The sequence below is a fragment of the Eleutherodactylus coqui genome, chromosome 4 (genome assembly GCF_035609145.1).
Source record: "Eleutherodactylus coqui strain aEleCoq1 chromosome 4, aEleCoq1.hap1, whole genome shotgun sequence".
In the NCBI taxonomy this organism is placed as follows: Eukaryota; Metazoa; Chordata; class Amphibia; order Anura; family Eleutherodactylidae; genus Eleutherodactylus; species Eleutherodactylus coqui.
Window position 1 is genome coordinate 51,188,186 of NC_089840.1, and position 121,896 is coordinate 51,310,081.

At 47.8% G+C, this 121,896-nt stretch overlaps 1 protein-coding gene across 3 annotated transcripts; it reads left to right on the top strand.

Moving 5' to 3' along the window:
• The first annotated feature begins 64,097 nt into the window (after positions 1 to 64,097).
• On the top strand, positions 64,098 to 121,514 carry BCL9 (BCL9 transcription coactivator). Of its 3 annotated transcripts, XM_066599402.1 has the most exons (10): positions 64,099 to 64,369; positions 90,529 to 90,605; positions 91,027 to 91,156; positions 94,120 to 94,413; positions 95,863 to 96,179; positions 99,546 to 99,729; positions 100,382 to 100,481; positions 101,703 to 103,941; positions 115,847 to 116,104; positions 119,111 to 121,513. In XM_066599402.1, exons 4-10 carry the CDS (start codon positions 94,175 to 94,177, stop codon positions 120,175 to 120,177), a joined length of 4,404 nt encoding a protein of 1,467 aa, XP_066455499.1. In that variant the 5' UTR covers positions 64,099 to 64,369; positions 90,529 to 90,605; positions 91,027 to 91,156; positions 94,120 to 94,174; the 3' UTR covers positions 120,178 to 121,513. The 3 variants fall into 3 exon arrangements, with proteins under 3 accessions (XP_066455500.1, XP_066455499.1, XP_066455498.1); XM_066599401.1 differs by lacking the exon at positions 91,027 to 91,156; XM_066599403.1 differs by lacking the exons at positions 91,027 to 91,156; positions 115,847 to 116,104 and having other exon boundaries at positions 64,098 to 64,369; positions 119,111 to 121,514.
• The last annotated feature ends 382 nt before the right edge of the window (positions 121,515 to 121,896 follow it).

Below are 121,896 nucleotides of genomic sequence, written 5' to 3' on the forward strand. Positions count from 1 at the left end.
ATATAACTACTATAATACTGCCCCTATGTACAACAATCTAACTACTATGATACTGCCCCTATGTACAAGAATATAACTACTTTAATACTGCTCTATGTACAAGAATTTAACTACTATAATACTGCCCCCTATGTACAAGAATGTAAGTACTGTAATATAATAAAGCGTTTTATGTACAAGAACATAACTACTATAATATTGTCCCCTATGTACAAGCATATAATTACTATAATACTGCCCTGTGTACAAGAATATAACTACTATAATAGTGACCCCTATTTACAAGTATATAACTACTATAATACTGCTGCCCTATGTACAAGTATATAACTACTATAATACTGCCCCCTATGTACAAGAATATAACTACTATAATACTGCCTCCTATGTAGAAGAAAATAACTACTATAATACTGCCCCTATGTACAAGTATACAACTACAATAATACTGCCCCCTATGTACAAGAATATAACTACTATAATACTGCCCCCTATGTACAAGAATATAAGTACTATAATACTGACCCCTATGTACAAGTATACAAATACTATAATACTGCCTCCTATGTACAAGAATTTAACTACTATAATACTGCCCCCTATGTACAAGACTATAACTACTATAATACTGCCCCTATGTACAACAATCTAACTACTATGATACTGCCCCTATGTACAAGAATATAACTACTTTAATACTGCTCCTATGTACAAGAATTTAACTACTATAATACTGCCCCCTATGTACAAGAATATAAGTACTGTAATATAATAAAGCGTTTTATGTACAAGAACATAACTACTATAATATTGTCCCCTATGTACAAGAATATAACTACTATAATACTGCCCTGTGTACAATCATATAACTACTATAATACTGACCACTATTTACAAGTATATAATTACTATAATACTGCTGCCCTATGTACAAGTATATAACTACTGTAATACTGCCTCCTATGTAGAAGAAAATAACTACTATAATACTGTCCCCTAAGTACAAAAATATAACTACTATAATACTGCCCCCTATGTACAAGAATATAACTACTATAATACTGCCCCCTATGTACAAGAATTTATCTACTATAATACTGCCCCCTATGTACAAGAATATAACTACTATGATACTGCCTCTATGTTCAAGAATATATACCTACCATAATTCTGCCTCCCATGTACAAGACTATAAATACTATCATACTGCCCGCTATGTACCAGTATATAATTGTTACAAACACTGGCAGACATGGACATAGACAAGGGGCAAGCAAGGATATGAAAAAGGGGGAAACATGGACATAAACAAATAGCTCCTTATTAGTGTACATGTATATTCTGTTACGTTAAACTAGGACAGGACAGTCAGCATAGTCTTACCGGTACGTTGACTCTGGAACTGCAAACTGCACCCAGAGACAGTGGATATAATGGAGCAGCAGACATTAAATACTGATTGACAAACGCTCAAACACTCACCCAGCATACCCGCACACACAGCCAGATGGTATTGCTGTAATAAGTATGAGGAATTAGTTTGTGGGTAGGCCAAGTCACTTAAGCCGCAAGCCCAACTTCAAGGGTCCTCGATGTCTCGCGGTTCCTACTCTAACGAGACAACTAACCCCAGGATACCTGCCTGAAAGCAGGGCGATTGCCCCAATAAGGACAGCTCTGCACTGGACCCCCGGGACCTAACTAGCCCTAGATGGAAAATGATCCAGAGCAAGACAGTACACACCAAAAGCACTAAGAGCCACACAAACACGCAGAAGCATGACACCGTTTACACTGAAGATAGTCAGCACTGCACAGACACCTCATGTCCAGTCACATGCAGAGAACATATAGAAGACTGCTTACACTGCAGGAGGGAAACCAGCAGACCTTTAAAGAGGGCCTCTGGGGATACCAGTGCATAACAATAATACTGCTCACTCTGTACAAGAAAATAACTACTATAATACTGCCCGCTATGTCCAAGAATATAATTTCTATATTGCGGCTTCCTATGTACAAGAATAAAACCACTATAATACTGCCCTCTATGTACAAGAATATAACTACTATAATACTGCATCCTATGTACAAGACTATAACTACTAAAATACTGCCTCCTATGTACAAGTATATAACTACTGTAATACTGCCCCCTATGTACAAGAATATAACTACTATAATACTGCATCCTATGTACAAGAATATAACTGCTATAATACTGCCCCTATGTACGTAATATTTTCTACTATTGTTCTGCCCGCTATGTACAAGGATATAACTACTATAATACTGTCTCTATGTATAAGAATATAATTATTATAATACTGCCTCTATGTACACAATATAACTACTATAATTCTGCCCGCTATGAACAAGAATATAGCTACTATAATACTGCCTCTATGTAAAAGAATATAACTACTATAATACTGCTCCTTGTGTACAAGAATATAACTTCTTTAATACTATCCCCTATGTACAAGAATATAACTAACATAATACTGCTCATATGTACAAGAATATAACTACTATAATACTGCATCCTATGTACAAAAATATAACTACTATACTACTGCCCCTATGTACAGAATATAACTACTATAATACTGCTCCCTATGTACAAGAATATAACTACTATAATTCTGCCCTCTATGTTCAAGAATATAACTACTATAATACTGCCACCTATGTACAAGAATATAACTACTATAATACTACCACCTATGTACAAGAATATAACTACTATAATACTGTTCCCTATGTTCAAGTATACAACTACTATAATGCTGCCCCCTATGTACAAGAATATAACTATTATAATGCTGCTGCCCATGTACAAGAATATACCTATTATAATACTGCCCCCTATGTACAAGAATATAACTACTGTAATACTGCTCTCTATGTACAAGAATATAGCTACTTTAATACTGCCTCATATGTACAAGAATATAACTACTATAATACTGCCATGCATGTCCAAGAATATAGCTACTATAATACTGCCCCACATCTATAAGAATATAACTACTATAATACTGTTCCTTATGTACAAGTATAAAACTACTATAATACTGCCCCCTATGTAGACGAATATAACTACTATAATACTGCCCCCTATGTATTAGGATATAACTACCATAATACTGCCTATGTACAAGAATATAACTACTATAATACTGCCTCCTATGTACAAGTATACAACCACTATAATACTGCCCCCTATGTACAAGAATATATCCACTATAATCCTGCCCCCTATATAAGAATATAACTACTATAATACTGCCTCCTATGTACAAGAATATAACTACTCTAATAGTGCCTCCTATGTACAAGAATATAACTACTATAATACTGCCTCCTATGAACAAGAATATAACTACTATAATACTGCGCCCTATGTACAATAATATAATAACTATAATATTGCCCCCTATGTACAAGAATATAACTACTATAATACTGCCCCACTATTTACGAGAATATAACTACTATAATACTGCCCCCTATGTACAAGAATATAACTACTATAATACTGTTCCTATGTACAAGAATATAACTACTATAATACTGCCCCCTATGTACAAGAATATAACTACTATAATCGTGTTCCTATGTATAAGAATATAACTACTATAATACTACCCCCTATGTACAAGAATCTAACTACTATAATACTGCCCCCTATGTACAAGACTATAACTACTATAATAGTGCCCCAAGTACGGAATATAACTACTATAATACTGCCCCCTATGTACAAGAATATAACTACTATAATACTGCCCCCTATGTACAAGAATATAACTACTATAATACTGCCCCTATTCACAAGAATATAACTACTATAATACTGCCCCCTATGTACAAGAATATAACTACTATAATACTGTCCCCTATGTACAAGAATATAACTACTTTAATACTTCCTCCTATGTACAAGAATATAACTACTATAATACTGCCCCCTATGTACAAGAATACAACTACTATAATACTGCCCTTATGTACAAGAATATAACTACTATAATACTGCCCCCTATGTACAGAATATAACTACTATAATACTGGCCCTATGTACAAGAATATAACTACTATAATACTGCTCATATGTACAAGAATATAACTACTATAATACTGCCTCCCTATGTACAAGAATATAACTACTATCATACTGCCCGCTATATACAAGAATATAACTACTATAATACTGCCTCCTATGTACAAGAATATAACTACTATAATACTGCCCCCTATGTACAAGAACATAACTACTATAATACTGCCTCCTATGTACAAGAATATAACTACTATAATACTGCCCCCTATATACAAGAATATAACTACCACAATACTGCCCCTATGTACAAGAATATAACTACTATAATACTGCCCTATGTGCAAGAATATAACTACTATAATACTGCCCCCTATGTACAAGAATATAACTACTATAATACTGCTCACTATGTTCAAGAATGTAACTACTATAATACTGCCCCCTATGTACAATAATATAACTACTATAATACTGCCCCCTATGTACAACAATATAACTACTATAATACTGCCTCCTATGTACAAGAATATAACTACTATAATACTACCACCTATGTACAAGAACATAACTACTATAATACTGCCTCCTATGTACAAGAATATAACTACTATAATACTGCCCCCTATATACAAGAATATAACTACCACAATACTGCCCCTATGTACAAGAATATAACTACTATAATACTGCCCTATGTGCAAGAATATAACTACTATAATACTGCCCCCTATGTACAAGAATATAACTACTATAATACTGCTCACTATGTTCAAGAATGTAACTATAATACTGCCCCCTATGTACAATAATATAACTACTATAATACTGCCCCCTATGTACAACAATATAACTACTATAATACTGCCTCCTATGTACAAGAATATAACTACTATAATACTACCACCTATGTACAAGAATATAACTACTATAATACTGCCCCCTATGTACAAGAATATAACTACTATAATACTGCCCCCTATGTACAAGAATATAACTACTATAATACTGCCTCCTATGTACAAGAATATAACTACTATAATACTGCCAACCTATGTACAAGAATATAACTATTATAATACTGCCCCCTATGTACAAGAATATAACTACTATAATACTGCCCCCTATGTACAAGAATATACCTACTATAATACTGCCCCCTATGTACAAGAATATAACTACTATAATACTACCTCTTATGTACAAGAATATATGAATTATTTTACTGCTCCTACGGTAAAATATCACTGTCCTTTTATATGTCATACAGAGGTGACTTATCAGGTTCTCACAGCTGCTGTTATTGGTTCTTTGTGTTTCTTCCTTATTTCTCACTTTGTTTGTTGTTCTGTCTTATAGTCCGTTTTTCCTTTTCCTTTTTTTTATAAGAGTTTGATCTTATTTTCTTAGCTGCACGCTGGAGACCGATTTACAACGTGCTCACAATGTGCTTCTTCTGGTGGCACAAAATAATTGGCTGACCCCTGACAGGTGACATTTGCTGTAGAAAGAGAGCATCGTGTGCCGCGTGTTCCATTAGAACGCTGACATTTCTCTTTTTATCTAAGAATTAAAAAAGAAACAAAACATCCCCAGCAATCCAAGATGTTAACACAGGCTGTGAAACGGACGCACACAAAGCTTCCTAAACCAAGGAGGCCCCAGGGACATTCTATATCTCTTCCCTATTGTTTTCCTATATTCTAACTAACGGAAAAATAGGCCTTAAAGGGATTGTCCATTTTAGCATAGCCATTACAGTTACTTACAGTCATTTTTAGGTTGGCTCTTGGCTTTCGAGGATTGTCGACATCTTCACGAATTGAGTAACAGCTATTGATTTCACTGACTTTCCTGCAATGCTCTGTTTGGCCTGTAGAGGCACTGCAGGAAGAACAAGTATTCTGTCGCTTATGGCAGCAGGAGCTTCTGCAAACAACTGCTAAGTTTACTAACTGGACAATCTCTTTAATATATTTTTCCTTAGGGTTACTCACCTCTACACTCCCCTGTAAGCATACCCGAATGTTCATGGATTTGGGGGTATTGGGGATACCTGGTGCCAAGCCACCGAAGCTAAACAGCATTGTTATGGGGATTTGCGTAGGAAGAGTATATGACATTAGTAACCATATGCAGCTATTACAGTTCCATAGGAAAATAATCAACATGAGATTCCTCCTTGCTGCTGATTCTTAATCCTAGACCTGGTTCCATTTACCCCATCTCTCCAGCCCATCTTAATGTTCTGGTTCACACCCCCATATTGAAGGGGTATAGAACCAACCTGAGCTGAGCCATCCGTTCTGCTTGAACCTATAACAGGTGTAATTTCTCTATGGTGCATGTGCTCATGTAAGTGTTTCCCAGTCGCCAACTTTACCAATTTGAAATTTTGATTGGTTTGCAGGTCATAGGGGTATTGTTGCTGACACTTATGGGGGCACTGCGCCTCACTTTTTTAACGAAACTGGAGAATATTTAAAGGAGTCTTATCCTCAGGATAGGTCATCAATAGAGATGAGCGAGCGTACTCGGCCACGCCCCTTTTTCGCCCGAGTACCGCGATTTTCGAGTACTTCAGATTCGGGGGGCGCCGTGGGTGAGTTGGGGGTTGCAGCGGGGAGTGGGGGGGAGAGGGAGAGAGAGAGGGCTCCCCCCTGTTCCCCGCTGCTACCCCCCGCTCCGCCACGCCTCCGCCCGCCCCCCGGCGCCCCCCGAATCTTTCCACCCGAGTACTGAAGTACTCGAAAATCGCGGTGCTCGATCGAGTAATTACTCGAAACGAGTAGGTTCGCTCATCTCTAGTCATCAATAGTTGGTCACCGGGAATGCGCCGCTAGGTATCCCTGGCGTCCAGCTGATAGTCTTGCCCACTGTCAGTGCAGCAGGGCCAGACATCATCATTCGGATCGGAGCAAGAAGTCTCAGAGGTGGCTTCACTCCCCTTGAAATCAAAGTGAACAAAGCCGCCTTTGATACTTCCTGCTCCGATCCCGATGACAACGTCTGGCCTCTGCACTGATAGCAGGCTGGACGATCAGCCAATCACTAGGGATTCCAAGCCCTGAAAGCCTATTTAATAAGTTCTATGCACCATATTTCTAGTGTACAAAAGTCGCAATTTGGGCAAAACTGCCAAAATTGTGACTTTTTTTGAAATTTTATGCTGAAATTTAAAAACAAGATGGCTGGTCCTTAGAGCTAGGGGGTGTGCCCACCCACCCACAGCCCATCACATTGACTATAGCGTACGCTATAAACTGGCATGAAGTATTCCTGAGACCTCCACCAGTTGGTAGCTGTCTTCAGTATTGACGCATGGAGATGCCGCCAGATGTGACAAATCTATTAGGAGTCTTGTGCCTCTTAATACATTTGTCACACTTTTGAGTGCAAAGTTCACTTAAACTGGAGTATGAATCACCAGTCTAAGTAAATATGCCCCGCTGTGTCTTGAAGTTATGGGATCATAGTGACTGGCATTTGTAAAGGCATTTTGAGAGTATTCTGGCTGGTATTTATAGGGGCTCACTCTTGACCTGAAGGTTGCAGGTTCAATCCCCGCTTGGTTCAGGTAGCCGACTCAGTAAAATTAGTACCCAGCTTGCTGGGGGGAAAAAGATGACTGGGGAAGGCAATGACAAACCACCCTGCAAAAGTAAAGAAAATGTCACGATGTGACGTCACCGTAGGAGTCAGTCATGACTTGGTGCTTGCACCAGGGGACTTTACCTTTACCTATCTTACTTATTGGGCTACCACACTTGGCAAGGCTCTGTTGCTGACATTTATGAGGAATCTATAGCTGGCATTTCTTATAGTGCACCATGAAGATATTATAAGCAATAACAGCACTGTTCTTGTGACATCATGTGACCACATTGTCTCTGACTCGGCTCATCTCCCCCCCCCCCCCCCAACAAAAATTAAGGGAAATGTAAAAAATAAAAACATTTCTTTTTTTCCACCTCTAAAAATCTTAATGATCAGAGTAGTGAGTCAATCACACATTTTATGTCTTTGATCCCGCATCGTAATGCTGTATAACTGTGTGCGTATGAAATCTTACATTTCCATGTTGTGCTGAACGCCGGATCTGCATGAATTTACTATTAAACCGGTTATCTGTTTCTATGGCAACCACCGGCCCCGAAGATTTATTAACAAATTACAGCAAGAAATCCTTCCTATCTCCAAAGAAATGACATCACGGTAGTCAACCCAAAACCAGAAGAAGCCACAAGGTGGACTCTGTGGAGATCACAGCAGCTCAGTGTAGCGGCTCTACAGAAAGGCAAATAACAATCATAAAAACACTACTAGAATAATAAATAGCAGCATCAGAGGACGAGCTACAGCCAAGGCTGGAGGGCAGCGCACTTTGTATTGTACATCCACCTTATCAATCTATCATGCTGAATCCAAACAAATTAACAGATGTCTTCTTAAGCCTTCGACGACTGGAGGTTTTTCGTTTTTTTTTTTTTCATTTTTCCCTCACCACTTTAAAAAAAAAACAAGAAACAAATATATATATATATATATTTTATTGTTTTTAAATATATTGCATGCTAAATTAAATGGTACCATTAAAAAATACAATTTGTTCCACAAAAAAACCATATAGTTAAATTAAATATAGTTTAAAAAAAAAATAAATAAATATATATATATATATATATATATATATATATGGTGTATATATATATTATTTTTTATTTTTTTTTTAAACTATATTTAATTTAACTATATGTTTTTTCGTGGAACAGATTGTATTTTTTAATGGTACCATTTAATTTAGCATGCCATATATTTAAAAACTTAATAAAAATTCTAAGTGGGGTAAAATGGAAAAAAATGCAATTGTGCTATTTCTGGGATAGTTTTGCTTTTACGGCATATATTATGCAGCAAAAATAACAGCTTAACTTTATTCTGTGGGTCAGTTTACGATTATGGCGATACCAAATTTATATCGTTTGTATGTTGTTCTTCTAAAAAATTATGTACTTCTAAAAATGTGCGTTTTGTGCATTGCGAGACGCAAAAGTCGCACAAATAGGAACTCCATTCTTTTGAACGGACTTATTCACATGAGCGATTCTATTCCCCTCACAGCGATGCTGCAAGGATAAAAGTCGCAGCATGTTCTATCCTTTGGCGTTCCCTCAGATCATCTCGCCCATTATTTCCAATGGGACCTTTAAAGACATCACATGACGTGCGACGTGATGTTTCCCATTGAAAGCAATGGGAAACAGTTGTGATCCTCTGACGTGCATAAAGCACACGTCTGATGATCACAATTTCACAGAAGCGATGCAGGACGTTTTTGAATAAAAAGCACCTCACATTGGCATGCAAAACGCACGTTGGCAAGTGCGACATCAGGCCAGGTTTCTTGGCGCTCGCCCGTTTGAATGTAGCCTTATAGAAAGAAATTGCTTTTTGTCACCATCTTTTGACCCACATACGTTTTTTCTATTTTTCTGGCCGCCTGAAGACGGGCGGAAATTCCGCGGCGGGATTTCCCGTGGAATTTCCGCCCTTGGAAGCTGCCATAGGATTGCATTAACAGACGCAATCCCAGGCAGACGGCCGCGATTTGACCGCATAAAATATCACGCAGCAAACAAACAGCGGCATGCTCTATTTCTGTGCGGGCTCGAAAGAGTCCCACACAGAAACGTCACTCACCGGCCGCCGGCTCCACTCTGCGTATGCGCCGGCAGCCGGCACATGAAAGGGCCGCGGGAGCAGGTGAGTGACACGCTGCTCTCTGCAGACGCTCTGGTCGGGTCCCGCTGCAAGAATTCTCGCAGCCGGATCCGACCCGGCCGTCTGCAGGCGGCCTAAATTGATTGGGGCTAGGTGAGGACTTGTTTTTGTTGGATGAGCTGTAGTTTCACTTAGTACCTATGACGTTTTGTTTACCATTCATTACATTTTTTCTTGGAGATGGGGGTGACCAAAAAAAAGCGCAATTTTAGCATTCTGTGTTTTCCTACTGATGGCGCTCACTGTGTAGAATAAATAATGTGTTATTTTTGTGTGATTCGCATGTATTAACTTAGATTACTTATGTTTTTCTTTATTGAAAATGAGAAAAGGTTTTTTTTGAACTTCTAATATTTTTTATTTTTTGTAATAGTTAAAAAAAACTTTATTCAACTTATCTTTACTTTTTTCTTAGTCCCTTTAGAGACTTGAATTAAGAATCATTTTATCGCTTATACAATGTTCTGAAAGACTTCAGCAATGCAGCACATTGTATTTCTGCAGGTATTTTTATTAAGCCCTGCCACAGGCAATAAGCAATAATCTATTAAAGGGGTTGTCTCGCGAAAGCAAGTGGGGTTAAGCACTTCTGTATGGCCATATTAATGCACTTTGTAATATACATCGTGCATTAAATATGAGCCATACAGAAGTTATTCACTTACCTGCTCCGTTGCTAGCGTCCTCGTCGCCATGGTTCCGTCTAATTTCGGGGTCTTCTTGCTTCTTTAGACGCGCTTGCGCAGATCCGTCTTCTCCCTTCGGCTCCGCTCGGCAGCATCGGCGATTTGGCTCCGCCCCATTGTACGCGTCATCGCGTAGCTCCGCCCCCATCACGTGCCGATTCCAGCCAATCAGGAGGCTGGAACCGGCACACATCATGGGGCGGAGCTACGCGATGATGCGTACAAGGGGGCGGAGCCAAATCGCCGATGCTGCCGAGCGGAGCCGAAGGGAGAAGACGGATCTGCGCAAGCGCGTCTAAAGAAGCAAGAAGACCCCGAAATTAGACGGAACCATGGCGACGAGGACGCTAGCAACGGAGCAGGTAAGTGAATAACTTCTGTATGGCTCATATTTAATGCACGATGTATATTACAAAGTGCATTAATATGGCCATACAGAAGTGCTTAACCCCACTTGCTTTCGCGAGACAACCCCTTTAAGCCTGCCTTTTAAGCCTGCCACAGTCATGGCTTAATAGGCAGAAATACATGTCAGCCCTGAGGGCCTTCATAAGTCCTGAAGCTGCCATGACACCTGAACAGCACCATGTGATGTCAATGCAGAGAGTCACTCAGGAGACAGAGGGAGTTCCCTCCCTTTGTTGGGCCATTTAAATGCCACTGTCAAAATTGACATCTGCATCAAAATAGTTATTAACTGCAATCAGAGTTATCTCTGATTATGACCGCTGCAGCTAAGTGTCAGCAGGCAAAGACTGCCAACACGTGCCGCACATGGAGTGGGCTTTGCTCCAGAACTCGCTCTATACTAACCTCACACACATCCAGCATTTATTTACGTCATATTGTGTGGAAGAGTTAAAGGGATTCTATCACCGGGTTCATGCTGCCTAAACCACGGGCAACACGAAACCAAGACAGGGATGCCTATTACCCATGTGTATGTGTCATCAGAATAAATGCACTTTGAAGTTTCACTTACAGCTGAGCTCCAAGTCATGACTGTGGTCCGAACTAGCTTGTCTCCATCCACAACATGAAGATTGACAGCTCTTTCCCCTTTTGTGTATAGGGAAAGAGCTGTCGCTGTACATGATGCAGGAAGGGAGAGGCCGGTGTGGCCCGTCCTCGTGACTCGGAGCTCAGCTAAAAACCAAAATTCAAAGTGTATCCTTAAACATTGCAGAGTTTCAAATAACACATACACAGGGGTAATAGGCATCCCTGTCCCAGGTTCATGCTGCCCCTGGTTCAGGCCGCATGAACATGGTGACAGAATCAATTTAAAGGATTTCTTCGCTTTATATAATTTCTATTTATTAGAAGGGTTAACTGATTGGAAAGTGTCCTCCTGCTGGGACCCCCCTGGATTAACTGTAACCTGTGAGGAAACCTGCCAGTAAGGGTAATGTTTTCCTGCAACATCCCTTCTGGAAAAAATAAGTATTACCCAGCACTCATCCACATCAAGGGGTCATCTATGTAATAAAAGACAGGACAAGTCCTCCAGAGAGCAGTGATCTATCTATGTTACTACTCTTTGGTCAAGAGATTAGGATCCTGAATGTATACCCTTTCTCTATTTATGAGGTTTGTAAAATAGACATCCACTTAATAATAGGTGGAATAATGGCATATAATAATTAGTATACCATGCCTTTACATTCTTAAAAAAAAAATCTTGTTATTTGTATAGCGCCAACTTATTCCGCAGCGCTTTCAAGTAATTTATTTATTACCCCCCAGCAAGCTGGGTACTCATTTTACCGACCTGGGAAGGATGGAAGGCTGAGTCAACCTTGAGCGGCCTACCTGAACCAAGCGTGGATTGAACTCGCAACCTTCAGGTCGTGAGCAAAAGTTTAGGACTGCATTCCTGGTGCCTTAGCACATTATGTATTATCCTGTACACACCTCCAAAACCAAAAATGATCATAACATTTAAGGGGTCAATTTACTCCAATCCAGTCCTGGTCCAGCTGTGCTGGAACCTGCACTTGTGGCGCTCTTCTGACAACAGGTCACATGGTATGGATCTCGGGCTTTTGGTGACACCATTGCTGGGGAGCTAACAGACTGGCTCATTTCAGCTGCCTTCAGATGCAACAGTTTGCGATTGTAATAGTTTGTTATAAATGTATCCAGTTTAGACAATTCTCCATTAGCTAAACAGCTTGGACTCCAGACTAATACATTGTATCAAACTAGTAAGCGAGTTTGGTGCAGCTGCTACTGATGAGTTTAGCTCACAGAGCATTGTCTAGACTGATACAATTGTATCCACTGCTCAGCTGAGGGCAGAACTAGTTATGCACAAAATACTGGAAATAGCATTGCATGTGAGGCAGCTGAGCAAAAACCGAACAGTCCCCATGATAGTCAACGGAATCTGCTCAGCGCTGATCGATTCCATCATAAAACTGACCAGTTTGGCCAGGGGATTCCCCTTTCTTGCTCCCCAAACGGAGCAGGGAAGGGGAAAAATTGTAGAGCATTTCATTTATGCACTGAAAACCCCCTTTAGAAGAATATAGCTATGACTGACCCTCATCCAAAACAGAACGATGCTACTGCAGTGTGTAGTCTTTGACTTGGACATTAGTTTCCCACCTGTGCCAAGCGACGTAGAGAAGGTTGTGCTGCACTGTGGAGCTGAAGACCAGATCTGGGAATTGCACTGATTACACACTTGCTTCGGCTTCTGCTGCCCATGTCTGGAGTTTAGGTCAGGTTGGTTGTTTTAGGATTAGGTTACCAGCTGAGACAAGCCGGCTGCTGAAGGAATGTAGGGAGTTCATTGAAAGAATGTCTCAGGAGACAACAGAAGTAAGCACATGCTTGTTTTGGGCACTGGATTGCAGTGTAAGGCCTGCAACATCACAACTTTTTGGGTCAAAGCCGGACAGTCATCCCATGTTTGGATGCATTGAGACATGCTAGATCTAGGTCCTTATGAATAGGCTCCCAGTGATGGCAATTTTTTGGAAGTTTGGCCATGTGCAGCCCTACCCAATCTGCCCGCTCCAAATTAGGCAATAGGAGGATGATTTGGGTTCCTCAGAGAGTTAATGTAGCATTGTTCCCAAAAGTGAAAATTCCGAATGTGTTTTCTTAAAAAGATTTGCAAAAGGTTTCTGAAAATATCAATCCTTGACTCTGTTTAAAGTCTCTTGACCCCAAGATGCAGGATTCCCAAAGGTGACAGATGTGACTTCAACCATTGACCATTAGGAACACTACCCAGCGTCCCACACACCCTGAGTGCCATACCTACTCATCTTGTTCTCTCAGAGGCGTAACTTGAATCTCCTAGCCTCTTAGATAAGGCTGCATGTAAATGGGCGATCATCTGGCGCGATTTCTGTGTGCTGCGAGATGCACTGAAGTTGCATGCAAAAAGCACTCATTGTTTTAATGGAGGCATTGATATGTGTAGTTTTCTCTTACAACACTGCAAGAAGAAGCGGTGCAAAAGAGAAAATCGCAGCATGTCCTATTTTTGGGCAATAAATTGCATAGTGCTTGCATGTACATGCGAGTGTGATGTGGTTCTTTTTTGCTCCCATAGGGTATAATGAGCGATTTTCACACGTGTTTTTCCTCCATGAGAAAATCACAAGTGTTGCGATGTGTTTTTTTTTCATATGGCAGAAGATCCCCCCAAGGAATAGAGCTACTACTGCCTAGGCACTATTAATTCTGCATCTGTAACTCTAATTATCGGGGCCTCTTGGAATAACTTTTTCAAATATAGTAAAGCTGTTCTAGTCAGCCATTTTTTACTAGGAAAAGTTGAGTGACCCATATGGCTGTCACCACTGGCGTAACTATAGGGGATGCAGGGGATGCAGTTGCCCCCGGGCCCACAAGCCTTAGGGGCCCATAAGGCTTCTCCTCTCCATATAGGAAACCCTGTACTATGAATAAAGCATTATAGTTGGGGGCCCTGTTGCAGGTTTTGCATTGGGGCCTAGGAGCTTCAAGTTACGCCTCTGGCTGTCACTACACTACCCAGCTTTTCCAGCACATAGTTAGAAAGTGATATTGGAGCTGAGGATGATCTGGGAAAGCTGGATGATGACTACTCCTGCAGCCATGATCCTTATCATCTGTGACACACAGGGGCTAGTGTCTAGTATAAGCTGCGACATTTCTGTTTACCGCCTTCTGTTCTAGTGAGACGTGTAGTGCTTCCAGCTGTACTGTTGCCGGCTATGATGCTGTGTGTAGTGCACCCCAATAAAGACCACAATTAACTTACTTGTTTCGAAGCTTGTTGGCGTCTCAATTGCATCACAGAGGCAACACAATTGAACAGTTACTCCAGGGGTGGCTGTAACACTCTCTCCGCCTCTCAGTCAATGTTAGGCACTGTTCCCACAGCACTTTTTCACTACAATGTGGGATTTCGTCTGGGGGTTTCATCACAGGTGCTGAAAACAGCATTACGATGGAACCCTGGAGGGAAACAAATGGAACCATTCACGGTCATTAGAGAAGTAGATATCACTTTGGTCTCAATGTGATAAAGTTTCAGTTCGTTTTATTTGGAATATATAATAATTAGAGATGAGCGAACGTACTCGGATAAGCACTACTCGTCCGAGTAATGTGCCTTATCCGAGTACCTCCCCGCTCGTCCTGAAAGATTCGGGACGCGCTGCGGAGCGGGGAGCTGCAGGGGAGAGCGGGGAGGAACGGAGGGGAGATCTTTCTCTCCCTCTCTCCCGCCCGCTCTGCCCCGCTCCCCGCTGCGACTCACCTGTCAGCAGCGGAGCGCCCCGAATCTTTCAGCACGAGTACAGCGGTACTCGGATAAAGCACATTACTCGGACGAGTAGTGCTTATCCGAGTACGTTCGCTCATCTCTAATAATAATGTAGTCGACTATTATACTCTAAACTACAAATATAACAGAAACGAATGGAACACTTATTAAAAGGATGACGGTGAATGGTTCAGTTTGGGGATTCCGTCACAATGCTGTTTTTGGCAACTGTGATGTAACCTACAGAGTAGTGAAAAACACCATAGGAACGCCACTTTACTGGACCTTGGTTACTTGTGGTTATGGCAGTTACTCTGACACCACCCGCAGTCAGACAACCCAATCCTTACTTGCTTTCTGCACTTCACTGAAAGGGTAACTAAAGGCCCTTTTACATGGGCAGATAAATTGTTCAGATTTCCACAATCCAGCAAGAATTTGATTGACTGTCATTCAGGATAAATGCATGTCCAGACTGAAGAACGAACGAGAATGTGTTCGCTTACCGTTCGTTGTTCAGTTTATGCAGGCAAAAATACTGAATGACGATTGGCCCATGTAAACAAGCAGTCATCATCTATGAGCAACTGTCTGCTTATTGTGAATGGAGGCGCCTGGGCCGGAACAATCCCTGGCCCGCTCCATTCACCGAGTGATAATCGTTACTGCGCAAAAGCACAGGATCGATCACCACTGGGACAACCTGATGGCTCTTACTTTTCAAACAACTTGTGCTTATATGATAGCCAGTGTGATAATAATTAACTATACTGCTATGTACTTTGTTTACCTAAAATGAGGAGCTTGTGCTGTCTCCTTTCCTCCTTCTTTGCTGTCCAATCTCTACTAGATTTTGATTGACAAGGAGATGCTAGAACAGCAGAGCAGGTGATGAGTGATCAAGCTTATTGTATTGTATGCAGAGAGCAGAGAGGAAGGGGGTGGGGAAGACACTGAAATAGAGAGCTGCAAGTAGAGGTAATGGTGAGATCTTCTGATGTTAATACACATGTACATTGCTAAATCTTTCTGTACACTCCTACATGATGAGATTATGTGTGTGTAAGAGACAGATAGAAAGCTTGATTTTTGTAGCCCCCTGAAAACAGTCTGAGGAACACAGCACATCAGAGGCTCCTGCCACAAGTCCTGAGAGGATGGAGAATAACATATACAGCCTACACGGCAAAAATAGAAAAAAATGTAGACTACAAGTCATATTGTGAAAAAATAAAAATAACAAAACTAAAATAATATGGTTGCATAAGTGTGAACACCCTTTTATATTTGGGGATGAGGTTGTGTTCCGAGTTAGCCAATCACATTTAAACTCATGTTAAATAGTAGTCAGTACACAGCTGCCATTATTTACAGCGATTCTGATTTATCCCATATAAAGTTCAGCTGTTCTAGTAGGATTTTCCTGACATTTTCTTAGTTGGTCCCTACAGAGCCTACCGCACATTAAAGAGCTCTGATTGTTTAAAGGTATCATTCAGGAGAAGGGGGGCTAAATGATTTCCAAGGCATACATGGAACACAGTGAAGACGGTCATCGACAAGTGGATTAAATTTGGCACGGCAGTGACATTACCAAGAACTGAACTTCCTTCAAAAACTGATGAAAAGACCAGAACAAAATTGGTCCAGTAGGTTCCCAAGAGGCCTACAGTAACATTAAAGGAGCTACAGGAATTCCTGCCAAGTACTGGTTGTGTAGTGCATGTGACAACCATCTCCTGTATTCTTCATATGTCTGGGTTGCAGGGTAGGGGGGCAAGACGGAAGCCTTTTCTAACATCGAAGACAAACCTATATCAGTTCTGCCAAAGGGATTTTGGAGAACTTGTTATGGTCTGATGTGACCAAGGTGGACCTTTTTGGCTATAATTCCAAAAGGAGAGCCAACGCTGCACATCACCAAAAGAACATCATACCCGCATGAAGATGGTGTCACAAAAGGGGGATCTGAATGTCATTTGCCTCCTAAGCTAAGCAGATAGCTATATAGCCTTTACTATACTTTGCATAGATGATGGGCATTTCCCTAACACTTGTTTACCAGCTCAAGAATGAATCAGTCATAAAACCGTGCTCCAACGATACACAACATTAACCCTTTTGTACCCCATGTCACTCCTAATACACTCACGTTTCCGAGAAATTGGGATAGAATTTGGAACTGTCTTAAGGGAATTTGAATTTTTACGAGGAGACTCAAGGACTTGTATTTACACTACAGATTTTTTTTTTATTTGCCTTCTATTTCATCTTGTGTTTAGTGTTAACGCTTGTAGTAACACATGTAGCTATTCTGGGCTCCACTTGAGACTGTGGGAATTGTCATTTATAGGTCCATCTGTAGTCCGCTTTCTAGGGCACCAATATAGCCTGTGAGACCATGGTAGGTAGGTAGGTAGGTAGATAGATAGATAGATAGATAGATAGATAGATAGATAGATAATCCTGCCATAAGCCTTTTGACAAGGAAAACATGGGGCCCATCTAGTCTCCTAATGGTCTAACCCCCACACCTCCAAAATAAATAAGTAGCCCTCAGATGCAGAGAACAGGCAATTAACATGACGTACACTAAGTGTTCCAGTATGCTTCACCCTAGATTAACCTGGCGTTCCGCTGCCCCTGGGGTATAGGAGTTCTGCAAACCTGATTTACAATCTCTACAACTAATTGCCATTCACTGTCTATCAGCGCAGTCTGTTGCTACAGCAACCTATCACCCCGCTCCACCACTTATATAATTGTTATGATTTTATTCTCATATGAAATGGAATATTGACTGAAAATATTGAGGGAAACGAAAAATTTAGCACAAATCCTTCACTGCATAATATATGTGATACATAAATCTCAGAATATACAGTATTAAAAATACATATTATCTATCTATCTCATATCTATCTATCTCATATCTATTTATCTATCTATCTCATATCTATCTATCCAGCTCACATCCATCTATCTATCTATCTCACATCTTTCTTATCTATCTCATATCCATTATCTCATATCCATCTATCTATCTCATATCTATCTTATCTACCTATCTATCTCATATCTATTTATCTATCTATGTCATATCTATCTATCTATCTCACATCTTTCTTATCTATCTCATATCCATTATCTCATATCCATCTATCTATCTCATATCTATCTTATCTACCTATCTATCTCATATCTATTTATCTATCTATGTCATATCTATCTATCTATCTCACATCTTTCTTATCTATCTATCTCATATCCATCTATCTATCTCATATCCATCTTATCTACCTATCTCATATCAATCTTATCTATCTATCTATCTATCTATCTCATATCCATCTATCTATCTCATATCCATCTTATCTACCTATCTCATATCAATCTTATCTATCTATCTATCTATCTATCTATCTGTGTATGTATCTATCATCTATCTATCTATCTTATATCTATCTAAATTCAAAAAAAGCTTCATTAGCAGGATGGAATAGACATTGTGGTAATTTTTATTTACACCTGCATTTTAGACCCTATTGTAAGTAAAAGTAGCGCTGCCTTGAAGTATTTCAAATGTAACATAGTATGTTAGGCTGAAAAAAGACATATGTCCATCTGGTTCAGCCTACTACCTCCACAATGTTGACGAAAAAAAACAATTAGATAGAAGCCAATTTCCTTATTTAAAAAATTTTTTGGAGTCCTTCCTGACTCCAGTATGGCAATCAGAATGATTCCTGGACCACTGACTGTCCTGATATAACATGTAAGATTGTAACGGTCAAGAAAGGCGTCCAGGCCCCTCTTAAACTCTCAGGCAGAGAGTTCCATAGTCTCACTGCTCTTACAGTAAAGAACCCCTTCTATATTGGTGTAGAAACCTTCTTTACCCTAGAGTAGAGGGTGCCCCCTTGTTACAGTCACAGTCCTGGGTATAAACAGATGATGAGGGAGATCTCTGTATTGTCCCATGATATATTTATACATAATTGTTAGGTTGCTCCTCAGACGTGTTTTTCCTAAATTAAATAACCCAATTTTGATAACCTCTCTGGGTGTTGTAGTCCGCCCTTTCCATTTATTACTTTTAGTTGCCACCTTTGTACTCACTCAAGCTCTGATATGTCCTTTCTGAGTACCAGTGCCCAAAACTGTAGGCAATATTCCATGTGTGGTCTGACCAGTGACTTGTAAAGAGGAAGAACAATGTTCTAGTCATGTGCCCCTAGACCTCTTTTGATGCACCTCATGATCCTATTTGCCTTGGCAGCAGCTGCCTGACACTGGTTGCTCCAGTTAAACTTACAGTTAACCAAATCGCAAAGTCCTTTTCTATGTCAGTGTTTCCAATTTAGTGTGTAATGGTGACATATGTTTCCTTTGCCTATGTGTATAACACTACTTCTATCAGTATTACACCTCATTTGCCAGTTTTCTGCCCAAGCCCCTAACTTATCCAGATCCTCTTGCAACCACATTCTATCCTCTCTTGTGTTAATCACTTTACATAGTTTTGTATCATCTGCAAATATTGATATTTTACTGCACAATCCTTCTACCAGGTCATTATTAAATATATTGAAAAGAAGTGGGCCCACTATTGACCCATGTGGTACCCTACTAGTAATGGTGACCCAATCAGAGTATGTACCATTTATAACCCCCCTCTGCTGTCTATCACTGACCAGTTACTTACCAACTTACACATATTCTCTCCCAGACAGAGCATTCTTATTTTATATACCAACCTTTTATGCAGCACAGTATCAAATGCTTTGAAAAAGTCCAGATACACAGGATCCAGTGACTCTCCCCGGTCCAGTCTAGAACTTGCCTCCTCGTAGAAGCTGATCAGATTGGTTTGACAGGAGCGATCTCTTATAAACCCATGCTGATATGGAGTTATGCAGCTTTTTTCATTGCAGTACTCCAGGATAGCATCTTTTAGAAACCCTTCAAACATTTTACCCACATCAGAAGTAAGACTTACCGGCCTGTAGTTTCCAGGTTCATTTTTTGACTCCTTTTTGAATAACGGCACCACATTGGTGATGAGCCAATCCAGTGGAACAGACCCCACCACTATTGACTCTTTAAATATATGAAACATTGGTCTGTCTATCACATTGCTTAATTCCCTTAGTACCCATCAGGACCTGGCGATTTGTCTATTTTAATTGTTTTCAGACGGCTCTGCACTTCTTCGTGGGTTAACCTGGTGAGATTTAGTGGAGAGTTTACCTTGTCACTCTGCATCTCATCTGACATTTCATTTTCCTCTGTGAATACACTGGAGAAAAAAAACTATTCAATGGATTTGTTTTCTCCTCATCACCCTCTACAATTTTTCCTACATTATTTATTAAAGGGCAAACATTTTCAGTCTTAATCTTTTTACTATTTATATAATTGAAGAACAGTTTAGGGTTAGTTTTAGTCTCCTTAGCAATAAGTCTCCCTGTCTCCATCTTTGCTGCTCTTATCTGCTTTTTACATAATTTATTCTTTTTCTTATAGGTTTTTAGGTCTTGATGTAGTCGATGAAGCACATGTAGATATTCTTTGCTGCCTTCTTGTTTTAGTGGTTTAAATGCTTTCGTTTTACTGTTTATTGCCCCGTTTACATCTTTATTGAGCCACATTGGTTTTCTCCTATTCCTAGCCCTTTTATTCCTTTCTCACTATGCCCTCACAAACATAACACAGTATATTGAAACAATAACTCATGGTTTCCGGCTCACAGTAAGCACAGAACACAGGCCTACTAGTCCCCAAAAAGTCGTAATGTGCACACTGTTATTGAAACCGAGTCTCACATATGTGTCCATGCGGCAAGTGGAGCGTCCCCCACTGGCCCATGCTATAATGATCCATCCACTCCTCATAGTGGGGCTGTAATGTAGCTGCTCTGACCCTCAGACCGCAACCAATCTGAAACCTTCAGCTCTCTGGTATTCAGGGCTCTTTCAATCTGCCATCTTCGTCCCTGGTCTTCAGGGCCTCTTGTTCCTCTAACTTTGCACCAGTTATAAGGGCCTTTCTGCTGAAACCTGCACCAGCTACCGTGCAGTGCTGCACTGGTCGTACGCAAAATGCAATGGCCTTCACACTGGGCTTCTCAAAGTGCCTCTGTTAACCCCTTCCCTGGGCCTTGTAGCTGGCACTCTAGATACCTCTTGCCACAGATTCTGGGCCGCTGCTGAGCCACTGTATACTGTGAGGAGAAGCGGGCACCACTTACCCCCCTTACAGGACTGCAGCTCAGCCTGCTAAAACCTGGTTTACGTGAGTAGGCTGAGCTGCAGTACCAGGAGCGTCCACATTAATATGGATGTGTTGAACCTGGATAAACAATGATCAGTTTCTCTTATGGGTAGGGGTCAGATCAAACCAAACCGATCATACATCGTAAGGGCAGAGCATTAGAAACTCCTGGAAAGACTCTTAAAACAAAGCTCATTTGTAAACTGACTTCAACTATAATATGCGAATTGGGAGCGGGGGTCATATCCCCTTTAAATCTCCATTTGAAGGATACAGAGATGTTATAAAAACTCTGCACCTTGTAATTTCTTATTATTCATCATTGATATTGGCTGTGATATATATCAGCGGGATTCTGAAGTGATAATAGAATTGTCTCCGCTCATCCAAATCCTTGAAAAACTTTTATTTTTATCTTACGTTCCTCCACAGACGTTTAAAAAATTCACATTTTCTGTAAGAACTGCTGACAAATTAATTACCTTACTACTAGTCCCGGGGGAAGAGAAGCCGGGGGCGGATGTATATTGTACTTTATGTGCCGCTGATATGCCTACCGTACTACATAACAGTAAATGGATCATCTCAGGAGAACTTCCTTGATTTCTTAAGCATCAAACAATTTCCTTTTCGAAAAAAATGTGTCTTCCTTTTTATAGCTTTCTAGATTTTTATCTTCCCCTGGGTCCTAGTTAAAGCAGGTGTCCACTGTAGACAATCAACTTTTTTTAAATAGTTCCCAAAAAATTATTTAATGACAGGTCATCCTGCCGTTGGGACCTTCAGTGAATAGCAGTAAACAGTGGTGGTACTCTTCAGCAGGTTTTCAATTTTTCTACAGCGCCATCACAGGGGAAACAAAGTGTTACACCATTACTCTTGAAATCAATGGATGGTTCATGTAAAGCATGGATGTGTCGGGTCTTCCATACTCACAGGCCGCTCCATTCCTGCGCTATGTCCCCTTAAAATTGGCAATCTCCCAATGGCACACACCAGAGGCGTAACTTGAAGCTCCTGGGCCCCAATGCAAAACCTGTAATGGGGCCCCCAACTATAACACTTTATTCATAGTACTGGGCTCCCTATATGGAGAAGAGGGGCCTTATGGGCCCCCTAAGGCTCTTGGGCCTGGGTGCAACCGCATCCCTTGCATCCTCTATAGTTACGCCCCTGGGGCACACAGTTGGCTGGACGGAGATCACGCTATGTATGCTCGCCAACTTTAAAGGGCCACGGCTCAGGAATAGCGTGTCAAATGAGTATTAAACACAGCTCTCCAGGCTCCCCATTTCCTCACCCTTGAGCCCCATAACGCGGCATTTGAGAATAAACATACTTTTAACATTAGGGTGGACTAAGAAGGGTGCTAGAATGGAGGTCGAAGGTACAGACCGTGGCAGCCTTTCCCCACTCACATCTTGCAGACTGGCAGCCTTCTCCGTATACACAAAATGGGAGAGAGTTGTCAGTCTGTGTGATGCAGGTAGCGAGAGGCTGGTGTAGCCCATCCCTTCGACTTGAAGTTCTAGTTCAGATTCCTTCTGAGTTATACTTCCAAGTATGTTTATTCTGAAATGCTGCAGTATTTCAGAATAAAGCATACACTGATGTGCATTACATACCTGTCCCGGGTTCATGTTGCTTGTGGTTCAGGCAGCATTAACCTGGTGACAGGTTCCTTTTAATGTTGGGTTTCCTCAAGGGGTTCTGCCAAGGTACTGAAGTGGAGAGGAAGCGTTGTAGCCCCTTCAGTGTGCTGATCAGCAAGGGTTCCAGAAGTCAGACCCCAACCTATCAAACACTCATGACTTATCTTAAGGCTATACCATCAACATTAGAGTCAATAAGGACCCCTTTAACTGTCACCAGGTATTTCCAGAAAGTGATATTACCTAGAGAAAGCAAAGTAAAATGCACAAGGTCTCATATTTTTAAAGAATTTAGTCTAGGACTATAAAAAAAATGACTATTATATTTGCATAAACAGTGCCAAGTCAGTCCATGGGCTGTGTTTGATCTTGCATTTCATCCTGATTCAAGTGAATGGAGCTGAACTGCAATACCAGACACGGTCCATGGATGGGCGTGCCACTGTTCCTGTAAACACAGCAAACTATTTTTCATACACCTGTATAAACCCTTTTAAGGTCAATGTTTCATGTTTCAATGTTCATTGTAAATGGGAATGTTTTATAAAGCTATTGTAGAAAAATTGCTGAATTCTCTCTTTTTAATGAATAAGGATAATTAGTATTGCTAAAGATAGTAGGTACCGTATAGGAGCCATCTGAAACCCTTCTTATATGCTATATTATTACATGATCTGCTAATAGAGAGGCTCTCAGTCGTACATTTAATGCCCTTTCAATAGCTGAAGCAAACACTCACTAGCTCCAATTGAAACCTTCTTCAGTCTTGCTTTCCCTGAGGATAATGGTTGACCCCATTGCGGTTCCTTAACAGCAAAAAAAAGATTATCATTGGAACCCTTAGTAGTGAGATGACCCCAACAGTGAATTTCTCTGCAGAAGTCTCACAAGAGTAAGAGGACAGGGCTGTACATGGAGGTAAAGGGCTACTTTTGAAAATATTAAAATGGGACTATCTTGTGGTACTGGCTAACCCTACCACACCTCTAACTCTCTGGTACAAGAGAACTTGGTGCTTCATCTCTTTTCCATGATTTTTAGCTTTGTTTCCCAATCTCATATTTGCTAACATAATAGTGCCTGGGGGCAGAAGATTTCTGCATAAGTTTGAAACTATGAAACTAAAAGATCTCATAAACATTAGATGAATGTTGGCCAAATACGCTAATTTTATTGGGACCATCCAACCATCTAATGTATGTCAGGGTGTCCTAAATTTCAACATTCTCCATTATTTTGTCCTCACAAGAGATGAACAACCTTCAGAGGTGTTTGGAATTGGCTAACTCCCCTCTCTCCATTGAGAACTGAAGCACACAAGGCCAAGCCTACCATGGGACATTTTGGCACGAAGATGTGCGAAAACTATTTGAAGTGTATGGCCACTTTTAGGGATGAAGCCAACCTGGGCTAGGCCCACTGTCTGCATTAGGTTGCCTGTGTAAAAGGTTTTCTCTAATTTGCAAACCCAATCACGCAAGTTATGTTAACCTCAGATTTCTACTCGTAAATACTGTAGTGTAGGCGCTTATATTTTAAGGGATTGCATTATCTCTGGTTCCATAATGTAGTTCTACTAGCCCTATTCTCATTTGCACAAGGAAATACTAGTAGAAGTGGTATGAAACTGAAAGGGAGGAGTCACATTTACAGTCAAGGTGATCAATGAGTGGAACAGGTTGCCACGGGAGGTGGTGAGTTCTTCTTCAACTGAAGTCTTCAAATAGTGGCTGGACAGACAGTTGTCTGGGATGATTTAGTGAATCCTGCATTGAGCAGGAGGGTGAACTCGAAGACCTTGGAAGTCCCTTCCAACTCTATCAATCTATGATTCTATTTGAACCTTGAGGCGAGGATGGCCCTTGTGCCTATATCATGTTTTTATCGTGTTTTAATTCTTGGCATGAGCCTGGTGGTACATCCACTGGATTGTTATTGGATTCAGGCAAGTGTAGGGTCTAACAAATTATCCCCTTCTTCACCCTGAATCACCATATGGATTTTCCTGGAAGGAATCCTCATGTTATAATTACTAGAATTGCCTCTAAAAACAATGGATGACCAGGGGACATGATGCGAAATCAGTGACAACGTATATAGGTGGGACTATGACAATCTTTGATTTTTATGATGGCTGTCACACAACCCAACTATATTATTATAAAGTTGATTGAGAGCTTTTAATGTTGTGAACACTTGTATAAGGTATAAAACTTTTGCACTGGTCAACTATGGAGAAACGAACAGGCCTGTAGATGAATGTTGTATTTTTGGTAGACTTACCCATTAAATCATTGGTTTCTATAGTCTTGGTTAAAGATATTCTGTAATTTTACATTCAGTGACTCCACACTGAGAATATATGGAGTCATGGAGCTGTACATGGATTGGACTGCAGCTCCCACAGAGTCACACGGATGTAGAGAGCACTTATCACGTTAGAACAGATACAGGACGGTGATAGAGAAAACATTGCGTCCGCTACAAAAACAGATTTCACAGGATGGAAACGGATTCTTCTACTCCAGTAATTTGTATCTTCTTTACACTAGAACCATTGTCTGCTCTTCTCTTGGGATCATGTTTATTTCCAGACTCCTGCTGCCCTACAGTCATTAGTCAAGGCTAAGCAGACACCAGTGATACAGGGGGGCAACATCACTACACCACGCGACAAAGATATCATCAGCCGGAAAATTAAAGGCATTCTCCATCTAATAGAGTTGCATAGTATGTAAGGCTGAAAAAGGACATAAATCAGTTCATTTCAGCCTTATATCCTGCAATGTTGATCCAGAGGAAATAAATAAAAACCCAATTTTCCATATCTTAGGGGGAAAAAATTCCTTCTCGACTCCAAATTTGAAATCACAATAACTCCCTGAATCAGCGACCCTTCTGAAGTAATCAGTGGCTATAACATGTAACATTTTTACACTCAGGAAAGGCGTCCAGGCCCCTCTTAAATTCTTTTATCGAGTTTGCCATCACCACATCCTCAGATAGAGAGTCCCATGGTCTCACTCCTCTTACAGTAAAGAACCCCCTTCTATGTTGGTGTAGAAACCTTTTTTCCTCTAGATGTGGAGGGCGCCCCCTTGTCACAGTCATGGGCATATATAGATGATGGGAGAGATCTCTGTATTGTCCCCTGATGTATTTATACATAGTTATTAGGTCGCCCCTCAGCCGTCTTTTTTCTAAACTAAATAACCCCAATTTTGATTACCTCTCTGGGTATTGTCGTCCGCCCATTCTATTTATTGCTTTAGCTTTTGTACTCGCGCAAGCTCTGATATGTCCTTCTTGAGTACCGGTGCCCCAAACTGTCCACAATATTCCATGTGTGGTCTGACCAGTGACTTGTAAAGGGGAAGAACAATGTTATCGTCATGTGCCGCTAAACCACTTTTCATGCACACCATGATCCTATTAGCCTTGGCAGCAGCTGCCTGACACTGGTTGCTCCAGTTAAACTTACAGTTAACTAAAATGCCCAAGAACTTTTCCATGTCAGTGTTTCCCAGTGGTTTCCCATTTAGTGTGTAATGGTGACACGTATTACCTCTGCCTATATACAGAACCTTACATCTATCTGTGTTAAACCTCATTTGCCACTTTTGTACCCAAGTGCCCAATTTATCGAGATCCTTTTGCGACTGTATACTGTATTTTATTATGTTAATTACATAGTTTTGTATCATCTGCAAATATTGATATTTTACTGTATAATCCTTCTACCAAGTCATTAATAAATATTTTAAAAGAATAGGGGCCCAACACTGCCCCCTGTGGTACCCTATTAGTAATGGTGACCCAATCAAAGTAGGTAATATGATGTTGCAAAATACCGATTTACAATATTGTCAGTGTTTTGAACAGAAGCAATATTTTTGGAATTTAGCATTGATATCTGTCTTATCTATCTAGCTAGCTGTCTTATAATTGGTTTTATCTATCATCTATGGCCACCCTATTGTTAATACAAGGAAATAATTAAGAAAATCTTTGAGCATTTCTGTTAAACATATATTTTTTAATCATTTTATATGTCATTATGTACATTACATTTTTTAGCCCATGTTTTACACTGACTTCTAGGCCTAATGATTATTATAATCTGACACTTCCTCTTCCAGAGAAAACTGCTCAGCAGTCATCTCATTATCATCACAGACATGAATTGCAATGAAAGATGACACCTTTATGTAGATAATAGAGGATCCACCATTCACAGTAGGTCATGGTCACAGCTCACCTATTCCCCCCTCCTAGTATGGATCACAGAGCATGTCCACAACACCCTGCCATAGAAAGCAATGAGTTCCTTCCAGTCTATTGTTTCTATTGCTCATATGTAGCGGCTTGTCGGTCGCGACCGCGTCGTGGCATGGTGGCCTCAACGCAGGCCAAGACCTGTCGCCTTGTTATGAAGGACAAGGGTTAATGCACTGCTGGTGCTGTCTCTCTTTGCTGCATGGATGCATGCTGGATTAGTCATGCCTGGGAGAAGGTTGGAGGTGTGTTCTCTAATTGCTCTGCCAGTCCTTAGGTGTGGAGTAGCTTTGTATTCCCGCCCCTCCCTTTGCTCAGTGCTGCTTATTCAGCTCCATAGAGGAGTAATGGAGATTTGAAGCTCCTCTGTGCTGGGTGTATGCTACTTTCAGTTAAGTTGCTGCAGTTTACTTTTTCAGTCATATTTCTGTTTTCTTTTCTCTTTTGCTTTGCTGTTCAGTTCATCTCTCCAGGGGCCTCTATAGGGACAATCAGGGCCCAGGAAGAAGAATGTGGGAACGCTTCTATCAAGGCGATTACTCCGCTTCTTGGCAGAGACCCTTCACCCCCCTGCTAGGTTAGGGTCAGGCTTCCTTCTCCCTGGAGTGTTGCTACTGTTCAGCATAGCGTTGTGCGCACTGTTCTACAGTGCATGGTATTGTCAACTGCAGGGGTTGTGAACGTCACCCTGCATCCGTGCTGAGCGTGTGCTTGTGTGCCGCACGGATGTGACATCGTGAGGTTGCTGTATAGAACAAGAACTATTAGACTATTTTTAAGATTGTAGGATTTTTTAAAATGTACAAAGTGGCATGGATTTTTTTTATTATCAAAAATATATGTTAACAGAAAAATGTAAACAATTGAATTATTTTCCGATGACAAATGCCCTTTAACGTTTAGCTTAGGCCAGACTATCTTAATAAATATTCACATTTAAGTACCATTATATAACATGTATATAGATTTAATCTATATAAGAAGTTGAGTTACTTTATGAATACAGTACATCACTTATCTTGCATTGATCCCGAGTTATGGCTTGTGATCTAATCCACAGTTGTATTCACGATTCTGCAGGCTTCAGAGCTGAAATGAACCACAGTTCCCTGCAGTGTTTGTTTTGGTCATTTGCTTTCTGTGGAGTATAGTCTTTATATCAGGGAATGTAAAGTAATTTGATGTAAGGGAAAATAAATGCACCCTGCATTATACATGCTCAGTTAAGGTCTTATGGGAATATGTCTGACAATGAACTTTTTTCTAATAACAGCCAGCAGAATAGTGAGTGCAGCTCTGCAGTATAATACAGGATGTAACTCAGGATCAGTACAGGATAGGTAATGTATGTACACAGTGACTCCACCAGCAGAATAGGGAGTGCAGCTCTGGAGTATAATACAGGATGTAACTCAGGATCAGTACAGGATAAGTAATGTAATGTATGTACACAGTGACTCCTCTAGCACAATAGTGAGTGCAGCTCTGCAGTATGATACAGGATGTAACTCAGGATCAGTACAGGATAAGTAATGTAATGTATGTACACAGTTACTCCACCAGCAGAATAGTGAGTGCAGCTCTGCAGTATAATACAGGATGTAACTCAGGATCTGTACAGGATAGGTAATGTAATGCATGTAGACAGTGACTCCACCAGCAGAATAGTGAGTGCAGCTCTAGAGTATAATTAAGGATGTAACTCAGGATCAGTACAGGATAGGTAATTTAATGCAGGTACACAGTGACTCCTCTAGCAGAATAGTGAGTGCAGCTCTGCAGTATGATACAGGATGTAACTCAGGATCAGTACAGAATAAGCAATGTAATGTACGTACACAGTGACTCCATCAGCATAAGGCCTCATGCACACAGCCGGGTCAGATTCCGACTGTGAGATTCTCACAGCGGAATGTGACCCGTGCCCCTGGAGTTACCCTGAACATGCACAGAGCAGAGCCAGCGCAACAGCAGTGACGTTTTTTGTGCAAGCCGAAATAGAACATACCGCGATTTTGTTAGCGCGTGGATTTTCCGCCATCAAAATCGCGGCTGTCTGCAGAGGATTGCGTGCATGCAAGCAATCCTGTGGCAGCGTGCAACAGTGAAAATTCTGTGCGGAATCTCACTGCAGAATTTCCATTCATGGGCATCGGGCCTAATAGTAAGTGCAGCTATGGAGTATCATATAGGCTGTAACTCAGGATCAGTACAAATTAAAGGGCCACCCTGGCAAAAAAACACTTTTTTCCATGCCTTCCTCCCTCAGCTGATTGCCTGTCACACTCTGGAGGCCTCCTCTGTGTATTGCAGCCAATTACCCTCTATAGTCACCTAAATAAGCTATGGACCATAAGTATACCATCAGGGGGATGAACTATGACCTCCTCTATAATGACTGTGTGACAGGAGCTGTGCGATCACCATGAGTAACCGTGATAGGAGAGCCTGATTCCCCTTTCTAGGAAGATTCGGTGGTAGGGTACATGCAACAGCACCACTTAGGCCTCCTGCCCACGGGTGGGGCGGGATACGCCCACAGTTTTACAAGGCGTGAATCCCGTGGGGATACACAAAAATGCCCCCACTGGCATTTTTATGCGGTATCCAATAATACTATATTAATGGAGACCTCACAACGTGGAAAAACGTGGTAAAATAGAACATGCCGCGATTTTTTTTCCACTACGTAAATCCGTGGCAGAATCCCACATGTGAGGACTAAGCCATTAGGTTCAATAGAACCTAATAGCTGCATTATTCCGCCACGAGGAACGTGGCATAAATCCAGCCATGGGCATTAGCCTTAAGATTGTGAAATCGACGCGGGGAACGTGGCATAAATCCAGCCATGGGCATTAGCCTTTAGATTGTGAAATCGACGCGGGGAACGTGGCATAAATCCAGCCGTGGACATTAGCCTTTAGATTGTGAAATTGACTAGTCTCACACAGCATAACCTCAAGTAAATTTGAGCCTAATAGAATTCAGATCACATGACCATCTGAGGAGAAAAAGGCTGGAAGATTCAGACAGAAAGAAATAACTAACAGAAGTAATACTAGCTTAAAGGGGTTTTGTCATTACAACAAAAGAATATCCATCTGCTCGGCCCAGCCTAAAATAAAAAAAGAGGGCATACTCGCCTGTCCTGGAGCCCAGGAAGCAGCTGAGAGCTGCCGACGGTATTGGTGGTGACTTCCAGCTTCACGGCCCGGTTGAAGTCAGGTGTCGTCTGCTGCCAATCAGAGACCGCAGCCTCACTGTACATGGTCACCAGGAGCATGTACGGTGACGTATGTACAGTTACGCTGTGGCCTCTGATTGGCAGCAGACGACACCTGACTTCCGCCGGGCTGTCAACCCCGAAAGTCGCCGCCGACACTGGCGGTGGCTCTCAGCTTCTTCCCAGGCCGAGCAGGTTGATGGGGTTTTGTTGTAATGACAAAACCCCTTTAAGGGTACATTCACACGAACATGTGTGTACATAGGTTGTTCACAAAACCGTGCACCCACGTACATGCACAAACACGCGTAAATGCAGGTCTAGACCCGTCTTCTCCATGCACTGCTCTAAATCTCTTTCACAGGTGGGGATTTTAAATGGTCACAGTGCTCAGCCAATCACAGGCAGTGCTTGGCCATTCATTGAATTCAATGAAAAGACAGGTGCTTCCTGTGATTGGCTGGGCGCTCAGCCATTCATTGAATGACAGCTGAGCGCTGCCTGTGATTGGTCACAGTGCTCAGCCATTCACAGGCAGCGCCTGTCTTCTCATTGAATTCAGCTGTGGAGAGGTGGGTATATATTTTTTTTTATTTTTAACACATTCTAGGGATGATTTTCAGGAAAGGGCTTATATCTTAAGCCCTTTCCTGAAAATCCCTGCAGGGCTTGCCGGCAGCCCATTGCTTTCAACGGGGCTACAGAAGCGCAGTTCCCATTGAAAGCAATGGGAGAACATCCCGATCCTCTGCCACAGCTGTGACAGCTGTGGCAGAGGTGTTCTTCAGCCCCGGGGGAAGTCCCCTTGTCACTGAACACTGTGACAGTGCTGTCACAGTATTCAGTGACAGAGGGACTCCCTGTGGGGAATATTTACACGCACCACGGACCTATGGTGCACGCATGTACTATGTTTTGCAGGTATGTGCGTTTGCACGCCTGTAAAACATGGACATGTGAACACACCATAGAGAACCTATGGTTCTAATAGACACATGGTTTTGTGCGGATGTACGTACGCACACACTCACCTGAAAGCACCCTAATGAATGGGGGAAAAAAATCACCAGAGTGGCCCATTAAGTTGCTTAACTTTTTTTACAGGACACTTAGAACTTTCCTGCTTCTTACATAAAACATGGTTCTGATTTTTATCCAGAAATAGCATCCCTGTGCATGGCCTATGTCTGCTACTACGAATAGTAAATACGATTAGTATAATTAATCTTTCATGATCTGCTAACATGATCACATTCACTTGTGTATTTTAGGAACCATAGAAAACTATTGGAGTATCGATGCCTGGATTTAATTGAAGATGACGCTGGTTTGGGATTGTTAGTAGTTTTGCGGAGCTGTAAGTGGTGAGTCCAAGCTGATATATATACATCCGAAACCTGCTACACTGTCTGATGACTGATTTGGGAAATATTGTGCATATTTCTTACTGTTTTAGTTTGAAACTTTTGTACGCTCCCTTTTTGTCAGAGGAGTCCTCCGGTGATAAGGACATCACACAATGTCCTGAAATCCCCAGCGATCAGCTGTGTAACTGTAAGGAAACTCAGCAACAAGCAATTTATTTCCCTGTGGTGCCACCACAGGTGAAATTAAGTATTACACATTTTTCATTGAACTCAATGAGCTGTCCATGTAATGCATGGACATACTGGGTCCTCCAGAGCTCTCTGTAGTTGCTGTCTTGCATGACTGGCACATAAAGATCCTGAATGGTGGATACCCCCTCAAGGTATTAGTGTATCTTGACACCGCGGAAAGTAGTGGTGGAGTCAAGATACAGTGTGTTTGACAGGTGCTTGATGCCCCCTGTTCCTGATTGGCTGGCTACCTGTCTCCCTGTGTAGATCCTCACAGGTCATGTTGGACATCGGCGGCCTCCCTGCAGCATTGGAACTGATGGTCTGCACTCCCTCCAATGACTCTGCCTGGTGGTTGCATCATGGCCCCTTACAGCCACCAGTCGGCATTTATCTGCGCTTGTAGCGCTGCCTCCGTTGAGTGTGGCTGCCGGGTGTGTCAAGGCCCCTGACATCCGCCGATCACCATGTATCTGTGCTGCCTGTGCAGGAAGGGCAGAGCAGCCTTTCGCCAGTGGTCAGCGCTGCTGTGCGACAGCTCAGCACTGGCCGTTCACGAAGGTGACAGCCGCAGGACTTCAGTGGGGACCCGTGTTCAGCGGGGTCTGGAGCGCAGTGTCAGCAGTGGAGCTGGTTGGCCGCAGCGGCACGGGGGAAAAGGGCAACACAGGGCACAGCTGGTGAGCGGTGCTGGGAGCGCAGTGTCAGGAGCGGAGCTTCTTTTCCGCAGCGGCGCGGGGAAAAGGGTAAGACTGGGGAGCGGTGGTGAGCGGGGCCGGGAGCCATGTTTCAGCAGCGGAGCTTGTTGGACGCTGCTGTAAGGACCTTCATGACTTTACCCAATAGGAAGCTAGGGTTGTGACAGGGGCGTTCCCCTGTCAAAACCCTAGCTGGTGGTGGCATCAAGATACACTAATACCACCCCTCAATTGTCTTCCCGAGTAGCGATGTACAAATACGACACAAGTTGGGTGTCACTGCATGGAGCGGGCTCTGGAGCCAAGTCCACTCCATACGCAGCTGGTGTTGAGATAACTGCAATCAGGCTGGTAATCCTTTAGATGCTGCTGTCGGTATTCACAGTGGCATTTAAACTGTTCCCTTTGTCACTCAAATGGGCCGCCCGTGAGGACATCGCAGGGAGCTGTTCATTTACCATGGTAGCCTGGAGCCTTGTGAAGATCCTCCAGACCTGTCATAGATGTCTTCCCATTAAGCTTTGCCCATGCCTGTAAAAAGTACATGTGATCAGTGATCACCAGTTTAAGTTCCCTAAGGCCTTCATGGAGAATCCGTAGCGGGTCCCTCCTGCCCCGCGGACATGAGTGCTTAAAATAAGAATTAACTTACCTCTTGCACACTCCGGATCTTCCCTTCGTCGCGGCTTCATCTTCTCTCCGTCGCAGTCGGATGCGCCGGCCCGAAGAAAAAAGATACGGCCGCGACGGAGAGAAGATGAAGCCGCGAAGAAGGGAAGATCTGGAGCAGGTGAGTATATTCCGATTTTGGTCTCCCGCAGATCCGGACGGCTTCCATAGGCTTCAATAGAAGCCTGCGGGAGCCGTCCCCGCAGGAGACCCGCAAGAAAATGGAGCATGGTCCATTTTTTTTCATGCTCCATTTAAAAAAAAAATCACTTTTATTGACCATTCGCGGGTATTTATCTACCCGCGGGTGGTCAATGCATCCCTATGGGATGCGGATCCGCATGCGGGTCATCCACTGCGGATCCTAATTCATAATTTGCCCATGGACATGAGGCCTAAGGAGTCTTAAAAAAGTAATAATGAAGTTACAGGTTTTTTTTAATTATTAGTAAAAAAATATTAAAAGTTTTTTTTAAAAAGAAAACTTTTTCCAAGTTGTTGCATCAAAAAAAAAATAGAATTGTCACATCCGTCCAAAAAGTCCAATTTATTAAAATATCACTTTATTTATCTTGCACGATGAATGCCGTCAGAAAAAAAAGGAAGGCTTGAATTGTGTTTTTTTTAGTCACCCCATCTTAAAAAATAAATTGAATTAAAAAGTGATCAAAAAGCTGTTTGTTCCCCCAAAAATCCTCACATCGGCTCATGAACACAAATAAGAAATTAATGGAGGCCAAAAGATGACGACGGAAAGCAATTTTATTTATTTTTTTAAATAGTACAACTTTAAAAAAGCTATCCATTTGTGGATACAGGATAACGTGCTGTGATGGCAGCCCCCTTTTCAAGTCGTTTTCTGATGACTTGTTCCATTTAGCAAGGTCTGGAGCTAAGGAAATCTTTCTACTATGAACCGTGAAGTGTGGAGGTTGTGCTTGAGGTGGTTTCTAGAGATTGATGAAGAAGTTTATCGAGGAGTTCGGCTTATAATTGGCCCTTATTAAGATTTTAAACCGTATTTGCTTGGCTAATTGTCAGCCGCTGTAGGGACACACTTGAGAGGGGCTGGATGAGTTTAGCATTGACTGATGGTGAAAGCTTGTTTGATGGCGAATAGCTGATAAGAAAATGTAATTTCTCCAATTTGGATATCTTGAGAACATGCACCCGTCTATCAGTAATGTCAGGGGGTGAGAATGGCATACATTTTTAAAGAATTTTTGATTAGAAGAACAGCGCAGAACAGTCTACCCCAATGGGCCAACCCATTGTAAGTCATTGGGCTCATCAAGTTTCATCTATACCCTTTTGTGAATAGATCAGATAGCTCTCATGACTCCAGAAACCTAAATGGGGGTTTCTGGGCAATTCCTACTGATGACCTGTGCTCAGGATTGGTCATCAATAGTTAATTGATTGGGGAGCCCAACCAATCAGCTGTTGAGGCGTCCACTGTCAGCACCAGGGTATGGAGTGGATCAGATCTCTCCTACCCCTGTGTAGTGGTCAGTGCTGGTATCTGCAGGCGCCTTCCAGAAATGTTCCAGTTTTAGCAAAACTTTTATTCTTTGTGTAGTAAAAGTTTTACAGAATTTTCTAGTATACTTTGTGTCAATTCCTTAAGTTTTCAAGATCTCTGCTTGCCGTTATTTATTAGGAACCTTAATTGTAATTACAATTACAGTATGTCTACAGCCCCTCACCCGGGGTGGCCATATGCTAATAGATCTTGCCTATAAGTGGGCCGTATTAGGCCGGATTCCAGCCCCTCACCGAGGCACATGGAGCTGTTTTTGATGGGGAAATGCTGCAGATTTTGTAGCGGAATGTGGAAAATACGCATTTCCGCTATATGTGAACATAGCTATATTTTTAGGGCTTCTTCACAGAGGCAATCGCGATATCGCCACGAGAAAATCTCTGCAAAATCGTGACTTTTTCACAGATTTTTTGAGCATCAGCGCTGCTTTTTCTTGCAAAAACATCACTACCACGCGCGTTCTTTCCATGCAATTTTGCTGCAATTTCTAAACGCAAAAGTCGATGGGACTTTCTAATGTTAAAATCACATCACACAAAAATCACAAGTTTGTGCTTTGCGATCCTATAAACAGGAGGCTTCATAGGGAAACATGGGAGACAAAAAAAAAACACAAAACGCAGAAAGAAAGAAAAAGTTGCGATTTTTTTACTCTCGCAACATTGCATGAGTGAAAACACTGCAAATGTGAAGGAAACTATTAAAAACCATTGCTCTCATAATTCTGCGTTTTCACTCACTCTTGCAAGTGTGAAGGCACCCTTAGGATTAATTCCATTTTTCATGGAGATGGTACCAATCAAGGTCACCATTTGCGATGAGCGAGCATCCTCGCTATGGGCAATTACTCGAGCGAGTATTGTCCTTAGCGAGTACCTGCCCGCTCGGAAGAAAAGATTCGGGTGCAAGCACTGGTGAGCGGTGAGTTGCGGGAGTGAGCAGGAGAGAGTGGGGGGAGAGAGGGAGAGAGAGATCTCCCCTCCGTCCCCGTCCCCCCCCCCCCCGCTCTCCCCCGCCGCTCCCCGCCGGCACCCAAATGTTTTCTTCCGAGCGGGCAGGTACTCGCTAAGGACAATGCTCGCTCAAGTAATTGCCCTTAGCGAGTATGCTTGCTCATCTCTAGTCACCATCTTGATTTTTACTATGTAAGCTGTTGCTGATCAGCAAACTCCCCTACAGCTACCTTAGGCGCTTTCACACGGTCGAGAAAATCGCACGAATATGAACCCCGTTTTTCTTGAATGGGTCATACACATGACCCATGACACATCGCTTGTAGAGATGAGCGAACGTACTCGTTACGAGTACTTACGCACCCGAGTACCGCCATTTTCGAGTACTTCAGTACTCGGGCGTAAAGATTCGGGGGGCGTCGGGGGGCGGGGAGAGGCGCGGCGGTGCGGGGGGTAGCAGCGGGGAACAGGGGGGAGCCCTCTCTCTCTCCCTCTCCCCCCCACTCCCCACTGCTACCCCCCGTGCCGCCACGGCGCCACCCGAATCTTTGCGCGCGAGTACTGAAGTACTCGAAAATGGCGGTACTCGGGTGCGTAAGTACTCATTACGAGTACGTTCGCTCATCTCTAATCGCTTGGTGTGTGCAAGTGTGATGCCATGGTCTCCCTATTGAAAACAATGGGAGACACTCCGTGATCCTCCTATATTTCTAATACTGCTTAGTTAAAATGAAAGCTGCTCAGTGATGGGTTGCTAGGGGCAACCAGAACAGATTTTCTTTTAGACAGCCTTCATAAGAGTGAAGTGCCGGCCTACTTTTCCGTAGCAACCCTGAAAAAATGTGTTCCTGTCCCTTTAAATAACAATAAGACGTTCCAAGGTACGTACCGACCGACAAACAAGATAATAATATTATTAGCAAGAATAAAAAAAAAATCGGAGCCTGGAAATGTGGCTGAAATTTAATCCATCTGTGCAAAACAGCAAATTTCCAGCTCACCTCAGCCGACCCCGCTGTACAATCTACATGGAATTAGCCGTTGTTTCACACAAAATTAAAAATGACGAGAGAAGCGGCGCCTATTCTCTCGCGCTGACCGGCCTGGAGTACTACGCTCCTCTCGCCTTCAGAATAATGGTAATTAATGTCATGACATAAAATGAATGTATTCTCAGAGATGTGTAGGTGGAAGGAAGGATTCGGTGAAGAAAGCCCTCGGGTTCACAAAGAAGACAAAAAAATATTATAAAAGACGTTTTCTTTCAGAATTTTTTTCTCATTTGTCACCATTTTCTGAAGAGAACAGACAGGAACAATCGAGGGAGGGGAAGGCTTAGAGGAAAGCTGTTGTCTGGTGATATACTGGGGGTCTCATATATTAAGTGGGCCCCCCCCAACTACAGAAAATTATCCCAGCACCACATTTATATGAAAGCTGTCTGTTGCCCATAGCAACCAATCACAGCACAGCTTTTATTTCATATACTGCTGAGGTAAAATGAAAGCTGCGCTGTGATTGGTTGCTAGGGGCAACAAAGATTTTCTTTTAGGCAGCCTTCATGAGGCTAAGTTCCCACGAGATGTATTCCCGGTGGAAATCTCGCGGCAGTGAAAAAACGCGAGATTTCCGCCGGGAAAGTGCAGCTTCGAAACCCGTGGCACTTAGCCGTGGGTTTTGGAGCGGCTTAGCCGGGTGCTTTTCCGTTGTGGCCAGCTCCTCCGTAATGCTGGCTTTGTCGCGACGGATTGGCCGTCCCGTGTGTACAAGATTTTTGACAAATCTCATCCCAGGATTAGCGGCCACAGGCGGATTTGCTGCAGCGAAATTCCGCAGAGAATTTCCGCGGCAAATCTTCCCCGTGTGAGCCCAGCCTAAGAGTTCGGCGCTGGCCTACTTTTATATGGCCAATCCACTGTTCTTTTAGGCCACTCTGGCGCATGCATTACCGCAGCAGCGCTAACTGGTCTATTTTGCTGCGTTTTTTCTCTTTTTAACGCACCTCATCACAGTAATGGGGGGCGTTACAAACCGCCGTCGGACACAGGCGTTTTGCCGACGCAATGTGTGAGCGTGGCCTTAGGCTGTGTTCACATCAGCGTTGCGGTTCCCAGTTTGGTGCTCCGACTGAACGGATCCGTTTTTATAATGAAAATGAAGTACGCTGAACGATTATAATGGGGTTTGTTCTGTTTAGCCGTGTGCATGAGGCCTAAAACGAGATGTGAACAGAACTTCATACACACTCCAGCTTCTAGTCAGCCTCTTCTTAACCCCTTAAGGACCAGGCTGTTTTGTACCATAAGGACCAGACACTTTTTAGGGATTTTACCCATGTGGTGATTTAACTGCCCTATTTTTTTTTTCCTTTAGCCATCAAAATTATTTTTGCTGCATTTTTTTTCTGTGACATATGGGGCGATTTTTCATTTTTCTTTTCTTTTTCACTTACTTTTTTTTCTGTTTTTTAGTTTTATTGGGGGTAAAAAGCTAAAAAAATTATTTTTTTTAACATTTATAGTTTTCTTTTTACATTTGTATATTTACACTAAAATAAAGTATGGGAATGGGTTCCTCTATTTGTTTCAGACGTTTTGATATATAGTATGTATGGTTTTGGATTACAGGGCGCTTATAGCGGCGTTTTAGGTTGGAGTCGGTTTTGGGTTATTTTCTTTCTTATGGATGTATTGTTGTTTTATTCTGTAATTTATATTTACTTATGTATGTAATTGTGTTTTTTTACTGTCTAAGTCCCCCATGGCATCATATAAGACCTCCTGGGGGACAATCACATTTTAAAAAATTTTTTATTTGACACTTTCCCACTGTAGCTGGGGCATCCATAGGAGCCCCAGTTACAGGGGAAAGCAACCCCTGTAGTGACATTAGTCACTGGCAGAGCTGGCCAGGGTCTAGTATGACCCTGCAGCTCTACTGTAGCAGGGAACCCCAGCGGTCACTTGACCCCCTGACTCGCGTAGTGAAAGTTACACTTCCATTTTCACTTTCTAGTACACAGCGCTCATTGAGCACTGTGTGCTCAGAGAAGGAAAAGACAGAAAGGCTTAAAAACCCTCCTGCCTTCTCCTCCAGGTTATCAGCTGTCACTAACGGCTGAGAACCCGTCCTGCTCTGATTGATTGCAGAGCAAGAGGCTTAAAGTGCCGCCATAATTTTACTATGGGCGGTCCTTTAAGCCCAGGACCAAGCGCCGTATATTTATTATGCGTGGTCCTTACTGGGTTAAAGAAAGACAGAGCTCCACCTGTCAGTCGGAGTAGGAACTTCTTCAGGAAGAGATATGCAGCTCCTACGTAGCGCCGCTTGTCTCCATATTATCATCTAGTTATATTTGTGACTGTGGAAAATTCCCATTGATATATATTATGTGACAGATCCGCGCCATATCTCTGTTCAGCACCTATAATTTCGTGATGTGGCCATAAGGCCTTGTGAGTCTCCTCACTCACCATCTAGGTGCTCTCCCTAAGGAGAAAAGATAGCGTTTCTGACCACCGTCCCAGGCCTCTCACTAGCAAAGCCAGACTACTACACACTGATGAAGGGCAAACACCCTAAAACAGCTGTCTGCACATGGAGTCTGCCTGTGCTTTTAATTCCCAGTCATTGTTACAAGGCTTGTATAAAGTGTCTAACTTTGGCTTGAAGGAATGCTGCCTTCCAATAGATGGCACTGTGGAGGTATTATTCCATCTCCCTTATTAGCACCTTTGCTGTAATGAAGCAACATCTGTATGTAAGGCTCCGTTCACACATCTCGTTGCATCCCAAGGAATACCTCCTCTGGAAGACTCAAACCTGATGCAAACACAAGTAAGAAGAAACGGGGTGTGGAAGAAGTAAGAAGCGTTGATCGGAGGTTGTTGAGGAAAAAGTGGCTTTGCTGGATGCCAGACATTCCTGCTCCGCTGATGTCAGACGGCACATATTTCCCAGGCTGTGGTCAGACCAGGGTGTTGCAAGCACTTCTGCTGCTCACTTACTGGCATTGAGGACATACCTCTGTAGTGTCCCCATTTTTGTGTCTCAGTAGATATGCAGTAGTAAAGTGATGGTCCTGCTCCAGAAAGCGCCTATCAGTTGCACATTAGTTCACGCCCTGTAGCTTCTGCTATATACTTATTTCTATACGTTTGTATATTACAAACACAGAAGCAGATCGCGCAGCTCCTTCCTTACATTTGGCTTGGCCTGTGAGCAGCAATGACAGATAATCTTTTCTCAATGGTATTTTATTTCTGGTTTGAAGATCATCCCAACATGCTCTGAGTTTCCGCTCAGCTTGGGGAGGGTTTGTGTTTCTAAACAGCAAGTAGAGTAGCAGTGTAAGCCCTCATGTCCACGGGCGGATCGGATTCCGCATGCGGATTTCCACAGCGGTAGACCAGCGAAAACCATTTACGGGAGATCGTGAATGTAATGGTTTTTCTGTGCGGATGCACTGCGGATGATCCGCGTGGAAAAAATACGCAACCCCACCTCCCTAATTGATTTTAACCTTCAAATCCGCAGTGCATTCGCAATTGTATTTGCGGATGCACTGCGGATCGTCCGCACCCATTGACTTCTACTGAGCCCGTCCGCATGCAATCCGCACTGAAATGGAACATGCTGCGATTTGTTTTCCACACCAAACGGTCCGCAAATCAAATCCGCATGCTTAAATTTAGTTGTGGATGCCAATGCTTCCCTTTGGGCACTTTGAATTGCGGATCTTCCGCGCGGGTGACTGGTGCGGATTCCGCAAATCAAATCCGCCCATGGACATGGGGCCTTAGGCTGCTTTCACTCGGTCGAGAAAATCGTGCGAGATTTGTGCGTTGCAAAAAAATCCTTTTGGATGGTGTCACACCAATCAGCGATTTTTTTTCAAGCATTGCGACACTGAAAAGAATTATGGCATGTCTTTTCTTTGGGCGAACACGTCGCCCATTGTTTTCCATGGGGCTGGCAAAGCATTGCATGGCATTGTCAGGTTCGATATTAAGACTAATTTTAGGCCGGACATCGCACTCGTCTGTCTGAAATTAGCCTAAGGCCGGCGGCACACGAACGGGTTTGGATTCTGCGTGTGGAAGCCCGCAGCGGAATCCAGGCTCCAACCATGGCCGGCGACCCTGTGTACCTGTTGCATTCTGTATTGCAGATGACTGTGGTGGCTCGCCGTCGGTCAGGTGCAATACAGATTTTTTTTCTTAAATCTTTGTTTTTCCCGCGCCTTCACTGGGCTGTTACGCAGGTACCCCAGGCCTATACGCAATGTCAATTGCGGATGGGCTGCAGGTTGGACAGCCTCCATTGACTTCAATGGAAGTCGTCCTTGCGGAGCCCGCACGAAAATAGAACATGCAGCGATTTTTCCCTTGCTCGCGGAAATTGCAATTTGTTTCCGCGAGTGTGTAGGAAAAAAGTGATTTTGCATAGCATGTTCTGAACTGTGTTTGCTGCGAATCCTTGGTGCGGACGCCGACCGCAGATTCCGCAATAAAAACCCATTTGTGTGCCACCGGGCCTACCGGTAAAAACACACAGGTATATGCGCAACTGAGCGTAGTTGCGCATGATCTGGGTTTTATTATTCTTATTTTTTTCGGGTCATAACAGGACTAAAACACGCCCATCTGAAGAAGCGCTAAGGGCAAAAACACACTGCCATATGTGCAACTACGCTCGCTGCTATGGAGCATAGTTGCGCTTGAAGGTTTTTTTTCTTCTTCTCGGGCTGTTCAAACCTCGCATTTCTGCCATAGTAAATGTGATAGTCTGCATGTGGCCACACCCTCTAACACTAGGCCCCACCCACTTTAAAAAAAACACCTGAACAGTCGCAAGTGCCGAAATTGCAAGTTTTATACTCCAGAAAACTGATGTACAAGGCATAATAGACATGTCTCAATGAGAATAAGCTGGAGTTACTGGCACACATTTATTATGCAGTTTATGCCAGGTTTTGGCAGAAACTGAGCTGCTGAAATGTTGAAAGTGATGACCTATGACATTTTCAGCTCTACAGTTTTGTGACTCACCCACCACGCGCCAAATCTTGCACGTGTCAAGGAAAGTGGGCATAGTCTCCTAGATAGATGGATGGATGGATAGATAGATAGATAGATAAGATATAGATAGATAAGATAGATAAGATAGATAGATAGATAGATAGATAGATAGATAGATAGATAGATAGATAGATAGATAGATAGATAGATAGACAGATAGATGTGAGGTAGATAGATAGATAGATAGATAGATAGATAGATAGATAGATAGATAAGATATATATGAGATAGATAGATAGATAGATAGATATGAGATAGATATATAGATAGATAGGCGATAGATAGACAGACAGATAGATGTGAGATAGATAGATAGATAGATAGATAGATAGATAGATAGATAGATAGATAGACAGGCAATAGATAGATGGATAGACAGATAGATAGATAGATAGATAGATAGATACCGTAGATAGATAGATAGGCAATAGATAGACAGACAGACAGATAGATGTGAGGTAGATAGATAGATAGATAGATAGATAGATAGATAGATAGATAGATAGATAGATAGATGAGATAGATAGGTATAAGATAGATAGATAGGTATGAGATAGATAGATAGATATGGGATAGATAGATAGATAGATAGATAGATAGATAGATAGATAGATAGATAGGCAATAGATAGACAGATAGATGTGAGGTAGATAGATAGATAGATAGATAGATAGATAGATAGATAGATAGATAGATAGATAGATAGATAGATGGGATAGATGGATAGATGAGATAGATAGGTATGAGATAGATAGATATGGGATAGATAGATATGAGATAGATAGATAGGCGATAGATAGACAGACAGATAGATGTGAGGTAGATAGATAGATAGATAGATGAGATAGATAGGTATGGGATAGATAGATAGATAGATAGATAGATAGATAGATAGATAGATAGATAGATAGGCGATAGACAGACAGACAGATAGATGTGAGGTACATAGATAGATAGATAGATAAAAACTTTTTGAACTTACGCCACTTTAAAAAACAAAACAGTTTGTCCGGAGGGGGCATAGCCTGGCCTGAGAGATTTACATATAATTTATGCCAAAAAGGAAACTATGTGCTGGGCTAATTGTGACAACTGTATTAACAGACTTGTGCCTCTTAATACATTCATCGCATCTGGTGGCACTTCCGTGCACCAGATTGGAACCAGCTCCGAGCTGGTGTAGGCTACCTCTATAATTTACACCCGCCCCTGGCATAAATTAAAGTAAATGTAATGGGCTGCACGCAGCCCCACCCCTTTGCGCTAGGCTCCACCCACTTACAAAAAAATAAAACATATGCCGCATTATATTTCTGTCTACCAAGGCTTCTTTCACCCGTTATTTGGGTGTGCCATAGGAGCCAAACAATGCAAAAAATTGGAAGTGCACACAACGGGCAAAAATGGCACCTGATGCCCCCCATTAATTAAAATGGGGTATATTGGGTTTCTGTCAATCTCCTTAGCATTTCCCAGGCATGCTAGCATTGTGTGCCAGATCTCTGAACTGAGCCTCAAACACAGATGTGACGTACACTGTCACATTTTATTTTCTTTTTTAGCGATTTTTTTTTAAATATTGCGCTTCTGTTTCAGAAAATATAAGGAATTTCTAGGAAAATCCCGGGGAGTACAGGAAATCGCTTGTCTCAACTGGAGAACACAGAGGTTAACAGTGCCTGGTGCTCACATGGCGTGTGACTACCCCGACAGAGAGGACTTTTTCACACCAGGAAAAAGGGCACCGCACACTGTTCCCCTGGGCTAAAAGACTGAGCGCACTCTGTGTGTAATGAGCCACAGCTGGGGAAAGGCTGTGTTATCCGAGACGGAGACCAGCTTTTTTTTTTCTTGTGTGTAAATCAGCAGATGTAAATATTGTCAGAGGAAAACACACAACCGAATGGAATATTAACATCCTTTATTGTTTTTTTAAGAAATGATTTACATAATTTTACATTATTTTTTTTCATTATTTTTGGGTTAGTTAAGTTTACATTCAATTTTTTCATGTTTTTGTTCAAGTGTATTATTTATTCATTTTCAAACCGTTAAATATAATAATTATCTAAAATAAGACAATATATATATATTTTTATATTCCGTTATCCTCATCTGTGAAGTTCTTAAAGGGGAACCTGTCACAGAGTTCATACTACTCAAACCATAGGCAGCATGAACTCGAGACCGATCCACACATTGCCCAGAGGTAAGTCTTATTCTGAACCGCTGTGGCATTTCAGAAAGCACACTTTTTTTGAAGTTTGCTCGGGAACGGACCTCCCGAGTCAAAGATGTGGGCCACACCGAGCTGCCCACAGCATGCTGTCTGACAACTCCTCTCCCTGCTTTTGTATAGAGAGAGAGACCTTTCAGTCTGCATGTTGTAGGCCGGGACAGCCCAGCCTGGCCCACTTTGTTGACTCCCTAGTCAAGGAGGCAAACTTCAGTTTTTCCATTCTGAAACACTTACATATCGGCAATGTGCGTACCTGTCCCAGGTTCATGCTGCCTATGGATCAGCTTGCATGAACCCAATGGCAGCTTCCCTTTAAGGTCTTCATACACATTAGACTTTAGTTGCCTGAACCCGTTGATAAACTGGAGAGCTCTCCACTGTGCATGGGGAGATTCAACTGTCCTCTGACAGATCACAGGTTTGGAGATATTGCACTTCAAGGCCCGTTCATACTATTTCCCAGGAGATAAGCCACCAGATCTATTTGGCTGCGGCTAACCACACCAAACAGATGAACACTTGGTCAAGCCGAACAGTCAAGTGTATGGAGAAGTTGGGGGAAACTAGCATTAAGTTAATGATGGTACATCCAACAGTGGCTGAATGTGCATGGACAATATTAGACTGGTTTCTCACTACATTTTGTGAAACCAGCATTGGTTCCATTCTGGGTTCCACCTTCCAAGCAGCAAACTGCATGTGGACAGAAAACGAGACAGCACTATAAGAGAGAATATGTGAGACAGGGACTTCTTTGGTCTCCGTCTCACATAGTTTCCGTCCTTGTCAATCTTTTACACCAGATAGAAAAGCCTCGAGGACAGCGCTTTTCTATCTAATGTAAAAGACAGGGAGGGACACTATGTGAGACGGAGACCAAAAAGGTCTCCCCTGTGGTGCCGTCTAGGTTCCGTCCTGGTTTCTGCGTGGAGGCCAAAATATAAAGTCAACCAGCCATAGACATTCTATTTAGCCATTTCATGGCTTGTCACCCAACGTACTCGAATTGCTGATTAGCAAGTCTATTTAGTCAAGTAGTGATCTAGGGGGAGAGCATTACTGGTTGATTTGTTATTCAGAATACTGGATGACAAGCTTTATAGCAAATGCTATTGTAGACAAATTGGTTGTTCACCCAGTTTAACCAGAAACAAGTATAAATAAGACAAGGCTGAATAGTATTTTCAACAAACTAATAGAAGAAAATTACTTAACCCTTTCCAGTCCAATTGTATCCTGATTTTCCTAGGGAGCTTACTCTTTTTCTGACGATATACAATGGCGCTATATGTTGGCTAAAGCCAGTACTGCATGAGGTGACACGTTGGATAGGCTCCGACAGCAGAGAGGCTGGCAATATACATTAAGAGAACCCCGACAGATGTCTACCAATATCAGAGCTGTACAGCCTTAAATCATAATGTCTTCAGAGGTCAGACAGTGGATTGGAAAGGGGTAAACTTTTCAAAAAACTTTTCAGAATTAGCTGGCATGTGCATACGTGAGGAATAGCACTTTATCTGGTCATTACATTACATATATTGCATTAATCACCAGTGTTCCCCTCTGCAGACTGTATGTCTGATTCTCAGTACTCTCGGAACTGGTGGGAGGAGCCTTTAGTCATACTGTTTTCTATATTCTGCACACAGGAAAATCCAGATTCTACTCCCTGTCTGTAACACAAACAACGACAAAATATCATTATTGAGGACACTACAGCAGTACTGAACAGTGGAGATGTGATTCCAGTAGTTGTAAGATAGTAAACAACTACTTACTATTAGTTGCAGGCGGGTCTGTGTCAGTCTCTGCCCCCCCCCCCCCCCCCAACCTCCTCTCTCTATGGACTTCAATGAGTAGGTTAAATTTTCACCTTCCCTCACTTCTTGTTTTCCCTGGTGCTATCACAGTAAGGGCTTCTTCACATGGGGCATATGCACAACTACGGTTACATAGTATTAACCACATGGGAGAAAGATAGGGCAAGTCCTATCTTTTCTCAGGCGTAGTATTAATTGGCGAGTATCCCGCTAGTGGAAATGAAGCCATTGAAATCAATGGTTTTGTAACGTTATGCGGCCGTGATTTTCATCGCCTCATAACGGAACTAAAACTCGCCCTTCTGAAGAAACCCTTACAGAGATGGCATCACTTGACAGTAGTCAGCAAATTAGGAGGAAAGGAGACCCCTAGTGGCAAGTATTTTAGGGTTATTTTTCAACACAAAAACGTCATTATAGGTAAATAAAGTAAAGAAAACATTCCTATATTACGAATATATTGCAGATAGGTGGTGTTGCAAAGCAAGTTCAGGATACGATAAAGATGACGGGGTTACAAAAATATGCAATGTTTATTTTAACCCCTTAGTGACCAAGCCTGTTTGCACCTTAATGACCAAAACAAATTTTGGAAATCTGACATGTGTCACTTTAACACAGAATAACTCTGTAAAGGTTTTGCATATGCAAGTAATTCTGAGATTGTTTTTGCGCCACATGCTGTACTTCATTTAGGCGGTAAAAATAGACCAAAAGAATTGGTGTATATTTATTAAAAGTGCCAAATTTTTTATTTTTTCACATTTTGAACTGCAATATCTCAAGTGTGTGCAAACATACTGTACAAATTTTTGATAAGATATATATTTCCATCTATTGACTTTATTCTGGAAGCACATTTGAAAAACTTTAGTTTTTTTTTAACCATTTAGGAGACGTACAAAGTAAACATTAATTATTAACATTTTGAGGAACATTTTGTTTTCCTACACCAAGCCAAGCTTGTAAAGGCTCATAGGTGTCAGAATGATAGGTACCCCCACAAATGACCACATTTTAAAAACTACACTCCTTAATGTATTCACCGAGGAGGGTCAGGAGTATTTTGACCCCTCAGTTTCTTTTTTTTAGGAGTTAATGCAATTTAGCGGAGAAAAAATAAAATTTCATATTTTTGAAAATAGGTCATTTTTTTTCTATAGTGCACAAGAAAATGAGGATTTGCACCCCAAAATGGATTCCCCCTGTTTGTGGCCCTAATCTTATGTCTGTATGCGCAACAGGGCCCAAACGGAAAGGAGCAGCCGGTGGTTTTTAAAACAGACATTTTGCTTGAAGGAATTTTAGGCCCCATTGCACACTTGTAGAGTCCTTAAGCGGCCAAAACGATGGAGAACCCCCACAAATGACCCCATTTTGAAAACTAGACCCCTTAATGAATTTATTTAGGGGTGTACTGCGTATTTTGACCACTCAGTTTCTGAATAAATCTAAGCAAAACAGAAGGATAAAATTAAGATTTTTGTTTTTTTGGCAATTGTGTCATTTTAAAAAACTTTTTTTTGTACAGCACACCTCTAAATGAAGACTTTCACCCTAAAATGGATACCCCTGTTTACCCCGTGTTTATGAACATACCCATTACGGCCCTAATCTTATGTCTGGCTGCACAACGGGGCCCAAACCGAACGTAGCATCAAACTTCAACTGTCTTTTAGATTTTACATGATTGCCATTATCCATTGGATAACGGTGATCACGTAACTGGGGACCGCTCATTGCTGCCGTTGGTCACTGCTCCAGGCTCTTGGCTACCATAGCCGAGAGATTTTTAATTTCCTGGGCCCTCCCCAGCTTCTGCGCTTGTGCTCCGCCATTCTGGCGATTGGCGCATGCGCCAAAGCTGTGGTAAGGTCCGCAGATAAGGATCCCGTCAGGGGACATCACCGGAGGCCTTAGGTAAGTAATTTCACCTCCCCTCATGGATCGGATCCGTGCTGGGGGGGAAAACTTTAACTTCTTTTAACTTTTACATGATCTAATGGATAACGGTGATCACATGACAAGAACCGTGTACCGCGGCCCCCCGTGAAATCTCCAGGCTCTGGGCTACGTTTCGTAGCCAGGAGCAGGGAGATCTTAAATTACCCTGGCAATCTGCGGCTGTTGCGCATGCGTCTGCCATTTTGGTAATTGGCGCATGTGCAGAAACCGGAGTAAGGTCCGCGGATAAATCTGGGAGCCTTAGGTACGTAATTTCATCTCCCCCTCACGGCCCTCTGCGCGTGCACGTGATGTAATGACGTCTGGCGCGCATGTACAGATGCTAGGGTCAGGTCCTGGAGGACCAGAATGCCACGGTACATCGCGGAGGATGATCTGATCCATGAGGGGGGTTGAAGGTTTAACTTATTTTTACTTTTCATTGACTTTACTGCTTTCGCCGGTAACCAATGGATACCGGGGGGAAGGGGTGGGGGTGTCTTCCTGTGGCTCCCTATGACAGCTCCAGGTTGTCAGCTGTCAGCTGTAACCAGCAGCATGGAGCTGTCACATCTAGAGCTAGCAGGGTTTTACTCCCCAGAGGAAGCATGTTTTTACGTCCTTGGGGATTAAAGCCCAGCCAGCCAGGACGTAAAAAGTCTATGGGGTGGTCACTAAGGGGTTAAAATAGCATAATGCAAATGAGTGATATGTAGATAAGGCTGCTTTCACAGCTGCGGTAGGGATTCCGTTTTCCTGCTCCATTTGCGGATCAAGAAAGGGAAATCCCTGTGGCTGAACGGCTCCGTCTTATGACAGAACCGAACAGCGCAGAATGGACTCCATTGACTATATCAGTGTCCGTTTGGTTTCCGCTTGGCTGCCCAGCATTTTATCGAATGAAAAAGCGATGCATGCCGCGCTATTTCTTCCAATATTTTGTGTCAGATCTGTGACGGAGGCTCCAACACTGATGTGAAGGCAGCTTAACAAATAGGCAGGTTGACTTTGACTGTAATCTCACCTACTGCTAGCTAAGTGCTATCAATGATATCAACTGGTGTATAACTTCTAATGATCGTAATACTTTTTAAGACCGATAACAGAAATGTTTTACAATGGTCAATTCTGTTACATGTGGATCACTCAAGGGTTAAAACTTCACTATAATTACTAAAGTCTCTTGATAGTTCAATATACGAATCTCACTCAAAATGTCCCTCCCACAAAGCGCGTGTCTCTATAATATTCACTCTGATTGTTTGCGCGATCGACAATAATTGGCTGTCGGTCCTATTTTAGCTAGAATACTTAACTAGACAACAGGCCTATTACTAACTAGTACAGTCTTCAATGGTGTGCACACCTACTGCAGATTGAGGTCTACCTCACTTACGGTGTGTTGTGTGGAAGTACACACTTCGTCCGACTCAAGCTAATCTGGGGCCAGGGGCATCCCTCGACCACGATTCCAGCAATCCTTTTCACTGTCTTGGTGTCCTGTTGGGTAGGAAATACAACATTGCCTAGCTTCCTCATGGCTCCAGGTAAAGCGCAGTCTCCATGTCTCTATCCAACATCCGCTGTACTCTCCATGACGTCCTGCTGTCACAGACTCTCTCTGAAGAATTCTTATGTCGGCATCAGCCAGTATTCTTCTCGGTATTCAAATTGTCACACATTTTGGCACACTTCCACTGATTTTGGAATACAAATTGTCGCATCTCACCGTCCATTATCGTGGCAACCAGTTAACCCTTTAGGGCAGTCCCTTACAAATACATGACTTATTGAGTATGTTCACAACAGTCTCATATGAGAACGTGTCATATGCATACTCTGTGTCACTATGTGGGAGAGATGGAGGAGGAGCTGAGCTGTCACTAATTCCTATCGTCCGTAGTAGGCCATGTTTTATCTGCCGCCAGATTAATAAGGTACAAAGTAGGACTTTGGATTATTAGCATTTAGAGATACACAAGATCTTGAACATGGTGAACAATTGAAAAAAGTAGCTGGTGTGTCATACAATGGTCTAAGTAAGCCATGGAACGGTGTCAGCGTGACAAATACATGCAGAGGCGCATGGTTTCAGCTACAATTTAAATTAAGGTTTTTATGCACATTTTTGTAAATCTGATGGCCCACATTTGGCTGTGTCTCCTATTGCATAGCCCTGCTCAATTTTACAAGAATGGCAGAAGTTGGCATAAAAAGGTTGCATGTGCCATAATTTGCCGTTTTTACGTGCCAGAAATCATATATGTAAGGAGAGATACCTCTGCCTTGTGTTTTGAGCATGCAGTGCCACTGTTCTATAGTTTTTGTACTGGTAATATGCCTTATATTATATGTATGCACTGTAGCTTAAAGGGAGTATTGCGTCTCCTTCATAGTGAACTAGTGAGCAAGGACACGACTCGCGAGTACCAAAACACTCACCTAGCATACCTGCACGTATAAACAGATGAAGTTGCTACATTACACATGGGGTATTGGTTCGTATTTTGGCCAATGTACTTAAGCCCACGAGCCTGTGACAAGGGTCCTTGATTTATCCATCTATTATCTATAGGAGACTATTCTGCCTCACACCTAATGCGCCGTTACCTCCTGAAGAAATTCAATACATACACTTACTTTTTTTGCTTGTAGATGTTTTCTAGTGATTTCTGCAGAAAGCAAAGAACTCTGTTCCCACAACAGTGGCCACACTTGGTATTACAGACTAAGTTCCCATTTACTTCAACGGGAACTTTGCCTGTAATACCAAATCTGGCCATTGCTGTGGAAATGGAGCTTTCTGCTTCCTGCAGAAATCGGCACAGTGTATAAGCACACTGGCCTGACAAACAGGTTAATTTAACCCCAATTGCACCTCATGTCTAGTTTTTTCACTATTGAGCAATGGAATAATGGAATAATATATATTTTGCATAACATTGCATCTGCATCCTGGAGTAGATGGCGCTATACATTAGTAAATATGGCACATATTTTGATCATTGCATGTTTCTATATTTTTCCACCATTTAAAATGATCACGTAAATCACATAAATCTGGTAAATTACAATCACACATCAGTATTTTGTAGCCGTGAAGTATCTCTGCCGATATACATATCTGAACACATTGCCTCTCTGGAGGTGGACAGGCAGGGGTTAATCAGGCTGGAGACATGCATGGCCTTTGGCTACATATTCCACTATCAAGCAGTAAAACATGCAGTTAGTAATTAATGAGCTCAATGTGTCGACGTGATTGACGGTAAAACTGTTGCGAGTTAAGAATCGGCCACTGGTTGCTATGGTAATAATTGGAGTTGACGTTCAGGCCTTTAATTTTTTTTCTCCTCTCTCTTTATAAATGCTTTAGGCTGCAATCCCCTTGAAAATTGTCATATAACGCAGCCTCCTTATCCCAGCATAATCCTGGTCTAATCAGTCGGGGGAGATGCCATTACACTCAGCGGCCATTTTGTCTGTGTTACCGTTTTTATTTCTATTATGGCTTATTATTATGCCATAGACATCGAAGACTGATACAGAATATGTAATGGGTGTCACGGAAAAAATTAGCCTGATGCCTCCCTGTTTTGAAAGCTCCCTAAAAGAAAATCTGTCCTTGTTGTCCATAGCAACCAATCACAGCGCAGCTTTCATTTTACCTAAGGAATTATAGTTGCGCTGTGATTGGTTGCTATGGGTATGAAAGACAGATTGTCTTTCAGACAGCTTTTATAAGAGTGTGGTGCCAGGATACTTTTCTGTGGCCAGTCCTGTATAAACTCCTGTCCGGAAAAAGAAAGGTAGAGATGAGCGAACGTACTCTTTACGGGCGTTTTTGCACTCGAGCACCTCTTTTTTCCGAGTAACTGACTACTCGGACGAAAAGATTCGGGGGGCGGCGTGGTGGAGCTGGGAGTAGCAGTGGGGAACAGGGCGGGAGGTCTCTCTCCTCCCCCCTCCCCTCTGCAAACAGCCCCCCCCCCCCGCTCACCCCCGGCGCCCCCCGAATCTTTTCGTCCGAGTAGTCAGTTACTCGGAGAAAGCGTGCAAAAACACCCGAACCGATAACGTTCGCTCATCTCTTATTACAGGGGGTAGGCAGGGCATGCGCCCCGGGTGCAATCAGGGTGGGGCAGAGTGCCAGCCTAGCAATTTAATTCCCCTTTCAGTTTACCTGGAACAGAGCTGGTTCAGCAGGAAAAGGACAGTTTTGGACAAACCGAGTTTGTTCTCATTGAAACGGCTCTATCAGTGCCAGGATTGGCTTTAAAATGATACTAAAAGTATGTCTATAGCACCTTTAGAATCGGAGCTTCAGCCGTTTTAGGTGGGGTCGGGCTAGGAGAGGCAGCAGAGAAGGCAGTTGTCTTGTTGGAAGTATGGCTGACCATTCCCAGAGTATTACCACATTGTTGGCAGCACATTATTGTCTAGACTGGCAGGGTACACCTCCATGTTCATGGTTCTTGTCATAACAACCAATGGACCTCCTTTGTAGATAACTGTTGGCACAACACATTCAGACAAGGTACTCCACACCCAGGTACGTTCATCTGATGTGAAGATGGAGTAGTGTGATTCGTTACTCCATAGAACATTCTTCCATTACTCAACTGTCCAATGACAACACTTCTCACTTCATTGTAGATGGGTCAATGTATTGCTGTTTGCGATGGCTGACTTGTGTATAACCAGTATATCCAATAGCGGGCAGTGCCCACCGCAAACTATGGCTGATACCTCCAATGGTTTACATCTTATGTGGCATGGTTTAGGACATGTGACATGCCAATAAGCCACGGGCCATTCTACTGGTAGAAGTGTCCAAATACTTCGGTAGGATAGTGTATGTTAAATATAGCCCTCAGAAAAAAAACATAAAACACAGCGCTTCCATAATAAAGATAGTCAAAGTGCCCCCATGATAAAGAAAACCACAGTGCTAAAAAAAACCATAGCTACAGCGTCTTCATAGTAAAGACAAACACAGGGTCCCGGTATTAAAGAAGACAAATGTGCCCCCATAATAAACACAGCCATAGTGCCCTTATAATAAAGATAGTCACACTGCCCCTATAAGTGTCCTCATTAAACAGCTCCCCGTATCTCAGCTTCCTTGGTCGCTGTGAGCGTGACTTGATGTGGAAGTAGGATATTAGAATGGAGGACTGAAACCAGGGCTGAGCTTTCAGGTTGGACGTGGTTATACGTGAAGATGGAACCTCGGAGACCCGCGCCCGATATTTTGTACTACTTGAGGAATGAGCCATGCGCTCTCATGGTCCGTCCGGATACTCACTGTCACTGGACGGTAGTGAAGGCTTCATTCAGTTTGTTGACTTGTCACGGGGATCGCTACAGTAATCACAAGACCAGCAGTCTAGATATAACAGGATACTGTGTAGTTTTTGGCTCTGACTAATCCCCCATGGAGCTAAGAGATGGCAGGGGTGTCCGTCAGCAGATTATCCCTTTTCCCCATGGCTATAAATATTCTTGGTCAGCCATCCAAAGTGTAAATGTTTATGGGGAAGTCAGGAGAAGTAAATCAGGTTCATCTATCTAACTACCCGTCCCGAAGCTCTACTACTCTCATGTTTCTTTCTGCAAGAAGCAGGCATGTGTTTTTATAATCCTGGACCCAACTTTTGTGATCAGTACTGGCATTCACGGGTACAAATCAGTGGTGCAGACCCTGGTTAATCCAATTTCCTGATTTTGGCAAGATGGCGTTGGAGAATTAGCCAAAGGGTCATTGAAATGACTTGGGGGGGGGGGGGGGGGGACACAAACACCAAATCCTTTTGACCTTGGTGTAATTTTTTCTGTGTGGCCCCCTTGTTTTTAGGTACATTACCCCATTATTCCAGATACTGGTGGAGCTTCTAGCTTTTACCCTTGACTAATCTGATTTAGCAGTTGGAAAACAATTGGAGGTTGAAAAGTTTGTAGCGGAGGAACGAATGATATTTAGTAGGCAACAATGGCTTCTGCTATCGTCTACGTGCCCGCTTCGTACATGATGGTGGCAGAAGCTCTGGTCTTGTTTCTCCACCCTTCTTTATCAGTTTTTCTATGGAATGAAGGAATCTTCTTTAGGCCCAAATCACAACTGAGGTGACCACAGACATAACGTCATCATCCCGACTTCCACGTTAATTTGCCCCAATTAGCAGACATGTCCTTCTTTCCACAGCAGTTGACCAGAATTCCGCCAGGCCGTCCAGACATCAGATTATGGTGGATACTATCATACATGTCTGGATCCATGGAACATCTACGATCAGCCTTTTTCCTCCTGATGGTCTAGAGCAGCCACATTAAGTCCCCCATGATGGTGCATACGGCCCTCATAATGCCCACACATACATTTATTGCTTGCTTTTCATAGCTTTCCATCTCTTCCCAAGATGTATGTATCCGAGAGGCTGAATAGGCACCACTGCATAAGACGAATGGTCACATACTTATAGGTGTCCGTGGCTTCCACATATGCATGTTTTGCAGATCATTTTCTTAGACAGCCAGGGAGTGAAGGGGTTAATGTTTTCCCACTCCGGGCTTCAGATGAAACCTAATAGTCAAGAATGTCCATATGTTGGGGAGGTAGAGGCTACACCTGTCTTGTTTGTGCCGCTCGAAGAATGCGGTCAACGTTATTTCCAGCAGGCCGCGATTTTCACTGTATATGTTGCTACTTTAATGCTGCGTTCGGGGATCTGTTTTTTTTTTCATCTTCAGTTTTTCTTGCAAAAAAAAAAATTCTGAAGATTTTGCATAAGGTTGAATAGAATATTTAAAGAAATCGAATCAAACATGGCGGGCAGGAGCTGTACAGGCTATAGGTTTGCTTTGGCGTGTCACCTTAAAATATACTGAGACATGACAGAAGATGTCAGCGGTAGCGTTCTGTTCTCTGTGATCCCCACCGATCAAAGAACTGCGATGCTCCTCGGGTCCTTGCGACTTCTGACTGGATTACAGTCCTATTGCAGTGAGATTTATGGAAACTGGCTAAAAGAAAAAAAGGTTTTTGTTGCCCATAGCAACCAATCAGAGCTAAACGGGATTGGTTGCTATGGACAACAAAGACCTCTATGTTCTACTGATCAGTGGTGGTCACAGGGTATTGTTGACAGCTTCTGACATGTCTTAATGATGCATCAAAATATGCTTTAGGTCTCTTTCACATGAGCGTCATTGTGACAATCCGTTAGCCGCGCTAGCTGCGACCAAGTCACGGCTATTCTTCGCGATTTTTCATGACTGGCTGCGGTGTTTTGCAGCTTCGAAATCCCTCGGCCAGCAGAACTACTTAAATCACTTTAAATGCCTAACTAGCGGCATCTGTCATTGTTTAACAGAGCTAGCCGCTGATAAACTCCCCCCCCCCCTTTTTCGGCCAGCTCCCATAGACTCTCATTGGAGTCTATGGAGTCTCCTGTGTTGGTCCGTCAAAAGATAGGACATGACCTATCTTTTAGCGCACCCAGAAATTTGGGCGTTAAAAGAACGCACCTATGTTCTATGCTTTGCGGCATGATGTTTTAGGCGCCTCAAAAATCGTTCGTCTGAAGGAATCCATTGGAAACCATTGGTTCTAATAGATGCGATTTTTTGACGTGTCTAAAACGCGTCAAAATGACGCTCATGTGAAAGAGGCCTTAGGATGAACTTTCCCTTTAATTTCTGTTTCTTTTACACTATTGTCAATTGTCCAGTTGTCACTATGCCTTGTTAAGGGGTTTGTCTCACCAAGGCAACCCATTTTTAAAAAAAAACGTGTCTAGTTTCTTTAACCCCTGGATACCAGCCACATCTGGCCACTCATTTCCTCTGTAGTGGCTACTATAACATTGTATGATGGTCTTTCCTATCCATGGACTGGCTGGGTATGCCAGATCAGTGTTACATCCAAGCCAGACGCCAAACACCTCGTCCGGATCGGACATAATAGTAGTCCTAAAAGGACAAATATACATACAATATATAATGCAGAGAACGAAAAATATTAATAATGAAACAAAAGAGGGGAATAGGGGAAACCCACCCTACTATACTAATATGAGAAAACCCTACCTAAAAGCAGGGCGATCACCCTGACAAGGGCGTCCCCACGTCTGGAACCTGGGGCAACCTTTACTATCCCTAGGTGATGAAAAGGGCGATGATAATTGACAGATGTAAATAACAATTTACACAACGGTACGTGGTAGAGATGTGGCAATGCCAATCAATAAGTATAAAAATCACAAACTTATCTGATAGCATGTTGATACTTGGAGACCGCTGACCCAAGTAAAACTCCACCAGGTAGATTAATAACTGGCACCCTCTGAGAGTAGGGACCAGAATATACATTACAATAAGGGCTGATTGGCTGACTGGGGGAACCACCTCCCTGGTGACCAATCAAATCCCACACTGGCAAACAATGCTGTCATCTCAACGACTGGACAAACAAAGATGGCCGCTCTGCTTCTCTAACTACATGTGGTATGTGCTTTGGTAATGCATCGCTAGTCTAAGACACTGCATGCTGCTCTCATTGGCTGGTGCTGCTCACATGAGTAGCACTGGCCTATCAAAGAATCATAGTGTGCATCAAGTAGTCTGAGAAGTGGTGCGTCCATCTTGCTTTGTTCAGGACCAGAAGATTGTTTTAAATGGGAACTATTCTATACTTCTTTGCAAGATGTCCAGATAGTGGCAGCTTCACCTCACAATGACAGCTGATTTTCTGGAAGGGTTGTGGTCCCTGGACAGCCCCTGTACCTGATGGATAATTTGATTTGCAATAGCTCTTGATTCAAAATATTACTCTCTTTTGCATACACAGCTCCTATGCTGGCCAATGTGTCTCCATGACAACAGACTACAAACAAACCATGTGTAGTCTGATCCTTCCATCTGTCCACGTCTGCACACATATTTCATAGGTTAGTCAGGGGGAAGCTGGGAGTGAGTATGACTGCAAAAATCAGGCTACAAAGGGTTTGCCTTTTGTCTGTTGCCATGGTGATACATAAGTCTGCATAGGAGCTGTAGACACGAGATGGTAGCAAATTTTTAATCACCTATTACAGACTTGATTTGTTAACATTTCATTCATTAGAAATATTTAAAAGATGTCGTTACAAGGGTGGACATCCCCTTTAAATAAATCACTGCTCTTTTGTCTATCGGGATGGGCTTTATTACAGGTGTTACCTCCATGGCTTAGAAAGCATTTATTGTGTGGATCAAAGTACACTAGGAAATTAGCCATCCTGTATAAAGTGCAAAAATCTGAACCCTGCAAGCCCAAGGAGGAATTATAATAGACTGGTTATAATTAAAGGGGTGGGGTTTATGCAAATTTGCATTAGAAAAAAGGTTGCTTCTTGGGAAATTTTGAAAGGGGTGAGGCGGGGCTTAAAGACCTTGAAATTTGGGATTCAGATGTTGGTAAGAAGAACCCATAGGCTAATATAAAGCACATTAGCGCACGCTATCACGCTGCCATCTAACATAATCTCACAGTATGAAAATCACGGTGGAGCTTTAAAGGGCCTTAAAGTAGGCAGAAATTGAAAAATATAAGAAGCGCTGAAGTGGATTGACCCTGCAGACAATGAGGAGGATAGCGATCTTGTTTGCAGAGAGCTCCACTGCCTCCTTATCTCTACGACTGCTCAGCAGCAGGAGTTGGCCAAGGAAGAAGATATATAAAATTGAGGTGTTTTATTGGCTTTCTTAGGAATTTATAGCTGAGTAAAGCTGCCAAGAGCAACAGAAACAGTAGAAATAGTAGTCAAGGTTTACCTGCAGAGAAGGATCACTCCGATTATTAACCTCTTGATGCCTGAGTCACTGGTAAACCATTAATCTGGAGATCAAGCAGGAAGAAAATTGTATTCTAGAGCCAGGCTGCGGAGGTAAAGCCGGTCGTGGCATTTAGTTGTATATGGGGATAAGAGATTATTCAAACATTTATCTTGCTGCCGATCCAACAATTTGTGTGATCAAATTCAGAAAAGGATTCATATTTGCTCATACAGTAATGATGTTAGCCTAGGGGGGGTTGAAAAAAAAACAAGTTCCATATAAAAGGGTTGTCTCATCATGACCAGCCAGGACAATGACCAATTGATCGGCACTGGTCTAGCTTAAAGATGACATTTCCTAATAAGCTGCCATGTGTGTATATATGGAGAATACCAATCTATCTGTCCATTATATGATTTGCATCCTGTATTTCCCCATTTTCTCCTCTGCAGGGTGTCCATTTGATTTTCAGGCCTCTCAGAGCTGGTGGGAGGAGGTGCTGCTGTGCTATGTGTGCTGTGTTCTATAGACTGTACACAGAGAGCTGCAGATACTCTGGTCTCTAACTGTATGTTACACGCACACCATTTCATCATATAGGATTGTACAGCAGGATTTAACAGCGCACATATGTATAAACTGCCGGAGATATCTCAGCAGTAGCTGTCACATTCATGTCTGTGAGTGTCTCTTAGGCCGGTCTCACACAGGCGTTAGTAAAAACGCAACGTTTTTAAACACGGCATTTACAGCATTTTCAAACGCGTTTAACAGTGTTTTTAATGCACCCCAACATTGCAGTGGGTGAAGAGGTGCGTGAAAAATCTCTGAAACGCACTAAATCTCTCTCTCTCGCCCCCCCCCCCCCCGCATGCTGCGCTGGCGAGTACAAAGTTACTCCAAAAGACTGCTACTCGCTCGAGCAGCAGCCTTAAACGAGCGCGCTCGCTCATCTCAACCTAACATTTGAATCCCAATTTGTGGGTCATTTTAAGCCCTGTCATCATTCATTCTAAGAACACTCCTAAAACTACCTAGAAATGACCCTTTTATGTAACTAATTTTTTGGCCCATTTGTTGGATAGTTCTACCTCAAGCAGAACTGTTGGGAGATATGGGAGCATAACTGCAGGATTAGACTACTTACAGGGTTTGTTTACAGTTTGTAACCATGGAGACACATGGATCAGCATCAGAGCTGCATACACAAAATGATGAGTTATTTTTAATAAAGACTATTAAGCAAATTTAGCTTCATTTTCCATTATAGATCCATTGGAGCAATAAGAGACTGGTTGCGAGGCGTACATCCCCCGTAATATTACTAGTAAGCCCCCTTATACTGAAGGACCAATGTTGCGAATTGCATTACTGCCAGTTCCCTACATCGCATTTCCAGAACTGTTGCCTCATAATAAGACCACATGGCTTCTGGGATGGATTAGTTAAGAAATGGCATCATGTTTCATTGTGCACCCGATCACCACTAGGGGGCACTTTTACAGAGGTATCCACTGGCAGCTCAGCCTGGGCTATAGACACATATAGTCACCCGATTATAAGCGTTCCCATTAACTGACAAAAATAAGGCCTTACGAGAGAAATAGAAATAGTATTCAGTGAATGTCAGGAAAAAAAATTCTAAAATTTGGAAGGGAGGTAAATATGTGAGATTCTATTCTAAATAATATTCTCCATGAATATTTAATGATTATTAAGTATTTATGGAGACGAGGTCCCCACGCAGGGAGCAGCAGCATCGCCATTAATGAAGACCCCATTGGAAATACTTGAAATTAATTTGTATAATGAAAAGAAAACAATGATTTGGGGGCCGACAGACGGGAGGAGCCGAGGATTCCTGTAGGGTTTGTACTCACTTCAAGGGAGGCTCCATCTGGGGGAGACCTGTGACTACTCCCCCTCCCCGATATGAAGAAAACATAGGGGAGTGTACTGCTCTTCTAGATAATACTGGTTGGGTTGGGGGACTTACTGCCTTTACAAACTAGCAAAGAACCAATCAGATCACTTCTCTACATGTACTTACCTAAAAGATGGATTCTGATTGGTTGCTATATACAACATCTCCAGTATAAGACTGCAGGAGGTCCTGTAACAAAGAATGAAGGCATCCATTTTTTTTATTGAAGGGTATGTCCACAAGATGGCTTTTGAGCGATCATTTGCATAAACTACTACTTGGCACTAAGGAAGAATCCTTCACAGTGATCAACTACTTGGTACTAATGTTTATTAGTACTAATTAGTAGAATGTGAGCCACTGGGAGCTGTATTCAGGGAACAGACCACCTGCTGTTCCCTGTAACATTTCCTTTGTTCTGCCAGGGGGCTGACAGCTGAGACAATGCAATCAGCTGTTATCAGCGCTCCCTGGGCAGAACACAGCGTGCGGTCCTGCTTATCAACTGTTCTGCTGAACAATGGTTTTCAAGCTGAACTGAAGACCCTTGTTCAGCAGAAAACTGTAATACGGGCACATTTACACCCAACGATGGAAATCATTGTGTCTAAATAGGCCTTTATTTTAGCCTCATCCCCTTTTCCTGGATTGAGATGGAACTCACTGAATTCCAACAGATGGTTGATTGCAATTATCCACATGTGGAGGAGAAATTACAGTATGCTGCGATTCTGGATGGCTTTCATTGAAGCCGTCCGCCCGGCTACCCTTCTGCAATCATCATTGCGGAAAGCTCGCAGGACCCGAGTCATCGCCTAGCGACGGTGCTGCACAATCTGCACTGCGAATGTGCGCCGGTGCTTCGGCCGTCACGTTCGCAGCACAGATTTAAAGATGGCGGACAGGTACACGGGGGTCAGCAGGCGGGCACAGGGTCGGATTCCGCTATGGGATCTTGCATGCGGAATACCACCCAGCCGTGTCGTATGGCGTCAATTGCGGACGGCTTGCGGGTCCGACGGTTACCATTGGAAGCCGTCCGTGCGGCCACCGCAGGAAATGGAGCATGCTGCGATTTTTCGGCCGCGACCGGAAACCGCAATTGCTTTCCGCAGGTGTGCATAAAGAATCACTTTTGCATAGCATGTTATGGGCGGTACTTGCTGTGGAATCCGGAGGCGGTCGCCCACTCCAGATTCCGCAATTTAAATCCGCCCGTGTGCATTCTCCCTTAAAGGGATTTACCAGAACTAAAACCATTAATGACCTACCCTTAAAGGGATCCTGTCAGCTGCCTGAAGTACCATAAACTAAGTTTAGACTCTACTTTAACTGTATCGTCTATTGGGGTCTAATGTAGTCTGAACTCCACCTCCTGCCTCATCAGATCCCCATCCCCCATGCTTTATACTGCAGCTCTGCTTTTTGAGAGTGAGTTAGCTGATTAATTTGAAGGAATGAATCGGCAGTGGAATTATGGTGCAGCTTCAGACCTGCTGCTTCCCGGCCGCAGAGGGGTTAATCCGTGTCGGTGTCTGGTAATCTGCCATAACAGGCGTCAATACTATCAATTGTTTAACCGTCGCAGCGCTATTGACGAGAGAAGCGATCGATCGTATGACTCCCTCCATATTGATTCCTCCGTGAGTGCGGCCGCCGCTAGACTCCGCCTCTGGAATAATGATGGTGTCATTTAGTTAAAGGCCGGTTCTGCAGGTATCAGGATGTCACCTGCCATGTGTGCGTCAAGGCTGCCTTCATACAGGACGTGCGAACTGCGCAATTTCTGTTGTGTTTCTGCAGATGCGTTTTGCGGAATTTGTTTCTTGCGTGAATTTCCAAGTAGATTCGGAACGTTTCCCCAGCGGAAAAACGGCAAAAAATACAACAGATTTTTGCTGGTGTGAACAAGTCCTTAGTTGGTGTTCTGTGTGTCACTTTAAAAACTCCTGGCATCAGCGCTCACATGCTGGGCACCATGATGCCAGGAGTTTACTGCAGCTCTCAATTGGCCGCAGCAGTCACCTGACGACAGGATGGGGCAGTGGGAGCCGGTTAGCGGCGCCCCGGGAGGCTGAAAGCAGCTGATCCGCAGAGGTGCCGGGAACCCACCGATCTTAGGCCTTATTCACACGGGCATTTTTACGTAAAAACGGCGCTGAAAATCTCGCCCCTGTGAAGCGCAGGATTTTAATGCATTTGTTCACATGAGCGCTTTTCAGACGCGTGAAAAAATCGTGCCGTCCAAAAGAGAACATCGGCGACCATTTACAGGCGACGATTTTTCACGCGGCGTGAAACGTACCGTAAAATATGCCTATGTGCGCAAAAAAGCACTGCTCATTCCACAAATGCACATACTCATACTCAGTGTGCATCAGGTAGTCAGAGACGCCGTTCAGCCATTTTTGTTTGTCCGGAGGGTCACTTTAAAGGGTTAATGTGTAAGTTATTGACATGTATTGTAGCTCCCTGTTCTACAAAGTGAGGTTCTGCAGCAGCTGAAGTATGTCAGTTGTAGATCAGCAGAAGCAATATATGAGCTGCTGCAAAACCTCTTTGAGCTATGTGCCTATAAATGAATGATTGACCATTCCTCTTCAGAAAGAGGTTCTGCAGCAACTGGGATGCCTTATCTAAAATATACATTTTAGCTGCTGCACAACCTCTTTAAAGGGAACTGTGAGCTACATGGTTTGATATATACACTCACAAAGATGCCCCCAGTTCTTCTGCTCATGCAGAACCTCTTTTTGAGGAGGAACTATGAACTGGGTGCCTTATCAAAGAGGTTCTGCAGCATCCGGCTGTTTATCTTATCGATCTGCAGAAGCTGGGCTTTGCATGCAGCCTTTTCTAATATACAGCACAGCTGCTGCGAACTGTGAGCTACAATCCAATCCCTGACTGTCATGTAGATCTTTAGTCTTTCCGCAGAGGTTCCGCAGCATCTGAGGCATGTGTTAGAAGCTTCTAGTCCGACGGCAGTGAGGTATTATTTATAATACACTCCTCAGCTTCCGCAGAACCTCATAGTACATAGCTGGCTGCTGCAGAACCTCTTTGAAATATATGGCCCATTGATAGACTTCAAAAAAGAGGTTGTGCAGCAGATGAGACATGCCTTTTATATCGGCAGGGGTGAGATGTAATTTATCATACACCTCTCAGCTTCTGTATAACCTCATAAGACACAGTCGGCTGCAGAACCTCTTTGTAATACACGGCCCATTAATACATTCTTCAAAAAAAGAGGTTGTGCAGCAGCAGAGGTGTGTTACAAGGTTTTACTCTAACAGAGGCGAGATGTAACTTATATAATACACTCCTCAGCTGCTGCAGAACATCTTCAATATACACAGCTCACTGATGAGACTCTTTAAAATAGAAGTTGTGCAGCAGCTGAGGAGTGAGGCTTTGGAACAGTGGTGGAAATGTAATTTACAATATAAACCTCATCTGCTGCAGAACATATTTGAGCTTGATGTCCAGCTCACTGCTTCTGTTGAAAAAGAGGTTCTGCAGCAGCGGAGGATGTCTTATATAATATGCTCTGTCCTTCAGCTAGATAATCCCGGCCGTAATAAGGCAGTGATATCATGTACGGACGGGCAGAGGGAACATAACAATGGCTGCACACTGTGCACGGCGGCAGCAGCAGCAATCAGTGCAGTTGTCAGGAGCTGGCCGGGAGGGGGCGGGGGTGGAGGAGGGTGCGGGGGGAGTAATGGGGGTGGGCGGGGTCACCGCCCCCCGGAGGGAGGAGGGAACAGGGATAAGGACGGGGGCGGGACCACTCTTCACAGGGGAGGAGGGGGAGGCAGTTAGGAGTGGAACGTTCCTCTGGTGAGAGAGAGAAAGGAAGCGCAGGCAGACGGGCAGGGCGGGGCTTATCAGACGTGGGCGTGTCTGATTCCTCACGAACTTCTTTAGTGTGGAATTGAGGAGGCGTGGCCGTGCTCGCGGAGGTGGGCGTGTCTGTAGTGTCACACGAAGCGGCGGTAAGTGCTGGGAATGTCGGGGGCGTGTCTGCTGAGAGCGGAGGGGGTGTGGTCTCATCGGCGGCACGGCGAGGGGAGGAGGAAGGCACCACTTGCAGGAGCCGGAAAGGGGGAGGAGGTAGGAGAAGGTGCTGAAGGAGGGGGAGAGAGAGGAAAAAAAAAAAAAAAAGACAATGGAGCTTGTGTGCGGCTGCGGGAGATTAAAGCTGCCGCCGAGCGGCCCGCACTGCCGGCTGTGAGGGGAGCGAGGACCGCGGGAGCCCCGGTGATCGCGTCACGTTCTATCCCCCTCCTCCTCCAGCCAGTCCCCCCTCCCCCCGCGGCGGGAGCTTCGCCTCGTCCCTGCTGCTGCTACCGGTGAGTGTCGCTGCCTGGCTCCACGCTACAGGCCCTGGATCCGGGTAACGGGGGCACGCTGTGCGGAGGAGGGCGCTAGGCCCGGGCTGCGGGAAGCGGCGACTGCTCCGGCCTGGAGGCTGAGAGGAGCGGGATGCGGCGGCACTCATACTGCCGGACATGTGAGGGGGGAGAGCAGAGAAGGGGAGCGCTGGGCCGGGGCAGAGGCGCTGGGGGCAAGGGCAGGGGGGAGGGTCCCGGGGGCAAGGGTAGGCCTGAGGTAGGGTGGAGGGCAAAGACAGACCCAGTGCAGAGGGGAGAGTCACTGGGGCAAGGGCAGACCCCGGCCAGTAGGGGGGCATCACAGGGGGCAAGGGCAGACCCCGGTCAGTAGGGGGGGATCACAGGGGGCAAGGGCAGACCCCGGTCAGTAGGGGGGGATCACAGGGGGCAAGGGCAGACCCCGGCCAGTAGGGGGGCATCACAGGGGGCAAGGGCAGACCCCGGCCAGTAGGGGGGCATCACAGGGGGCAAGGGCAGACCCCGGCCAGTAGGGGGGCATCACAGGGGGCAAGGGCAGGCCCCGGCCAGTAGGGGGGCATCACAGGGGGCAAGGGCAGGCCCCGGCCAGTAGGGGGGCATCACAGGGGGCAAGGGCAGGCCCCGGCCAGTAGGGGGGCATCACAGGGGGCAAGGGCAGGCCCCGGCCAGTAGGGGGGCATCACAGGGGGCAAGGGCAGGCCCCGGCCAGTAGGGGGGCATCACAGGGGGCAAGGGCAGGCCCCGGCCAGTAGGGGGGCATCACAGGGGGCAAGGGCAGGCCCCGGCCAGTAGGGGGGCATCACAGGGGGCAAGGGCAGGCCCCGGCCAGTAGGGGGGCATCACAGGGGGCAAGGGCAGGCCCCGGCCAGTAGGGGGGCATCACAGGGGGCAAGGGCAGGCCCCGGCCAGTAGGGGGGCATCACAGGGGGCAAGGGCAGGCCCCGGCCAGTAGGGGGGCATCACAGGGGGCAAGGGCAGGCCCCGGCCAGTAGGGGGGCATCACAGGGGGCAAGGGCAGGCCCCGGCCAGTAGGGGGGCATCACAGGGGGCAAGGGCAGGCCCCGGCCAGTAGGGGGGCATCACAGGGGGCAAGGGCAGGCCCCGGCCAGTAGGGGGGCATCACAGGGGGCAAGGGCAGGCCCCGGCCAGTAGGGGGGCATCACAGGGGGCAAGGGCAGGCCCCGGCCAGTAGGGGGGCATCACAGGGGGCAAGGGCAGGCCCCGGCCAGTAGGGGGGCATCACAGGGGGCAAGGGCAGGCCCCGGCCAGTAGGGGGGCATCACAGGGGGCAAGGGCAGGCCCCGGCCAGTAGGGGGGCATCACAGGGGGCAAGGGCAGGCCCCGGCCAGTAGGGGGGCATCACAGGGGGCAAGGGCAGGCCCCGGCCAGTAGGGGGGCATCACAGGGGGCAAGGGCAGGCCCCGGCCAGTAGGGGGGCATCACAGGGGGCAAGGGCAGGCCCCGGCCAGAAGGGGGGCATCACAGGGGGCAAGGGCAGGCCCCGGCCAGAAGGGGGGCATCACAGGGGGCAAGGGCAGGCCCCGGCCAGAAGGGGGGCATCACAGGGGGCAAGGGCAGGCCCCGGCCAGAAGGGGGGCATCACAGGGGGCAAGGGCAGGCCCCGGCCAGAAGGGGGGCATCACAGGGGGCAAGGGCAGGCCCCGGCCAGAAGGGGGGCATCACAGGGGGCAAGGGCAGGCCCCGGCCAGAAGGGGGGCATCACAGGGGGCAAGGGCAGGCCCCGGCCAGAAGGGGGGCATCACAGGGGGCAAGGGCAGGCCCCGGCCAGAAGGGGGGCATCACAGGGGGCAAGGGCAGGCCCCGGCCAGAAGGGGGGCATCACAGGGGGCAAGGGCAGGCCCCGGCCAGAAGGGGGGCATCACAGGGGGCAAGGGCAGGCCCCGGCCAGAAGGGGGGCATCACAGGGGGCAAGGGCAGGCCCCGGCCAGAAGGGGGGCATCACAGGGGGCAAGGGCAGGCCCCGGCCAGAAGGGGGGCATCACAGGGGGCAAGGGCAGGCCCCGGCCAGAAGGGGGGCATCACAGGGGGCAAGGGCAGGCCCCGGCCAGAAGGGGGGCATCACAGGGGGCAAGGGCAGGCCCCGGCCAGAAGGGGGGCATCACAGGGGGCAAGGGCAGGCCCCGGCCAGAAGGGGGGCATCACAGGGGGCAAGGGCAGGCCCCGGCCAGAAGGGGGGCATCACAGGGGGCAAGGGCAGGCCCCGGCCAGAAGGGGGGCATCACAGGGGGCAAGGGCAGGCCCCGGCCAGAAGGGGGGCATCACAGGGGGCAAGGGCAGGCCCCGGCCAGAAGGGGGGCATCACAGGGGGCAAGGGCAGGCCCCGGCCAGAAGGGGGGCATCACAGGGGGCAAGGGCAGGCCCCGGCCAGAAGGGGGGCATCACAGGGGGCAAGGGCAGGCCCCGGCCAGAAGGGGGGCATCACAGGGGGCAAGGGCAGGCCCCGGCCAGAAGGGGGGCATCACAGGGGGCAAGGGCAGGCCCCGGCCAGAAGGGGGGCATCACAGGGGGCAAGGGCAGGCCCCGGCCAGAAGGGGGGCATCACAGGGGGCAAGGGCAGGCCCCGGCCAGAAGGGGGGCATCACAGGGGGCAAGGGCAGGCCCCGGCCAGAAGGGGGGCATCACAGGGGGCAAGGGCAGGCCCCGGCCAGAAGGGGGGCATCACGGGGGCAAGGGCAGGCCCCGGCCAGAAGGGGGGCATCACGGGGGCAAGGGCAGGCCCCGGCCAGAAGGGGGGCATCACGGGGGCAAGGGCAGGCCCCGGCCAGAAGGGGGGCATCACGGGGGCAAGGGCAGGCCCCGGCCAGAAGGGGGGCATCACGGGGGCAAGGGCAGGCCCCGGCCAGAAGGGGGGCATCACGGGGGCAAGGGCAGGCCCCGGCCAGTAGGGGGGGCATCACGGGGGCAAGGGCAGGCCCCGGCCAGTAGGGGGGCATCACGGGGGCAAGGGCAGGCCCCGGCCAGTAGGGGGGCATCACGGGGGCAAGGGCAGGCCCCGGCCAGAAGGGGGGCATGACGGGGGCAAGGGCAGACCCCGGCCAGTAGGGGGGCATGACGGGGGCAAGGGCAGACCCCGGCCAGTAGGGGGGCATGACGGGGGCAAGGGCAGACCCCGGCCAGTAGGGGGGCATGACGGGGGCAAGGGCAGACCCCGGCCAGAAGGGGGGCATGACGGGGGCAAGGGCAGACCCCGGCCAGAAGGGGGGCATCACGGGGGCAAGGGCAGGCCCCGGCCAGTAGGGGGGCATCACGAGGGGGCCAGGGCAGACCCTGGCCATCACGGGGGGCCAGGGCAGACCCTGGCCATCACGGGGGGCAACACGGGGCAATGGATGTTTTTTTGGGGGGAGCGGCTGGAGGAGTGGGTTGCTGGACAAACCAAGGGGGGGGGGGGGAGTCATGGTGGATGATGGTAGACCTGAGATGAGAGCAGGGGGCCTGAAGAAGCAAGAAGAGATCTGGAGAGTGGGCTAAGATAGGCCTGGGGTGCAGGGTTTAGTTGCTCGGGACAGGAGGCTCTGTGGGGCAGTGGGATAGTTGCTGGTTGGGGGGTAAGGACAGGCCTGGATTAAAGGGGAGGGGGGTGGTTAGGGGGAAGGGCATGTGTGGGTTAGATGGGGTGGTAAGGGCTGGATCGGCTTACGGGGGGGGGGGAGGTTGTTAGGGGGTAAGGACAGGCCCGGGTTAGAGGAGGAGAGGGTGGGGGTGGTTAGGGGGTAAGGACAGGCCCGGGTTAGAGGAGGAGAGGGTGGGGGTGGTTAGGGGGTAAGGACAGGCCCGGGTTAGAGGAGGAGGGGGTGGTTAGGGGGTAAGGACAGGCCCGGGTTAGAGGAGGAGGGGGTGGTTAGGGGGTAAGGACAGGCCCGGGTTAGAGGAGGAGGGGGTGGTTAGGGGGTAAGGACAGGCCCGGGTTAGAGGAGGAGGGGGTGGTTAGGGGGTAAGGACAGGCCCGGGTTAGAGGAGGAGGGGGTGGTTAGGGGGTAAGGACAGGCCCGGGTTAGAGGAGGAGGGGGTGGTTAGGGGGTAAGGACAGGCCCGGGTTAGAGGAGGAGGGGGTGGTTAGGGGGTAAGGACAGGCCCGGGTTAGAGGAGGAGGGGGTGGTTAGGGGGTAAGGACAGGCCCGGGTTAGAGGAGGAGAGGGTGGGGGTGGTTAGGGGGTAAGGACAGGCCCGGGTTAGAGGAGGAGAGGGTGGGGGTGGTTAGGGGGTAAGGACAGGCCCGGGTTAGAGGAGGAGAGGGTGGGGGTGGTTAGGGGGTAAGGACAGGCCCGGGTTAGAGGAGGAGAGGCGTGGGGGTGGTTAGGGGGTAAGGACAGGCCCGGGTTAGAGGAGGAGAGGGTGGGGGTGGTTAGGGGGTAAGGACAGGCCCGGGTTAAAGGAGGAGAGGGGTGGGGGTGGTTAGGGGGTAAGGACAGGCCCGGGTTAGAGGAGGAGAGGGTGGGGGTGGTTAGAGGGTAAGGACAGGCCCGGGTTAGAGGAGGAGAGGGTGGGGGTGGTTAGGGGGTAAGGACAGGCCCGGGTTAGAGGAGGAGAGGGTGGGGGTGGTTAGGGGGTAAGGACAGGCCCGGGTTAAAGGGGGGGTGGGGGTGGTTAGGGGGTAAGGACAGGCCCGGGTTAAAGGGGGATTGGGGGTGGTTAGGGGGTAAGGACCGGCCCGGGTTAAAGGGGGATTGGGGGTGGTTAGTAGGTAAAGACAGGCCCGGGTTAAAGGGGGATTGGGGGTGGTTAGGGGGTAAAGACAGGCCCGGGTTAAAGAAGGGGGTGGTTAGGGGGTAAGGACAGGCCCGGGTTAAAGTGGGGGTGGTTAGGGGGTAAGGACAGGCCCGGGTTAAAGTGGGGGTGGTTAGGGGGTAAGGACAGGCCCGGGTTAAAGTGGGGGTGGTTAGGGGGTAAGGACAGGCCCGGGTTAAAGTGGGGGTGGTTAGGGGGTAAGGACAGGCCCGGGTTAAAGTGGGGGTGGTTAGGGGGTAAGGACAGGCCCGGGTTAAAGTGGGGGTGGTTTAGGGCGTAAGGACAGGCCCGGGTTAAAGTGGGGGTGGTTAGGGGGTAAGGACAGGCCCGGGTTAAAGTGGGGGTGGTTAGGGGGTAAGGACAGGCCCGGGTTAAAGTGGGGGTGGTTAGGGGGTAAGGACAGGCCCGGGTTAAAGTGGGGGTGGTTAGGGGGTAAGGACAGTCCCGGGTTAAAGTGGGGGTGGTTAGGGGGTAAGGACAGGCCCGGGTTAAAGTGGGGGGTGGTTAGGGGGTAAGGACAGGCCCGGGTTAAAGTGGGGGTGGTTAGGGGGTAAGGACAGGCCCGGGTTAAAGTGGGGGTGGTTAGGGGGTAAAGGACAGGCCCGGGTTAAAGTGGGGGTGGTTAGGGGGTAAGGACAGGCCCGGGTTAAAGTGGGGGTGGTTAGGGGGTAAGGACAGGCCCGGGTTAAAGTGGGGGTGGTTAGGGGGTAAGGACAGGCCCGGGTTAGAGGGGGTGGTTGGGGGGGGGGGGTAAGGTCAGGCCCGGGTTAGAGGGGGTGGTTGGGTGGGGGGGGTAAGGTCAGGCCCGGCTTAGAGGGGGTGGTTGGGGGGGGTAAGGTCAGGCCCGGCTTAGAGGGGGTGGTTGGGGGGGGGGGTAAGGTCAGGCCCGGCTTAGAGGGGGGTGGTTGGGGGGGGGGGGGGGTATGGTCAGGCCCGGCTTAGAGGGGGTGGTTTGGGGGGGGGGGGTAAGGTCAGGCCCGGCTTAGAGGGGGTGGTTGGGGGGGGGGGGGGTAAGGTCAGGCCCGGCTTAGAGGGGGTGGTTGGGGGGGGGGTAAGGTCAGGCCCGGCTTAGAGGGGGTGGTTGGGGGGGGGGGTAAGGTCAGGCCCGGCTTAGAGGGGGTGGTTGGGGGGGGGGGGTAAGGTCAGGCCCGGCTTAGAGGGGGTGGTTGGGGGGGGGGTAAGGTCAGGCCCGGCTTAGAGGGGGTGGTTGGGGGGGGGGGTAAGGTCAGGCCCGGCTTAGAGGGGGTGGTTGGGGGGGGGGGTAAGGTCAGGCCCGGCTTAGAGGGGGTGGTTGGGGGGGGGGTAAGGTCAGGCCCGGCTTAGAGGGGGTGGTTGGGGGGGGGGGGTAAGGTCAGGCCCGGCTTAGAGGGGGTGGTGTTGGGGGGGGGGGTAAGGTCAGGCCCGGCTTAGAGGGGGTGGTTGGGGGGGGGGGGGGTAAGGTCAGGCCCGGCTTAGAGGGGGTGGTTGGGGGGGGGGGTAAGGTCAGGCCCGGCTTAGAGGGGGTGGTTGGGGGGGGGGGTAAGGTCAGGCCCGGCTTAGAGGGGGTGGTTGGGGGGGGGGGGTAAGGTCAGGCCCGGCTTAGAGGGGGGTGGTTGGGGGGGGGGTAAGGTCAGGCCCGGCTTAGAGGGGGTGGTTGGGGGGGGGGGGTAAGGTCAGGCCCGGCTTAGAGGGGGTGGTTGGGGGGGGGGGTAAGGTCAGGCCCGGCTTAGAGGGGGTGGTTGGGGGGGGTTAGAGGGGATAGGGCATGCCCCGGTTAGAACGGGGGGGGGGGGGGAATTTAGAGGGGATAGGGCATGCCCAGGTTAGAGCAGGGGGGTTAGAGGGTATAGGGCATGCGCAGGTTAGAGCAGGGGGGGGGGGGTAGAGGGGATAGGGCATGCCCAGGTTAGAGCAGGGGGGGGGGGGGTAGAGGGGATAGGGCATGCCCAAATTAGAGCAGGGGGGGGTTAGAGGGGATAGGTTAGAGCAGGGGGGATAGGGCAGGCCCAGGTTAGAGCAGGGGGGATAGGGCAGGCCCAGGTTAGAGCAGGGGGGGGGGGGGTTTAGGGCAGGCCCAGGTTAGAGCAGGGGGGGGGTTTAGGGCAGGCCCAGGTTAGAGCAGGGGGGGGGGGTTTAGGGCAGGCCCAGGTTAGAGCAGGGGGGGGGGGGTTTAGGGCAGGCCCAGGTTAGAGCAGGGGGGGGGATCGGGCAGGTCCAGGTTAGAGCAGGGGGGGGGGGGGGATAGGGCAGGCCCAGGTTAGAGCAGGGGGGGGGGGATAGGGCCGGCCCAGGTTAGAGCAGGGGGGGGGGATAGGGCAGGCCCAGGTTAGAGCAGGGGGGGGGGATAGGGCAGGCCCAGGTTAGAGCAGGGGGGGGATAGGGCAGGTCCAGGTTAAAGCGGGGGGTGGGGGTACGGCAGGCCCAGGTTAGAGCGGGGGGAGGTATAGAGCGGGGGGTGGGATAGGGCAGGCCCAGGTTAGAGCAGGGGGGGGTAGGGCAGGTCCAGGTTAGAGCGCGGGGGGGGGGGGGTAGGACAGGTCCAGGTTAGAGCGCGCGGGGGGGGGGGGGTAGGGCAGGTCCAGGTTAGAGCAGGGGGGGGGATAGGGCAGGCCCAGGTTAGAGCAGGGGGGGGGGGATAGGGCAGACCCAGGTTAGAGCAGGGGGGGGATAGGGCAGGCCCAGGTTAGAGCAGGGGGGGGATAGGGCAGGCCCAGGTTAGAGCAGGGGGGGGATAGGGCAGGCCCAGGTTAGAGCAGGGGGGGGATAGGGCAGGCCCAGGTTAAAGCAGGGGGGGGGATAGGGCAGGCCCAGGTTAGAGCAGGGGGGGGGGATAGGGCAGGCCCAGGTTAGAGCAGGGGGGGGGATAGGGCAGGCCCAGGTTAGAGCAGGGGGGGGGATAGGGCAGGCCCAGGTTAGAGCGGGGGGGGGGGGGGTAGGGCAGGCCCAGGTTAGAGCGGGGGGGGGGGGTAGGGCAGGCCCAGGTTAGAGCGGGGGGGGGGGGTAGGGCAGGCCCAGGTTAGAGCCGGGGGGGATAGGGCAGGCCCAGGTTAGAGCAGGGGGGGGATAGGGCAGGCCCAGGTTAGAGCAGGGGGGGGATAGGGCAGGCCCAGGTTAGAGCAGGGGGGGGGGGAATAGAGCAGGCCCAGGTTAGAGCAGGGGGGGGATAGGGCAGGCCCAGGTTAGAGCAGGGGGGGGGATAGGGCAGGCCCAGGTTAGAGCAGGGGGGGGGGGGGGATAGAGCAGGCCCAGGTTAGAGCAGGGGGGGGGGGGATAGGGCCGGCCCAGGTTAGAGCAGGGGGGGGGGGATAGGGCAGGCCCAGGTTAGAGCAGGGGGGGGGATAGGGCAGGCCCAGGTTAGAGCAGGGGGGGGGATAGGGCAGGCCCAGGTTAGAGCAGGGGGGGGGATAGGGCAGGCCCAGGTTAGAGCAGGGGGGGGGATAGGGCAGGCCCAGGTTAGAGCAGGGGGGGGGGGATAGGGCAGGCCCAGGTTAGAGCAGGGGGGGGGATAGGGCAGGCCCAGGTTAGAGCAGGGGGGGGGATAGGGCAGGCCCAGGTTAGAGCAGGGGGGGGGATAGGGCAGGCCCAGGTTAGAGAGGGGGGGGGATAGGGCAGGCCCAGGTTAGAGCAGGGGGGGGGATAGGGCAGGCCCAGGTTAGAGCAGGGGGGGGATAGGGCAGGCCCAGGTTAGAGCAGGGGGGGGGGATAGGGCAGGCCCAGGTTAGAGCAGGGGGGGGGGATAGGGCAGGCCCAGGTTAGAGCAGGGGGGGGGGGGATAGGGCAGGCCCAGGTTAGAGCAGGGGGGGGGGATAGGGCAGGCCCAGGTTAGAGCAGGGGGGGATAGGGCAGGCCCAGGTTAGAGCAGGGGGGGGGGGATAGGGCAGGCCCAGGTTAGAGCAGGGGGGGGGATAGGGCAGGCCCAGGTTAGAGCAGGGGGGGGGGGGATAGGGCAGGCCCAGGTTAGAGCAGGGGGGGGGGGGATAGGGCAGGCCCAGGTTAGAGCAGGGGGGGGGGGGATAGGGCAGGCCCAGGTTAGAGCAGGGGGGGGATAGGGCAGGCCCAGGTTAGAGCAGGGGGGGGGATAGGGCAGGCCCAGGTTAGAGCAGGGGGGGGATAGGGCAGGCCCAGGTTAGAGCAGGGGGGGGGGATAGGGCAGGCCCAGGTTAGAGCAGGGGGGGGGATAGGGCAGGCGCAGGTTAGAGCGGGGGGGGGGATAGGGCAGGCCCAGGTTAGAGCGGGGGGGGGGGGATAGGGCAGGCCCAGGTTAGAGCGGGGGGGGGATAGGGCAGGCCCAGGTTAGAGCAGGGGGGGGGATAGGGCAGGCCCAGGTTCGAGCGGGGGGGGGATAGGGCAGGCCCAGGTTCGAGCAGGGGGGCCTGCTCTATTCCCCCCCCCAGGTTAGAGCAGGGGGGGGGATAGGGCAGGCCCAGGTTAGAGCAGGGGGGGAGGGGTTAGGGCAGGCCCAGGTTAGAGCAGGGGGGGGGATAGGGCAGGTCCAGTTTAGGGCGGGGGGGGGGGTAGAGCAGGCCCAGGTTAGAGCAGAGGGGGGGGGGTTAGGGCAGGCCCAGGTTAGAGCAGGGGGGGGGGATAGGGCAGGTCCAGGTTAGAGCAGGGGGGGGGGGTAGGGCAGGTCCAGTTTAGGGCGGGGAAGGGGGGTAGGGCAGGTCCAGGTTAGAGCGCCGGGGGGGGGTAGGGCAGGTCCAGGTTAAAGCGGGGGGTGGGGGTACGGCAGGCCCAGGTTAGAGCGGGGGGTGGAATAGGGCAGGCCCAGGTTAGAGCAGGGGGGGGGGTTAGGGCAGGTCCAGGTTAGAGCGCGGGGGGGGGGGGGGTAGGACAGGTCCAGGTTAGAGCGCGGGGGGGGGGGGGGGGTAGGGCAGGTCCAGGTTAGAGCAGGGGGGGGGGGGATAGGGCAGGCCCAGGTTAGAGCAGGGGGGGGATAGGGCAGGCCCAGGTTAGAGCAGGGGGGGGGATAGGGCAGGCCCAGGTTAGAGCAGGGGGGGGATAGGGCACGCCCAGGTTAGAGCAGGGGGGGGATAGGGCACGCCCAGGTTAGAGCAGGGGGGGGGATAGGGCACGCCCAGGTTAGAGCAGGGGGGGGGATAGGGCAGGCCCAGGTTAGAGCAGGGGGGGGGTAGGGCAGGCCCAGGTTAGAGCGGGGGGGGGGGTAGGGCAGGCCCAGGTTAGAGGGGGGGGGGGGTAGGGCAGGCCCAGGTTAGAGCAGGGGGGGGGATAGGGCAGGCCCAGGTTAGAGCGGGGGGGGGGGGGGGTAGGGCAGGCCCAGGTTAGAGCGGGGGGGGGGGGGTAGGGCAGGCCCAGGTTAGAGCGGGGGGGGATAGGGCAGGCCCAGGTTAGAGCAGGGGGGGATAGGGCAGGCCCAGGTTAGAGCAGGGGGGGGGAATAGAGCAGGCCCAGGTTAGAGCAGGGGGGGGATAGGGCAGGCCCAGGTTAGAGCAGGGGGGGGGATAGGGCAGGCCCAGGTTAGAGCAGGGGGGGGATAGGGCAGGCCCAGGTTAGAGCAGGGGGGGGATAGGGCAGGCCCAGGTTAGAGCAGGGGGGGGGATAGGGCAGGCCCAGGTTAGAGCAGGGGGGGGGATAGGGCAGGCCCAGGTTAGAGCAGGGGGGGGGGATAGGGCAGGTCCAGGTTAGAGCAGGGGGGGGTAGGGCAGGTCCAGTTTAGGGCGGGGGGGGGGGTAGGGCAGGTCCAGGTTAGAGCGCGGGGGGGGGGGGTAGGGCAGGTCCAGGTTAGAGCAGGGGGGTGTAGGGCAGGTCCAGGTTAGAGCAGGGGGGGGTAGGGCAGGTCCAGGTTAAAGCCGGGGGTGGGAGGGGCAGGTCCAGGTTTAAGCCGGGGGTGGGGGTACGGCAGGCCCAGGTTAGAGCGGGGGGAGGTATAGAGCGGGGGGTGGGATAGGGCAGGCCCAGGTTAGAGCAGGGGGGGGGGGTAGGGCAGGTCCAGGTTAGGGCGGGGGGGGGGGGGGGTAGGGCAGGTCCAGGTTAGAGCGCGGGGGGGGGGTAGGGCAGGTCCAGGTTAGAGCGCGGGGGGGGGGGGGGTAGGGCAGGTCCAGGTTAGAGCAGGGGGGGGGGTAGGGCAGGTCCAGGTTAGAGCAGGGGGGGGGTAGGGCAGGCCCAGGTTAGAGCAGGGGGGGGGTAGGGCAGGCCCAGGTTAAAGCGGGGGGTGGGGGTAGGGCAGGCCCAGGTTAGAGCGGGGGGGTGGTATAGAGCAGGGGGTGGGATAGGGCAGGCCCAGGTTAGATCGGGGGGGGGGGGGGCGGGAGGGGGGGAAGGCCTGGGTTAGGGGGGAAGAGGTCAGCTCGGGTTAGGGGATGGGGGTGGTTAGGGTTAAAAGGCCAGGCCCGGGTTAGAGGGGGCGGTGGTTAGGGGGGGAAAGGGCAGGCCTGGGTTAGAGGGGGCGGTGGTTAGGGTTAGAGGGGGAGGTGGTTAGGGGGGAAAGGGCAGGCCCGAGTTAGAGGGGGAGGTGGTTAGGGGGGAAAGGGCAGGCCCGGGTTAGAGGGGGATGGGGGGTTAGGGGGGAAAGGGCAGGCCCGAGTTAGAGGGGGAGGTGGTTAGGGGGGAAAGGGCAGGCCCGGGTTAGAGGGGGATGGGGGTTAGGGGGGAAAGGGCAGGCCCGGGTTAGAGGGGGAGGGGGGTTAGGGGGAAAGGGCAGGCCCGGGTTAGAGGGGGAGGGGGGTTAGGGGGGAAAGGGCAGGCCCGGGCTAGAGGGAAAGGGCAGGCCCAGGCTAGAGGGGAAAGGGCAGGCCCGGGTTAGAGGGGGATGGGGGTTAGGGGGGAAAGGGCAGGCCCGGGTTAGAGGGGGATGGGGGTTAGGGGGGAAAGGGCAGGCCCGGGTTAGAGGGGGAGGGGGGTTAGGGGGAAAGGGCAGGCCCGGGTTAGAGGGGGAGGGGGGTTAGGGGGGAAAGGGCAGGCCCGGGTTAGAGGGGGAGGGGGGTTAGGGGGGAAAGGGCAGGCCCGGGCTAGAGGGGAAAGGGCAGGCCCGGGCTAGAGGGGAAAGGGCAGGCCCGGGCTAGAGGGAAAGGGCAGGCCCGGGCTAGAGGGGAAAGGGCAGGCCCGGGCCTAGAGGGGAAAGGGCAGGCCCGGGCCTAGAGGGGAAAGGGCAGGCCCGGGCCTAGAGGGGAAAGGGCAGGCCCGGGGCTAGAGGGAAAGGGCAGGCCCGGGGCTAGAGGGGAAAGGGCAGGCCCGGGGTTAGAGGGGAAAGGGCAGGCCCGGGGTTAGAGGGGAAAGGGCAGGCCCGGGGTTAGAGGGGAAAGGCAGGCCCGGGGTTAGAGGGGAAAGGGCAGGCCCGGGGTTAGAGGGGAAAGGGCAGGCCCGGGTTAGAGGGGAAAGGGCAGGCCGGGGTTAGAGGGGAAAGGGCAGGCCCGGGGTTAGAGGGGAAAGGGCAGGCCCGAGTTAGAGGGGGAGGTGGTTAGGGGGAAAGGGCAGGCCCGAGTTGGAGGGGGAGGTGGTTAGGGGGAAAGGGCAGGCCCGAGTTGGAGGGGGAGGTGGTTAGGGGGGAAAGGGCAGGCCCGAGTTGGAGGGGGAGGTGGTTAGGGGGGAAAGGGCAGGCCCGAGTTGGAGGGGGAGGTGGTTAGGGGGGAAAGGGCAGGCCCGAGTTGGAGGGGGGGGTGGTTAGGGGGGAAAGGGCAGGCCCGGGTTGGAGGGGGAGGTGGTTAGGGGGGAAAGGGCAGGCCCGGGTTAGAGGGGGATGGGGGTTAGGGGGGGAAAGGGCAGGCCCGGGTTAGAGGGGGATGGGGGTTAGGGGGGAAAGGGCAGGCCCGGGTTAGAGGGGGATGGGGGTTAGGGGGGAAAGGGCAGGCCCGGGTTAGAGGGGGATGGGGGTTAGGGGGGAAAGGGCAGGCCCGGGTTAGAGGGGGATGGGGGTTAGGGGGGAAAGGGCAGGCCCGGGTTAGAGGGGGATGGGGGTTAGGGGGGAAAGGGCAGGCCCGGGTTAGAGGGGGATGGGGGTTAGGGGGAAAGGGCAGGCCCGGGTTAGAGGGGGATGGGGGTTAGAGGGGAAAGGGCAGCCCGGGCTAGAGGGGAAAGGGCATGCGGGGGTTTAGGAGGGGAAAGGGCAGGCCCGGGCTAGAGGGGAAAGGGCAGGCCCGGGCTAGAGGGGAAAGGGCAGGCCCGGGCTAGAGGGGAAAGGGCAGGCCCGGGCTAGAGGGGAAAGGGCAGGCCCGGGCTAGAGGGGGAAAGGGCAGGCCCAGCTAGAGGGGAAAGGGCAGGCCCGGGCTAGAGGGGAAAGGGCAGGCCCGGGCTAGAGGGGAAAGGGCAGGCCCGGGCTAGAGGGGAAAGGGCAGGCCCGGGCTAGAGGGGGCAGGAGGGTGGTAAGAGGGGAAAGGGCAGGCCCGGGCTAGAGGGGGAAGGGCAGGCCCGGGCTAGAGGGGGCAGGAGGGTGGTAAGGGGGGAAAGGGCAGGCCCGGGTTAGAAGGGGCACGAGGGTGGTAAGGGGAGAAAGGGCTGTCCTGGGTTAGAAGGGGCACGAGGGTGGTAAGGGGGGAAAGGGCAGGCCCGGGTTAGAAGGGGCACGAGGGTGGTAAGGGGGGAAAGGGCAGGCTCGGGTTAGAAGGGGCACGAGGGTGGTAAGGGGGGAAAGGGCAGGCTCAGGTTAGAAGGGGCAGAGGTGATGCAATAATATGCATACGGTGTACAAGTGACATTATTATGTAACAGTGGGGACATGAGTGCACCTTGTGCATGCTGTAACCAGCTGGCATCGTTGGGGCATAAAATGTGCACTGTTTTGGCTGTGAGGTTTCTGCGTTTTCGGGGGAGCAGGGGTTGGCGGATCTTCTGAGTACACGGTGATAATTACCCGTATGTGTGGAATCATTTGCCCCTTGTGCGGGTGGCACTATTTGGTTATATTAGTAGCGGCACTAGGCATCTGAGACTTACTGGCCATCTGTCAGTGAATGCAAACATTCTTGTTTCCATCCAGAGACTGAGAAGCTGCAGAGATCTGCGACTTCTCACAGCTGAGGGGTTGTTACAGCTGCATCCAGAGTCAGCAGCACAAATCCCTCTGCGGTGCGATGATACAATCCTACTAAACTCTCTACCTCTGTATGTTTACACTAATGCTCCCGTTCACTGACAGCAAGCAGCGACTGCGGAGAGGAGTTGATACACAAAGGAAGAAAGTTGAAGAACTTTTTGCTGGGACAAAACTTTTCTGTGACTTATTGATGCATTCCGTAGAAAATCATCATATGCGGCCAACGAACCCCGATTTGTGTGAATTCCCCAGTGTTAGCTGTGCTGGCACTAGTGCGGGTGGCTGCAGGTCTGGAAACACTCGTCTCTCATTGCCTTGTGGGGGGGGGGGGGTTGCGATGGGCACCTGGGAAGGTGTTATAAACGCAGTCTGGGCGCGTCCGTGGTGAGACTGCTGTGATGGAGTGACGTATTATTACTGCCTGCGAATCCGCTTGGAATCGCGCCTGTTGATGGCGCTGAATCCGCCTGCAGGCTTGCGGAAGGGTAGCTGTGGATTTTTGCTATGGTCTTACCGGCAGATTTCGCATGGAAACTCCTTCAGCGGCGTCCGCCGTGTGATCTCGCGCGGGTTACATTCTCACGGTGCGGCGTATCCGCAGTAGAATCCGCAGCGTTTGGTGTGGATTTTATATGGTTTTTGAAGCAGAATCCCCTGGAAGAGGCGGGATCCGCTGTATAATTGGCGCAGATCCAGAATCCTCACCGCAGGACGATTTCCACGCAGAGTTTGTACGGACTTTTGCCGTGCCTTGTGGACAATCTTTTTGCCGCTGCTGTAAATGCTGTGGATTTACTTTGTGGAGTCCGGATGTAAAATCCACTCGGTGTGAACACGGCCTCGGCGTCCGTTCACAGGTACCGGACATGCTGGAGGCTTTCCGGTGCAGCAAATTTGCACCAAAAACTGCGTCAAAATTTGCCCCTTTGGTGCGGATCTGCTGCGAGCCCCCTTGCTGCGAGCCCCCTTGCTGCGCGCCCCCTTTGGTGCGGATCTGCTGCGAGCCCCCTTGCTGCGCGCCCCCTTGCTCTCCTAAAGACAAACTGGTTTTCCCTTTTAAAGACCTTTCCTGCATCTCTTAATCACTGGTCATCAATGTCTGATCTCCGGAGGTCCGACTGATGGGACCCCCCCCTCCCCGGTCACCCTGAGATCTGTGTAAGCCGTGTGCCCTCTCGGTGCTGTTCCAGTGACTGGTGGTCACACATGGGCATCACCGTTCTGTCACATTCAGGTGCGCCAGTCTTGATATGATTGGAGGTGCCCACAGTCAGACAGGTAGGGAATAAATGCCTTTTTAGGCTGACTACCCACTACAGTTTTTTTCACTGCGAAATTCGCTGTGTTTTTTTTTTTTTCTGCAGGGGTCTATGGGACTTGTAATGTTAAAATCGCGATCGCGCAAAATCGCGATTTCGCGGTAAATTGCGATTTTGCGCGATCGCGATTTTAACATTACAAGTCCCATAGACCCCTTCAGGAAAAAAACGCTGCAAATTTCACAGTGAAAAAAACCTGTAGTGGGCAGTCGCCCTAAATGAGAATTTTTTAAAGACCCGTTTAAGTAATCTGAGAGTGATTGGTTGCTATGGCGCTGCCCCCTGACAACTATATAGAACATCACCCACCGCAGTCTTACTACCCACTTCAGGACCACCGAGTGACCATAGACGTCCTGCAGTCCGCTCCGTACCCCACAGAAAAACACTTAAACTATATAAATTTGGTATCGCCGTAATCGGACCGACCCCCAGAACCGCGTTCTAATGTCATTTTTACTGCACTGTAAAAACTTAACACTTCAAAAAAATGGCGTGACTACAAGTTTGTTTTTTAATTTCGCCCTACTTTATTTATTTATTTTTTTTACATTTTGCATCCACTAAAATAACAACTCGTTCTGCCCTCGGTTGAAAAATTAAAACGTTGTTGTGGCTTTTGGAAAACGTGGGGGGCGGGGACGAGAATAAGTGATAAACCTCTGGTACTTAAGTGGTTAATGTCCTTTTCATAAGGAGTTGGAGACCCTTAAAGGAATTTTGAGTTGATTTTACCTGTATAAGGTTCTGCCTCTCTCCCATGTACTCTGCTTGCAGTCAGTGAATGAAATGTTGTTGCTTCCCTCAAACAGACCTGATTGTCCTCAGCGCTGTTTGTCCAGTCAGTTCTCTGCTTACCTGCGCTGATACACTGTAACAAACTGCCAGGATAGCAGAGGTATTTGTGCTGGATAGGTTGTGTTTTTGGTTTTACAGATATTTTTAGCCTATGGATATAAACAAGAATGTCATCTTTCCTTGAAAGCAAGCAGAGATCTTGAGTTTTTGAAGGGCAAAACAGATGCCAGGACATAATATACTAAGACCGTCAAGCCATTTAATGAATGTGGGGCGACTTGCGCTGCTCAGAGTGGGCAACAGGGCTCTCGTCGGTTTCCCAAAATGTAGTGCTGCACTGTAAAGCATGGTGGAAAATGTTAATATTGTGCCAGTGTAAAGACTTCTCATGCGGTCTAAGATGAGGTTCTGCACTTATTGTTAGAAGGGTCCCTTATTAAGTTAATCGCAGGGTGTCAACGATCAGCTGTACCAACGAGTGTTTGATTCCTCCGCAGCGCCGCCGCAGGAGAAATGAAGCATTACACAGCTCTCAGTGCCCTCTCTGATCAATGTGTGGACATGGACATTGCTGGGTCCTCCAGAGTGAGAGGAGGGGTATAGATGAGGGTCCTGAACAGGCATCCCCCTCTATATTGGGTATTGGGAAACAAGCATTTCTTGTGCTGGACAATGGGACTTTGCAGCAGTCACAGTCCTGCTTTACTGCTCCTCCTTATGGTCTGGGCGGACTCGTGGGGGAGGGGGTAGTGACAAATTTTCTGTCTTGTATGGAAGAGAATCCTACATGTATGAAAGCCCTGGAGACATCCCATCCATCCATCCCATTCCTGGGACACCCTGTAGTCATGGTATTACTGTGCTGGGACGTGTTCAGGTCTCTTCTAATTAAAGGAGTTGGCGGAACTTTTACTACTTCCGCTCATGATGGCCTATCTAGAGGAGATCTGTGGGGTACCTGCAGCTTCGGCGCCCGCCACCAGTGCGGACAGCGCTGCATTGCAGTGGTCTGGGTTGGTACTGCAGGTGCATTGGAAGCTGTGCTGGCAGGCTGCTGCAGCGTTAGTGCTATCTGAATCGGCGTGGTCCATATAGATGGCGGCCTGGGGACCTCACCAATCAACTATGAGTGTTGGACAGCAATAGTAAAAGTTCCAGACAACCCCTTTAATATAGACTTAAAGGGGCGGTATTCCTGTCTTGGCCGCTCAGGGAATACTTCTCTGTACACTGCAGCACTACGCGGTTTCTGCAGCTCCCATAGAAGTCAATGGTAGTTATAGGAATGGCATAGCACAGTGATCTACTCCGAGCGCTGCGGACACTGCAGAGCTTTGCGCCATTTCTGAAGCTCCCGTTCTATTCTCCGGTATTTGCTGTAAAGGGGCTTTTATACAAGTGATTAGTTTTTAAAAACAACCGTGAGCAGGAATGAGCGCTAATCATTCGCTGTAAACACGGCCGATGGGTTTTATCGCATATTTCTGCGAGGAGTTGTCCCCCTCATTGAGAAGAGGTGAAGTCCGCAGTGGAAACGTCGATGAAAGTGCCGCGCTGCGGAATTTATTTCCATTTCCGCACGGGTTTTGTGCGGATTGTTTCTGCAGCGTGTCACTTTGCTGCTGCTGTAAACTTCACGCATGGAAACGGCCCTGCAGATCTGCCCTGCCCGGACCCCCAGGAGGGCGGCGCTGACTGGCAGCAGGTTTTACCCTTTTGGATTTAAATTGACGGGGTGAAATCTAAGCAGTTCTGCACCAAAATCCACAGCGACTCGGTAATGTGTGACTATACCCCGAGCCTGACGGCCCCCGCATACAGTCTGTATCGGGGGTTGGGTCGTATCTCTAAGGCCCCTGCACACAGCAGAGTCGGATTCGGCATGTGGGAGCCCACGGCGTAATCTGGCCCTGACCGCAGCCGGCACATGTGCGTACCTGACTCTCTTTACTGCGGATGGTCGCCGCGAGCTTTCACATGCGCAGTACAGATTTTTTTCCCCAAATGTTTTTTTTTTGGGGCGCCGTAGCTAGGCAACAATGTGGGATCAACGACCTGTCCCTAATGTTATTGCAAACAATGGTAGCCGCCCGTGTGGTCACCACAAAGGTGCGCAGGATAAGCGTGTCTCCATAGCCTCCTGTCAGCGGGATTTGCTGCTGATCTGGTGGTGCGGTTTCCGCAGCAAAAATCCATTTGCGTTCTGGTGGGGTGCGGGCCGAAGTCCGATATGGGAGTATCTTGCTTTATGATAGGTTGTAGTCTGGCTTCTGGGATACCGAGTGAAGGGGGTGCACTGCTGTGGCCCCTTTTTTTTTTCCTGTACAGACCCCACTCCAATTAACCCTTCATAGGATGGACATAGCCCCTGAATGGGATGCTCCACCCGGGATCCTGCGAGGATCTGAACGATTGTGTGAATGCCCCGACCGAACGCCGAACTAAGATGATCGTTCTGCATAAAACTTCAGGACTAATGGCTGCTGGGACCGTCTGCACCCAACAGCTCGTCCCTAAAGGCCCTGATTCGGAAAGACCTAGGAAGACCCAACAGACTAGACCCCCCCCCTGATAAGGGGGCCGCTCCTCGCTGGACCCGTCTCTCCATGAGAAACTTAAAACCTGTAAATAAGTTGTGTGATGGAAAGTTCTGTAACTTTGGAGTATGCCTTCTGTTGCAGATTTTCCCTAAAATCTGTGCTTGCTGTCAGTGAATGTGAACATTGTGCGCACGCCGGGCTGAGGATGCTTTACAGCTGCAATACAATTCCGTCTTTGCAGCAGAGAAGGGGGGGGGGGGGGGCAGGGGAGAAAACTGAAACAAATTCCATTATTTTAATTCCATTTCTCTGAGACAGAAGGGTGACTGTAAGTAGTGAGGTAAGTGTCCGTCCCCCCGGAGTCAGTCTAGACACTCCGCTTTCTCCCTGCAATCCAACCAGAAGAGAGATGAGTGGTGTTGCTGTATGGACTGTTCTGGCAAGGCATGCTTGGACTTGTAGTTCTCCAGCAGCTGTTAGGGGCAGAGGTGGGTCTGGCGTGTGAAGTTGGCGGCCTTTCCAACTGTGTTAAGTTGGTGACAGCTGTAGAGGATTTACCAGCCGGTGCCACCAAGTGCGCTTCCTCCTGTAGCGTGGGGGGTGGCAGATGTGCGGGAGATGCCGGCCGCTCGCTCCCAGGACTACAGGATGGAAGTGATCTGCTATATTAGTAGGGGCTCATGTTCTCCGGATGTCTGCGTGTGGGGAACACGGCACCTGTACCGCCATGTGACCAGCTGCAGATCCAGGGCCTTAAAGGGTCCTCCACTGTACAAAACCCATCTTCATACCCCTAACTGGGGATTTCTGTGTTATTAGAAGGGGCTTTGATGTTCAGGACCCTCATCTCTTGGCATGACCCGGCCTGTATTACTAGACAACCCGTGGTGGGAATAGGCAATGTGTAATGCTTCTTTTCTCCTGTTGGGGTGCTGCAGGGAAACCGAATCCTTACTGCCAGGTTTTCATACCGATTACAGTAGATCGCTGGGTTCCCAGCAGGGGGCGCTTCCTCACGACCTCACAGTGTACTTTATAATTGAGTTCCTCACTATTTTGAAAATCTCTGCTTGCTGTCAGTGAAATAAACAATTCCTTTAATTCGGCGTTTCATAGTCTGGCGTTTAGTTTTCATTTGAAGCCATATAGGAAACCAAGACAGTGGTGGTAGTAGACTTGGGGTGGTTTCACACGGCAAAAATGTTTGCGCGTCTCTCACCTGATGCGTTAGTCAGTAAAGTGATTATGAATCCACCGGTTTCCAGCGATGTTTTCACTGATGCGATGTTAAAAGAATAAATAATCCCGCCGTGCTCCAGCTCTCTCTGATCTGCGTGGTTTTGTGGTTTTGTTTTTTGTCTCCCATGTTCCCTTATGGAAATCCTATTGACTTTTGTAATTAAAAAAAATCACACAATTTTATCGTGGGCGGCAAAAAAAGGCATTGCTGACGTTCAGAAATCGTGGGAACAAAGGCGTGGTTTTGCCGCGATTTTTCTCGTGGCAAAATCGCGATCGCCCGTGTGAAACCAGCCTTATGGCGGTCTGTCCTTGTGCTTTCTAGTTGTACACACTGCGGCCAGAATGACATAACTTTATTCCGTGCGTCAGTACGAGTAAATCGCGGCATGTTCGAGCTTGGCGCACGTACACGCCAAGATGGGTTATGGGGATTGGCGGCACGCACCCAGTGGGCATCGCATTGTGCGCCTGCTGCGTACTCAAGAGAAAAACCTTTCTCATTGTAAAGTCGTCTAAAGTTTGTAGTTTGACTTCTTGTTTTGGCGTTTGAGATTGAAGAAAGTTTGGAAACCGACCGATGGAAGGTCCTACTGACGAGTATATAGAACAGTGATGGGCAACCTTTTGAGCTCGGTGTGTCAAAATTCGCCAAAAAAACCGAGCATAACTCGGGCGGTGTGTCACTTCGAGGAAAAAAATCCATAAATTCGCGATATTTATAGTTTAAATAACAAATATGTATAATTGTAATGTATAACTGTATTTAATAAACCCAAAATACCCACAGCACAGGCCCTCGCCTCCCCCAGCCTCCACCTCATTTATCTTAGTAATGATGAGCCCCCAGCGGCGACAGCGGCCCCCCAGCAGCGACAGTGTACTCCACAGCGGCCCCCCAGCAGTGACAGCGCACTCCACAGCGGCCCCCCCAGCAGAAACAGCGCCCCCCAGCATTACCTGCCCCACACACAGATGCCCCCCCCCCAGCATTACCTGCCCCACACACAGATGCCCCCCCCCCAGCATTACCTGCCCCACACACAGATGCCCCCCCCCCCCAGCATTACCTGCCCCACACACAGATGCGCCCCCCCCCCCCCCCACAGCATTACCTGCCCCACACACAGCGGCCCCCCCCCAGCATTACCTGCCCCACACACAGATGCCCCCCCCCCCCCCAGCATTACCTGCCCCACACACAGATGCGCCCCCCCCCCACAGCATTACCTGCCCCACACACAGCGGCCCCCCCCAGCATTACCTGCCCCACACACAGATGCCCCCCCCCCCCCAGCATTACCTGCCCCACACACAGCGGCCCCCCCAGCATTACCTGCCCCACACACAGAGGCCCCCCTCCACCCCCCCCCCCCCCCAGCATTGCCCCACACACAGCGGCCCCCCCCCCCCCCCCCCCCCCCAGCGGTGACTGCCTCCTCACAGCGGACCCCCCCAGACCCATGTACTTACCTTGTGGATGCTCCGCCGCTCCTGTTCCCGGCGCCCTCCAGCAGCGATGATCTCCCGCGCACACTGTGACGTCAGTGTGTTGCAGGACGCCTTCTCCCCCAGACGCTCCCGCGGAACCAACAGGTAAGAGACGTCGGGGGACGGGGGAGGAGGATCCTGGTGCGAACTGACGTCACAGTGTGCGCCGGGATCAGCGCTGTTAGTAGTGCTGGTTAATGAATACCGGCAGGGGAGCCATGGCCCCTGCTGGTATTCATTAACGGGGGAGCGGCCGCGTGTCAGTGCTGACACGCGTGTCATAGGTTCGCCATCACGGATATAGAACTTGGTGTGAGCTAGTTTCCCCGACCTGTGGGATAACTTTGGGGTCTGGAAGCCCCCCGGGGTCTGCATGAGCACAGCGGAGGGTGTGCTCCTCTTACTTGGAGACTGCCAACAACAGCGACTTTATGCTGCATGGATCACGTTAACGCCTGGCTAACGAGCGTCTGCTTGTTTGTTCGGTGATTGGCGCCGCCGTTACAAGTTTTCGTCCAATCATCGAGCTGTGAAAATGGCTCTTAGACCGGATTCACACAAGTGTATTTGTACGTTAAAAATTTGCGCCCGTTGACTTCAATGGGTTTCTTCACACGGGCGTATTTTGGGCGCGCATTTCAGTTGTACAATAAAATCCGCAGCCTTTGCATCAGGAAGGAGCGCGTACTGAACGCCGTACACTGGTCGGACATTGGCGCGAGCTTGTTTTTTGTATGCACAAATGCGCATTATGTGCTTCCGTGCGGTACGTAAAGTAGGGTAAAACATGCACCCGTGTGAATCCGGCCTTGAGCTGCCATCGCCGGTGGTAGCTGTCCTAACGGTGCAGATATACAAAGCGGGGACGGTGAGCAGACAAGCATCGGTGGTCCGTCCGCTGTGATTGTAAGCCGGCCGCCTCTGCAGGTGAGGCGTCCCCGCGGCGGCCATGTCTCACCTTTATCACATCAGGCCGCGGCTTCCACAGGATTATCAGCATGAGCGAGCAGAACAAATTACGTGTCATTAGCGGCGCGGACGCCCTGTCTGCCGGCTCCTGCCTCCGGTTAGCGATGTTTAAGGGGCTTCTGGTTCCTATCAAGCTTAGGTAAAAGTTCTATAACTTTTCTCACCATTTTCAAGACCTCTGCTTGCGGTCAGTGGAGAGGAACACCCATGTTACCAGCCAGAATCCTCACAGTTGACGGTGTGTCTGCACTGATACATGGTGGCAGGCGGATTGGACGGGACGCAACTGTAACAAATCCTCAGAGGATTAGAGATGGATACCGGGGCGCTGTGAGGGCCTCGACGGCTGTGCCAGCTTTTAGCAGATTTGTTGTTGGTTCCATTGGGTAACTTTGACATTTTTTTATGGAAAGGCGTTGGGAGTCTCCGGCCGGCTGCACGCGACTGAGTCGGATCCGCCGCGGAATCCGGTGGCCCCCCACGTACCTTCGCTTTCTGTATTGCGGATGACCGTGGATGCTTGCCGTCGGTCATGCGCAGTGCAGATTTTTGTAAAGATTTTTTTTCTTCCCACGCTGTCACTATGGCGATGACGCAGGTACCTGCGGCCTGGCCGCGATGTTTTCTTTTGCCGATGGAATGCGGGTCGGACAGTATTGGAAGCCGTCCGTGCGGATTCTGCACAAAAATAGGACCTGCTGCGATTTAAAATCCGCTCGCCGCCATCGCGGTCCGCTCATCTGTGCAGACATGCCAATGTTCTATTTTTTTCCACGTGGCGTAGAATACTGCGGATCGTCCGCGTGTGGTGATCGCGGAGTCCACAATTAACATCTGGTCGTGAGAGACCGGCCTTAATGTGCAGCGCTTTTTTTTTTTTTCTCCCACGCTGGCTGCAAGCACAGATCTTGAGAATTGAATTCCAGGGCTGCAGACGACGACATGAAGGCTGCTTCTATCATGGAGCATGCCAGCCACTACACAGGGGTAGGTACGGTCGGCTTCTACCTGTACCCGCTGTTGTGGCGCTGGCAGCGGGCGCCCGGACAGCCGATTAGTGCAGATCTTGAATATTGGCTGCTGTAGAATTTCCGCAGTGATGCCGCATAGGAAGCTGCCTCAAAACGGTGTGGAGTTTCGGCTGTTTTAGATGTGGCGTGCCCGCTGCAGACGCTGCGCCCCGTGTGAACGCACCCTTAAAGCAGTTGTCTTCAACGTGCAGAATCTCAGGCGCACCTCGCATTGGACCCCCAGCCGCCCCGCCATGTTAATCTTCTGCACGGACGTGATTAGGACATTCCGCTTGTGGACCGCCTCACAGGCTGTAATGGGGCTCCCTGCGGAATACTCAAAGCCGTCGCGGCCCTACCGATGTAGTGGTGATGGATGGGGGAGGGACATCCAGGACCCCTACAACGCTGGCTGATGACCAGTATGGCCTCCATTATAGTAGTTGGTGCCGTCTACAATATCTGACTTAGTACGCAGAGCTAGGACGGACAGTTGCTCTGCAGCATTCGAGTACAGCTGGATGACTCTGGTATATATGGTGGTCACTCCAGCCGAGAAATGGCTGGAGATTGTACTTGAAAATCTGTGTTGCCCATAGCAACCAATCACAGCGCAGCTTTCATCTTACCTCGGCAGTATAAGAAATGGCAGCCAATCACAGCGCAGCTTTCATCTTACCTCAGCAGTATAAGAAATGGCAGCCAATCGCAGCGCAGCTTTCACTTTCCCTCAGCAGTATAAGAAATGGCAGCCAATCGCAGCGCAGCTTTCACTTTACCTCAGCAGCTTAAGAAATAAGAGCTGCGCTGTGACTGGTTGCTATGGGCAACAGATATTGTCTTTCAGTCAGCTTTCGTAAGCGTGCGGTGCTGGGCTTCATTCCATGGCTGCCCGTGTGTCTCTGAGGTCCAGGAAGCTGATGTATGGGGGCTGTCTGGGGGGTCCGCACCCTGTGGCACTGTAGCTGCCTGTAACATAGCGAGGACAGTCTAGATGGCGGTCTGCAACATCTCTACAGTGCGAGGACGTCGCCACATGTCTCCTCGTATATCGGATGCCCATGTTTGTGGGGGGTGGGGGCGAGGATGTGGGGATCAGCTGCCGGCTGTAGAACGGGCCAGTATTAGTACTGGAATAGAGAAGGACCCTCCGATTTCTGCCGCGGGTTTTCGTGGATTAGCCTCATTCAGCGGGTCTAGTTCGCCCATGGCTGCCTGCCCTTGCTTACCACAGAAAAGCCCATCGAGACAGAATACACCGCTCAGTGCGTGTGAACGTACCGTAACATGGGCGACTTTCACATCCGTGTGCGGTCCGTGTTACAGCACACGGACCATGTATAGCTGCATCGACTGTATAAACTGCAGCGTGCCCTATTCTGCTCCCATCTCCTGGGCATTCAAAGCAATGGGCGCACAAAAAACAGCGTCCGTCTTTCCACAGATCATTGCTACGGGGTACAAGAAAAAGAAAAATTGTACCTCCTTTCTTTTTATTTTTCTTTCTTTTTTTGCACGCAGCAATAAAAATGGAGGACGCACACTTAAAAACACGCAGCGCATACGGCTGCAGCACGGGCATAAACGGCGACTTAAAATCTGCCTGTTTTCACTGACTGCGCTCGTCTGAATGAGGCCTTGGCGCTGCCCACGGATACTTGTGAGCTACAGGAAATGTCTTACAAAAATCGTCCCCTCATCCTAATTGAAGTGAAAATCCGCAACGGAATTAACTCGCAGCAGATGCATAAAACTCGTACCGCCGGGCGGATTCCACATGTGCGAGGGGTCTGGTAAAAAATGTCACCCGTTCGCCTTGTATTTTACCAGCGCAAATCCACAGTTAAATCCGTAGGCATCCCGTCACGCCGTGTAGGTGCGTGTGACAGCGAAGCCGTACGCCTTGTTGGCCGTGGGCGTCGCGCAACATTCAGTGAGGAAATTGGCAATCTGGTGGCGGTGGCGTGTTACATTGTGCACGAGACGAGATTGATGTGTCACTGTAGACGTTGTGACTCGCTGTTTTTACTACGTCGTCGCCGGGTAGACATTGTGCGCGGCTTCTTCATTAACAAGTCTTCCATGATTAATTATATATTGTCAGGTTTCAGATTCCATTCTAATTCTCCCTCGTGATCAGCAGACGCCGCTGCCGCCGCTCGTCCTTCCCTCTTCACCGCTACATCGATCTGTTGGAATATTAGGCACACTCAGCTGTTCTAGATCTATGGGTGACCGCTGGTAATTCCAATCGTGGCTCACACCCAACTTTTCCAGACTCCAGAATGGCAGAACTGACTTTCTAGAGAGAAACCAAGTGCCACGAGGGTCATCACCTGCGCAGGGGGGCTGTAATAGTCCTCACCCAGCTCTCCAGGGCTCCTGAGTGGAAACTAATCCTACTTATGTATCACCTGTAGCTCTTCTCTCGCCGTTTGGTATCTTGGAAAGCTGGGTGATGACCCCTATGGGAGGCTGGATTAGTTGTCACCTTATAAACTAACCTATCTCACTCCATTACTGCTCCTACAGAAATCATTACCCAGCTTTCCAAGGCTCCAAATGGCAGCCTAGTTCTGAAGTGAAATAGGAGCATGAATGTCTGATCATCCATTCTCCTATTTTAGAAAGTTGTGTAACATCTATGGAAGCCATGTTGGCTGTCGGTGAATGGGAAAGCTGGGTGATGAACAGTGCGAACTCTTGGAGTGCTGGGAAATAACCCAGATAAGTCAATGCATCACTTCATTTTCCATTCAGGAGCCTTGGAAAGCTTGGTGACAGTTGGAGGTGAACAGAGTCAGATGTCCGTTTCTAGGAAAGCAAGTGACAACTTTAGAATGAGTTGTCATTCAGGGGTCTTGGAAAGTTGGGTGACCGATCAGAGCTGTAATGGTTGTCAACCAACACTATTAGGCCGATGGCTTTATTGCAACATGGGTGAGGTTTAAAGCGGACGCCATTCGGCGCTTTTCCTGCTTCCTGGTCTGAAGGAGTTAATTTGGCTTGTGAATGGTTTCTGCTTCCTCCGCTCATCGGATTCTCTGTTTGCTTGCAGGTAATTGCGCTTCCGTTGCAAGGGTCCTCACTGACTACCAGGATGAGTAGCGCTGTATCGTGACCCCAGGGGCCCTGGTGAGTAATACTGAGAGAAGCCAAGCTTAATTAAACAAACCTGAGAGCCCAGAGCGGAAGTCTTCTCCTGCGTGACGCCGCTGTGCTGAACCTTCCTGCCCGCGGCAGCGGCCTCCGAGACACAAGAGAGGGAAAAAGTATAATTGTTTGGAATCTGAGCGGGTAAATCAGAGCAAATAATTACCAGGTAGAGCCGCCGGGTCGCACATTCAGGTGCCCATCACCCGCTTTGCAGCTTCACCGTCTAGTTTTTTTTTCAACCTGCCGTTTAATTTCCTTCTGTCATGGCGTCAGTGCAACTACAAGTGACGTCCTATCTGGCTGCCCTGCGCTGTGCGGATGTGTTAGAACTGCCTTTAAATAAAGCTTTCTATTCTTGAAATGTGTGTAATATAACTTTATAAAACTTTTCTATATAAAGCTTTGGATGAGCGTTTCCTGCGCCGCTGATCCTTCCTGTTGACAGAAGGTAAACTGCCGTGATCGCATGTCCCAGTATTGCACACATCGGCCGCTGGACAACCACCGCTTCTTGTCCTCACATCTAACTGGTAAGCAAGAAGGATCAGCAATGCAGGAAGAGCACAGAGTCCCTAAGGTGAAACCTGCGAACAGTAGTGTGAACGCAGCTTTAGTGCGGTTGTCTCAAGACACATGCTTATCACTTCTCCTCAGGTGCCTAGTTGTCTGATGTGGTAGGGGTCCGACCATCACCGTTCACAAGTATGGGGGTCCTGTATGGATAGAGCCTCGGGCGAGCCTGCACGCCACGGCTTCATTCACTCGTTTCAGTGGGACTGCTGATGATGGCTGTTCTCTGCTTCCTCAGCAGTCTGGTAGAGATGAATGAAGCGGCAGCACATGTGCCCGACACTCCATTCATTCATAAGAGAGGCGGGAGTTTAAGGACAACTACACAGGACTTGCTTTCTCATGATGGTTGGGGCTCCTGTTGGTTGGGCCCTCAGACACTTATAAACTTGTCTACAGCATAGAGGATATCTTGGGTCCCCTTTAATGGGGGTCCAGGCAAGAATAATGCTGTACTAGTGAGTCTCTTGCTGTCTAATACACTGATTAGCCTGATGAACCTCACGAAGTGTACACTCACATGGCGGAATTCACCATGGAATTTTTTTTTGCGTGAATTCCGTCACTAAAAACCGCTGCAAATTCTGCGTCTTTGTCACGGTTTGTGCCACGGATCTGCGTGTGGATTTCCCACAGACACTGATTTTTCAGAGGCGGGATTCATGCAGGACTTCCCTGGTGACTTCTGCGGTGTGAACATACCCCTACTGTAAGTAGAGCCCGTCCTTGTGTGGGGTTGTGGCCTTGCCACTACATGCACTGCTGATCCATGCTCTTGGGCTTTCAGTCCACATGTAGTGACATAAGGGAGTCTGCTGGGAAAACTCCCTTTATCTAACATATGATCACTGTGGGTCCAACCTCTCAGACCACCAGGGATCTCGAGAGCAACGCACCCTGCCCCTATGGTGAACTGGGCTGTTGTGCGCATTTGTGACCGTCACTTCATTGCCTGTCTATGGAGATGGCTGAACTTTTGTATGAGACTTGGGCCCAATGTCCACGGGCTGATCCGGATTCCGGATATGGGAGCCCTTAGCGGAATCTGATCACGGCCAAGTCCGAGTCTATTTCCTGGTCTGCGAATGCGTGCGGAAGCACCGGCCAACATGCATGTGCAATCCCCTTTTTTTTTTTTTTTTTTTTAATTCTGCCTTCCTGTGGAATTAGTGGCTCATCTGCAATTCAGTTGCAGCCGTGCTGTGGATTGGATGACTTCCATTGACTTCAATAGAAGCTGTCCGTGTGGAAACCACATTGAAATGAAGAATGCTACGATTAGTTTTCCGGACCTAAAGTCCGCAAAGCAAATCCGCATGCTTTATTTCATTTGCGGACGCCCATGTTTCCCTATGGGCAGCTTGACTTACAAATCTTTTGCGCAAATTCCACAGATCGGACCCGCCCATGGACATTGGGCCTTAAGCTGCTTTCACATCTGTAACGAGGGTTCTGTTTTCCTGCCCCAATGTGCGAGTAGGTAAGGGGAATCCCTTGGCCAAACGGGTCCATTTTTATGACTCAACTGAACGCACCCTATTGATTATAATGGGGTCCGTTCGGTTTGCACTCAGCTGCCTGGCATCTTACTGGAAGAAAAAGCGCTGCATGCAGCGCCGTTTCTTCCGGTATTTTGTGACGAATGGAGGTTCCAGCGCAGTTGTATAAATGCAGTAACGGTTCATTAGTGCCGCACTAATGGTCAGAAGCATTCCCCATATGGTTTACCATACGCTTGCTCTAGCTCCTCCTGGGCGGGCGTCCTTGGCATTGACGACGACACATGAGCCCTCGGATGAAGGCAGTTTTGCATCGCCAGCACGTATTAATGTGGGGATCGTTAACACTGTGATACTAACTACCCGGAACATAAGGAGTTTTATATTTCTGTATTTCTACTAATCAAAGATGCTGCAAACAAAACAAAATCGTAATCTAGAGCTCTACCTGTCCTGAGATGTTACCATGGCAACCAGAGTGGCAGATTTATCAAATTAAGGTAAATTTATAAAAATTGTCTAAAAACAATCAGAGCTTAAAGGCTTCCTCCTCTTTGGAAAGCCTATCTTCTTATATATCTGATTTGGTAGTAAAGGGGGTTGGAGTCCTCTGTTCAGGACCCTTGTATCTTGGCAGTGGTGTAGAGTGGTTATAAAGAGCACCTCTCTCTCTAGAGGACCTGTCCTGTCCTGCATTACAGAAGACCCATTGATGATATTGGGCACTCTGTAATGCTTGATTTCCTCTGTGGGGGCGCTGCAGGAAAACTGAACACTTACTGCTTCCAGGCTTTCCCACAGCAGACAGCTAATCGGTCAGGTTCCAGAATGGGGACACTTGATCAGCTTATTCTCAATAGGCAAGTAGGGATTATCCAAAGCAGAGAGCCCCTTTAATTTTCATTCGTTGCTGTGTGATTGGTTGTTATGGGCAAGAAGGCTGGATTTGATGAATGAGCCCATTGTTCATTCCGCCTGCAGCTACTGAAAATAAAGTTTGGTTTCAAAGTGACTTTTTTGAACAGTTCTAATTATATATATATAAAAAAAAATAAAGCCCCCTTACTGTTTACCGGGATCACCAGTACAACTAAGCGCTCGTCCCGGAGACCCGCGTCTCTCTAATTCGGTGACATTGAGGTGCGGAACAGTCTTGATTACTGTTTGATTAGGAGACAGCCCGGCACACAGAGAGGGAATTCATAGATATTGGAAAAGCGGCATTCATCCGCCTGATTCACAATGGTGGTGCAATTACTCTTGCAAAGAACAATCTGTTGCAAATTAACTAAGATTTCCCGGCCCGCCAGACGTGTGACATTGAATAAGGTTCCTATTAAACACTAAGGAGCGAGTTGGCGTCCGTGCCGTCCTCCGATGAGGAGACTGTATTGTAACTGCTGTTTACCTGCTCTGTCTTGCAGTGTGCCCTGGCAATGCCCGGCGTTCCCTCCGCAGCGACAGCCACATGTCCGAAGAATGCTGGAATTGCAGGAGGGGAGAACCCACTTCAACAAGAGAGAGCGAAACAAAAAGGAAAAGGACGAGCAAAAGGACAACACTGACAAAAGCACTTCACAGAAAGCTCATCTGAAACCCCCCAGCCCTCCAAAGAACCTGGCGAGCCCCACTGCGTCTGTGACTGTGAGCTCGGGATCTCTGTCAATGCATTCCAGTAACCCCAAAGTGCGAAACTCCCCGTCAGGAAACACACAGAGGTAGGAGGCCTGAGATGTAGCCACGTGTCGTCTTGTGCATTGACCTAATAGTACATCAAGGGCCTGACGTAGTTGGTGCTCCTTGACATACTACTACGTCAAGATGATCACATTGGCTCTGCCGCTGTTCCCACGCAATCCGCAAACCCCGGCATGCAAGAACCTCAAATTCCAACACTTAACCCTCTTGGTTTTTAAAAAAAAGTTATTAGCAGAGAAAGTTTGTAAAGTTATTACAACTTTTAGCTCTGCTACATACGTGTGTGGTAGTGGTCTTATCCCTCATGTTTGTGTCAGTGGACTGGGACCCTTATAGTTTGCAGGGAGTATATAATACTATGGGGGTGTTCAGTTATGGAAGCCTCTCTGCAGGTGTCGGTTTGTCAAGCCCTTGTATGACTGTGAGGTAAGAGTTTATTTACCCTGCGCAGCCCTCGCTGTGTTCTCGGCTTTGTGTACATAGAAACAGATCTGTGTATTGACAGAGCAGCTCTGGGAAGATCTCGTCTCATCAGGTCCTGCAATACAGCACGTGACCCCTAAACCACTGTAACAATCTAATATGGAAGGCCCTGACTACTGTACCCCACTAATCAGCAGAGACGAGAGACCCGTTTACTGCACCACCGTGTGTGTGTGGATGGTACTGCAGCCAACCCTATTCAAGTTGGTAGGACTGAGTTGTAGTACTAAACACAGCCATATGAACAAGAGTGGTGCTGTCTCAGGCACTGTAGTCATTGAGCTATTGTTTAGCGTACAGGGTTCGGGGTGTCAAACCCTCTCCAATCACATCCTATTACACAAGCTGTCATGTCCTGAAACTTCCTAATCTGCATCCAGATAATCTGGCACAGGACTGCTTATATAATGTGGGATGTCGCACAGCCGGAGTAAGGTGAATTCCTGAAGGTTCTCCGCTTTTGCGTATGAGTTTGCGATGCTCTTATAGGATTGAAATTGTCTGGTAATCCGTTCCCATTGATGCTGGATTAAAGGAGTTTTCTGAGTTAACTTTTTTTTTATTTTTTATAAGCAGTAGACCCGCTGTGGCACGACAGCGTTTGATAGGTGATGTCACCAGTCTTCTGGCCTTGTCACATCCCCTAAACCTGTCATGTAAGCTGCTAATGTAGAAGCCCACAGCAGATTTTCGGGGATGTCACTGATGACGCCCCTGTCGAGCTTTCTATTGGCTGCAGCGGTCATGTGGGTAAAGGACCATGTGACTGCTGCAGCTAAAATAAGCAGACCGCAGTGGCAGCGGGGAGGTTTTGTTTGTGTCTATGTATGGCCGAAACAGTTTGTAGTTATCAGAAAACCCCTTTTTAAAGGACTCTAAGTGGCTACATGACCGGCAGTGATGATGCTCGGTGGTTGTTCAGCTGTAGGATATGCGGCTCATTCTGCTTTTTCATCCCTTTTTTCTTTTTCTTTTTTTTTTTTCAGCAGCCCAAAATCAAAGTCAGAGGTTATGGTCCACCCTCCCTCCGTGATGTCTCCTTCTGGCAACCCCCAGCTGGACGCCAAGTTCTCCAGCCAGGGGAAGCAGGGAGGTTCCACAAGCCAGTCACAAGCATCTCCTTGTGACCCCAAAAGTGGCAACCACACCCCCAAACCTTTGCAAGGTCCCGGGGGCAGTATGGGACTTAAGAACGGGGCCGGCAATGGAGCCAAAGGGAAAGGCAAAAGGGAAAGAAGTATTTCTGCTGAATCGTTTGACCAGAGAGACCCAGGAACCCCCACTACAGACTCTGAAATTAAAGGTGAGCCCCAGATCTGACCGCATGGCTACAGGAGGAGATGACTGGTGTAAGGGGTGGTTTTTGCTGCCCTTTGTTGAATTATAATTTTATATGGATATAATCTACAGCTTGGCTCACACGTCCGTAAGTAGCTGCGTGCCGCAAATACACAATGACGTGTGGAATTGCGGTGTGATGCCAATTCCCATACACTGTCTTTGCATGTGTGCGTGCGTAATAAGCGAACAGATGGGACGAGTGTATTTGCACAGTGTATTACTCGTGCAATAATCGTGTATTACTCGTGAGCATAATGCGCAGTGAATAAACCATTGGGGGGTTTTTGTGTTCCATTGTGCGGTGTATTTGGGCTCACAAAGACATGCCCGGCTAGTCAAAAATGCTGGCATAAGTAAAGGTGCTTACACCTGTATGAATGAGCTCTAATGGTGACCCCCATAGTAATAGCGACCACCTTATTGGACCAGACAGCATGCCTACAGGCATTTCACTCCCCCAACCTGCAGGTCTGGTCTGTGGGCAGCAGTGCTGTCCGTGACCGCTGGCCTCTCCCGTCTGCGTAGACTCTGTAGGGGGGTCAGAATGCACTGCAAACGCCGGAGGTGCAGGCTGAGTGTAATGCTACATAAAATGAGTCGGAGTTTGACACGTGTGCCGTGTGTTTGACACGTGTGCCGTGTGGTATTCTGCACCTTGGATTTTAATAGCTGTATAAGTGGTTCATCCACATTAATCTCCCCAAATGCAGTTTTTGGCATTTTACTTACCAGGTGTTTGTCTCCCCCCTAGGCTAACATGCTTTAGCTTTGACTATTTTTTGAGGAGGTTAACCCACGCATACACTTCAATTTTACCAAAACTGCCCGTGTGACCTGCTGTTCAGGCTACGGTCACACATATTAAACCAAAATACCAGCGGGACTAAAAGTATCATCAAATGTACCTAGAAGATGGCTGCACAAGATAAACACCAAATAGGAAAAAAGCATGTATTACACCAAAAATATTACAAACTAGTGAAAAGGACAAAACCGTGATGAACCAAATCTCATCTCACGTTAGAAATCAATACATACATATCGCACCCCAAATGATGAAAAGGCATGCCGACATGAGCGAACCGTAAACTGTACTAAAGAGCATGCGCAAAAATGATAGTGAAGGTACGTAAACCCCTGCGGGGGAAGAATCCGGGAAGCATGACGCGTTTCAGCACACAGAGGACTCCACGTGGGTGTATGAATTATTATGTGGGGTGTGATATGTATGTACTGATTTCTAAACATGAGCTTGTTGGATTGTGCGCTGAGGGGGATCCGCTTAATCATGGCTTTGTAGTCTTCACTAGATATATTTCTATTCATACGGCTGCGGCCGGTGACCCTGCGTACCTGTCGTAGTTGTCTTCTGTACTGCAGATGGCCCGGCTGTCGCACATGTGCTGTACGGATTTTCCCTCGCCGTTGCTAGGCCATGACATGGGTCTTGCAACCTTTCCGCAATGTTATTCGCGGAGGGTCTGAAGAGCGGGCAGCTTTCATTGACTTCAATGGAATCCGTTTGTGCGGGGCCCGCAAAAAAATGGAGCATGCTGCTGTTTTTTTTTTTTTTTCTCCCCTCCGCGAGTGGAAATCGCAATTGATCTACGCTCGTGTGCAGGAAAAATCACTGTGCCATGGGATGCTATGGACGGTATTTGCTGCGGATTTCGCAATTCAAGTTTTTTTTGACATCTCCTCCATAATGCTTGTAGTGTAAAATGCGTTGGCCTTTCCACAATGTGTGTCTATATCCAAAGCCTCTAAACTGTATAAAAGAGGCGATCTTGGGAATGGGAGGGGGTCAAAATGTAACTTACTTTATGAAGTTATGGAACTTCTTTAAAGGGTTTCCTTTACGACGGAGGGCGCCGGGTAAAAGTCCTCCGCTCTCCCCATGCGCACAATGGGATGTTCTCCTATTGCAGTACAGTGAACCCTTTTTGTGACGACCACCCAAAATTACATTGTAAAGTGGGTTTTCAGGGGGCTGTCTTATCAAAGATGGCCAATATGAGTTATTTAAGGTGAAACTGAAAATCTGTCGCAAGCAATCTGGTGGTCTTCTGGTTGGTTTCACTCTAGATGGCTCTTTGCATTGGACTGGCAGCGTTACCTGTAGCGGCAGTGGAAGGGTTACGTAGACTTGCTCCGATCAGAGGGAATTCCAGGAGTGATGTCATTAAGAAGAAACCTTGGCGTGTGGGGAGGGGGTGGGCAGGAGGAGTGCGGATCAGGTTTCACCACAGACACAACCACTAATGGACCTGCGGAAACCTCAAACATATTAGAAGCCGCGTTAATAGAGGAATGTAAGGAGAAACTGGGACTTATCAGGCTGATGGCGATGGAAATGGTGTCCTGGCGTAAAGTTGGGGAACTTTCCTCTGTTCTCGGTATACAGATGTCAGACTAAAATCAGAGGTACGAGCCCCGAAATGTCCTTCTCACAAGACTCGCCTGGAGTAGATCGCAGAGAATTGGAGAAGAGTTACTTAGAATTTCCGAAAAAGGGCCGGCTCACTGATACAAGGATTGCCAGCAGCATTCAAAAGAGGCAAAACGCTACATGGGGAAGGGGCGCAGCCGTAAAACACTGGTCATCGGCCACCACACACCAGCCATTTACAATAGCCCATAGATGAGGCTTCTGCAGGGCGCGATCAGTAAGCGCCTCTTCCTGTGATTTGGAAGGAGCTTTTCATCCCACTTTCTCTGAGTTGCCTGTAGTTTGTCACGCACTTTGGGCAACTTTGATGCAGCTTGGGAGTTTGTGTATTTTGCCCAAAACGTCAACTAATACAGTGTGTTTATTTTGCAGAGCAGTCTGAGTTTTAGGCCGATTTCACGCAGCAGAGAATCTTGCGCGCACGTCCTGTGCATTGCAAGATTCCAAAACTTGCACGAAGATGCACGCCATTCTTTTAAATGGAGTCGTACACGTAAGCGATGCGGCGAGGGGGAAAAATCGCGGCATGTCCTTTATTGCGCGATAGGATCGGAATTTCGCAGAAGTGAGGCAATTTTAGCTGAAAATTGCCTCACGTCCGTTGGTAAAACGCCGGTTGACGGGCTCGATATCGCACGCCGTATGACTTTTTTTTTTATTCCGCCGCCCACCCTTCTCCGGGCCTGTTTGGGGAAAAAAAAATCCTCTCTGGATGATGCCTTTTAAATATGACCTATTTTTTTTCTAAGGTTAAGCAGACTTTGTTGTAAGAGAGCCGGCTGCCGTAGGGGACGCGGCACGCTACGCCCTCTTCTGGTCAGGCATTGGCTCCCACAGATTGAAATGTCGTCATTTTAACTTTTCTTTTCCATTTTCTAGACTGCAACACTACAGATCCAGTGATGCCCTTGGAATCTCACGTCCCCCATACCATGACCCCTTCCAATACCTCCGTCCCCAGGTCTTCCACCCCTTCCCATGGGCCAACAATGCTGGACTCCGCACCTGGGAGGAAAACGCCATCAAAAGTGGTCTACGTCTTTTCTACTGAAATGGCCAACAAGTGAGTCCCCGTTATTTCGAAAGCCAGATGTTACTGGGCTACAGAGACGAGGGATCCGGTTTAGAGGATCTCCATCTTGTGAATTAATGCAACTTACAGGAAGATTCGGCTTATCTTGTACAGCCGGTATCCTACTGCACAATTCTGCTCTGTCGTAGAAAACAGTCAGCAAGCCAACAGCTTAGGTCCGCTTCAGTAATGCGTGCACGGCTCATTTTTTCGGCTTTGTCTGTCAAACCTTTATTAACCTCCAACAGTTGGTAATTACAGGCCCCACGTTTTGGCAAAAAAAGATTGCTGTAGATATACGACGGCCGTGAGTGAATGTTCACCTACCCAGTGAGCGGTACAGGATATAGAATGCCACATGAGCCATTTTGATAAATTTTGTGCATTTTTCTCAGTGCTTATGGATAAAGGTGTCTTTTTAGACGACGACCCCTATTATAATACCTGGTGGTGAATTTCTAAGATGGCCAACTTATAAGGGAACAGTCCTTCAGGTCTGTCTTGTTTACAGGTTCCTAACATGGCGATATTACTATTTTGTTGCTACTGCCACCTAGTGGAACATCCACAGGGATCCTCCATGTAGTTGTTGTGTTCTTCCACCTTCCTGCATTTACCGACCTTTACCTCTTTGCCCCTACAGAGCTGCAGAAGCCGTTATGAAGGGGCAAGCCGAATCCATTGTCCTCTTCCACATACAGAGCACCTCAAACAGCAAAGCTGAACGCACTTCAACTCCTACGGTGGGCTCGTCAACCTGTTTATTGCTTATTAAAAATGTTTATTGTCTTTATTTGTTCTTAAACTTGCCATTATTCAGCTTTCCACCATATGTTCATTTTTAGTTTGTTCTACTGTCCTCGCCGTAATGAAAATCAGCCCTTCGTAAACCCGGTGAGCAAGAAAGAGCTGCAGTTTAAATGACGGAGTTGGGACAAAGGAGCAGCACAGGCGTCGGAGTACAATCAGATCTTATATTAAAGAGCTAAACTATTGATGAACTATCCTCAGAGTAGGCCATCAATATGAAATCTGTGGGGATGCGCTACTCGGGACCTCCGCTGATCAGATTTTTCAACAGGCCACGGCACTTGAGTGAACAGCATGGCCTCTTCTCGGGCCCGTGGCGTCGCGTTCATCAGTCACGTGGCCTGAGATCATTCAAGTGAAGGGGACTGAGCTGCTGTACTAAGCATTGCTATACAATGTATAGCGCAGTGCCTGGTATGCAGTGTCCACTTCAGACAGCTGATTGGCAGGGGTCCCACCGATCTGATATCCTGAGGATACGTCATCAGTATCTTAGTCCTGGAAAACCTCTAATACCATTCCGATGGTACTCGTCAGAAGTTCTGGCTGCTCTTATCTGTTTTTTTTTTTTTTTTTGGCCCATCGCCATGCTTTAAACTGCAGTAGCTCTTGTATACAAATGTGAATGTTTTATAGCGGGTCGTAGCTATTAGTAGCCATAATTTTACCATTCGGCTCCCAATGTCTAGAGGGATTTGAAGCCTTTTGACAGAAAAAAGCTTCCAACCCCATACAAAAATAGAAGAAACATTGCCATTGATTAAGGCCTCCTGTTTACAGGCGATATGTCACTGCGTTACACATGGAGATAATCTGACCGCGGGTAACGCAGTGAACGCTTTCCATAGACTTAACTATGTAAAGCGCAGCCTGATGTCCACAAGCTGAGAATCCTAGCGATTCTCCCTGCTCGTGGGGTTCAAATCGCGGCATGCTGCGATTCTCCGTGGTGAGCCTATCTGCCAGATAGGCTTACTGCAGAGAACGGTCATTTCTCCCCCCTGCTTCGTGGCGGAATATCTCCAGCGATATTCCGTCACATCCGTATATAGGGGGCCTAAGTTCATACTATTTGTCCCCCAATTATTAAATGTATTAAAATCATGAATGCTGCTGGTTATTTATGTTTTTGTTTGTTTGTTTTATAATTACAGAATACTCAAATCTCTACAAACATTCGCAATGAACCTAAAGCAAACCCACGAGCGCCTACCCCCCAGGAGCAGAACCATTCTCAAGCGGCCAAAGTGCAATCCAATCCGCCTGGTCCGGCCCTGCCTTCCAAGCCTGCGGCTTCTCATTGTCCGATTGGGCAAGACAGCGGGGTTGTGGAGAGCAAAATTGCAGCCAGCAGCCCCGCCAACCCCAATGTACTACAGACTGAAGGATGTGGGCAGAGCTCAACGCCCAACAATCAAGCTGCCAGTCCCATGTCTCAAGGCAGCGTTGCCCCTCCTGTAGACACCAAGGCAGAATCCAAAAGCTCCTCGCAGCAGGTACCCAGCGGGGATCCAACATCATTAGGAGACAATCCAGACGGACTTTCTCAAGAGCAGTTGGAGCATCGAGAGAGATCTTTACAAACCCTTAGAGACATTCAGCGTATGCTTTTCCCAGATGAGAAAGAGTTTGCCATAAAAGACATTACAGGCCAAAGTGGGGGACCTCAACAAAACTCTGGAATGCTGGACAATCCTCAGAAAAAACTTGAAGGCCCTATACAGGCAATGATGGCTCAATCACAAAATTTAGGCAAAGGCCCCGGGCCCCATCCTGATGGAGGTATGCCGTTTGGGCCCCAAGGACATAGGGACATGCCTTTTTCACCAGAGGATATGGTTCCCCCACCTATGAATCCTCAACCTGGCCAAGATCACCTGGACCATATGACCCCGGAGCAGGTGGCTTGGTTAAAACTACAGCAGGAGTTCTATGAGGAAAAGAGACGTAAGCAGGAGCAGGCTGTAGTGCAGCAGAGGTCTTTACAGGATATGATGGTACACCAGCACGGACCTAGGGGAATGGTCAGAGGTCCTCCACCCCCGTATCAAATGAACCCTGGGGAAAATTGGGGTCCTGGTGGCCCTGAGCCTTTTCCGGATGGTATGGGCATGCCGCATCCCATGCCCCCAAAAGTTATGCCTCCTCATCCAAATGTGCCTGGAAGCCAAATGCAGCGATTGCCTGGATTTGTTGGCATAATGAACCCAGATATGGAAGGACCTAATGTTCCGAATCCTGCATCCAGGCCCGGGCTTCCTGGCGTAAATTGGCCCGATGAGGTGCCAAAAATTCCTGATGGACGTAATTTCCCTCCCGGACAGAACATATTTAGCGGCCCGGGGCGAGGCGAGAGATTTCCTAACCCCCAAGGCTTGCCGGAAGAGATTTTTCATCAGCATGTTACGGAAAAACAGCTTGGTATGCCCCCCGGCATTGGCATGGAGGGCATTCGACCGGTTATGGAAATTAACCGGGGCATGCCACCTCAAAGGAATATGGAGCCAGGGAGTGGCTTGTTCCCTCGTATGCCTGGAGATGCAGCACTGAGCCCGTCGCGGATGGAGTTCCATAAGGGAATGCCTCCTAACATGGGCCCAAACAGAGAGGTGGAGTTCGGCATGGGCCCCGGCAATATGAACATGAAGGTTGACATGAACCTGAACGTCAACATGAATTCTAACCAGCAGTTAATGCCTCAAAAGTTGAGAGACGTCATGGGTCCCGACGAGATGATAAAGATGAGGCCGGGGAGTACGGAGATGCTTCCTAACCAGCAAAAAATGCATCCTGCCGCGTTTGAGCACTCGCAGCAGGATTACGGCATGGGCTCCAGGCCTTATCTCAATATGTCCCAGGCTCCGGGAGGAGTATTGAGGAACCCTAGAGAACAGATGGGGCCTGATCAAAGGACTAACAGCCGGCTCAGCCACATGCCACCTCTACCTCTCAATCCAAACAATAACCCAGGCAACCTCAACGTTGCACCCCCCAGTCAGCGCGGCCTGGGCCGGAAGCCTTTGGATAATGTTTCTGGCAGTCAAGTAAACTCCCCTGGTGTGAATCCTTTAAAGTCCCCAACCATGCGCCAGGTCCAATCTCCAATGCTGGGCTCCCCCTCCGGTAATCTTAAATCCCCCCAAACGCCGTCTCAGTTAGCCGGGATGTTGACAGGACCAACGGCTGCAGCTGCTGCTTCCATTAAGTCCCCGCCGGTCATGGGGTCTGCTGCCGCTTCCCCTGTCCACCTGAAGTCTCCGTCCTTACCTGTACCTTCCCCAGGTTGGACGTCTTCTCCTAAGCCTCCAATGCAAAGTCCAGGAATCCCCCCAAACCAGCACAAGCCACCACTAGGCATTACATCACCAGCCATGATGGGGAATATGGAATCCGGTGAGTTTCTCTCTTCATTGCGTCAGCTAGCTGCTTATAGAAGTGCTGTTGGGCTATAATGGGAGTTGGAGCCTCCTAAAGTCTGCAGGTCACACAAGCGCTGATGTATAGAGGAGGATCATCCTGGGTCTGCTGTATTCTAATTGGCGTCCTTACTTTTTTTTCTGATTGCAAAGGGATCAGTTTTGATTGTTGGTGTGCTGTGGAATACCCATAATGCAGCTGGTTTTAGTTTTACTTTTCAAAGAGGTTGAACCCTGTGTACATGCATTACTGATCCTGAGTTACATATTATACTCCAGATTTGCACTCCCTATTCTCCTGTGTACATACATTACAGATCATGAGTTACATCCTGTATTGTACTCCAGAGCTGCACTCACTATTCCGCTGCTGTGTACATACAGGATGTAACTAAAGATCTGTAATGTATTCTACTCCAGAGCTGCACTCATGTTCTGCTGGACTCACTGTGTACATATATCCTGAGTTGCATCTTGTATTATGCTTCAGAGCTGCACTCACTATTCTGCTGCTGGACTGTGTACATATTTCCTGAGTTGCATCCCATATTGGATTTTTGCTGAGATCTGTACTCTTTGAATTTCTAAGGACCGCATTGCTTGTCAGTAGAATGAATACAATACTAGCGCACATAGCGGAGTAGAGCGGGTGCTGCATGCATTGGTGTCCTCCTGCATCCGGGAGCGTTACTGTTTATGCTGGTTAGCAGGTAATTTTTTCCTCCCTCTGATAATTATCATTGATTGCTGCGTGACCGGAGGCCGCGGTTGCCATGGCAACCTCATCTGGTCCTCCAGGGGGACGTCCATCTTACCTCCCGGACACTTAGAAACTGCAAGCTGCTAATATTTAAGCAGAGTACAGCAGGGGAACGTGGCGATTGTGTAAAACAGCATCCAATGCTGATCAGACCGTGATGGTGACCCCTAGTGGAAAATCCCGGTAATGAGAGCCGGTCACTGACTGTGTTTGTGTGGGGCGGCGTTGCTTATACTAGTGAGAGCCAAATGAGGGAGTGACAGGGAATCGCCTCCTGATTCTGTGGTGTCACATGATCACTCTCAGCCAGTCAGCACCTCTAAGCGGGATCATGTGTAATCGGAAGCAGGGGGGGGGTCATCATTTCAGAGCTGCTGAGGTCATGTGATCACCATGTGGTTCTTCAGATCCCCGCAGATGGGGGATAACAGTAATATATCGTACGGGTTTATGGTGTAGTTATTGGCTGCGTGTTTGCACAATGTGGAGCTGCCGCAGGAGCAGCGGGGTGTTGTGTTCTCGACGCGATAAGACTTCCCAGATACGTCTGTGGTTGGCGCCCCCTCTCTCTGGATCAGGTACAGCAGGCGGTGGCACTAGTTTGGCAGCGACCAGGATCTGCTGTGCCGCAGTGCAACAAATCCACCGCTGGTAAATGCCGTTCATTCCTGAATGTGGAGGACTTGGTGCCTCCATCCCACAGCAATAACCCGTGGCCTGTAGGCGTGTATTCTACCGCAAGTCTAATGGAATATTAACCTCTTCATGGACCGGCAGTGCGGACACTAGATCAACTGGGAAAATGTTTGTAACTGTTTTAAGAACTGTCGAGCCGAGGATTGGGCTTGAACTGTTTGCCGTCCGCGGCCCGGTCTTCCATGTTTTGGGGACATGGCGGAAGACAGACTGGTAAGCACTGGATATGATTGGCTCTTAGCAGCGATTGACTCCCCCTCGCAGCGCTGTTGGCGAAGGCACAGCAGCGCCAGTAGACTAACATGGAAACTCTGACCTGCCGAACGGGTCACTCAATGTTTGCAACTCAAATTGTATGTTTTTACGGCGGCAGTGAGGATGTCACAAATCTAATGACCCCCAAAAACGTCCAACAAAAGTCACGCAGAGGGGTCAAAGTGCGGGGCAAGAAGAAGCCTGAAGGCCTTATTATATTAAGCTTGACACCTCCGATGCCGCACAATCTTCACACGAGTCCTGAGTTACATCTGTACATATTAATAACTTCTTGCTGGCTAAAGATGTACCGCAAACAGTTCGATGCACAGTACCTCCTAAAGAGAAGAGTTCATATAGACCACGTGGGTCCGTGGCTGCGTGACGCATCTAATGTAAACAAGCCTACAGGCTGCTTCTTGCCCCACACTTTGCCGCCTCTGCCTGACTTTTGGTGCCGTTAGATTTGTGACATCCTCACCACCGCCGTAAAATCATACAATTTGTCAGGCCAGGTCAAAGTTCCTATGTTAACCCCTTCGTGACCCACCTATAGTGTTTTTACGTCCTGTAGCTACAGGACGTGTATGGAGGGAGATCGCAGAGTGAAACAGCCAGCTCTGGTGTTGTATGGAGGGTGATTTCCCTCCATACAACACCAGAGCCGGCTGTTTCTGACAGGTGACACCCAGCGGCTCATCAGAGCTGTTAACCCTTTAAATGCCGCTGTCAATTCTCACAGCAGGATTTAAATCCCCTGAACAATGTTTGGGGGTCCCGTGCGGCCCCCCGTGATATCGCAGGGAACAGTGCGAGTGTCATGGCACCAGGGCTCTCGTAGCAGAATGCCTATCAAGCCATAGTAGCATCAAAAAATACAAGTCGTACCACAAAAAACAAGCCCTCATACAGCTTCATTGATGGATAAATAAAGGAGTTACAATGTTTCTTTTTTTTTAAGGGGGAGTGGGAAAAAATGGTTTTGTCACTAAGGGGTTAAGCCTAGGCGAAGAGTTAAGTTTGGCTCTGGTATTTTCTTTGCGGTAGATCCAATCTGTAGAGTATACCAGGGATACAGGATTATTCCGTGTATCCTGCGGTAATTACTGGGGGCGCGCAGTAACATATACTATGTGATGTAATCTAGACTAATTCTGTTGCCATGTCCCCAAAATGTGGTTGGCAGACAGTCCACGCCCGATCCTCGGCTTGACGGTTCTTAAAAGATTTGCAACCATTTTTCCAAACCTTTTATGTTGGCGTAGCATCGGGTCAGTCTAGACCTTATAAAATCACCACAACTGGAATGGCCACAAACCTGGTTTAATGGAGTTTTCCATAGAAAATACTATTGACAACCTCTCCTTAGGATATGTCGTTAATGGTTGGTCGGCCGGAGTCTGCTGCTCGATAACCCAGCTGATTGTGCGCCTGCTGACAGCAACCCAAATACACGGCGGTCGGAGCAGAAGCTGCGGCTTGGCGTAGTAACGCGCTTGTGATTGCAGGTGCAGCTCCCATTAATTTCGGTAAGGGCTGCGCCGGCCACTACAGCGGGGTCAGAGCAGCGGCTTCCGCTCAGACCACCGTGTCATTCGCGGCAGTGGCAGCAGGCGCACAAAACCAAAGAAAGAAGGATAGCAATTTATATGGTCCAGTTAAGGCGATTCTATACTACGAACCTTACATTTGTAATGTGGCTAGCATGTGCACTGCAGTTCTGTATTTGAGTGCTGTTGCCATGTGTTTCTGCTTGTACTGTTTAGTCGCAGCCACGGCTTAATGTGCACCTGTAGATCTATATTTGGGAAGTGCTGACTTACTCTGTTTTGTGTTAGTGCGGCCTATGCTGAGGGTAGGTCATGAATAGTAACTTCCCTAGAAAAAACCTTTTAAGTTGAAAATTTTCATTATATTCTCCTGAAAATCTGACAACCTGATGATCGTGGTTGTCTTGACAAGTTGACAGCTTTGTTCACCTTCGTGTAGCGAGAAGTTAAGGCTGCTATTACACGAGTGCTAGCGGTTTCCCGATAATTGCTGGGCTGCACCTGTGCTTGCAGGCTCAGCCCGGAAATTGTTGTGAAACCGCAGGAGGTAGCTGATAGTGTGCCATTACATGTGCGCTAACACATTTGTCCCTAAAACTTAAAATCCGTTTTTGTGTTATCAATTTCGGCTTGCTCTATCTCAGACTGTATTGCAGATAGTGCGTTGATTTTTTTTGTCTCTTTACAACAAGGCCAAAATCAAGGCATTATCTGTGTTGTAGCCTAAGATACAGGTTGTAGAAATACAATCGCAGTGAGGTTTGCAGGTTTATATAGCTCCCACTTCAGCCTCCCGGGCTGCATTGTGGCCACAACTCTGTTCTAGTCTTGTTTTAAAGACCAGATTCTTGGCTTTGAAACCAGACCAAAATCGAAGCTCTATCTACAGAACAGTCTGAGATTCGAGAGATGTCCTTACTTCAAATGGCTGTAAGTCCTTGGCTACTGACGTGCCTCTCTGCAAAGATATAGGAGATGCTTGCTGGCAGAGAGTGTTAAAGGAGATCTGTCAGCGGCGTTTTGGTGACTGGCCCTTTCTTTGTTGAGCATTCCTTCACCCCTTCCATTGGCCCTTGACTGACAGCTGAAGTATGACAATAGGGAACACTTAGAGGGATTGTCCAGTATTAGAAAAAACTTGGCTGATTTGTGACTTTGCCATTCAGCTCCATTCTGTTCAGTGGAGTAGAGCTGCAATACCAGACACAACCCATGGACAGGTGTGGAGCTGTTTTTGAAAGAAAACAGCAATGCTCTTATAGTACTCACGAGACAACAATTTTTAACCCCTTGGAGTTCTGACCGTCTTGATCTTCAGTTTTAACATGTCACTTTGTGGTAGTAACTTTAGAGTATTTTTTACTTATTCAGGTGGTTCAGATTTTTTTCTCCTCCCCCCCCCCCCCCCCCCCGTTTTGTACTTTATTGGTGGTAAGTTTTTTTGGTCAGTGTGTGTTTAAGAAATCCTAAATGTAGAGAATTTTGGGAAAGTTTATTTTTCAAGATGTGACAATCGTACCACACATCACTTGGTAAACTAACTTCCTATATGTCCACTTTTTTTTATTGCCGCCTTTTGTCATTTCTGTAATTCTTTAGAGACATTGATTACAAGGCTTCTAAATCAGCATCCCCCCCCCCCCTCCCACATGGTGAAGAACTGGTTAAAACATTTATATTTTTTTCTTGCATATTTTCAATTTTGAACCTATTTTTTTTTTTTCCTGAGCCAGACAAAAAATCTCCAAATGTATCTGCAGTTTGTAGAACTATCCCACGTGGTTCTAGTGTGCAACTTTAGGGAATCTCTTACGTCCCCATAGCACCATAAACTAAGTTATGGAGCTGTTGGCGGACGTGACAGGGAGCAGAGTGAGGTATTTATACTTACCTGCTCCCTGATTTCGGCGGTGCCCGCCGCCAAAAGTTCCGTGCATACCTGAAAACCCGACTCCTCGCGGTGCTGTGATCGTGCTCTATAGGAGCGGGCGGGCACCGCTGGAACCGGAGAGCGGATGGGTAATGCCTCCCTTGGCTCCTTTGCCAGTTTATGGTGCTGTGGGGACGTGACTGGTTCCCTTTAACCACAGGACTCGGAAATGAAGGAGCACCACGTGGATTTTGTGGCCTCCTTTCTATTAGGACTTTTTCCAAGCACCATTTCAGGGGGGTGCAGTGAGCATTTTGACCCCACAGGTGGTTTAGTATGTTTTGGACCGCGAAAATGTAAAATTACCAGGTTTAGCACCTTTTCTTATTTTTTAATTTTTTTTTTAACATTTTCACCAGTGGCAATAGGAGAAAAAGCCCCCTCTTCTACAACTGGCTGCCCAATTTCTCCTATGAATGTAAATGTGCCAGGTATAATTGTATCTTGATGCCACTAGGAAGTCCTGGTGGAGGCAAGATTGACAGGTTGAAGCCCCCTGCAAGTGATTTTGCTGCAGAGTTGGTTGGGCTGCAGGTCCTGGAAGCCCACTAAGGATTTATTCTGAAGGCATATATCGGTCACCGTAGCAGCAAGGGGCTTCCCTGTCGGTGCCCAGGAAAGAGGAACCACCCCTCATTGATTAAGCACAGGGTGGACTTGGCAGCAGGGAGGGTAAAACGCTGTGAGCCCCCCCTTTCTCATGGGTGAAGAGCTGGGAGCTGTGAGCGGGGGAGCGGCGGTCGCGCAGCACAGAGCGGTCGGCTGCCGGGACGCAGTGGGGCGGAGGCTCCAGATGCAATGGAGCTTAGGCTGAGGGTTAGTTTCCTTGTTAGCCTTACATTATTGCATGTCAATGCTGCCATGTAACAGCGGTAACATGCCAGCATTTACAGCTACTCATGTACGCCTAGGGCTACCTGTCAACGGGCGATTGTTCATTGCGTTACTCGCGGTGCTAATCCGGTCGGCGGGTGAACACTTTACATAGCGGTGCTATGAAAAGCGCAGCTGCAGCATCCACGAGCGGGGAATCATAGTGATTCTCTGCTCATGGGATCAAAATCGCTATTCTCTGCAGTGAGCCTATCTGTCAGATAGGCGCACCGCAGAAAACTGACAGTGCCGTCCCATCCCCCTCCCCCACGGCAGAATATCGTCGGCTATATTCCGCAACAGCCGTGGACAGGTGGCCTAACACGGAAAATAACCCTCAGCCTAAGCCTGCAGGGCAAAAAGCAATCCACACTGCTAGGACCTTACAGCATTGACCCAATCGGGTCACTGCTAGAACCTTAAAACATTGACCCATTAGTTCCTACATCCAAGCCCTGTCACACCCCTAGCTTCCGGTGACGTCAAGATACAATAATACCAATATGCCATATGTGGACTTAATGGGGTATTTCCAGCTCAGATTTTCGTAGCTGAGATGGGAAACTGTTAGAATTACCGTCCGGCTGGTAACTCCGAAGACAGCCGAGCGTTGCAGCCCCGCTCTGTTTCCGTAGCCTTCATTGATGTGAATGGGAGCTATGGAGACATCACAGGCTGAAGCAACCAACTGTTAAAAAAAGTGGCGCAAAAATGGAGGTCTGGGTCTTCCCATGTTGCCCATGAAAAGCCGAGATGGGAAGATCCCTTACTTAACCCCCTTTTACTAACTAATTATAGATAGATACATTTTTTTTTATTTATAGATATATTTTTTTATTTATTTTTTTGAAGTTCAGCTGCCAAAATTATTTTTAGTCTCCTCCTCCTCCCCCCCCCCTCCCCCCACCGCCTCCTTTAGATCCTGACAACTTGGGGCTTTTTGCTAAAATCCTTTTGTAATCAGATGGCATTTTCAGTTTTATTGGGGGGTAAATGCTAAAAAAAAACAAATTTTTGAAATTTATAGTTTATTTTTAAAATTGGTATATAATTGTTTCGGACGTTTGGATCTACAACTGGTATATTTTTGGTCTACAAAGCACATACGGCGACTGTTTTGCTTGGTGTCACCAGTGGGTCATTTTTTTTCTTTTTAATGTATATATTTTTGTTCTGTAATATAAATCGAAGGGTCATTCACTTTTTGTGTTTACTTCTTTTTTTTTTTTTAATTGACATTATTACACTGTAGCTGCGGCGTCCATAGGAGCCCATTTACAGTGACCGTTACTGGCAGAGCTGATCGGGGTCTACTAGGACCCTGCAGCTCTACTGTAACAAGGGGGCACCTGATGGCCACGTGATCGCCGGATCACGTAGTGGAAGAAACTCTTCCACTTTTAGTCTTTAGTGCGTAGCACTCATTGGGCAGTGTATAGCCTGGAAAGGAGAAGGCAGAAGCAGTTAGCCAAGGTCCCGGAGAAGCAGTTATGTCGGACAGCTGAGGAGCTGCGCTTGCTTGATTGCGGGAGCAGAGGTTTTAACCCCGCGCTGTACTTCTGCTATTAGCTGGGATTAGAGCCCAAGACCAAGCGCTGTAAATTTACCATGTAATCTCCTTAGAGGCATTAAACTGCTGGGCACACGGACTCTGACAGGGATGGGTATTTGGCTCTTGGAGTGAATATTTGGTTGGAATGATTTTCGGACGCCATGCTGCACTTGAGTCCCGAGGTGGTAAGAACGGTAGAAACCCACAAGTGACCCAATTTTGGAGATGAGACCATTCAAGAATAGGTCATTAAAATGAGAAACGATTTTTCCAATAATGCAGACATCAGAGCATACGATTTTCACTAGAAGGTCCCCCATGTGGATATAAACTCCTGTGTGGATCGGCGGCGGAGCGGGGAAATATTTATCATACAGATTTTGCCGAAATAGTTTTTCGGTGCCGTGTCTTACCCGCCGAGCCTCTGAGATCCCGGTAAAGTTGATACGCCTGATATTTGACCCGACTCTGGGACCCACAGCACTGTAAGACCCTCTAACCTGCCTTAAGCACTATTAGCTGAGCTGCGTCCAGGGATGTTATACTTGCCTTTTCCGTCGTTCCTCCGGTATCGGCACTGCTAGTATTGAGTGGCGACTTCAAGCACTAACTACGGGGGAGGTAAGTAGAACCCCTACATCCCCAGACTCGGCGCTTCACCTACTTTTAGCCCATAGGCTTAGCTTACAGTGCTTGAAGTAGGTGAGGCTCTTTAAGGCCCTTTTTCACGGGATAACTGTCGGGCACTAAAGTGGCAGACATCCGTACCGGGGATGAAAGCACCAGTGACTGGAGGCGGAGCGGCCCAAGATGGTTCTGCCAGTAAACAGGCAGTCGTTCATCTAGGAATGGCAGCCTGTTCACACGGGCCGATGCAGCGGGAGACCAGGATGATTTTTCGGTATGCATGAAAGATCCGCTGAGCGCTGATTGTTCTCTCACGGTACATGTTTACACCTAAGGGCAGAATACACATCGTCAAACCATCCCTCCCCTGGAAGAAGTTGCCGGAAACAAATTAAACTTTCTGTGTGATTGTAACGTTGGTATAAATAAGTGATTACATATCGGAGCAGAAGGGGAATTTATTGGGGAAAACTGACCACTTAAAAGGAGGCTCTAGGACCCTGTTGTACCACCTCTAGCTTGGATACAAGATGATACGGGTGGCATGGAGGCTCTAGTACCCTGTTGTACTGCCTCTAGCTTGGATACAAGATGTGATATGGGCAGGCATGGAGGCTCTAGTACCCTGTTGTACCATCTCTAGCTTGGATACAAGATGTGATGCAGGCGGGCATGGAGGCTTTAGTACTCTGTTGTACCACCCCTAGCTCCCTAGCTTGGATACCAGATGTGATACGGGGGGGGGAGGGGGGGGGGTTGAAGTTGGTGTCCCAGATGGTCCCATACGTGTTATAAATCTGGCAACCGGGCAACCACAGAAGTGTGACAACGTTGTGGAGACTCCTGTGCCCCCCTTGTGTGTGTGGCCGAGCATTATCCTGCTGGAAGATGCCTCTTGGAAGCCGCCATGAGAGGAGCAGACGGTTGGGGTGTTTTTTTTCCTCTTGACTTTTCACTAGGAGATCATTGTTGGGTGCAGGCAACTTGGTTTGCTTTTTATTTTGGGGGGGGGGGGGGGAAGGAGTTGAGTACAAAATGTCTGTGACTTTTTTTTTTTTTTTTCTTTTTATGTCTTTTTCTGTGCAGTATAAAGATACAACGAATTGTGGTTCAGAGCAATTATGGCGCTATCTCTTACAGTGTATATATAGGGTTTTTTAATACTTTGCAGCTTACAGAATAAAAGCATTTTAGGTTGAATTTGGCGGTGCAAGAAAATTTTGCTTACGGAGAGCCATGACTTTTTTATTTTTCCATCTATCGAGCTTGTTTTTGCGGGAAGAGTTGACATTTTTTAAGTGTGATTTTGGGATGCACGTAATTGCTACCGTATATACTCGAGTACAAGCCAATGTTTTCAGCACCTTTTTTATGCTGAAAAAGCCCCCCCCCCCCCCTCGGCTTATATTCGAGTGAGGGTCCATGCACCATTTCACAGGCAGCGCTGGGTCATTCATTGAATTCAATGAATGACCCAGTGCTGCCTGTGATTGGCTGAGTGCTGTGACCAATCGCAGACAGCGCTCAGCTGTCAGCCAAGTGGATACAGCCCTTTCAACAGACGGGGATTTTAAATCCCTGCTGCTGAAAGAACTTTACTGCTGGAAGTGCCTGAGCCCCGACGGGCGGTAGGGTGAGAATTTCAAATTTTTTTTTTTTTTAACATGTTTGGGATGATTTTCAGGGAAGGGCTTTAAATAAAAGCCCTTCCTCGAAAAATCACTGCACGCCGCCCATTGCTTTCAATGGGACCGCCGGCAGCAGCGGCCCCATTAAATGGTGCACAGACCTCACTCGAGTATAAACCCACCCTAGGCTTATACTCGAGTAAACAAGCTTTCCCGTTTTTTGGGGGTAAAACTTGGTGCCTCGGCTTATACTTGGGTCGGCTTATACTTGAGTATATACGGTATGTATTTTATTTTGAGGCGGGATGGTCAAAAACAGCAATTCTGGCATTTCTTTGTATTCCTTCTGTTTACAGCGTTCACCATATAGAATAAATAGCATCATTTTATAGTAGGACTTTATGAATGGTTTAATACAAATTTTGTGAGGGTTTTTGTATTGGGGGGGGGGGGGGGGCTTACACCTAAGAACTATCCTATAACATTAGGTGTGATTGTCTAATAGCTTACATAATACACAGCACCAATGTATGTAGTAGAGGTGTATTGTCTGTGACTGTTCTCTCACTGACAGGCCTATTAAACTGATTTTGGCAAGGCCTAAGAGGCCCCCGTGCATGGCAGACCTGGAGGCCATGATTTGGCCACAGGTTACCATAGCACTTTTCGTCGCGCACGTTTCCAATGGAGTGAAGGAGGAAGAGCCCTGCCTCTCCAAAGACCTTAGATGCCGTGGTCTGCATTGACAGCAGCAGGGTAAAATGACCGGGATCGTATCTGTTCCTCTTCGGCTTGCGGGTGTCTGGCTGCCAGTTACACAGGGCACGGCCCACAAAGCACAAGTGCGGTATGGCGGCCTGCACTTACACCTTTGGCGACTGGGACGTACGTGTACACCGCATGGTGTAGGGGGTTAATGAAGAGTCTAGGAAATATCAGGCTGTCCATATAACATGCTGGCGGTGCTGATATGTCAACTTATTCAATGTGAAAACTGTTCTTTGCAGTTGCTGTCTGCCCTAATAGTGATGGTCCTGTACATTGTGTGAGTAAAGACGCACGGGTCAGATGCCCCTCCTTGTACGGCAGCAGAGCGCAGCCTGTTGGCGCTGTTCTTAGTGTCTCCATCCGCTTCTGATTCCTGATAATAACTAGTATGATTTTTGCATGCAGCTCTGGATGTCACTAAAGTAAACCATGATGAGTAGTAGAGAAGTGAAGCTAATAGTGTCTGCGGCGGCTGAGGGGTGTTTTTATGAGGGTCTGTAGTAGCCAGAATCAGTGCTACATGTCAATGAATGGTTGCAAAGGAGAAGGAACAAACTTGTAAAGGTGATCAGCCACAGACTGCTCCTGCGGGAAGAGATGAGGGGTGCCTTTTGTAACGCTTCTCATCTCCATATAATCAGGTTCCGAAATCAGTGTGGTGTTTAAATATGTGTTGGACATGTCAATGCATTACTTCTACTGCAGTGTATAATTATACTTTGATAAAGGGATGTTCCCACCATATATGTTTATAGTATATCCCCCACTGGGACTGCCACTTGGGGTGAGAAATAAGGTTCCCTGATCCTTTCTGAGCCATTTCATAATCTGGATTTTCTGACCAATCTCTGGCTCATTTAGTGCATATTAAAGGGGCTGTGCCGAGTTAGTTATCCACAGGATCGGGGGAAAGTTTATGATGGGGAAGGGGGGGGGGGGGGTCCACCCTCTGGGAATCCCACTGATCGGAGCAGAGGTCGCTCAGGCGCATCGCTGCTCACTGACTTCATAGTCGGAGAAGGGACTTCTCTCTACACCCTCCCACCTATCATAAAGTTATTCCCTGCCCTTGGTATATGGGATAACTGTTTAACTTGGCACAACTCCTTTAACCAAATAGCCTGTAGGTTCCAGGGGTCTGAAAATGACATTACGCCCATTTATGTCACTGCGGTCACCGGATTATTAGAGAGGTTTGCTTCTGTTAGGAACATCTACTCATTGTTCTCCGTTCTCCTCGCAGGAGGACCCGCTCCACCTGTCAGCCAGTCTGGTCCGATAAATCATCCTGGAAGTCTTCCCTCCAGCACTAGCTACACAATGGCACCTGAGCCCACCCTGTCCCAAAACCCGCTCTCCATTATGATGTCTAGGATGTCCAAGTTCGCCATGCCCAGCTCTACGCCTCTGTACCACGACGCCATCAAAACGGTGGCCAGTTCAGATGACGATTCCCCACCTGCCCGCTCACCCAATATGCCTCCGATGAATAACATGTCAGGTAAGTCGGTGGCGGCAGCGGGAATCTCCTGCCTGGAGGGCAGGCGGGAGAATTGAGTGATGACGATTGTCCTTGTTTTAAATGTCTTTTGTATGGGGTGGTAACCTAGATCTGGTTTCCCCATAACAGACCCTTCATCCCTGTACTGTGGCAGTTGAGGTTACTTCGAGCAGCCAATCGGAATCCTTTCACGCTTTTTTGACACACACAGGAGAGGCTTTAATATTGATGCTTTTTCTTTAAACCTATATTCCCTTTTTAAAGGCAATGGGTCGTCAATAACCTATTTATGTAAATCAGTTTTTTTTTAATGGTAAACGTATTTTAAGTTTTGTCATCTTTAGATTTAAAAAAAATTCCTAAAATCCTGTCATATTCCCACTGACCCCTTAAACGCAATTAGTCTTATTTCCTGTTGTGTAGAGCGCTTCTCAGCAGTCCTTTCATTATCGTAAGCAGACATACCATGAAAGGGAACACCATTAATAAAACAGGATCCACCAATTACAATAGGTATAAAGGTCCTTTTATACGTAGTGATCTCTTTGCATAGTGTTAATGGCCATTAACACTTTTACATGCAAATGAAGATGATAAAGGACCTTCAGTAGCTGTTTGCAGAGCCCGGTGTGTGTTTAAACACACACCCAGCTGTGCAAACAGCTGCCAGCACATTTCTTTGTTCTCCTCGTGGCTAGTGTAAACATGCCGTGGGGAGAACAGTGTGCGGTCTATTGCAAGATAAATGTGTTTGCTTTATCTCTTAAGTTAACCTTAAAAGCATCACGCAAACAAAAACTGCAGGATACCCGCGTTTACATGTAATGATTATCGCTCATTTTGAATGAATTTTGAGTGATCGTTGCGTGTAAAAGGGCCTTGAGCTGTGACTTGCCAACCCCCAACTGCAGAAATGACCCCTGCCCCGGTCATAGAGCAATGTCTAGAACAGTCTCCCATACAAGCCAATGAGTCAGTTCCCGTCCACTGTGTGAGCGGCCTATGAAGCTGCTGTAAAGTACATCTCTAAATGCTGGTAAATGCAGCTCAGGAAAGATGGCCGCACGCATAATTATGTGTAGGCGGCAGAATAAAATATTCGAAATTAGAAAAATGAAATATATTTCTCTAGTTTTAATTAGTACAGAAAATAAGGTGATGTCCCTGGACGCTCTCCTCGTTCCTCTCCCCATCAGTAATGATTGCCTGTACTAGTCACCCCTGTGACAGAGGACAAACAGTATGTATGGTTATCGCTGCTGGGAAGGGCTCTCTGCTGTCTGAGCTGGAGGAGTACAGAGATGTAGCGGACATGTGAAGAGGCAGAGAGCACTGAGGAGACCCTGTGATCACCAGAGGTGCTGGGAGGCCGATACTGCTGAGATCTTAGAATACATACTATTATTTGTCCTCGGTCACATGGGTTACTAATGCAGGGAATCATTACGGACAGGCCGAGGAGCAAAGAGCTTTAAATAGGTGCTCGGCTCTCTGTCCTGGCGCTAGCCATCCTAGCAGGAGGGGCTCTGTGTTTTGCAACCATTTTCATTCCTCCAAGATTGTCCTCTAGACAAACCGAGGAGCTAGAAATAGCAATGTGTTTGGTTATCTATTTATACTACGGAGTTCACTGGGTTATCTTACTATTTTGAACTCTTTCTCTCCCCCCCCCCCTTCCCCCTCCCCCCTCCATTTCTCAGACATCTCCTTTAACAGCATTTGGAGATGATTTACAGCAGCCTCGTGGACTATAGACATAATGGGCAAGAGTGGACCCATTGACTTTTATGGGAGATTGTCGAGGGCATCCTGTGTTATCTACATGTATACCCAAAAAGTAGAGCATAGCATGGAGCGCACATCTACGTATTATATGGAAGGGGGGTAGGCGGTGAATCCTTTTCCGACCGAAGGGACATGGCAACAGAAACCTGTGCTTGTCAAGTGTCTACTGAACCCTTCTGAGACAATCTGCCTGCCGACCTTGTTGGGGAAGGTTGCTTTAGGCTTCAGTGTTGGGGGTGGACGGGGTTGTTTAATTCTGGGCTTTTTTTTTTGCCTATTTTGTGATGGCTGATTCATACGGACAACCTGCAGCTGTGAAACGGTTTCCTTTTCTTCGGCTCAGAGCACTCATAAAAACAGTCGCACGGAGATTGGATGGATATGGAGGGTGAGCCGAGGATCACAAATTGCTTACCGCTTGGCACTGTGTGGGCAAACGGGTGACTGGTTCTTCCATCATGACAACGTGGCTGCCCACACAGTGAGCAATTTTTGCTGAAAAACTGCATGACCCCCCTCATCTCTCTCGCTCTGCAACTTTTTTTTTTTCCCCCCCTTCGAGTGCTTTTGAGCAGTAGATAAGAAGGCTACATGTCACAGTGCCTATTGTTCATGTGAATCAGCATTACAAAATAGGCAAAGGGCTGAAGATCTTTTTGAAATAACAAAGAAAAAAAAAATCAGCGGGCATACCGCCTCAGAAGGGTTCTGCAGCCCTTCACCCAGCAACAGAAGCCGGTACTAGTAAGACCTCGCCCACTACATTGGTTACATTTTGATCAAATGGTATAAGTCCACTAGTCTTAGTGGGTTCCTATGCTGTTGGGTGCAGCCACCTTGGGCTGCTATTACACACTGCATTTACCATCGCAAAACACAGGCGGAGCTCCGCTGATTGCAGCTGGCACCATGACTCGTTTAATTGACAAGTATGATGAGTTGGGTGCCGGCTGCAAACAGCGGAGCTCCGCCTGTGGTTTGCTGCAGTGTAACTGCTCCTTAGTGCCGTCTCCTGCTTACTTAAAACATCCAGGCCAAATAAGTTGGGATCATACAAACAGATAAGAGATAAAGGTCTGCTTGTCACGAGAAATCACTTGGGCAACATGTTTGGAAGTATTCTGCACCTAATAACCAACAGTTTTTTTATTATATTTCCAGTCATTGAATGTGAATGATTTAACCCCCAATTTCCACTGATGTTTTTTTGTTTGTTTTTAGGTATGGGCATGAATCCCCAAAATCCTTCAAAGATGCCCGGTCCTCACGGTGTTTCCATGCCAACGCTAAGCCCAATGGGTATGACACAGCCTCTTTCCCATGGTGGTCAGATGCCCTCACCAAATGCCATGCCACCCAATGTACCACCTCATGGAGGCCCTATGGGTGCAGGAATGATGCCACACAATGCCATGATGGCTCACAGTGCTCAAGATTCCCCCATGGTGCCTCAGGGACGCATGGCTTTCGCCCAAGGATTTCCACCTGTTCAGTCACCTCCACAAGTCCCCTTTCCCCACAATGGCCCTAATGGGGGGCAGGGAAACTTTCAGCCTGGAATGGGCTTTCCAGGAGACGGACCTTTAAGTCGCCCAGGCAACCTGCCCCCAAATGCAGACCCAGCACTTTGTAAGTCGGGTTGTCCAGGGGGGCCGGATTCCTTTGTTATGGGAAATAATATGCCTTCAGTTTTCACTGACCCGGACCTACAGGAAGTCATTAGACCAGGGGCATCTGGAATCCCCGAGTTTGACCTGTCAAGGATTATTCCATCCGAGAAACCCAGTCAAACACTGCAGTATTTCCCTCGTGGGGAAGTTCCCGGTAGAAAGCCTCAGCAAGGACCTGGTTTTTCACATTTGCCTGGTATGATGGGAGAACCGAACCCACGAATGGGTCTTCCTATGGCTGGCATGGGAGGACCTGGCCCAGTGGATATGCCTGGCCACAATTCTATGAGGCCTCCAGGTTTTATGCAGCAAGGCATGATTGGACCTCATCATCGCATGATGTCACCAGCACAATCCGGAATGCCTGGCCAACTAACTATGATGGGAAATCCGGGAGGGGTGGGAATGATACCGGGGAAGGAACGAATGCCCGGAGTTCTCTATAGTCACCCAGGTCCTGTGGGCTCTCCTAATATGTTGATGTCCATGCAGGGGATGATGGGACCTCAACAAAACCTCATGATTCCCCCACAGATGCGACCCCGAGGAATGCCTGCTGATGTTGGGATGGGTGGTTTCAGCCAAGGACCTGGCAACGCAGGGAACATGATGTTTTAAGCTGCTACAAAATGAACATATTACAAACTGTAGACGTGAGATTATCTCTTGAGGAATCTTAACATATAAGGAGTCACATTTGGCCATGCAATAGGTGAAAAAAAAAAAAAGACCCAAATTGTCAATTTGGAGGAAACTCAAGAATGTATGAAACTGTCTGAGCATTGCTTTCATTTATCCAAGGTGTTTTTTTTTTTGTTTTTTTGTTTTTTAAGATTTATTTTTAAAAAAATATTTTTGTGGACTTGGGTATCCCATGATGGCACCTGCTTTTGGGGGATTAAAAAAAAATCAAAAAAAAAAAATCTGTAGCTGTTTTTGAGAATTTGCCATTTGTCATGAGTTGCACCATCCTGTATGTTTACGTCGTTTGGATTGGCTTCTTAAAGACACCTGGTTTATCTTTATATATATTTTTTTGTGTACTGTACAATATTGTAAAAGGGATTTTAGCAGAGGCTATAGTCTTTGTGTGTGAGGAGATTGAATTGATTCAATGCTGTTTACTTTTTTGGCGGATAATCCGTCGTCAAATTCTTGTTACTTTTTTGTTTTTTTGTTTTTTTTTTTCCTCTTTTTAACTCCAGTGTATAGTAAACCAAACTAAGACCTCATACAGAAAGAGTATTATTAAAGAAAAGAAAAAAGCACAAAAATGACTATTAAGTCCAGTTAGGCGATCTCCTTTCTTTATAAAATCTTAGAAAAAAAAAGTTAAAAAAATGTAAAAAAAAAATTAAGAAAATTTTAAAATTATGGAGAGCAAATACAACGATCATTTTTACCCCTTTTTTTTTTTTTTTTTTTTGCTTTCTCTGGATCTCATTCTATGTTGCTTAATGTTTTTTTTTTCTTATCCTTTTTTCTGCACAGTGTAAAGTTTCTAACTTTTTGGGAGGGAGGCTAAAAACTCTAAGATTACATTTTTTTTTTTTTTTTGCTTTTTTTCCCCCCTCTCTCCTTTTGTGTTGGCGCTTTTTTTTGTTTTCCCCCTCCATGCTTTTCTCAAGAAGCCAGACTTTATGCTGTTACATACATGGACAGTGAGACCATATGCAGTTATCTCCAGTCATCCTGTCTCCGAGCAGTCCCGAGTAATTCATGATGTGGGAGTGGAAACCAGTTGTGGGATTTATATATATATATAAATATATTATATATTTTTTTCTCTCTCCATTTTGTGACGGTTATTTTTTCACTCTTCCTCTTGTCCCTCTTACCCCAGCGTTAAACATTCTGTGTAATCTCCATTAAATTTGGTACAAAACCACTTGCCAGGGCTGTGGTGTCGGAAAAATAAAATATATTTCTTACAAAAAAACCGAGCGGAGTGTTTGTTACAGAAATGAAAGGAATAAAATTTATTTTTGCTATCTTTATGTAAAGGTTTTGAGATTTTCAGAGGGGGGGGGGGGGAGGGGGGTCAGAAACATTTCTACTAGTGTGTTACAATGGTGGAGGTCGGGTGTAATATCTGTATTTTTTCAAAAGTCTCTTCCTTTCAAAATCATGTTTGTCGCCTGTTTTTGCTTCCAGTTGCCCCCTTGTGGTCAGTTGCTGAATTGTATTTGACATTCACCAAAGCAGTGGTCTCCGATCTGCTGCTCTCCAGTTGATGCAGAACTGCAACTCCAACTATTTCCTGTGTAGCGGTTGTGAATTTTTGGAGTTGTAGTTTTGCAATAGTTGGATGGAAATTACAGTCTTAAAGGGACAGTA

Excerpts from the sequence above, each read along its gene's own strand:
- BCL9 (XM_066599402.1), top strand. The coding sequence starts at position 94,175 with ATGCTGGAATTGCAGGAGGGGAGAACCCACTTCAACAAGAGAGAGCGA. Across the intron at positions 96,180-99,545 it reads TACAGACTCTGAAATTAAAG|ACTGCAACACTACAGATCCA; the intron begins GTGAGCCCCAGA and ends TCCATTTTCTAG. Across the intron at positions 100,482-101,702 it reads AACGCACTTCAACTCCTACG|AATACTCAAATCTCTACAAA; the intron begins GTGGGCTCGTCA and ends TTATAATTACAG.